General features: G+C 27.7%; 2 protein-coding genes across 2 annotated transcripts; one reads left to right on the forward strand and one right to left on the reverse strand.

Annotated features, from left to right (window-relative positions):
- Window positions 1–9,816: 9,816 nt before the first annotated feature.
- On the forward strand, window positions 9,817–31,138 carry LOC129968139 (NADH dehydrogenase [ubiquinone] 1 alpha subcomplex assembly factor 2-like). The gene is made up of 6 exons (XM_056081960.1): window positions 9,817–10,091; window positions 14,347–14,436; window positions 17,748–17,788; window positions 22,033–22,104; window positions 28,938–28,974; window positions 31,053–31,138. The coding sequence occupies exons 1-6, from the start codon at window positions 9,962–9,964 to the stop codon at window positions 31,115–31,117; spliced, it is 435 nt and encodes a 144-aa protein (XP_055937935.1). The 5' UTR covers window positions 9,817–9,961; the 3' UTR covers window positions 31,118–31,138.
- Window positions 31,139–32,553: 1,415 nt separating this feature from the next.
- LOC129968138 (uncharacterized) lies at window positions 32,554–92,220 on the reverse strand. The gene is made up of 17 exons (XM_056081958.1): window positions 92,009–92,220; window positions 89,015–89,079; window positions 83,400–83,493; window positions 80,309–80,458; window positions 76,739–76,810; window positions 73,732–73,791; window positions 71,719–71,872; window positions 69,038–69,161; window positions 65,240–65,324; window positions 62,691–62,782; window positions 58,070–58,162; window positions 57,784–57,916; window positions 47,821–47,902; window positions 45,553–45,608; window positions 45,254–45,469; window positions 41,462–42,478; window positions 32,554–32,813 (listed from the first exon to the last, which is right to left on the reverse strand). Exons 1-17 carry the CDS (start codon window positions 92,108–92,110, stop codon window positions 32,730–32,732), a joined length of 2,679 nt encoding a protein of 892 aa, XP_055937933.1. The 5' UTR covers window positions 92,111–92,220; the 3' UTR covers window positions 32,554–32,729.
- Window positions 92,221–144,179: the final 51,959 nt, after the last annotated feature.

The raw sequence follows: 144,179 nt of genomic DNA on the forward strand, positions 1-144,179 counted from the left end.
ACAGAATTATTTTCTTAAATTTAATTTCTTGAAGTATATTTCCTTTACTAGCAACGTATTTCAAAGGTTCTCGTAACAGGTTACCATAGTTAAATTTTCAATTGTATTAAAATAAAAAGAATTCAAAATAGTCAATTTAAATTTTAAATTACCAAATGTTGACACTAATTTAATTAAAAAAATTGCCATTAATTATTTTTAAACGTGCACTCTGGAACTGAATTTCTATGATCCTCAAATTTTAAATATTTCACAGTTTTAAAAATTAAATTCAGATTTATCTTTCTAGATTTATTTTTAAAATTTCAATTGTGGTTTACAACAAATATATCTTTATTTAAATCTCAGTTTTTGGGGGTAAATTAATACATTTCTGTTTTCAGACTCGTTAAAAATGTGTTATAATATTGGAATTTTTTTAAAGAATTCGATTTTCATTTGTAAATCCTTAAGTATTATTTAGCAATTATCTGTTCCACTATTTAATAAGGATCTTTAAAAAATTTCATGCAAAACAAATACAGGCAGATTACAAAACGAAACGACATAAAACGCTATTTCTATAAATGGTATAAACCGTTGATATTGTAAGCTAAAATAAATTATTATATTTGCGTAAATATTTATAAATGCGAATAATATACATAAATTTTTATAAATTAAATTTATTTACAAGTGCATCCATTTTAAACTGTACTAATTTCGTAATAAAACTATGAAATGGGTCTGATTTAAATTTCTACATTGAAAACTATAGCTTCAAATCATATCTAGAAATATTTTTTTTAATTTGTTAAAATTTTTAAACAAATTGCATAGCTATATTTATATATATTATTGAAAAGATGATTTTTTTAGTTCCAAGATGGCGTAATAATATTTTCAGAAGTTATCATTAAACAAGCGAAATTTCGATTAATTTTTGATTAATTAAAGCAAAGTTCAAAACTTGCTTTGAAAAGCAAGTTCTCATTTTCTATAGCATGTTTAAGTCAAGTTCGATAAAATTAAACCAGATATTATAGTTTTGCTTGTGATGTGTCAACGGACACACAAATAATAGACTTACAGGCTTTTAGTATTAGCAAAGATAACAAGCAGAAAATGTAAATTAAATATGGACGGATCTTTCATTTGAAAGGTGATGATCAGTGATGAAAGGTGATTTGAAAGGTAATGAAATATCATTAAAATGCATTAAAAAATCGTTTCAAAATTTTTAGTGAGTTGTTATTAAACTTGCCCAGGAAATGTTTGACATATTAATTTTTTAAACTAAAAAATGACATGAATTAGAAATTCTGATAATTATTTCTAAAAAGTTTCGATACTCGTTGGCATTCTTGGAAGCCTGAGTGAAAGTATTACTTGTAATGTACATTTCGATTTATTGGTTATTGTGCCTTAAAACATAATTTCAACTGCTTTATCATTTTAATTAATTTGACAATTTCTTTTGTAATTTCTATATTTTTAATTCTAAAAAAAGTTTAATTAATCTGTGGGATAAATTTGATGTATTGATCGGTTGCTAAGTTATATTATTCAAAAATATTTTATATATAATTATTTAGATTTAACTTCAACTCCCCATCACATATCATAACGTTCTTTTTCTGAGTGGAGAATGGGAAGGAAGAATACGAGGATAAAAGTTTTAAAAAAGAGGGAATTGCTTTGTTATTTGCCCAAGGTGCCATTTTATGTAAGTACGCCTCTGCTTCTCGCACAGGTCCATTTTGCATCAGCGTTAGGCAAAATTAACATTGTTAAAAATGAGAAGCCTGCCATTCATTTAACCTCTAATTAATATATAATACTCATTTAAGTGCCTGAGATGTCTATGGCGTATGCATTATTCTGACTATCATGAAATGTTAGAAAATTATCCTTCCAGAGTAATTTGCTTCTGTTTTAAAAGAATCAACATTTTAAAATATCATTTTTTTCTAACGCCGGAATATATTACAATACTTTTGAAATTGAGATTCATTTAAGAAAAGTGATTCCTTAAGCTTTTTTAAGCTTAAAGTATTGGTTACTAGTCACCTCTGGCGTACAGCTGGTTCTCCCGAATTAAATATTTTACGTAACCTGGTCTTAAAGGCTTCCCCGGCAAAATATTTTTAAGCTTCAAATTTTGATTGGATATATAATTCATACTATTTTAGAAGATTTCTGCCATTCTATTCATTTCAGTAAGTATTTCCCTTGTATTTTATCAACTCCATTAAAATAAGTAAAAAATGGATACACTTTGCTATTTCTAACCTTTTAACAATTTAATCTAATTTCTAGCCTAAAACAACATAACATTTGACATTTTTATCAAGTTATAGCATTTTAAATACTAATATGCATAGATATTTTCAGATTCTACTCAGAATCAACAAAATATGTTACTTGCCTTCCTGAAATCTATATTGCATTTTGCCAATAATGATTTGTGCAGTAATTTGCAATGTAAAACACACACACACACACATAATATATATGTGTGTGTGTGATGACTGTTGATGGTATGTACTGGCCTTTTCGTTTTTAATTTTAGTGCTATTTTTTGTTTTTATTGTTATTTTTGTTATTGTATTTTCACTTTGTTGTGGTTAATTTCTTCTAATTTGTTGTTTTGTATTTCCTTTCTGTTAAAATGGTATATCTCTTGAGCATAATTTCAGGGGATTTTCGGGTCACGAGGAATCATTATTAGACAATGTCTGTATTTCCTCACAGAAAAAATCCCTTTCTTTGAATCCCTGCCTGAGGGTGACCCTTGAAAAAGTCTTCAGGCCGGATTCTTTTTTTATATTTTTTAATATTTTTTATAATTTTTTTTGGTTTAATTTTTATTTGATTTTTTGTTTTTCCTATTAACCTGATTCTAATACTTATATATATATATATATATATATATATATATATATATATATATATATATATATATATATATATGTGTGTGTGTGTGTGTGTGTGTGTGTGTGTGTGTGTGTGTGTGTGTGTGTGTGTGTGTGTGTGTGTGTGTGTGTGTGTGTGTGTGTGTGTAAAAAATCATTTTTGTACTATCAGATTTTCAGAAAAATTCCAGAAATTTACTTAATTTTTAATTAATTAAAATAACAGTTAACATTTCAAAAAATTGCAATGCAATTTTCTACCTTCCATATATCATCTGGTGTATGGTACCAGCTACTTCGTCAGGAATAATGATAATAATTAATTTCAACTAAATCGCTTAGATATAATTCATATCCTTAATTCCACCAAATTGTCAGAGATTATCCTTTTCTAGGACCATGAGAAATATCCTTACCACCAAATTTATCATTCTTCATATGAAGTTTTGTAGGTTGGCATAAGTTGTGACGAATTTTTTAATAAGACAAGAAGGTAGATGTTTCAGATCCTTATCTCACTCAAAATGGTGTATCTTGATTTATTATTTAGTTATCAATTAGCCAAATAAATTAATAAATCAAATTAAATTGATCTAATATGTTAAATGAATCCCTTTTATTAAGCCAATCTTAGTCCTAAAACTGTTTTAATATACCATAATTAGAAGAAATTGGCCTTTTAAAAGTTTAAAGCTGTGTAATTTTTATTTTCTTATATAAGTTTTGTTTATTGTGTATATGAACTTTTCTAATGGAGACCTATTACATAATATCATAGAGCTATTAATAATTTAAATCTATCTATTAAAATGATGACTGTTAACAAAAGTTTAATTTTTGGCACAAAATTTTTTGTTATGAAAATGAAAATTTTAAAATTGGTATAACACAATTTCATTCATTGTTTATGAATATTATAAAGGAAAAACTATGAAGAAAATTAAATACTTAAATTGAAAAAATAAAGAAAAGCCAGTAATAAGGAACAAAAAAGTTTCCGTACAGTATTTATATAGTACATGAAAAACCTTTTTCATGCTGACCAACTTGGATTTAATGATCGGTAGGCCTTCATTTGGCCTTTATCACTTCTCTCAAATGTTGTGGCATAACCCCCATCATTTTTTTTTTCTGGAGAAATACTACTCTAAATGTCTTGAAAGGCCCTTTTGAGTTCAACCTTGTTCTTTGTGTCATATTTTTTTAGTTCACGACCGATTTCTTCCAATAAATGTCCTATACGGATTAAATCGGAAGACTGGGGAGGGTTATGAAGTTGTTTTTTTAACATTATAGTGACATTACTCTTGACAAATCTTGGAGGCGTGCTTAGGATCGTCGTCCCCTTGAAAAGTAAAGTCCATTCCAAGGGACAGTTTATCTGCATTGGTTAAAACGTTTTTTTTAGAATGTCAAGATGTATGTACCTATCTATATTTCCATTTATAAAACAAATATCCGATAGCAGCAGCACTTGTACACCCCCATACCATATTCCAATCATCACCGTGCTTCACAGTTCCACATAAATTCTTAAGTAACATATGCTCTTTTGATTCCCTCCAGATTATAACTCGACCATCTGACCCACAGATATTAAATTTTGATTCATCACTAAAAAGGACCGATTCCCAAAAAGATAGAGGCTTGCTTATATGCTTCTTTGTAAACTCGAGACGCTTTTTCTCTAGCAGAGACTTATAACAGACTTCTTACGGGCCCCACATCCATTATAACCTTTTTTTTTTTAAATAACATTTCTCACAATTTAAGATGCGAATTTAATGTTGTAATTAACCATTAAATCAGTTGCAAGTTGAGGTGCACTAATCCGAGGGATTATCTTGCACCTTACACATGATATTTCTTTTATTCAAGCGATTTAATACGGTATCTTTCAATAATATACTGCACTGTAGACTTTGGTTTGTAAGTCATTTCACTGATTTTTTTTTCATAAATAATCCATTTTTCGCAACCGAATCACTAACTCTCGAATGGATTTCTGAATTTTCATTTTAAGACGATCAGCGAAACATTGGAATTAAACAACTGTTGTTATGTCGAATTCTTCACTCTGACAAACCATCGAACTTCGAATATTTACTGTGGATTAGTTGTAGAGCACGTCAGGAGGAATTTGCATATTGCGTACGGAAACTTTTTTTGCATGATACTTCGTTATTTATCTTAAAAATTGCAAACGGACTTGCTGAGTTTTGTAAAAAAGAGAAATTTATTATGAAACTCCCTTTTAAAGACTCATATTAACAATATATAAGTAGTTTATAACGATAAAAAGCAAAGATTAGAAATTATGCTAGTGTATTTTTATTTAAGTCTTCCGTACGGAAACTTTTTTTATCCACTGTATATGAAAACAAGTACTGTTCGTCAACGGATTCTGAGACGACCACATTTCGACGATTCCATCTCATTAAAGGGTGAGACACCGAATGATGAGGGCATTTTCGGTATTCACCTTTGACCTTGAATTTCTCCCATTAAATATTTTTTAGTTCAATTTTTTTTTTCACGTGTATGTGAGTGTTGTGTGGCTTCTGACCGCATTTTATTTTAACTCAAAATTTCGTATTGATATGGCTAGTTCAAATGGTAAGAAAGCGTTCAGGAGAGGTACGAAGAAAATTTTATATAATATCATTAAATTATGTGACCAAGAAGCAGAAAATTGGGAATTATTTATTCTTATCCTATTTAAAATATATAAAATATCTATGTAGTGACGAGCGCCTGTTGGCGAGCGCCATCTGCTGGTTGTTAGACGGAGTTGACGCTGGTTAGACGAAGAGCAGATCAGACGAATCTGGACGAGAGTAAAGACGTGTCAGATCAGACGGATCTGGACGAAAGTAAAGACGAGATGAGACGCGACGAATTCGACGAAATCTACTGAATGTTCAATTCTTTTATGTTAATGTATATAAATCCTAAATGTAATTAAATGTGCGTTCTAAAATAGTAGTGATTTCTGAGTCCTACATCTATTTTAAAAATAATATTTTTAAGACGTTCTATATTTACAGAAATCCCTTAAATAAAAATAAATTTTTTTAAATAGAATAAACCTTCGATTATCTATTGTTTTTAATCTTAAAATATCGCCAAAAAATTCAAAATAAAAAAAATTAAAAAAGAAGCATTTTAATATGAAAAAAAGATTGTTATTATTTTGTAAAAAAGTAATTATCCAATTTTAAGAACAGAAATTTTTTATTTATTCTTCATAATTTAATGTTTTTGCCCCTTACATTAAATAAAAATTGCTCTGAAATATTTTACTGTGCATTAATACTTTTTTTCTTCTGTATTAGTAATGATCTGTAATATATACATCTCATAAAACCGCGAGTCTTCATTGTTAAACGTAAACATTTTCTCCTTTTATCTTTTCTTTCACCCCTATTTTGACGAATTCAACCCATTCTAACGCATGCGCAAAAGCGCGGAAGGTTTTACAATCCGTTGTCGAACAATATATATGTTGCCATCACATTAACAAAAGTTCAAACCTAAAATAAAATCAACTATTATTGCAAATTAAATATATAAAAATAATTTTCAGCGCGTGTCTGTATGAAGTGAAAAAATGTGAAATTTGACATTTTCTAAAAAGTAAATGGAGGAAAAGTTTTCTATGATCTTTTACAATATCCATATTATTAATTCAATAAAAAAGTTTAATTTAAGGCAAATATGGTTATATATATAGGATAATCATTATATTCAGAGCTCATCAGCTAATTTGGGGTCTACATCTGCTAACAAAATGGTCAAAATGAACTAAATAATTATATTTTATGTAACTTAAGTCAATAAATACTCCGATGAATTACGAATTTCAAATTTTTACATGGGTCCTCTTTCCTTTGAATCATCATATTTAACAAAATATTCTTGAGACACCAATATTTTAAATAAAAATTGTTGAATTCCAATCAACTAAATCAATCTCTAAAACTGAATAGTTTATGAAATTTGAATATCAATCTTCTATAAAAACTGGCTATTTTAGACCACTTCATCGACCCTCTCAAAGACGATATGCTAATCTTCTGCCAGGGTTTCTTGACAGTGATTGGACTATGATTATGAAAATGCTGATTATTCTAAAACCGATTTATTAAAACTTCATAAATCGATCAGATTTGATCACAGAGAGTAGAAACATTTATTTATTTATTAAAAAGTCTAAGTGTCGGTAGTATTTCGCAAAATATGATTCCTTCGAAAAAAAGGACTGTGTAAAATTTAAACTTCATAATTTTTTTCATAAGTACATTTATTAACCAAAATAAAAAAAAATATTTTAATAATATTATAAATAATAAGATATTTACATCATTTAAATATTTTGAAAGTAAAAAAAAAATTGAATTTTACGATAAATCAGAGAAAGTTTTGCTGAAAAATTCTTTAAGATATTATATAAATTGCAAAAATTATTCTGTAGCTCATAAACAACTTCAATGCCGAACCACTCCGATTTCAATTTCCATATGTAAAAAAAATACATGGTTGGTTTCAGTAAAAAACGCTTTTTTTATTAATTGTAGTTTAACATTTTCACTCTAATTTAAAGTTGAAATTTAATGGGCGCCAACAGGGAATTATAGACAGAGATAAGAAGTACAACGAACAGAACTGTTTAAGGCCTATATAATAGTATGACTGAATTATATAACTATCAAATCTGTAGCTTAAAAATATTTTGCAAATAAACCTCCTAAGAGACCAAGTCATATAAAATGTTTAATTAAAAATTTAACGATCATTAATACGTCGGTCGCTGGTCGCCAAAGGCGGTTAGTTAATAAATAAATCAAAACATTTCTTTATAGTTTCAGATACGAAATTAATACATCTAGATTTAAGTTTCATTGAAAAATTTGGCACGAATTTAGGTCAACCTTCATAATTGCAAATAAAAAAGGATAAATTTTATCAAAAATATACTTTTCACATTCCTTGATAGAGTTATGTGAGAAGATCTAGAGGAGAAGAACCTGATGCATCAGAATCTCGACGCTGAAAAAGTAGCTGATAGCAGGGATCATAAAACCGATCTTGAGATTCATTTGGAGGACAATATAGTTTATAGTTCGTAAAAAGGCTCAGAAAAACAGATTCGAACTCAAATGAAGAATCAAGTGAGAAGAAATTTTTCAACAAATGTATATATATCTTTCTATATGAAAGATAAGGAGGAAAATATAAGATAATTATCAGAAAGAATATTGTTTCTTACGTTATTAACAGAAAGTGGGCTCTGTGGATTCAAAACTTTCTTCAAGACTGAAATATTTTTACTCAGAAGTGTAACGGCATAAGCCAGTTTAGAAGTTTTCTGAAGTTGAGCTGTATCTCTTATTCAGTGTTCCATTTTCACATGACAAATGACATGAAACTATGCTTGGCCATTCTATTGTTATTAAATATGCCATCGCTTTATGGTTGAAAATCTAGAACTGCCTATGCATTTAGAATTTCGTCTGCAGTTGAAAGTTATTATGCCCATATCGAAAAGAAAATCATTTCTGTTATATGAGGATGTGAAATTTAAAAACTTTCTGTCGGAAAAGCATTTTGTAGACAAAGTTGCCTGTGTATTAGTCTGATCGCAAACCATTTATTCTAATATTTTCTATGAAAAATTTAAATGTTTGTCTTCAGGAATTCAGTTATTCAAAATAAGGATGTTCTTTTCTAATCAATTGTACATATTTCTGGAATAAAGTTGGTATCGGTAGAATGTAGAGAAACTCTAAAAAAAGTTTCCACTAAAGAGAGGACCTTGAAATTGATCAATTAATTAGAAATTCCTTTCCAGTTTAACAGCCAATTAGGGATGACGAATATTTTCAGAGCGGTTATTACGTAACCAATATCAAAAAGTCACAAATACTAATGATCAATACTTTTCAAAGAGGGGTGTGATTCAAATCCTTCATACGATCTTACTGATGATATTTCGATTACAAGTTTTGGATCACGATAGAAACTAACAATGGATACGATATCACTGAAATTTGCCGGAGCGGTGACGATACGATCTGTCCAATGAAAGCTCTCGAAAGAAATCTGTGATTGGATGAAAAGTGAACGGACCGGTTATTGGAATTATCGTATCGTATCATTGAATTGCATATCACTGAAATTTATCGCAGCGGTGATTTCACCGGAAAGTGCGAGGCTTCACTGGAAAGTGCGAAGTCACCGATATTCGTATTTGATGATGCACTATTCCATACAGATCATTTTTTATTGCTCGTGACATGATTGACTTTGATGACATGTACTCTGTTTACTGCTGGCGCCATCTGTTGGTAGAATATAGGACTAAAGTAAACATTTTAAAGAAATGACATATATTTTTAACTCATCTTTTCCAGAAAATGGTTCACTCTAATAAATAAATTAAATAAATAGTTTTGAGAAAAAAATAAAATTTAAGAAGTAAGCTGAAACAGATAAATTAATTCAATCACACGTTAATTAAATTAGTAAATTAAGTATTAATTACAATTAATAAATTTTATATTTAATATTAAGTAATAATTTTTAATTAATAATATGATTGAAATAACAGATATTTGGAACGCATATTTAAAAATAACAATAGCAATATTATTTGTTATTCAAAAAATCGTGGATTATGCATCTCTACAGCCAATGTCCTAGAGCATTTTAAGTGGGAATAAGTGTTTATATCTGAAAATTTGCTGTTTTAAAATAAATGCTGAATAATATAAAATACATAAAATATTTAAATTTCAAGGTATTAAATTAGCAGTAAACAACAGCAACAGGTATTAAGTTCTAGAGTGACCGAATTCAAATATTATTTGAAAAAAATATTATTCAGCCAGAGTTATTTTCCTGTATTCTTGTTTCTCCTTGACTTTGACCTTATCGTTTCCATGCTGCTGGAAAATGTAAACAAACATTGAAGTGAAAACTACTACTTGTGCAAGAAAGACATAATACCTAATACCTCGCATTATATAATTTTTACATACTTTTTCTTACCTGTATCCATCTCTAATATGTCACAAGGAAGAAGTGTGTGGCGAATGATTATTAATAATTTTATAAAGTCATTTAAATTGTTACCCCCAGATGGAAAACTAGTAGGCCAAGACCATTTAGGAAATAAGTATTATGAAGCTTCTGCAAGTTTGTTTCCTTTATTTATTATATTTTTATTTTCGTTTGAAACTTTTCTGAAGTAAAAAAAAAAGAACATTTCCTGGATGTCATTAACTATTTTTTATTTGAGATTTAATTTTTCTGATTTTCTAAGTAAAGTGTACATATTTATTTTTAATAACGCCATAATTATTTATAAAGCTATTAAATTTTTTACATATAATTTCTCTCCTTTTTTATTAAATTAACATAGTTCAGAAATTATTTTTTGTTTAATAGTTATGTATTTTTTCCCATTGTTCATATTTTTTAGTGTTATTTTATACACAGTTGTATCTACAATTTGTACAAAATGCAATAAAGATTTATAAGTAGTTTTTATTAATCAATTGAAGTTTTACTTTTATAATTATTATCTTATTCATCCTAATATTGATGATGCGAACAATCAAGTTATTAGAGCACATAAGTGAAAAAAAAAGTTTTCATATCAAAATTAAATAATTAATATAATTTTTTTACTGATATTTATGTTGGAATATACATTTATTCTTTTATATTTGTTAATATGCTTCCTTAATTATGTCTTAATATATTAAACATTTTTTCTCAGATTTAAGAAAATATATATTTCCAGTTATTGTGAATGACTTTTATTAATTTTAGTTATGTTTGTATATATATATATGTATACATTAAGAAATAAAATTTTTTTAACTGAAACTGGGGGAAAAACTATATTACTATAATACATATATTCGGAAACTGCTTTAAATTGCTAAGTTTTGTTTGTATAGTTAATAATAAACAAACTATAATTGTATTACTGTTTATAAGTTATTAATGGAATTTATTTTAAAATGTTTCTTCTTACAATTTTAGTTTAAACAATTATTAATTAAAATTAAGAATAATTGTTTGGTTAAGAGCCATCTTAATAGAGCAAATAATATAACATGAACCTCATAATTTTAAGCTATTTTAAACATAGATAAACAACAAAGTAAGCATTACTACAAGGGGGAAGAATTTTCATCTAGGCTTAAGATTATTGTGTAATCATGAAAGTTTGAACTTTCTTTTGGTGCCAGTTTTACTGTGAATATAATAACCCTGATTTCTTGTAACAATTTCTATTACTAATAAAGATAAACATGTATTTTTATGTGCTGACATTCTGCAGACCAAACCATTTGACTTTCAGTTATCAAATTGGGTGCATATATACTTTGAAGGATGGGAATGTACACCTCAGAGTGATACTTTCACATTTTAATTAATTAAAAATTCAGCTGAATTTTGGCATTTTTCTTTAATAAATTTTAAAAATATTATGGCACAAAAATTATTATTATTATTTTTACATTATCTCAAAATTAAATATATATATCTATATTTTTTAGTAGTTATGCTAATTATTTCTGAATTTTGGTAATTAAAAATTTTTTTTATTGGTTTTTAACAATAGTTTATATTGTTTCCCAGAAATTCAAACTGCTATGTTGTGTCATCAACTGTTTAATTACATGATATTCTTTCATTGCTGGAGGCAAAGGAAAAGATTCTGTTTAGTATCTGAGAATTTACATTATGAATAATAAAGTAAAATTAGATTACTGCAGAAAGAAATAGTAAGAACAGGAAAATTACATTTTAAAGAAGAGATAGGAATTTATGAAACTTAATTCCATTAGGATGATTCAGAACACGAGGAATGGAACAAATATGAACCTATTAAACTAATATGGTTTTAATTTCTGTCCAATTTGATGCTTGAAAAGGAAGGGTTTCTCATATATGAATATTAAGATATACATAAGAGGTTTAATGAAAGTAAACACAATTAATATTCCTAGAGCATTAGCTAATCACCAAAGGTGGCTAATCTAATATAAAGGTATTTTCATGAATTTTTAAAACTTTTCACAATATTGGGAAGCTTGGCTAGAAACTGCACCATATTTTAAGTTTCATCAAATTTTTAAGCAGAATATTGTAAAACATGCACTTCCTACTAAAAATTTAATATTAAATTCATTTTTTCTTTCTTTAATTTCAAGACTTGTTAGTACATTATCAGAATGTTTCTAAGGCAAAACTGAAATCCTCAATGAGAGAAAAAAAAAGGACTTATCATTGGGAAAGGATATAATTAGTTGCTCTTTTAATAGAGGGAAGATACGTATAGAGTAAAGTGCACAATTGAAATGGTTGAAAGTGAAGCTAGGACCCTCAAACAAATAGAAAGCATTTGCTGATCTTAACTGTTTCTGATTGCTTTAGTCTGTTTTTGATTCTTCCATTATATGTAAGGTGACCATTCGTACTGATTTTACCAGTACAGTACTGGTTTTCAGGGCATAAGTCCTGGTTAGTCATTAAACAAAACCAGTACACGAAAAGTACTGGTTTTAGATTAGAAAACATTGAAACAAAAAAAGTAATAAAATAAAAGTAATAAAATTAGAACTAGCAACCCTGATAATTCCATGTGATATTGTCGGGTGTCGCAGGAGCAGGACCGCCACGACGTCATACAAGCCAGTGGTGGTCTGATGTACTAACTACTGTGATGTACCTACCTTATTATTATCATGGCGGCAAAAGGACGAAAGTGCTTATTTAATGATGATTTAAAATTAAAGTATACATTTATTAAAGAAAGTAATAATATTGATCCTAGTGAAGTATATTGTGAAAAATGTAGAAGTACGTTTTCTTACTTAGTTTTTATAAGTTTTTTATTTACTTAGGTATGCATGTTGGCCGTTGGGTGAATTTTTGATAAAAATTTATAAAATTTGGGCGTGGCTGGTCAAAATTCATGTTGTCCTGGTTTCAGGTTAAAAAAAATGGTCACCTTAATTATATGATATTATAAAAGCAATAATATTTGTTACCTACTGTTTTTTTTTTTTAATCTTTCAATGATTTCTAATTATCATATTAATTTATTTAACAAATTGTAATTTATTTGACAAAATTATAATAATAGATTTGTTATACATTATTTGAAAACTATTTACATTGAATACGAGGATAAAATTTAAAATAAGTATGAAAATCTTAACATAACTGGTATTTTCCAAATTTATAATTAGATTTCAGTATTTTCCTTAAATTTATATTTATTTATTCAAATGAATGTCTTTCAAAAAAAGTAATTTGTAATTTTGAGGAAGTACATGTAGAAACTTTCTGTTGGTATTGCTAGAAATGTTTTTTTTTTTTAACTTACATTACATATTGGCAATCTACTTTCCATATACATTACATATTGGCAATCTACTTTCCATAAGTAAAAAAATAATTAAAAATAAATAAAAAAACACACATACACATATATAGAACATAATTTCCATTTCAAAAATACTTTTTTTTTTTAATGGAACAAACAAAAAAGTCCCATCTTATCTTACTACATATTTCCCACAAAAATCCCACTATAGATTTCTTATGTCTTGATATTGACTAAGGGTTGATTAGAAAATAAATATATCATTATAATGTGATAAAAATGATATATAATATTTTTTTAATATATTATATATCATATTTTTATAAAAAGCATCATTACATTATCTGTAAAACTGTTTACAGCTTTGTTTAATTGTCCCTTTTGTACTTATTATCCTCTCTTATAAATGCATTTTTAAGGATGTTTGTAGTATATTAAACTTGAATTATTTTACTTTTAAGAAGAGTGGAAAAAATATTATTTGACATAATCTGATATCATAATTTGTCATTAAAATTGTTTATTGTAATTAATAGAAAGATAAAATCTTAAACATTATTTTGTATAAATGTTTATATATTGTTTAAGTTTAACTGAAGTTTTCTTTCTTAATATATGTCTTAGCATGACATATTTCTTGTTAACATTTGCTATCTCCTTGTATTCAAAGGATCCTATGAATTTGGGAATTTCATTTTTTGGGAAATAATTTTTAAAGGAATATTAATGGCATATAATTTCAATCCATTGAATTATGATAAACATTTCCCTTTTTGAATATGATAGAAATTACACTTTATGTTGACAGCTTTTATTATCATTCATCAATTTTTTATTTTTATTGCAAATGCTAAATTTTGTAAAAATTATTTTGAATAGCAATGCCAGTTATTCTGTTTTATGCTAATACTGTTTACAATTAAACAAAACAAACAAAAAAAAAAAACAAAAAAAAAAATTAAAAATTGTGGTTATATTTTTATAAAATAATAAATAAACACTTTTTAAAGAATTTTAAGAGTTCATGGATAATTTTCATTTCAGATCGCCATTCAATGAGAAAAGCAGGAAATCGTTGGTTTGAGCCTAAAGTAGAAGGAGAATGGCAGCAAAATTTGCCTGCTGAATGGGAAGGTATGTTATGAACTGAAATTATTTCATTTATTGCCACTGTTTTTGATTAGACAGATTTGGGAGTTGCCTAGGGCTTCAAAGTTGACAGGGGCTTACCAGTGCCCAATTAGAAATCTTTATTTTCTAAATTGTCGGATGAATAAATTTGTAATATAAATTATAACATATAAGGATCATTAACAATTTATCAAATATAAGTAGTTAGGTTCTTATATGTTTCATTATTTCTTTCAATTATTAGTATATTTATAGGTACCAAATACCTACTTCAATAATATTGTGTGCAAATGTGGATGTCAGGCAATCCTGAGTCATAAGAAATAAATAAAAACAAATACATGTTTACAAAGATAATGAAATAAACAAAAAATAATAACCTAAAATAAATGATTAGCATATAAAAATGTGTTGAAATATGAAACTAGGTTGTCCAGATCATTAAAAGAAGAGTCTCACAATGTGCTCTGCCTATGGCTGCAAAATGCTTAAAGCTGCCACTGCTTGTTACAATTTCCATGCTTCATCTGAATAAATTAATTCAGATTGTAATATAATTTATAAAATATAAACAAACAAATGATAAAGTATATTCTTCAATGTTTCTTTATGTAGGAGTTGCTTTATTAATAATTATTCAAACTTTAATATTAGATGAATAGCTTATTTTAGAGCAGTCAGTACCATATATCTTTACAGTATAATTAAGAAGACACAAATGGCCTATCCATGCATTTTTATTTTACTGACATAAGATCTCTAGATGAATGAGATATTACCATAGATCATATTAAAGCAGATATATTACTTTTTAAAACTTAATAGAGATTCTAAGTTATAGGAGGAATCTAATTTAGATGCTGAAATCAATATTGGACGTTGATACAATATGTGGAATAAAAACAAGAGTATTATAAGTAAATCTAAAAGGTGTAATCCAGAAGGGTTCAGAACTCCCCTTTTCTCCCTAAATTCTGAGAATTACTGGCTTTTTATACATTACTCATTAGCTGTTCAAATATCATCAATGGTCATGTGAAACAAAAACATGGAAGTTAGAGCCAAATTTATTTTCAGTATTTCATATATCTTGTAATAATGAAAGTGCATGTGTGTATATTCTTATTTCATCTCAACAAAGGGCAGGTTCTTTGACTCAGAAAGGTCTAATTAAGTATATACTTTGAAGAGCAGAAATGTGCATCTTAATACAATTTTTAATAAATTAAAACTTTATTTTTGACTCTTTCAAATATACTGTTGCACAAAGATTAATTTAAACTATATCTTCAAATTCAAATTTGTCTTTTCAATGATGACCAATTTAGTTGTCATCAAATTTCCCAAATTTTAAAAAATATTTTTTGCATATTGTATTTAAATTTTGCACAGTTTGTAATAATTCTTTCTGTTATTGAAATGAAATTCTAACTATTTTAATTATTTACACAAATATTTAATCTCCATTATTGAAAGCTAAAACATGAAGATTCTATTTCATTTTTTTAGTAATATCCTGAGAAATTTTCCCTCATTTTTTTTATTTCATTAATTTTATTTGTAAACAAGGTCTTCTAAGATAATGTGTACATTAGGAAATATATCCAGTAAACTAAATGATTATGGTTCTTATTTAATTCTTTTTATTAACTTGTTTTAATAATATTATGTTAAAAGTAAATGTATCACACCATTTACTGTTAGAATCATGTACACATTGTGGAATAAGAATTGAAAATGTAATTAGATATAATGTGATCTACTCTATTAGGAGCTGGCATCCTGGCTTAGGGTAGCGCGTCATCCCTGGGACGCCCCATGATCTGGGCGCCGAGTTCTGGTTCGGACATGGTTGTTCTTTATCCTGTGTTCTATCTGTGAGGTGTGTGAAAGAGCCCCCCCCCCCCTCTAAAAAGGGGTTGTGCAAGCGTGTGAGTGGCATCTTCTTATGAACTAGAAGTCAGACTTCTGCCCTCGGTGCTCAGGTGTCTTTACTCTCAGAAGCTACTGCACCCCTCTCTCCCCGATTATGGATTTGGTTTGAATTGGTGTTCAATCCAAGAGGGATAAGCAAAAACAACACCACCACCATATATATATATATATTGTATCATTTCAGATTAAACAAAATATATGATGCATCAAAGTACTTATAATTATTGATTATGAACTTATTTGAATTCTTGTAAGATATTATTGCGACATTTGCAATATAATTGGGTTGTCATTGAAACCTAACATTAGCAATGAATTTAAAAATTTAAAGCATATCTCTATGTATAAAAGAAAGTGTTTATGTATGTTGGCAGTTTGTAGGACAAACCATTAGATTTAGAGCTACCAAATTTGATACAGATGTATTTAAAAATATAGAGTTTTTAAAAGCATCTCATCTAGTTATTAGCATTTCAAAATATGTTTTTTTTTACATTTTTTTATTTAGAATTAATTAAAATTAGTGTTTTATTTAGAATTAATTGATTAATTAAGAAGCAAAGGAACTTTTTTGCATTGTTTTTTCTGCCATAACCTAAGAATACATAATAGCACAAGATTAATTCTTACCCCATTTCAAAATTAATTTTTTTTTTCCTTTTTATGACATGGATTTCCCTGTTTTTAAGAATTAAACATTTTTGTGTGCATTATTTTCAACAATAGATTTCATGTTACAATGAAATTCAAGTGTTTTCATTGTTTTATGAAATATTTAATGTCATGATTTTTTTCCAACACTAAAAATTAAAGAAAAGATATTTTGCTGGCATCCACCTATTAAAACAGTTTACATAAGTAGTTGGAAAGTGAAATTACATTGCTACTAAATGCAATGTGCAAAGTGAAGTTCAGTATCCACATATTTAAGCATTTAATGCAATTATGATGTTATGCGGAACTTGACAACATTAGGCAAACTTCATCTTTGTTGGAATAATTTTGAATGCCAACTATGCATAGGAAATTTAATTTAAATTAAGTCACTGTCACCACAATAATACTTGATCAATTGATAAAATATCTGGTCACTAAAAGCACTAATATAAACGAAATAAATTTTAATGATAATACTCTTCAAATGTGTCTTTTCCTTAACAACAACCTTTATTTTTATATAATGTTTTGTAAAGAAATATAAATTTAAAAGTAAATTCAAGATGATGCTTCTCATGTAAGGCATTAATCTAAGAAAATATATACATATTATTTGTTATAGCTATCTATTGCTTCATTCTACTTGATTAATTATATATATATATGGATATTAATGTGCTTTGACAGATGAAAACTTAAGTGTTTTTCTTTTTTATCTATAGCATGGCTTCGAGGGCGACGTCGAGATGCACCAACTGAAGAAGTAAGAAGTTTTATTAATTATATTATCTTTATAATCTTTTCTAAGTTTAATTATCTTAAAATTAATAAATAATTTATCTTATTCAAAATATTGATAAAGTGATTTAAATTTTCATTCTCTAATCTTAAATATTTATAAAAAAAATAAGAATTGAAAATATCTTGTATAATAACAATTAACCTTAATAATCATTTTTTCTTTCTATAAATTTTCTGAGATTTGAAGAAAAGTGTTAGATATAAACCATCATGTTATTAATTAGGCTGTGCTTGGGAACACAAAGAATTTACATTACTCAAATTTTAGTGAATACAAAGGAAGATTCAAACATTTTTTTTCTAAATGTCTTTTAATTTGCCATTCAAAAATAATATTCTATGACAAATCATAGGGAAAAACAATATATTATTTTTAAATTGATATATTTCATTAATAAATTCATTCACATGCGCAAAAAAAAGTGCTTACTGAAATGAAGTGGAAACATAAAGATGTCTTACAAAAATAATTATATCATTGGGAACTAATATTTGCAAATTAATTTATTCAGTTGATTTATGGACAATATAAATTTCTTCTTGAAATATATATTGTCCAAAAAAAAATGTAATTAAAGTTATTTTTGAGGCTTTAAGATGGGTACTCTGTCTCTATGTATGGTTTTATAACCTCTACAAATTATATATAATCTTTTTTTTTTTTTTTGACAAATTTATATAGACTGGAAATGGTACCATTAGAATAAGAATATTCTTAAAATAATAATGCTTGAAAAAAAACTGTTTAAAAAGAATATTTTTAAAACAAGAAAAGGTAATATTTTTGATGTAGTGATTATTACTTGCTTTTGTGAACCTGTATGTGATAATTGTATATATTATGGAAAATACATAGAAAACAGAAAACCAATTAGATGCTGCCACTAGGTTCGATAGTCTTATCAATCAAATTTCAGCCCTTCATAATTGATGTGATTTCAGCATCAGATATTCAGCTCTTGGCACCTCCTGCTTTAGATGATGATTTTCTTTCTTGTATTTTAGAAAATGACCTCAACTTATTAACACAGGCATTCCTACTCTCCTCAAGCCACTTAACGTCCCTTATTAGATATTAGTATCACCAGTTCAGTTATTTATCCACTCATCACTTTTGCTGTCCATTCCGTTCCTTTTGGCAAAGATTATCTTCCAATTCACATTTTTTTTCAATTCGAGAAATAATTTACATACTTTCAAAGGAAAAAAAAAAATCTATTCCATAAAAATTCTAACAGTCGTTGAGATTTCCTTTTGGGTTATAAAGAAAACATCTATAATTTGCCAGAATCCATTTTTTGCATCCTCAGTGGATTCAACATAAAAAATTTGGAACACTTCGTCCTTATCGTCAACAAAAAAAGCACCAAGAAAAAATTTTGCAAAATTATAAAAAATATACTCAAATGCATTAATATTTATTATGAAAAATTTTGAACATACGAATCACATGCTACACAGTTTGACGATTGAAATCTCCAAGTTTGCGAAATTTTTTCTTTGCACTTTTTGGTTGCTGTTACAACCAACAACTATAAAAAAAATTTTGGACCAGTTACAAAATCTCATTTTAAAATTATAATTAAATCATTGAAATAAAACTTAAAACACAGGTTTTACATGAAAAATCTATAAAATTTTCAAGTACATTTACATTAAAAACCATCTTCCCAATGTATAATTATACATTCTTCAGCATCCACCATCTTCAACTCCCGTCAACTTTTCACAGATCACTATTTCTTACAAAATATCAACATGGTCATTCCATATGATCTCTACAGCGTTGAATTCAGTGAGTATAAGTTGCCTTTTACTTTTGTAGCTCTTCAAATAACTATTCATAAGATTCTCAGTATTTTCCATGGACCAATGGAATTACTTCTAAATCCATTAAAAAATCTCCCTAATAAGTGCAAGCACAATGTATTAAAAATATATAACGAAATTTGGAACTCAGAAAATATTCTTATTAAATGGCAATTGGCAGAAATCATTCCTATCCTGAAACCTGAGAAAGACAATGCCAATGTCCATTTCTACCGTTTAGTTTTACTTATTCCTGATTTATGCAAAATTTTTGAAAGATTATTTCTATAAAGCATTATCAGTTTCAATATGGTAAGAAAATTTCATCCTAACCATGTTGTATTCCTGCCTCACAGGGATTATAACTATCTTCTGTCTATTTTATATCAAAAAATTGTTAAAGAAAAAAAATGGCAATTATTTTTTTATTCTCATGAAACAAGGCATAACAACAGCATACAATTCGTTTTGGTTTGGAGTAATCTACAGATTTTTAGAATTAGATATTAATGGTACAGTGGCAAAATGGCTTCAGAATGATCTTGATAATGATCTCTAAATTTGATAAAAACCTACAAATTTGGTATAACGACCTATACCGAATGTCATCAATCAACTTTTTTGAGTTATCTTTGTCACTTACAGACATAATGTCATTTTTTAATTTTTTTTAAAACTCAGGGAGCTTTGAAACGTGGAGAGTAATCAAAATCTCGAGTTAGAATGTTTGGATTGTTACGATATTTCCTCTATACTTTGTATACAAGAAAGTAAAAATTATCAAATACAACTCCATAATCTGATATGGCACTGCATTATTTTTTCCACAGTTGAAATTGCCTTTTCATGGACACTGTTTTGAAGACATTAGATTTAAAAAACAAATTACGAATTGTGAAGAAATGCCATAAAAATGTCTTTAAAGCATATTTTAGTGATTGGAGAAAAAAATGTTGGCAGGATTGCGTTTCCGTTGAAGAAGATACAATGAATTTTTGCAAATAAATTGATACATTTTATTTTATCAACCATTCTGGATATTTTGCATCACTATTGGATACTTGTCTAAAATTTGTCAACTCTTTATTTAAAAGCCTTTGAAGTACATCATAATTTTTTTTTATATTGTTAGTTATAAATTTACTTCTTACTATGCAATCTTGATGATGCAATGACTGATAAATCTGCATAGAAGAATTGACAGTGAAATAGTACTGCAACTACTTCTCAGTCACGAGTCTTCTGTCTACTAAAATTGAAACATGCTCCCTTTATTTATCAAGTAATATAAAATTCTTAAATCACTGTTTTCAAAAAGTTGTCTTTAATTAAATGTTTTCTTTTTTTGGGGGGGGTGGGGGGTGGGGGGGGTGGATGGAACATAATTAATATTGTTCTGCTATTTTACTTCAATTTTACAAAGCCAAATTTCTCAAAACTTCTTAATTTTTTAATCTCTTTTGTGGGAATACTTTTAATTAAATTAATTTCACTGTTAGGTGATGCTATTGTATTCTAGAATGCTGATTACTACTGTATAGCTAGAAGATTTGTGTTTTTTGTATGAGATCACAAGGCAAAATATATGAAGGCTGCTAATATACAAATTTCATTTTCTATATTTATCCACATATTAATAATGGTTTCCACATGGGAAGCTGGATTATCATTGATGTAAATGTTGTAACCTTTTTCAATTTCAACTTAAAATTTAAAGTCACTAATTTATTTTATATTAAAAAAATTAACCTCTATATTTAATTACAGAAAATTGTTAAACATCATGGAAAGGATTTAGGAAAGTTCAGTTGTATTTTTGTTAAAAGAAAAAAAAAATTAATATATATGTTTGTTACAACTTTTTTTTTTTTTTTAAATACACTGTTATTATCAGTAACCATCTTTTCTGTATTTAAATAGCTTGTAAACATTGAATTGATTGTACAATCACAATTTTTTTGCTTTCAAACAGTAGGCAATTGTGTGATATATATCATTAGAATCACTGGTAAGTGTAAGGAATTCTGATTAATAAAACTTTAAATTTTGCAAAATAGGTTTTGTAAAATTTCAAGTTTTTTTCCCTTTTTCATTTTCTCTCTCTCTCTTGTGTACACAGAAATTGTATACAGAGAAATATTTTTGGATTGTGATAGATTAGTCTTTGAAACTACTGGTTTGATATTGAACTATGGAATCTAAAGGAATTATTTTTTCAAGCACATGTCAATTAACACAAAAATAATTTTTATAATGTTTAAAATTAAACAGGCGAATTTCTGTTCTAACACATTAATATATTCAAATTTAAAATAATTTATAAATAGTTTTTTAAAAATGTTTTTATGTTTAATATAAAAGACATTGGATTCATTTTATTTTTGAACTATTTTTCAGGAAGTAATGCAAAATTTAGCACTTGCTCAAACGAAGAAGATAAAAGGAGATGAAATTGCTGCTAGAGATCAGGTAATATAATATTTTGGAAATTTACATTATTGCCCTGTTAATTGGAAAAGTTAACATTTGTTCAAAACATTTCATTATAAATTACTTCCTCATGCAGATTAACCAGTCAAGTTGGAATAAAATTTAAGGAATAATTTTGGACATAAAATTTCTGATTCCCATCAATTCTGCTGTTTAATTTTCCCTAATATTTCCAGATTTTATGTTAAAAAAATTCCCTGACTTTTAAAATCTTCAAAATGAAGTAGCTTCATTTTTTCTTCATTTATTGTTCAATACATTCCTGAAATGTGAAAATCAATTATTTTTCTACTAAAATCAATGCTGAATAAACAAAGTATAATGATAAGAAAACAAAACAAACCAACGGGAGTTGTCACTTAAAAACTTTCTTACATACTTCCCAATAAAGTTATCTCAGAGAACGCCTTATATGATATTGGCGTGCAATAATAACGAAATATTAACTTTTGGCATGAATTTAGCATTTTTACCGAATCCATTGTGTGATACTTGGTGACTCCGAATATGCATTATGGGTGCCTCTTTAAAGACCGAATTAGAATTTGGTACAGGATTACAATGTTAGTAATACTGAATTTGATATATTTAAGTCATTACGTTTTTGAATTATCGCCTTTACATTCTTCTGAAAAGACAGACCGACAGATGATCAACACCTTGTTGGATTTGACTCAAACTTTGATTGTTGTCTACACTATTAATATTAAATCTGTTGACCGAATCTTATCTATCTAGATCTCTCCGTTTTATAGTAATCGTATCTATTTTCTATCTAACTCGCTACTTGAAAATGTATAAAAAAAATATTTATTATTTTTTGAAAAAACTACTGGAAAAATATGTATTTATAAACTAATTTAGTCTATTTAGTATTTTAAAATTTAAAAGCATTTTGTTTAATATAGAACATTTTTTAAAGATGTACAAAAATTTAACAAAAAAAAAAAATGTTCGAAAAAAATATTAGAAATAATAAATCTGGTGTATATTCTTATTGATTCTGATTGAAAATCTTCAATTTGATTGAAGATTTTCTTATTGAAGATTTCATAAAGATTAGCAAAAGATCCGCATTTATATTTCTCAATATTCAGAAGGGGGAAAAAAGCGCTAAACAAACGAGAAAATATAAGTAATAATCTGATATTTTCTAATTAAAAAATAATAAATAAAAAACCCTTCAGCATAATACTTAATTACAATGAATTCTTTATTTTATACTAGAGACAATGTTTTGCATCTAGTTTAAAATAACTATAAATATTAATAGAACAAAATTCAAACTTTCGTTTTGATGGCGCGTTCAAAGGCGGGGAAATAAAACGGTTGCTTTTCTTTTGTATAAAAGAAGACTTTTAAAACTGAAAACAGTAATGACAATTGGACTTGCTTTTGCGTTTTTTCGAAAAAATAGCAACATTATATTAATTATTTCAAATTAATTAGGGCGATCATCTTGACATTAAAAAACGGAACATACGGAATCTTTTAGAGAATATATACATATATGCAATTCATTAGATACAATTATTTCTGTCTTCACCACTGCAGCAATGTTAATACAATCAACTTTTCTGTTCCTAAATTACGTTGACTAAAAGCTGTTTGATCTAAAAATGATGAATTAACAAATCATAGCATCGGAATATCACTGTTAAAAAATATGCAAGAAATCGTAGGAATAAGTTTTTTAAATAATATATTGTGTAAAATTTTCTGCAATCCTATTTTTATTAATTGCCAATGATATTTCATTCTACTTATGGAAAAAATAAGGCAATGGAATGTAGAATCCGATAATAATGATAAAAAAAAAAAAAAATTCTATCTTTGGAATAAATTTCCGTGATTTTTCAGAGAACCCGTTCTTGATTGCTATTTTTGAGTAGTAATGAAATGTGGAATTTGTATGTGCATTTATGTTTATTTATCTACATTTTAATACTTCATTTCGTTTCATCAGATAAAGCTTTTTTTTTTTTTTTTTTTTTTTTTTTTTTGAATTTGTGAAATTTTGAGGTAAAAAGATATTTCTCATTTCTGTAGAATATTCTACAGAATTCTGTTTAATTTAGATTTCAGCGACAATTGTTTTCTTTCCATGAGATTCCCGGATTGCAGTTAATGAGGATGCTTGAGAGAATAGAATAAATTTCTTTGGCAGGAATAGCAACATTCAGTCTGCGGAAGCATTGCGGTGATGTTTAGTCACGCACGTATGAATTTAATGAATGGTTTGTGTATTATTTAAGAAATTGGTAGCTTATACAGAGTAGATTAGAGAATTTTTTAAAACAATGAGCTGCTCAAAACCGTGTTTACTACAATGGGCGGATAATAACATGAATCCTGATTTTTGCTGTGTATTGCTCGCTTTGTAAGAAAATAAGCTTAAGTAATATGGGAAAACAGGCACATATTAGTCACGCCAATAGAGGAAGACTTTTAAAATTGCATGTCAGTTCAAAAAAAGTCATAATTGATATTGGACTTCATGTCTGGAAGGAATATAAGGGACGAAATTTTTAGTTCAAAAGCAATTATTTAAAGCTAAACTCTTATGGGCATTAAAACTTGTTGCGTCACATTCGTCTTTTAATGTATTCTGTGACGAAAATATTTTCACTTATAATGAAATATGTTCTTTAAGTCGTGCATTATTCTTTACAGATTAGTTCTGTTTCTTTTAACAATCTCTTAAGAAATCGTTAAAAACATCTCAACTAAGCATGCCTTTCTTATATGAAAATCTTTTCATTTTTGGTAAATAGTTAATGAAAACATTGTCAAAAGAAGCATAATGGAAAATCAGAAACATTAGACTCTTATTTTTGATAGAGCTTGATGATCTAAAAATCTAAGGCTGAGGAAAAATACCAAATTTGGAATAATAATTACAAGTTATTTGATTACTAGTGAAGCTACTCAAACTGAAAAAAAAAAAAAAAAGTATTTTTAGCAGTGTTTTGTATTTGTGGAGAATACTATAAAAATATATGAACGCAAGTCCAAAAATTTTAAAAACTGCATCTTATTTAAATCCACATTTATTGAAGAACCTTGCATTTTCCACTCATTAATGGAAACAAGCGCCTCAATCTCAGGAGACACCCGAGCACAAGTCGAATCTGATTGGTTAGTTCGATCACGACTTCAGACTATACCTCATGGAAAATCTTCTGTTGGCTATTTATCTTTCCTTTTGGCAATTAGATGCGTATTTTGACAAAGTTAATTTGGGAGTAGATTACAGTACTGTAGTATTTTGTTTTGTAATTCAGTTGATTAAAATTTTACACTCACATCTGTTTTATAATAAAGCTGATATAGAAGAAATCAGGGTCTGCTACATGTTTTTATAATGTTCTCTCATTTCTATATTTGAAAAGAAAATATTATGAACTGTTATTATATAGGTTTATTAAGTTTATAAGTGTTGTTTAGGTTTATAAATGTTGTCTCTCAATAAAAATGAAATGCACAGATCTACAAAACTCTCACTGGATCCGTTTTAACATATGTGTTCGCAACTTTCTATATTCTATTTCTATATTTGAAAAGAAAATATTATGAATTGTTCTTTTATAAAATGCGTTTAAAATAACTGCCTTTTTTATAAATTTCAGCTCCGCATAACGCACATTTGAATTCCATGTTTATTCCTTATCCTTACAATACGAAACAACGCTTACCGCTTCGCAGATAAAAATTGGTTCCTGTAAAATTGGTGGAAAACGAATTTGGCGGTTTTCTATTCACTGATCGAACTAATCAATCAGAATCGACTTGTGCTCGGGTGTCTCCTGAGATTGAGGCGCCTGTGAAAATACAAGGATTTTTTTCAAGATTGTGGCAACCCTGAAAGAGTTAATGTCACTGACCAACTAAGTACTTAAAAATATAACCGATTACCGGTGAAGATTTTTTTTTTTTTAAGTGAACAACTTAAAGTTGTTCACTTTCATTAAATGTTGGTCAACAAAATGTCTTGGATTACTTAAAGAAGATTGAAAATGTCAAGTGATAATTTGTTAGTTTCATCTTTTTAAAATTTTTTTTGTCCTAATATACAGAAAATATGGTTACCGTCAAAAAAATTTTGAGATTTGAAGAATGTCCATATTTCAGACTTCCTTGAGTTCAGAAAACGCATTTTCGGAATTATGTTCCTTCGAGAAATACGATAACCCTAAAACATTTTAAGCTGGACAGATTTGATATGTAGTGTTTACCCCAAATTTTGAATGACTCAATAGATTTGTCTGTCTGACTATTCAAGTACAAGTGAACGCAATAAAAAGAAAGAGCTTGGTCATCCAAAGTGTATATCTGTATTGTGGTTGCTTATCCTCAAAAGAAGGTTGGAGGTTGTTGACCGCCAAAAAATCAATAATAATAAGGGGATCGGATGTTAAGTCTCCCTTAGAAAGTCCGATGCAACCCAGAATGTGATCCGGTGAATCTGGATGGTCACAGCATTTTTTACAAGTAGGATGGATTTTTCTACCACTTTCAACGAAAGACATTTAAGGTGACCCTTTTCTAGTCTAACCAGAGCAATCTGGGAGTCACGATCACAATTTTCAATAGAATGTCAGGGGATGTTCCCGTGTACCACTGGTGAGCAGGTGGAATACATCATTTTAAATTGAGTTAAGATCTTTCATTTGAGTATAAGTCTTGATAAGTAAGCGAAGAGCAAGTGACCGTTTCAATCTCACTACCTTCTTTGGCCAGTCTATCAGTGACCTTATTGCCACTAATGCTTACATGTGATGAGAATCATTGGAGGTGGATGTCGTGGTTCCGAGAGATCTTCCTCCGTTTGAGCAGAATAGATATGCCGGTTTCATCGTTTGCAGAGTACCGGCAACTAAAATGTTTAGTGCAGTTCTCCAAAATCACAACCATAGGATATGATAGCATCAAACCCTATATTAATCGCAATTAATTCCTGAAGACAGAGCAAGTGTCAGGGTTGCGTTGCTTTATTATAACCTCAAGGTAGTGGTGTTGGGGGTCCTAATATAAATATCGCTGCCAGTACGATCTTCTGTACGACTACCATCAGTATAGACCTGCACTGCATCTTTAGGAATGCAACTGATAATTTCTAGAGCCAGCTTTCTAAGATGGCCTTCATAGTGAGTTTGCTTGCTTGCAGTGGATTTCAGATCAATATCTGTTAAAGGTTGACTATATGCTGGCCTGTATATTTGAGCATACGGAAATGTGATAATTCACAAATACAACATTAAAACAAATGACATTTGGTAAAAATTATAATTCTACATCAAGAATAGTTTTTAATCGCTTGCATCACAATGCATGCTTAATTTCCCTCATTCTTACTCAGAAGCACAAAAAATTCGCCCTAGTCTATTACTCTTTGCAAAGACTGGGAGATACTCCATTTGGGTTATCATCGTCTTCCCAGGAACTCATCTTTAACTGAGTATTGTTGTACCAATCCCTAGGTGCCCAAATTTTCTTCTTCTCTCTTTGGATGATGATTGGAAGGACCACCCACTCGAATGTTGTCAAGACCCATAATTAGTTGAGGAAAAATATATTTACTTCCATGTATGGTAAAATGGTTACCAGCATTTTGTTGTGATGGACAGTTAAGATGTGTTATGGCCAGAAATGATTATTTATTATCTGCCGGTGCAGTGCAAGACAGTTGGAATGGAGGGAGTCTTTGGGGTTTGTCTGGTTCTAATCAGTTGGTTTCTGGATTAAAAGAAAACAAGACATCGAATAGATTTCTGAATAATGTCTAAAATATGAATAACTGCAGCAAAAGTGACCGCAGAGCTCAATTCTCATCTGGATTCTCCAGTGTCAGCGATTACAGTTAGAAGGCGCCTTCATAAACAGAATATTTATGGCAGAGCAGCAATTCCCAAGCCACTTGTCACAGATGTTAATTGTAAACGTCGTCGATAGTGGTGTCACACCCACAAAACTTGGTCGATTGATAAGTGGAAGTAATATGGTCTGACGAATCTTGTTTCACACTTTTCCCCACAACAGAACGGTTGCACATTTTGAGGACATCTGCACAAGCCCATGTTCGTCTCCCTCCAACTATCAAACATGGAGGTGGATCTGTCATGATATGGGCAGCCATGTCGTGGTTTTCACCTGGCCCAATCGTAACTGTGAAAAGATAAGACCACTAGGGAGAAGTATAGAGAAATTTTAACTGACCAGGTCCATCCTATGATGCAAACTTTGCTTCCTGCAAGAGATGGAATTTTCCAGGATGATAATGCGCCTATCCATGCAGCGAGACTTGTCCAATCATGGTTTGATGAACGCGAGGATGAAGTTAAACATTTGACTTGCACAGTCACCCGACCTCAATATCATTGAACCGTTATGGTCTATTTTAGAGCGCTCAATACGGAATCGATATCCTCCACCAGCATCTCACCCAGAACTTTCACAATATCTCCAGAAAGAATGGTACAATATTCCTGTAAACACTATTCAACACTTTCTGAATCAATTCCTAGGCGAATCCAAACTGTATTACATGCCAAAGGATTCTTTATAAATCTATTTTGATAACCACCTGTATTAGATTGAGCACCAAATGAAAGACAAAAGTTTTAATTTAGTTTAAATTACAGAATTCTTTATTAATAATATATAAATGAGATACACATATTAAACCTTAAAAGATTTATTTATTTTTAAAAGCATCTTGTTTTTTTTACATCAATATATTCCGATAAAAATTGTTCAAATTATGTGCATTTCACATATGAAAACCTTTACTGAATATTTATCCACTCTAATAGGCTGCATCACATTCCAGTACTCTTGAAGAAAAACCAAGTGAGTATCTTTACAATACTTTCCTTAGAAATATAAGCAAAATTATACATTACATTTTTTAATCTTTCCAAAAGTGATAATAAAATTAAAATGCTATACTAAGTGTGTTTACCTTACACACTAACACAAAAATGGTGACGACATTGTTGACCATCAAATGTGCCAAAAGAAAAAATTAGCAAAATTAAATACAGACATGAGATTAAAAACTTTTCATATCATGCATTTAAAAAATTGTTTAGTATTAATGAGCCATATTTTAGATATGGCTCATTTTAGATAGATTCCTTTTAAGATTAGTAATATTCTCATCATAAAACTTCCATAAAATTTCTGCTTATTTTCTTCTATAAAAGTCTCTATTTTTTATTGCCACGTTAATAATAATAAAAAAAAAAAAAAAAACGGAGGAGTCTGTTTAAGTGGACAAAGAATACGTTATAGAATGTGAAAATCGCATTCAATTCAGTAAAATTTTCATTTTCTTAGGGCAAATAATACAACTTTTGTATTTGTAAAGTCTTTTGATACCTTTCAGAAGTTACGAGTAATGCAGATAACACCACCATAATATACAGTGTCCATAAAAGAACTCTAAAAAATCGTATCGAGTTAACGGTATGAGTTTGGTCAGTTAATTTTATAGAAATCAGTAGCTCATCAAATTTTACTAACACCAATTTGTTTTTCAACGCTAAATAGTGCCTTATAGTAACGTAGCAGACGTAATTCGAAGGCGATGCTACAACATAAGGCTCAGTGTGATATCTAGCTTACCGAAAAACTGGATCTGTTACCACTGTACAGCGAAACTTTCGGTGCCAGTATTGTGGTAATGCACTTACGGACTAAACTATTCGTCAGCTCGTGGGCCAAGAGCATCTGAAGAGATAGTCGATAGAATACCAACCTTCATCATACCAACGAAATCCGAAATAAATCGTTGAGACCAGCACTTACTGTTTATAAGGCGAGTTTCTTGTAGGTACGCCTAACTGCGTACAAGGCGCAGCTACACGAAATTAAACCAACAGACAAAAACAAGAAACTAGAGTTAGCTGTTACTAAGCTAGACATAGATAAAATGTGATTTTTACTAATGATACTACTTTTTATGTAAGCGGTACTGTGAATTTGGGATTCACAGAAAAGCGAATGTTTGCTGCGTCCTTATGCATAACCAAATTACAGGTCCCTTCATTTTTGTAGAAAATTCCATAAATGGTGATGTCTGCCGTGAAATGTTAAAGGAGTATGTTTTCCCTCAGTTGGTTGAAGGGTAGACAACATATTGTCTGCTTTCAGCAAGATGGAGCACCATCTCAGTATGCTTATACTTTGGGTGTGCGGGAAGCATCGGATAACTGAATCGGAAGGACGGGAACTATTTCTTAGCTTCCAAAAACTCGGATCTGATTCCATTAGTATTTTTCTTCTGGGGAAATATCGAGAATCTTGATTACGTTCAGAAAATTCAGGATGTTAACCATCTCAAGCAAAGAATAATCACATGTGTGGCAAACATCGCTCCAGACGTGCTGTTCAGGACATGGAAAGAGATTGTATACCATTTGGATGTGCGCCTTGCAACAAATGGAACACATATTGAAATCTACTAAATGGTAAAAATCTTGATAAATTAACTTTTAAGTACATATATGTAACATTAACCTAATTTTATGATAGAATTAAAAAAATTTGCATCAAAATCCCAGAGTTCTTTTATGGATACCCTGTACAATTCTACTGCTCTTAACTGACTGAAAGTATGTTGGTCTTTTGTTAATTTCGGATTTAAGACTTTGCAGATAGTAGGCTAGCAATTAACATTGAGATAAAAGAATTTCTCTTTCCCATTCTGCTTGTCACCTGAAGATTTTTGAAAATTAAGGGTTAGTGTTAAAACTTCAGCTGAATGCATCCTTACCAACATAATAATATAAATGATAAAATAATTTTACTTCAGCATCATTACATTATGTATAGATTGGTGAATACAATTTTGCCATTATTCTACTAAATTAATAGAATGGTATTGCTATAAAATTCTGACTGCAATGATTTATTATTTTTTATAGGATTTCCCAAATTGGAAGATTATGAAAAAGAACCCGGACAATTTTCTGATAGAAAAACTTATTAAAATGAATTTAAATACAGATAATTTAGCTATATGATTTCACAACATCACACACATTGTACGAAAGTTGATAGCAACAATGCCTTGGTATAAATTAATATCTTAACTCATTTTAGAAGTTCTGAGACTTGTACTTGCTTGATAAGGTTCTATTGTCACACAATGGTGCAACAAAATGCTGTCTAATTTTATTAAAATCATTTCAGATTAAAAAAGAAAAGAAAAATACATCTACTTCGTTTAGAAAATAAATTCTTTATATCAACAAAGAAAAAAAGTTGATTTTTTTAAAAATGATTTTCTTTGTCCAACACTTCTGAGAAACTATACTATAGAACAGAATAATTTGTAAATATGACAAATCATAAATAGATCTAGAATTTTTTTTAAAAATTTAATTGATATTGTGTTTAGCTTAAAAATAACCATAATAATTTGATTAAGAAAACATTCACACCAGCAGTTTCACTTAAATAGATTATAAATTTTAATTATGCTGGCATATGCACAAAAGCCAGCCACACTCACCCTCTACAGCATTTAAAATAACCTGAAAGGACAGTACAACATTTAATTGGGGCATTGAGACACAAAATAACCCCATTTAAAGATGGAGAATGCAATTTTCAAATTTATTATTTTTATTTAAAATGCTGACCATGTTAATTATATAATTATTAAAGTAAGTAAACTATTGCAGTCAATTTTTGCAATGCAATTATTATTCAACCAGTTATTTTAGTTCAACTATTGATGCAGCAATGCATGTATGATTTCAGTTTTCAAATATCATGAATTTATAACTAAAGCTCATAATAATATAAGCCTGCTTATATTATTATTTAAGAAGAGTGTATGGTAGATAATGAATGTATATACAATAGAAAAAATAAATGAACTAATATAATTTTACATTTCTTGATGCTTGGTAAAAAATACAAACATAATTTTCACAGACATCAAAACATGGTAAAATAGATATATCAAGAGGAGTATGCAAGTCTTTTTATTATTATTACCTCGAAATATGATGGATTCAAAGTTATTGTTAGGCTATTTCATTTGATCAGTCAAAATATGAGATCATCTGGGACTAAATGGACTATTTTAGACACAGGCAAGAATACATCACCAGTTTTGTAATTAGTTCTTGGGGTAGATATCTAAATAATATATAATTGTATAAATAACTAAGAAACGTAATTATACATCCATTCATTTAAAATCTTTACAAGGCAGGAAATATATGCAGTTTTAAAGAATTAAATTAGAAAAAGCAAGAAATACAAAAATAATTTATAATATAAACACTTTGTAACTGTTAAGATTTTTTCTTTTACAAATAATGGTTATTTTTAAAATGAACATTTAATTTGTTATATACATTCAACATTAAGACAATGTCTGATTTAGATATTTAAAAATAAAATAACTTTCAAGACACAATTAAAAGGTTTATTTTTACATGAACTACATGAGATATTGGATGCTGCATCCACTTTTTATAAAAAATGTTATGTAAATCTTAGTGATAAAAAATGAATGAATTGAATAATGTTTGAAGATAATGAGTTTTATATAGATGTGGAATGATACATATACATATATAATGTTTTCATCTAATCTCATGCGCTTCTTGTGGACAATAGTCACCAAACATATCTTTAAGGGATGGAACTCCATCATCAATGCTTTCATCCTGGAATTAAATATTTTTTTTAAACAAAAACATATTTCATAAAATGGAACAAATAATTATATAGAAAAATTATTTTAATCCTTTAACATTTAAACTGAAATACAAACAGCATACAGCAATCTTATTTAAAATATGAGCTACATGACCATATTGAATGCTGTCTTCCATTTTTTACAAAAACTGTTATACAAATTTGAATATAATATTATTCGTACATAGTTAATGTAAAATTTTAATCACTTCACAAACTAAGTTTAAAAAGAAACAAGATACGAATAGAACCTTCTGGGTTTAATTTTATTCCATTAAAACAATATTTAGATGCAATAAATATATAAAAAATTGCAGTTATCTAAGCATATGACACTTTTTTTGACATTGTAAATGAATTATTTATAGTCATTTGTATATTTAAGGATTTTAAGTATAGGCTAGTTGCCTTTAGCAACCAATTGATTCATTAGAGATACTGCTTTAATTTCAGTTAAACTGTTCAGATAAAACTTCATATCCCTAATTTTATCAATTTGTCAGGCCTAAAGCCATGCAATTGTAATAGTCTTGTATATATGAACTTTTCTAATGGAGGCTAACTTTTCTAATTTCAGTTCCATGACATATCATTATTATGTATACTTCATTTATTTTCTAAATTTGGGTGTATTGTTAACTTTCTTTCTTGAGCTTTCAACAATGGAAGACAATCTCGCAATCAAATATTTGATGAAAAAATGGAAGTGATTTTGTTTTATTCATAACAATGTAATATTGTAATGAAACGTACTTAAAAATAAATTAAATCTAGCCCAAAGAATTTAACAGCAACTAAATTGGTATCATTGAAAAAAAAATTTTTTTTTCGCATTACTTCAAATCTTTATGGTTCACTGTTCAGTTATCACTAAATACATTACATCAATATTAACAAATGAATTCATTACAATTGTATTCCCCCCCCCCATTTATTTAAGTTCACTTTTGTTCTAAAAACATGGAACTAACCTACCAGCACCCTAATAAAAATGAACGGGAAAACAGGGTTTAATGGTGAAAAAATTATTATTATTGTGGAAATATTGTTGGAAGTAAGCAAACACCCTCAAAATCTAATTTATTTTAATAATTAAAATTTTTAAAAATTGGTTTTAGGACCACATTTTTATCATCCAAGTATATCTGGTAGCCCTGGGTTAGGCCTGTAGAGCAACAATACATGCACCTTTTTTTATAAATAGAGATAATGGCAGCAAAATACTCAGTCTATCGCATATTCATTTCTTTAATATATATGCTGTAAAAGATATACAATCTTTTTTCTTTGTGTACATATATAATGACAGCAGATCTTCCATGTTTTTTATTTGTTACCAAGGGAAAATTTGTGTACCCAAGTGGATTATTTCCATTATTTAAGTATTTTTTTAACATTACAAAGACGGCTCATGATGGAAATTTAAGATTTCCAAATGAACTTCCTAATTATTCCCCAATTGCTCTAACAATTTTAATGGAAAAAATTATTAACGGAAAATATAAACAAACAAATCTTTATGACTTTTGTTGAAAGATGCCTGCATATCAATCAAGTCAAAGAATGGGTTTTTAATATGTAACACTAGTAGATATTGAACAAGATAAATGGATATAATATTTTAGAAAATACGATAGTATAAATTAGGGCTGGGTGATATTTGAACTTCATCTTCATGATATACCATCCAAGATAAATAGATATTTCTTGACACTTTTTCTTATTTATTTCAATAATAAACTCTTTTAATATTGTAACTTTTCAAAATTTCTATAAATATTCACATTTTCCCTTCCAATAAAAGAATTAAAATATACTGATATTCAAATCATTTTGATAGAGTGTTGCAATATCATTTCATTTTAAGTATGCCAGAATCTTTGAATCTATAATATTTTATTACTTCAACAATGGAGTAATTTTTGAATTGTTATTTTCTTTAATACTAACTTAGCTCTGTGAAAATGATATTAAGACTATAGATTTTGAATTGGCATGAAAAATTAATTTCATATATAAAAAAAATTAGTTTTTTCCCCCCTTTTTTAAATAAAAGACGATAACTTAGAGAGAGAAAGAAAAGAATAATGATTTACTTTTTTAAAAAATGAGCTAAATCTCCTACTTCAAAAAAAAAAAAAAAAAAAAAAAATGTTAAAACCAGAGATTTAGCTTAAATATCCAACTAGGCTTGAGCATAACTGAAAATTTCTGAAATTAAATAATAATTCTGCAACGAGTGTAAATATCAAGAATTATGGAGTATATATGCATTTATGAAAGAATATTGAAGTATGTTAAAAGGTTTTCAATTCTGAGGTAATTAGAATACATATATCAATAAAAAATGCTCCCATATTCATCAATATTAATTTGTAAAAACATAACCAACATTAAAAAAAATTACGCAATTACTACTTCCATATATTAATAAAATTTCCTATTATTCTGTAACCATTTAGGTATATTGTAAAAAATCGAGCCACAAAATTGAAAATTAAAATATTAATACGTGTAATGTAAAAGATAAATATAGATTGAAAAATTATTCAAAATAATTTAAATGGGGGGGGGGGGGGGGGTGCTTTCAGACAACTCAAAAGAACAAAAATTTTGAAATAAGTTCAAGAAAAACTATATCTTTCCATTGCCATATATTCCCATTAGTACTGCACATTTTATTTATTGTACAACATACAACCATTTTCATTGCCATGTCATCGCAATGAATAGGAAAATATTACTAAGACTGATTCTCGATGCTCTTGAAAGACTGATTAGCACCGAACATTTCCAAATTCAGAAAGCATTAAAATTTAAATAGTTATCAAATGGCAGATGAAACACTTTATCACTAAAAATAATTTTTATCGTAAATGGAAAGTAAAATGAACAACTAAACAATCTATCTATATAAATAAAAATGTAAATGTTCATTTTTATCAGTACTTTGTAATAACAGATACAGTTGATTATTATATACTTATTATATAGATATCAGGTTAATTATCAGGTATGTTTTTATCTGTAACAGGTAAAAACATATATATATATATATATATATATATATATATATATATATATATATATATATATATATATATATATATATATATATATATATATATATATATATATATATATATATATATTTACTACTTTTGATAATAGTCCAACAGATTGAACCAGCTGTTGGAGGTGAAAACAACACACGCAACACTTATTATTCTATTATTCCATTTCAGTGCTTCCAATTCAATTTTGAATTAAACTTTCACAAATTTTGATTTATTTTTAATAAATTATTTCACTGGAATGGCACTGCACATTTTATCAGTGTTCATTTTGTGAACTCAGCAGAATGGCAAAAGGAAGGATTGTTAAATGCACACATACAAATCAACCTCTACCGATGAAACCCGAAACTGACTTTACTAAGGATTTGCATGCATTCGAGAAGAAAAATATGATACATGCACTGAATCCAATTTCACTATGCACGATAGATGAGAAATACTCTAAATAATTCTCACGCATAAATATCCAATACAGATATACAGGAAACCATCGATATCCTTTATACAAGTGGATCGCAGAAGATGGTGGTAAATTAACAACAGTAAAAATGCGAAAAGGTTGTATCAAAGTAGATAATCAGTGGGTTGTTCTATATTTGCTTTTACTATGCAAATGTGGAGAGAGAGTCAGCAGACAATTTAGCATATTCATAGAAATTACAATAGGCAGTTGTACACTGAGCATTCTAATCAAGATGAATATTTCTTCTGTTGCATGCTGTTAATAAATATGCTCGGTGCAACATCCTTCCAGTAATTGAGAACTGCTAATAATGTTACCGTATTTGTTTCTGCAGTGTACTCTATGAATTTACTGAAAAACAACGGACACTGGATTGCAGGCACTAATAACATGTGGTAATACCAAATCAAATTCATGCTTTGGGATCATATTGACCATCTGCTTTCCCTCACTTCCTACAAAGTTACAGGAGCATTGTAAATGACACATTCCATATTCGAAGATATTTTTCGTCGAATACAGACAGAAAATTCAAGTAAGAACATAATTTCATAGCAGAAATCTGCAAAGAAATGTTGAGTTGCACTTAGAAATCATGAATAAAGTTCTCAATCAAATGGGAATCCCATTACTGAATCAATCCACTACTGTGACCCACTAATAGTATGTGGGCCTTAAAATTTAAGAATACAAATAATAAGAGAATATCATCATTAAATGAATCAAACTTGTATTCACCTTTTAGTTTTTTCAAGAAAATTTCAAACTGGATGTTTGCACATTCTGAACATGCAATAGAAATTTGTTCTTTGAAATAAAGAAGTTAAAGCTAATTAATTATTTGCTTTTTACATAATACGGCAATGTAAATGCACATTTAAACAAGGCATAGCTTTAATAACAAAATTCTTGGACATACATTAATTTTTTTTGTAATATTTCTCTCACAAATATAAAACAATCTGCTACTAAGTCTCCCCCTCCCCCATAGTAGCTTCACTAATATTTTAAGTATCTGTAATTACTATTCCAATATAGGTACTCTTTCCTAGTCTTGGAAAATAGATTGATCTATGCAGAAGAAAAAGGAAGTGAAAAGGGATGAGTTTCTGCAATTTAACGAATAGTATTGTTTATTTTTTAAAGCTATGGCGACAATCTTTTATTTTTGCAATGTTTAAAGAGATCTGCATTTTTTTTTAGATGAAAAACTAAGAAATTTAAAAATCCCTGTACTTCCTTAGTTTTTAAGAAAATTTTCAACATTACTCGCATAACCCGTTTTGTACATGGTTTTTAAATTCCCTATGTTTTCCCAATTTCCTTGGTGCCATGGCAACCCTGATAAATCCAACAATATATGTCTTTTCTTAAAAAGTTTAAAAAGTGATATCTCCAAATCAAATTGGAAGATATTATCCATAGCATGAAGGTTCAATCAATTCATCATAATCAGAAGTGATAAAATGACAAGTGAATCAATCTGCAGTTAAAAATAACTTTTGCCCTAAATAAAATTTAAATATTATATATATATATATAATTTATGTAATATACATTTCATATATTCTTTTCATAATATACTTATGAAAAGTATGTTATGAAAAAGAAATGAAGCAAAATTTTTAGAGGTAAAGAATTCCAAAAATTACATATTTTTTTTAACTCTAAAAGCACACACTATAGAAAAGTATGGGAATTAAAAAGCAAATAAGAAAAACACCATAACCAACTTAATACATATTCCACTTATATAAGTATGAATAATTAAGGTCTATCTATATAACATTATATACATCCTTTTCTGAAGTGTTCCCAAAGAAATGTCCCTTTCTAAATAGATATTTATAAGCCCAGAAGAATGTTTCATCAGAATCAAAAATTCTATCACTATTGAAAGTTCAAAAAGAAATCAACATTCAATCAATATTGATAAGCATTAAAATTTAGATAGCGATTAAATAATGGGTGAATATATTTGCCTATAAAATTAATCTGTTTCATAAATAATAATAAAAAAAAGAATATAATTTAATGATCAATATATTATGAAACAGAAATGAAGCAATATTTTTAAAGGTAGGAAGTCCAAAACATATTTTTGAAAATGTAATATCACATACTGCAGAAAAGAAAATGAATTAAAAAGGTAAAAAATATAAAGATGTTAAAAAGGATGTATGTAAAAAGGAGATAAATATGTCATTCAGAGCTATTTTTGAAATTTCAAAGATAAAATTTATGTAACTGGGATCTACATCCTCAATTTTTAAAATTTAATAATATAATCTATACTTATAATAAAGCTCAATGTGTGTGTGTGTGTGTGTGTGTGTGTGTGTTTTGGCACTCTACAGGCCAGACCGTTCGACCAACAGCTACGAAATTTGGCACGTGTATACCTTGGAGGCCGGGAATGTGCACCCCGGGGTTATTTTTTCGTGTTTCTGCTATAACTTCCGAAAATATTACCGCACAAAAAAGATTTTTACATCAAGTTAAAGATCAAAAATTTATCTTTTAAATGATACCAATGTTTTAACCTTAAAATTAAATTTCTATTTTTAATTAATTTTTAAATAAATAATTTAATTATATTTTTCAACAATTTTTTTCGTACAAAATAAAAATAAAATTTAAGCTGCACAAGCACGTTTCGCATTCATGGGGAAAAAATTAGCTTTTTTCAAAGTGTTGCCATCATATCGATTAAAGCTCCAATTAAAAATAAATTAAATCTTTTTGGAAATGAAATCTGCAAAAATATGATTTTCGTCACGTGTTTGTAAGAAATGAAACAAATATGAAATATTTTTTAAAAAAAATAAATTCAAGAAAAATTTTATGATTTTTTACACTATGTGTATTATTAATCCAATAAATCAGTTTTATTTTAAGGCAAGTTTTGTTTAATATGAACAGGATATCCATTCAAATCAGGGCCACACTGCTAATTTGTAAACCTTTAGTAATAGACACAATTCTGCTAAAATGGTCTAAATGGAAAATGATTATATTTTATGTAACTTGATTCAATAAATGCTCTAATAAATAACGAATTTTTGATTTTACATAAAACTTCTGCTGTGGAAATCACGAATAACAAAATGTTCTTGAAACACTAATATTTTAAATAAAAAGAGTTAATTTCCAATCAACTAAATCAAGCACTTAAACTGACTGATTTATGAAAATTTATATATAATTTTAGATTTTTCATCGATCGTTTTAAAGAAAATACGCCAATCAGCGAGCAGGTTTCTCAAGATTAATTGGCCTAAGATTATGAAAATGTTGAGAAAAATTTTTAACATTCAAAACTTCATAAATCAGTCTTAGTTAATCGTGGAAAATAGAAACATTCATTCATTTATTTAAAATTTGGTGTGTCCAGAATATTTCTCAGAATATGATACCTTATTGCATAAAATTTAGACTTCATAATTTTTGAAATATATTTATAGGCCGGAAAAAAATATTATTATTGATTTCATTTCAATCCTTTTGAAAGCAAAACTAAAAACTGAATTTTATGCTGAATCTGAGAAATTTTTGTTGAATTATTCTTTGAGATATTACGCAAATTATGAAAAATATTTTGTAGTTCACGTAAGACTTAAATACCGAACGATTCTGTTTGCAGTACTCATATTCAATAATAATAATAATAATAAATAAATAACAACAAAAATGATAAATAAAATAAAACGCTTGTTTTCATTAAAAAATATCTTTATATTTATTAATTGCAATTTCATCATTTCTACTTTAAATTAAAGTTGAAGTTTTACCGGAAATGACAACAAATTAGTAAAATATATATAGTAAATTGAACGAAACGATCTAAACAACAGTGTAAGTTTGGTATGACTATCAAAATTTGAAGATTCCAAATGTTTTGTTTGAGAAGCTATTAAGAGACAAGTTACTGAAAATATTTAATTGAAAATTGTAGCGAGCGGTAATACTGGTGAACCGGCTGGTCGCCAAAGGCAGCTAGTAATATTCATAAAATTGTAAATCATATTTTTCAATGCACAATAAATATCATAACCAGAACATTTTTATTGAATCAAATAGTCTTATAAATTTAAAACTATATTGAAATCCAATAAATGCTAGCTTAAATGTTTGATATAAATTAGAATGAAGTTTTACATTAAGGAACTAACCATCAACTTAGTGAATTTTAATTTCATTACAGAGAAAAATGTAGTGGTAAACTATTTAGTTGCACAACAAATTTTATGTAAAATGTAATAGTTATATTTGAATAAAAAATAAAGTATGCAATTTTGGACAATATTTCATCATTATTTTAATTGATTCCTTACAGAATAATTAAATCCAAATTAATTTTCAAAGGGCAATGCAAGAGTAAAACATATAATTGTAAATACTCAGCAAATGCATCAATGATGAGTCTTGAGTAAATACCTGTTAAATATCAAAAATGAAAATATTCTGCGCACATTGACTCTTTGGATTGTTAGTCATCATGATACTGATAATTTTTCCCCCCCTCCCCAAAAACTGACATAAAAAAATTAGTATTTCCAAAGTATCCATATTTTTCGATATATTAAAAATCAACAGAGCCCTACTATGAATAATGAATTATTCTGCTCTACTATTTCCAAGATAGTTAATGACAACAATGTTTCCTTGTTTTATATTCATGTTAACTACCAGATTTTTTTTTTAATTTTAGAGATTTATTAATCTTTAGTTATAAATTATAAACACATGATAAGCATAAAATAAATACTAAATAATATGTATGAAATATTCCTTTATGTTGGAAATTTTGTTTTCATGTCTTGAATATCTTTATTATATTTTATTTTTCTTCTATCTTTATATGTGGAATGAAAGATTTTTATTTAAAAAAAAAAAAACTTTTAATAAACTTGTGAAACGGTTAAACGTCGGTCTAATCATTCTAAAGGAGAGAAGGGGGTGGGGATATAAACAAAACAAGGAAATCCTTACTTTTTAAATGTATAAAATTAAAACCCTTATTTCATTCAGACATTTTTAACTATAATGTAAAATTTTAAATAATATATAGTCTTACCTCATTTTCCACGGCATTTTCTGCAGTATTTTCCATAGCATTTATCACGGTATTGTCTTTGGCATTTACAATGGTATTTTCCATGGCATTTACCACCGTATTTTCCATACTATTTTCAGAATTTCCTTCTTCTTCCTCTGATACATGCACATGATTACCTTCAGTCTCTTCGTCTGATAACAATTGGTTATTCACCACAATATCCTCATCTTCCATATCTTCCTCATCTTGCTCTTCCTCTATGAATTTCTGCCGCTTATTAGGTCTTTCTTCATCAAATTCTGGTGATCGTTTTCCATCTGAAGTTTCATCACAGCCACTATTTTCTTCATTTGCTTCCTCATCACCTTCTTCATCCATATCACTTTCATCTTCATCAGATTCACTATCTTCTTTTTTCCAATGTCCATTTTCCATTTGGACTTTTTTTGCAGATTTTTCAACAAAAGAAACATGTTCAATATTATTTTCAACATTATTTGTCAAATTAGGAACAATATATTCAGCTGCTTGTCTGTCAGTCCTTGTTTCATTAGTATACTGGTTACTACAGGACTGCAAACCAAAGGAATCAACACGAGAAGAATCATTTATACCCAATCTTTGGGGATTGGAATCGGTGGAAATATAAGTAGGTTCTATATCTGAATCATCAACAGACTCTTCTGCCCCCACAGATTGACTAGACTGTATTATAATTCTATAATCATGGTTCATATGACTATCAGCTTCTTGTTCTATGGGCATCAAAACATGCTCACTTTCTATTCTTTCAGAATGTGCATTTTCATCTTGCACATGAGTAGCTTTGCCATCATCCATCTGATCATCACTAGAGGCGGCATTTCCATTAGGAAAGTTAACACCTTTAATCCAATCAGCTTTCAAATGCTCCATCACAGGCTGCTGAATGTTAAGCGTATTATGATTTGAGAACTTCACTGCCTCCGGAGGAGGCTTCCTTGGATTCAAATAATATCGACTCAGTTTGCGAAATCTATGGCATATTCGAGTAACCTGAAACAAAACATTAATGTGTTATTTTTATGCATATATTGCCAAATATTTTATAGAAGTAATTAGAGCAAATAAATTTTCCTTTTCAGAAAAATAATACATATCATAAATTGTTATTAAAGTTTTATCTTTGAACTAAAAAATTTGTATGGAATGTTTTTTAGTTTTCAAATGTAATTAAATACATCAACTATTTCATATACACTGGCTGTGGAAAATCTACTAATTAATATTAAATCAAAATGAAAACTTATATCACTTGGAAATTTTTTTAACACAAGCAGTCTTTCCCCTCCCACTTGCAATCTAAGATATGCAAGTAATAGGATCTCAAAACCATCAGTATCATTTCTTACACATATATTACATTTAGCGTAATATAAACAAATTACTGAAGAATAGACATTTCCAAAGAATTTTAATTAGTTACAACAAATATTTTCATGCAAAAAATAATAGCATGCAAAAAATAATATTGCACTCTTTATTATGAAAATGAATGTAGAATAAAATTTAATGTTTAGAATAATGCTTAACATAAGAATGTACAACATATACAATATACTAGAAGATGTGTGTTCATCCATAGACTGACTTTTCTCAAAGCTGATAATCATGAAAGATGTCATACAAAATCGCATGCATATTGGCAGCGTACTTATAATGAATGCTATTTCATTTTAGTGTAATCTTCTCTATTTCTATTGTTTACTAACGCATAAATCAAGACAGAATAATAATACCACTAACAGAAAAGTTATCATATATAAACACAAAATAATAAACAGATACAAGAAAATACTGGCAATAACAATATGCCCTTTTAAACTAAAAGGAGGGTATTGCATCAAAATAAAAGAAATTATTCAATGACAGTTTTGCATTAAGTTTTAACTTACAAAACTGTTAAGCTAACTTAGTCCAACATTGTAAAAAACACCTCCACAATTACAAATACTTTCATCGCAAGGGACGAAATATCTCGTCTTCGAGGAATATTCGCTATGTGGGAGAGAAGAGATAACTTGTGCTCTACTCGAGGTTTTATTATATTATTGCAGCGCATCTTATATACAGTACACTCCCGATTATCCGCGGAATTGGGTGGCGCTGCTGCCGCGGATAACAAAAATCACGGATAATCCAAAAAAAAGCTAAAAAAGGGTAGTATAGCAAAAGAGAAAACAGTCATTCCAACTTTGAAAAATCGTTTTATGTACAATAAAACGTAAAATAAACAGCAGGAAATGCTTAACTAACGCTTAATATTTTAGTATATCACTCAAAACTATCCTAAAATGCATTTTGTTAATGGAAAAAGAAAAGGTGCTTTGTACTTACGAGAGGTGTCAAGGATACACAGAAAAATTAATACATATGTACTGTTTTAATACTGTAATGTATTATGTAATTACAAAAGCATAACTTTAAAAATGCACCTTTTTGAAAAAATCAGTCAAAAAAAAAAAAAAAAAAAAAAAAAAAAGATGACGCATTAAATGATAACACGCTTTAAATGATAATGCATTTTGTTGAATGTATGGAGAATTTTAAACAAATACAAAATAAAAAATGTCAAAAGAAAATATTAGCATTAATGCTTATTTCCTGTTGCCCATAAAATCCATTTATATGAAGAATTTAATAACTCTGGCCACCCTAAATTTATCAAAATAATCATATTTTTTCCAACTCTTCTATTTTTTTAAGTCCTGATCGCTCCATGTTTTCCTTTCCCCTCTCAGCAAACACATTTATCTGTACCAATTCGAAGGTCATCCTCATCTTATTCTCAAAGAACCAAAATATACAAGCATGATATTTGAAGTTATAAATAAATTTATATTAATAATATGATTTATCTTCATAAGAATAAATATAAATTTTTATTTAAAAGTAATAATAATAAAATATTAGTACAGCCTTTCTTCCAGCAATTTTTCTCTGAAAATGCTATTGAATGGTTTCAAAATTTACCTTTCCTACTTCAAACCTGCATTATTTTGTAATCTTATGCTGTTGCCACATTCAATTTGCATATTTTGTAATTATAGAATTTCAATTATGCATTACTATACACCAATAATATGACAATAATTTAGATATGGGATAAGCACAAATTTTGTTACAAGTGAAAACTGCTGAAATTCCCCATCATGAGAAGATAAATCAATAAAAGCCTAATGCCTTTTTCAGGATTACTTCTTAACAATTGTGTCAAAAAACCAGTGGTTTATTGAAATAACAAAAAATAAAATATATATATATATATATATATATATATATATATATATATATATATATATATATATATATATATATATATATATATATATATATATATATATATAAAAACAAAGTTCCATAAATATGTAAATTATACAGCCAGTTTCTAGAAATTCAATAAATTATCACTAAACATACTCAGCTCTTCAATTTTAAGATTAAGTATAATCAATTCACTTTGAATATTAGAGGCAATAAATCCTGACATTTGGCATAAAATAAAATAATAGAAATTACTAGTAAAAAGCAAGTTACACAAATTTTCTCAAAAATTTGGAGATTTTGATATTATATTAAATAATATGTAAAATTTTCTGCAATGGTAAATCTTTAAATAACAAACATATATATAAAAATGCTAAAACAAAACTAATGCCAGACTGTAACATGTGTTCCGAAAAGCATATTATTTTGAAAAAATAAAAATACTTTATAAGATTTTAGATTCTCACTTTATTAAACATATAGCAGAACAAAATTCCTTTTTACCTTTGTGCTAGGATCTTTTGAAGCAGCTTTGAAGATATAGAAAGCTTCAATGAAGTATCTACTAAGTGATGGATCACAAAACATCAAAGAGGTCTGAAGAACATCAAATAACATTTTCCTACATTTATCATCAGAGTAGGGGAAAGGATAAATTTTTTTGGGTGAAACATGGCGCAATACCAATTTTGAAATTCTCAGAAGAGCAGAACTTATTTTCTGAAAAGAAATTTTAAGCATATTTTATTTTAAATTGTTAAGTCACTAAATTAATAACTAACAAGAAGAAAAAATAAACATACATTTAGAGAACTTTTTTCCATGTAGGCACTGCCAACTTCTAATAAAGATTTTAACACTGAAATGAAAAATGAGAATTAAGTAAAGAACTCAGAAATAGACAATTACTACATAATATATTTCTAAGGTGATTTCATTAAAGAGACATAAATCTTTTTTCCTTCCTTTTCACTAAATTTTGGTATAATATCTTATTACAATCATATAATGAACAAAGAAATTAATTATTTCAATACAAAAGGAATTTTCCAATAATTAAAAAAAATTATCACTAAACAGAAATGTTGATGAAATTTACCCAAATACTAGAAGAAAATGTTTTTTTAAAGGGAATACACAAATAGAAAACTGAATAAATTAAATTTATTAAGAGTGTGTAAAATTTAAGATTGCATTCATTTAACTCAAAAATTTTCTCCTTATAATAGCTTTATTTATCAAAATGAATATAATCAAAAGAAGCTTTACAGTATGTGACCAAAAGCACTGGACACTTTTGCATCCCCCCCCCAATAGATCCAAAAATGCCAAACAACTACCTTTGAATTTCAATCATATTAAAAATACATTTGAACCTGAATCTCCCCATGAAGATTTGGTCATGGGGGCATTTATGAGATTGAACAGAAATGGAAAGGAGGGGGGGGGGGGCATTTACATTTTCCAGGAAGCAGAAAACGATTTAAAATTTAGAACAATGGTTTCATTTGCTGTGTACAGCAGTTAAAATGAGTTTTGTAAAAATAGCACAAGAGTTTTCAAACAAATACAACAAATGTCCTACAGAATACCAGACAAGGTATAATTAAAGCAATATATTAAAATGTGAAGTGAATTTTAATTGCACATTTACAAAAACATAGCATTTTTTTTTTTTTTTTTTTTTTTTTTTTTTTTCTAGTTTCAAGGCTAGATATATGGAGTAACCTAAATAAAAACTCCAGATGAATACTATTAAGATTCAGAAAGTTATCAGTAGTGTGATGAACCAAATTTCATATGTGCTCTAAGCGAAACCAAACAACTAGTAATTTCAACTAATTGATATTCTTTAAGCCTATATTGTTGAATAATAATAATGAATTCTACAAAAGATTAGAAACATAATGTGTGTTATTAATTTCAGTTGGCATACCCTTTGCCATAATGACAACTGCTACTCCAAAGGAAGGCTATCCACTAATTTTTGGAATATTTCTAAAGAAATTGCCATCTATATTGAAACCAAGATAATCCACAAATATTGAAAAAACTGGCTGGTATGCTTAATCTGAAGGCAGTTTCTTAAAAATACCTGAGAGGTTAAATGGAATATTAAATTTGAAACCACAATACCTCACATCATCAAGAGGATTTTCCATTTTCTATTAGAAACATGAATTGCAATTTCAACAGAAGTATTAGAATAACTAGTGAATAATCTTCTTCAGTGTAGCAATTGTCACTGCAGCAAAAAGAATGTCAATTCACTAATAATTGAGTATATTTGCAAATAAGCAAAACAAAGGTGCCTAAATAGTTGAAATTATATTCTATATTAAGTTTGTTATAGTAAATGTGTGAGCAAATAATAGCATAATAAAATATTGTTCTTCCTGATGTTTAATATAAATGGGAATTTATTATGTTTATTACCCTTTATTTAATTCAGTATAACTGTTCGAAAATTCAAAGAATATCAATTTGTGAAAAATCCATGTAATTTGGCTTCTCTTAGAGAACTAAAATTCAGCTTATTGCAATGCTGGTATTTTTTCAAGTTTTAATAGTACTTAATTGGATTTCTTCAATAAATTGCTCTATGTAATTGGCTTACAAATATGTGGGGTGGGGATTCTATCTTTTCTATATATGTATTTTTAGTTAAAGTTTTCTAAAAACATTCAGACTTATTCAAATATTTAAAAAATTCACTTAGTATTGTAATATGTTGCATTAATTATATCCTAAAACATATTCTACAATTGTCTAGTTTAATTCAATTTATATATATATATATAAAGAAATTGCCTGCTATACGAGTTGTAACTAAATTATTTCAGGCACCAAGACCTCCCGAAGCACAAATAACGAGCAAACATTTACTTCTTTTAAGACAAAACAAAGTGTTTCCATAGAAAAATTTTCCCTACAGAATCAAGTATGTTAATGCAAAGACAACAAGAATAAGTGTAATTCCTATACAAGCTAAGGAAAGATCACAATATGGGGAAAGAAGGCATATAATAAAATTGATTTAAAATAAAATAACATGAATATGTTTCAAATACCTTTCAAAGCATGAGTACAAGCAAATATTTTGTTTGCATTTGGTTTTTGATTCTTCTCTTCAATGTTACTCGATTTGAGAGGCTATAATAGAAAGAAAATATTAAAAGCATGCAATATATAGTAAAAACAGAAGCTCATTTCAGAAAAAACATATTAAATACATTTTAGGCTTAGAGGCACTTCTTTAAATTACTACAAAAATCAAATCCAACTTAAAACTTATGAAATTAAAAATAGTTGTATAGTTCACAAAATCTTTTTAAAAACTCCTAAGCAACTTCTAGAAAGCATTTATAGCTTAAAGTAAAATCGAAACTTTTGGCAAATGATTTAATCCTTCCATTTTGCAAAATGTTTGCTGCAGTTTATCTTTCCCGAAATGCAGCCTTCAATTGTATTCTGGGAAATATTAAGGTTTGCAGTGGCTATGAATTTTATAGCATGAGAAAAAATTTACTTTGAGAATAGAATAGAAAGGAGGTAACAAAGCTATGAAAAATTGCATTTGCATTTTGTAGGAGTGTGAAAAGCAAGTTTCTGAACAATTTTGATATACTGATCTGCATTTTCTAGATCAGTGGTATTTGTTTCAAGTTCCATTCTCATTTTCTTTAAACTACGTAGGCAAGACACACATTCTTATAGCGAGATTTATCTTTCACACGACCTCCAACATCAGTTACCCCATCTTCAGTAGCAATCTATCTTATCTATTATATAAAAAAAAAAATTTAATGTAAACATTGTGTTTTATTTGCTTTGTAGCTGGTAGTAGTAAGTCACCCGATTCAAGATGTTTTAGGTTTGTTTTACCAGTATTGTTTGAAATATTTAATAAATATTTTTCATTATGTCGTAATATGCATTTATATTGCACTTGACGGTAAAATGGTGACAAAAAAAAAAAAAAAAAGGAAAAGCAAAATTTTAATTTCAAATTATAAGCAAATTAATTTAAAACAATATTATTTGTTTATTTTATTTTCAGACTCATCTTTTGTGGCAACACTCAAGATGAGTCTGAACACTTTCTGGTTTGTTTATCTTTTCTGAATAACTAAAATTTTTCGTCTCCTGGCTAGCAATCGTCTGAATACCTTAGTATTCAACCTAGTTATACATGTTAAACCTGCATTGTTTTTCTTAAATAGTAATGGGATGTCCAGTGATATCAGAAAATAAAAATAAAAATGCAATTGCAGAAGTAATTCCAGGTAAAGACAACAACGTACGTGAAGCTATAATTCGTAAAGCTACAAGCACATATAAAAGGCCAATATCTAAATTATGTTTGCTGCCTATTGAATAATTTGATTATATATATTAGTAAAACTTGTAATTACTTGTATAAATAATGTTAATTATATTGTGAACTCGCATCAAATAATATGTAAAATATGTTGTTTACTTAAGTTTTTCAAATTGATTAAACTTTAATTTGTTATATCTTTTACTTGATGATTAATTGAATAGTATAATTATTCAATTTGGGGGGAAATGTTAAATATCAAACGAAAATATTGTTATTATCGCCACGTCAGATGATAATTCGCCAACTGTGGCAATCGTTTTTCTGTATAAATTCTAATTTTTTTTTCATGTCTTGTTTCATGCTTGGAGTTCTATGATGAGTGTTCTGTAATGAAAAATGTGGAATTGTTAATTAAATATTGTTTACTAAAAATTAGTTTGATCATTCAGAAAACAAACCAGTACTCATCACAAGTTTATAGAAAAAGTGATGCATGCAATCCATTTAGTATCCTACAAAAATAAATTAAGCTATTGATAAAATAATAATGACTATGAGGGTAATCATGGTATTTACTATCTTATCAGGTCATTCACTGCAATATTTATATTACTGGCAAGATTTAGAACCGAGTTTTCACACTACTTATTGTGAGTTGACCAAGTTGAAAACATTGGTGATTATATTTTGATGCATAATTTCAACGAGTTATTAACTGCATTTCAAATTTGTTTATAAACATTAAAATTGGTCTGGAATTATAGCTGATATAAACTGCAATTGGGACTTTTGGAAAGGAAGGGATATTACAGTTTAATAAATGATTCCATACTTTTTGATGAAGAATTTAACTATATCACATACAATGTTTCATCACTTACATTTGTTTCTATCATTCAAAATTCTTTTGCTTGAAATTGACCTGCAACCCATAAATTCTGAACAATTTCATTATTCAAAGAGAGCGGGATTGTTTTTAGTATTTCAATGGACAGCAATGACTAAACATTTTACTCATCTTCCCAATCATCAAAACAGGAATCCTGTTTCTTTCACAATTCAATGTTGATGTATACCCAAACTATTTCCAAAATAGATTTTCATCCATGTAGCATTATGTAAAAATGAAATTAAATAGTGATTTTTTAAGGATGCATATGCGAGATTCCAATTATACAATTTATTATCTAGTACGAAAAGAGGGAGGGGGTGAAATGGCGCAGCTTAAACAATTAGTTTTTTAAAAAAACCACTTGAAGTGGAGAGATAAAAAAAGTGCTTGTTTTAATTAAACAGCTGATAATCCAATGATAGAAAATGTTCATATCAAACTTCCAAAGTTAAAAATAAATATATATAAAAAATAAATATATAAATAAATATAATTTGAGTAACACTGTAGAAGAGCATTTAAAAAACAAAATTTCAAATCTAATAGTTTTTTTTGGCGAGACTGTATAAGGCAATTTTAAATTGCCAAGAGTTTGTTGCTGCATGGCTAAATGCCTTAATCTTTATAGTCCTGAGGTACACATATGTGTACCTACAATTTTTTTCATTTTTCTTATCTGGTAAAGTTAAAATTTTAATGAAAAAATGCATGCATTTCAACATTTATGAATGTACCTTGCATTTTGCATCACTAAATTGCACCACAGTTCGATATTTTTTTCATATCCATCGCTCTTAATTACAGACATCAAGAAAATAACGTTAGACAGAAAATACAGCAAATATAAGTGCATTTTTTAAATATTTATTACTAAAATAAACTCTTGTATATTTTTTTTTTATAAAATACTAAGTGTCTGGTTAAAGTCATTACCAAAGTACAACTTGTTATCTATAACAGAATACAAATTTAACTAAGGTACACATATGTGTACATCAGACGCTTTCGTGCCCATTTCCAGACTGCTTGCATTTTATCACAATGTTTATATTTTGAGCGTTTCTTTTCAAATTGTCATTTCTTATTCTTGAATATATTGTATATCTTTTTTATGTAATAATAAATGTAATAAGATATAAATTTTAAAATATTTATTTTAACTTTAGTAAAAAAATTCATTTTATAGGATTATCAGATAAAATCCAATTCGATATCATGCATAGAATATACAGTTTATTAGCTAATAATAATTTTTTTTCACTTCAAGCGGATTTAATTCAAAAGTAGATTACTGAACTTTCAGAACAAAGTGATTTTAGGGGAAGCAATAGAATTCCTCATGTGTCGAAAGTAATGAAACCTGACAAATGCATTAAAAGAGGAGAATGGGATGAATTGGTCACAGACGATAGTAAAGTGTGCATTGTCAAGTAGGAAGATAATAAATCCATTACTCTGTTAATCACATGTATAGGTAATGAGCCAATTGGAACAGGGAGAAAACGGTAAACATAAACAAAAAGCCGATGTAAAATAATCTGCTACTGTAAAAGCATATAATATGCATATTGGAAGCATCAACCATTATTTATCATATTAACCGTGGTGTAGTAAGGACAAAAAATGGCCAACACGAGTACTCACACATTTTGTAGATTTAATAGTTGTCAATTGTTGGATATACTGTAAAATGGTGGCAAAGGGACAAGAAGACCTGTAGGAATGAAGCTGAAAATGTTATGACCTTAATGCAATTTCAAATACATATAATTTGGTCCCTGTTGAAATATGAAGGAATTCTCTTCATCAGCAAGAAAGGAAACCAAGAACAAGAAAAAAAAATATTCTTTAGATGAAAACAAATTAATGGAAGAATGGTCTTCAAATAATGGAAATGCAACTAAAAGACCATTGGGGATTTCATCAACACCCTCCAGTGAAAATACCCCTAAAAGAGCATGACAAATTGTCCCTATCCCATTAAAAGAAACAGACTTAATATGACAAGCATATCTGCAACACTACATGGACAATAAATATGCATCAAAATGCTAATATCCAGAATGTAAATCTAGGAGTTAAGTCAAGTGTACAAAATACAGTGTTAATATTACACACTACTTATATAATATCAAAAAAAAAATGAATTTTCATTCATAATAAGATTTTATAGATTATTAATATAATAAATTTTCTATTTTTTTTCATTTATAAGGCCTTAAAATGGGAAAAATATAGCTATTAAATAACCAGGAAAATAAAATAATATTGTTTTGTCGAGGATACTTTAACTTGCTTAAGACATGTACCTCAAAATTATGGGACTTAAAATTGTTTGATCAACAAATATTTTTTTCCATGAGCTACTGAGATGTAACAAAAGGTAAAAGATCCTGAAATCAAATTTTTTAATCAGTTTTTAAGAAGTCAGGTTTTAAGAGGTTAAAGAAACAATTTTTATTACCACAGTTCATATCTAGCTTGTTCTTATTTCTTCTCTAAAAGTATTATTAAATACTTTTGCTTAAGACATCATATATTTGTTAGGACAAAATTTTGTTAATTCATTTTTTACTTACTTCTTCGTGCACTAATTTAGAAATTCTGTACAGTTACTGGTTCTCAGTGACAACAGATAATTTTAATGTATTAAAAATTGAAGTTACAGAAAAGGATATCATTTAGAATGTAATTTAAAATATAATTTAAATTAAATCCAACTAAATTAATTTTGGCAATATTCAATACCTAATAATAATAGTGATAATAAAGAAACCATAAATTATGAAATATTGTTAAAGACTAAAAAGTAGAAAATAACAAAAATTTTTAAATACCATTTTAGTAGTGCAGCAATGTTTATTTTTTTGAATTGAAAACTGAGCAACATTTAAAAAAAGCAAGATCTAATGAATTCATACGAAAGAAATTTTTCTATAGTAATTGGGAGTTAAAATATATTATAAATGTTATAATTCCAGCTGACTCAGAAATGTGAAATTTCTATGAGAAATATCACATTTTTAGCTTGATTTAAATATCTTTTTATATAAAAAAAATTAATTAATTAGAACTAGAAATTATGATTATTATAAAATCATAAAAATTAAATTTTTTTCTATAAAAATTAGAATACAGATGCAGGTTTTAAAAAGAAGTCCAATTTAGCACAGATTGTGTGTGGCTTTGCACACACTATTTGCACTTGCAACAGTATTTGAAATAGGGATGAGACGTTTTACATCACCATCCCCCCTGAATAAAATGGAAAAGATAATAATAAAGATTGAAACTAGAAAATGATACATGTAAAAAATTTAAGTGACCTAACAAAGGAGACAATTATAACAAATTTTTAGATAAACATGTATTATATAAAAATTTATATATAGTATAAAAACATTTATAATTCCAATTAAAGCTTTTCTACACACACTTTATATGATTTTTATTTTTGATTCTCCAGAATTTTAAGATTTTCTTTATTGCATTGATAATTTTTTTTAAAGACCTTTATGATTATGACATTAAAAGAATGTAACAATGCTAATGAATGTTTTTGTTTTATGTCAATGAATGTTTGAATTACACTGCAAATATCACGAATAATATTCTCGATATTTACAAAATTTTATAACTTAAGAAAATACTAATATAATGTAGCCCTCTATATATTTTATCCAATAACAGATATTTAACTTTATAACTCTTATAGGCAAGTATAAACAGCAAATCTAAAATTTATTATAAATGGTTTAATTTTTTTTAATAATCCATTGCATAAATTATATAACTGAAAAGCAAAGAACAAAATTTAAGAACTGCACATAATGCTTGGTAAAATATTGTTAGCAATATAATTTGCAGCTATTTCAATAAAAAGGGTTGTTTACAAACTTTAAGGATCTGGACATAGGATGCAAAATGCAAAAGAATCTACTTATCCGTGAATTAAGTAAAATGAAGGTTAATCAAGCATAGCATACAATTTAAAGACAACAATTCATTTGAATAACAATATTGCAACTGATATAATAATAGCAAACAGAACACAGTATCAATAATAAATTTGTGAAGTATTTAAACATTTCCAAACAACTTTCTGCCTGAAGCTATACATGTATCTTATGTTGCTATTTATACAACAAAGCTTAGAATGAATAGTAAGAAAGGGCTTTAAAAAAAATGAAACACTTTTGCGATCTTAGTGAAAAACATTCAGACACATTTGTACAAGCTACATAAACGTGAATATTTTCTCTACATGTAGGAATTTTGTTTTATAATAACATGTTTTTGACAAAAAAAAAAAAAAAAAAAAAAAAAAAATTGACTGACAAAAAAACAACTATTCATATTTTAATTGAAATTTAATTATTTTAATCTAAAATTGAAATTTTATTATTTTAATCTAAAAATTGCTATAATTTTGTCCACATTTAAGAATCAAGTCTCATCACCTATTTAAAACAGCAGTATTATTTTTAACAGGGTTGCCACTCAAATCGGCCGGGGGGGGGGGGGGGGGGGGGTTGCAATACCCTCTACATATATTCAAAATACAAGGATATGTTCAAAGATCAATCATATACTAGTTATAATGCAATATGATTTAAAAAGTAATAAAAACTTAAAGAAACGTAAGGAAAGTAAATAAAAACTCAACATTATACAAAGTAATAGCATATTGAAAGAGTATTGATATTTACATAAAAAAAAAGAAAAAATTCTTATTAACTAGAATTTAGCAAAAAAAAAAAAAAAAAAAAAAAAATTATATATATATATATATATACACACACACACTAAGGGGGAGGGGAATATATTATTTCTCATGATCTTTAATTGCAATTCATACAAAATTAAGGATAAGGATTCGGATGAAGTAACACACAAAACATTTTTGTTATGATACAAATCGCTTAATGACTACTTTAAAAAAAAAATTTATTCATTTTTGCCGATTTAGGTATTTAGACATTAATTTCTGCAACTTTTGCAGATTTTTTCAGCCATCAGTTTCATGGAGCTAATCCTTAACAAGCAACATACAACATTTTTGCATGGCCCGACATACATTTTTTAGCTAATTCACTTTTTATGTAGACATGTGAAAATATTTCCAATATATGATTAAATGTATTAAAAGATGAATGAAACGCAACAAGTTTTAGTGCCAATAAAAATTCAGCTTTAATTGGTTGTTCTTAAACAAAAAAGTTTGAAATTTGTTTAATTTTGAATAGAAAATTTGACGTTTTCAGATTTTTCTGTATTCCCTTAAGATACTAAGTCAAATATCAATGATTATTCTTTTGAACTGGCAGGCAGTCTTGTATATTTTCCCCCTTGGGTTTGACTAATAAGTGCCTGTTTTTCCATATTAGTTAGATTAATTATCTTCTTACAACAAAGCAAACATTATGCAAAAAATAAATTTTGTGGAACATCCGGAACCCATTGAGCAAAATGAGAATTGTATTTTTAACCTGTCCAATTCCTATTAAATATGCATTTTTAGCAGCAGGTTGTTTTAAAAAAAATCTCTAACTTACTTTGAATAAACTGACAGTCTCCCAAATAATAAAAAAAATAACCTGTTCCATAAACTCAAGTATGATAGACTGAACAACATTAGCATTGCTCTCCCCCCCCCACCAGAGAAATGTATTCTTTCGCACATACTCATTAAGCTGCAATGCAGGAATCTCATGGAAAAAGAACAACTGTCTTTCAAATCAAAACTGGACTTATCTATACAGAAAAAAATGGAGAGAAAGAAGAATAAGTTTCAACATTACACAATTGCAAATGGTATTGTTTCATTTTTGGAAGCTATGACTACGATCTTTTAATCATGAAATCTTTAAATTATGCTCAGAAAATTTTGGTTGAACAAGTAAATGCATTTTTTTTTTTTTTTTACAGTATAGGATTTATATGCATACAAGCATAAAGCTTAATATATAGTTAATTCGTTGGTATATTTGGTAAAATTTTGACACAAATGTAAACTTTAGATCTTAAAACTGTATGCCAAATTTTACCAATGTAGCGCTTTTTGTTTTAAAGTTATCATATTTACTTGTATTTGGATGAACAAATAAAACTTCATGGAAAAGGATTTTGTTCAAAACTTGATAGAAACCTGCAGATTTGGTGTTAAGAAATTAAAAAATATTTTATTCAGAGACTTGAATCAAGAAGATTGGGCAAAATCTTGAGTTCAAATTTTCTGCTGATTATAACTCTTTCTCAATGCAAAATTCCAAAAAAGTAAAAAATGAATTTCATTGGCATTAATTAATTTTTGGCATATTTCAGCAAGAGAAATAATTGACTTACAAGTACCTTCAGAGCATCATAAACATTTTGCTTTACATTTGTTTTTTGAAATTTGAGTCATCCAATACATTCACTTATAGATTTCACAATAAATCAAATGCACATTTTTGGGTATATTGTTAAAAAGTTAACTTTTGTACGAGAATTAATTGAAATAAAAATACTTAAATAATTCTCTAATTGAAAAGTCACTAAATGACACTGAAATATAACTAACAAATGCTCTACGAACAAGGCTAGAACTATGTGTATATATATAGAGATCTCACTGGGAAATAAATTCTGTAAGAATTGGAAAAAAAAAAAAAAAAAAAGCAATATATTAACTTTAAAGAAGGTCTTATAAAATTTTCTGAAATAATTTCTTTTAAATATTAGATTTGACAGAATTTTTTCTAAAATATAAACTAACATATGGCAAGATTGGTATAACTAATAATTTTGAAAAGAATGAGGGCATTTAAAGAGATACACGGCAAAAGAAATGGCTATGAATTAAAATTTCATCCCATTAGATTTTATGCAATAATCTAACATAACTACACATCACATTAAATTTAAATTCAATATCATAGAGAGAAAAACCTTTAAGTGATCGTTCAAGGAATTGATAAAAAAAAAAAAAAATCAATGAAAATGTTGCTTGAATTTATGTTCTTGAAGGTTCTACGAATAAAAGTAGCTAAATGTCTGGTATACCTGTCATGCGAGTTTTTAGAGCAGTTCTCCCATATTCAACATATATTTCTTTTATGAACCAAATATTTCATTCTTATTTTTTCTCAATTGGAACATTCTGTGTTTTTCTCTATTTACAACATTAAGGAAGAAAGTATTAACCTTTTTCCAAATGCAAAAATTTTGCACAGTTCAGACTTTATACTGCCATTCTGGAATAACCATTCTAATATAAGGTAGCAGTAGTATTTGCTGAAGAAAGAGGCAGCAACAAAAAAAATTCACTAAGCATTAGCTTAACATGTGTTGGTTTTCTATCTTTGTACATCTAGTAATCAAAGATTTATAACCATGTTTTATATTTATCATATCTGCAGGAACAGAAAATAATAATAACTTCGTTGCACTTCTTGAGAAAATTAGGCACTTTTAGGAACTTTTCTTTCAGAACTAAACACTTTTACTGCACTTAAAAATGGCCTCCAAATGTCATAACTTTTCATGATGCCTTTTCACCTTGGAGTAATCATGATACTGTAAATTTTTATGGAATTAAATTGATCTTGTACATTTTATCTCGTATATTCTTTTTTATGGCAGGAAGCCACTTTTAGTAACCCACCTTTGCAAATCCAGCCCCATATTGTAATGAAATATTAATTGTCTCCATATGTCTGATTTACCCAATAAGTTTGTAAACAACTTTTCAGAGTATCCTTTATAAACACACAAAATTATAAAAACTATTTAGCAAAAAATTAGCTCTTAATTATAAAACTTTAATTTTACACTTACTTTTCCTTCAATATCTATATCCAGTAGAATCTTTTGCAAAATAGACTTTTCTTTGACTAATTCATAAGATCCTTTCATTCCATACTGCTTCAGCCAAACATTGACAAGTTTCCACGTTGAAACTCTCATCTGACTAAATGTAAAAGGAAATATAATATTAAAATTGAGATAAACTAAAATAAAATTTTATAAGATAAAATATTTCAACAATTTTGTAATTTTTAGAATTATAATCTAAATAGGTTACAGGATGAAAAAAAATATAATCAATATAAATAATACTCACTCCACAGATGATTGTGAAAATGTTTGCTCCATTGCATCAAGAGACATGCGAATAAAAGCCATGAAATTATGACTTTGCTCCATCATTTGGAAACTGAAATAAAGAGTATTCAAAAATTGTTGAAAATACTATCCAACCTTTAAAGGGGACTTGAATTTCTATTTTTAAGAGAAAAATCTTGTTAAATGATAAAAAATTTTTACTAAAGAACTATCAAGTACACAAAAACTACAATAAATTAAATTGTTTAATCATATTTTTTTACAGAAAATGTATCCATACTTTATCTAAAACAGAAACATGACAACTTTAATATTTTTGCAGAAAGCATAACTTGATAATTTGTATTTTCTAATACAGAAAGTATACAAAGTACAATAAATGTCAAAATTATTTTTTCAATGAATTTATCTCAGACGCTCCGGTGTTTGAAAAACATACTTCTCGATTTATAATTGTCTACACAAGAGTTCAAAAATATACTGAACAAGACCACAGAATTATATGTAATTTATCAAAATATTTAAAGACTTCTACCAAATATTGAACAAAGTACAACAGGAAGTCTATCTATACACATATTAAAATGGTAGCTAAAAATAAAAAAGTGTGAAATGAATAAAATTGCATAAATAAGAAATTTTGGATTAAATCCACCAACAGGTATACATAACTCAAATATACAGTTATTTAACTGGAATTTAGTAGCTGAACTATCATAATGTAAGCTATAAATCTGAATCCAATTCCTTTCCATTTGGGGGGTGGGAGAGGCAAAGGAATCCAAAATACATCAGTTTTCTTCATTATAATAAAGAAAAAAACAAGTCTGTCAGAAATTGATAATGTCTGAAAGGAAAGAGGAGACCATTCTGTCTTGCCAATTTAAATTTTTATCCAATTCTGCAAAAACTTTTAATTTTCCCCCTTCTATTGCGTAATAACTTTAGTAACTGCTATGCATTCAACTGCTTTAAAATCACCATATAAATAGAAAAACTCAATTTAGCAAACAAATATATGAGAGAAAAATAATTGAAATGATAACTTTCTATTATGCATGCAATATCATAATTCAGTAAGAGTGGTATTCTCAAAATTTTCTCATATTTTCCAATAAAGATGCCTCTTTCTCCACCACCACATACATACATATAAATTTTTAGAGTCCCACACATGAGTATTATTGCTTTGCAATATGGTGTAGAAAAATGAGTATATAATTTGGATGTATTTCTCTTTCTCACCTTTTAACTGATTGGAAATAAATTTTAAAAATTACAATTTTAGTTTTGTTGTTGTTTTGCTTGTTTCTTATGGCACTTGCCACTGACAAGCCCGCTGTTACGAAGCCAGCGATTTAAGCCTGAGGGGGAACGTCTCTTATTTTTTATAGCAGCGCCAACTAGGGCCAAGAGTACGACTTTGCCACTCACGCATCATTCATTCGCTTGCACAACCCCTTTTTACAGGAGGGCACATTCACACATCTCACAGATAGAACAACCATGCCCAAACCGGGACTCGAACCCGGGACGCCCAGATCACGGGGAAGACGCGCTACCCCTATGCTAAAACGATTAAATAAAATTAACTAAGATGTTATATTTTTTCTTTGAATATTATATTTAAATGCCTACAAATGTACTGAATGACAGATAGGCAACTTGTGGACAAATTTAGTTCAAAATTTGACAAAGTTCTACACTTTAAATGATAAAGACATCTGAGGCATTGAACAGTTTTTCAACAATCTCACCCATGCTATTTGAAGAGCAGGATAACTAGAAAAATCCAGATTCAATTTGAAGCAGCAAGAAAAATGAAGGCGAGATAAAAGTTTTAATCTAGTATGCAGAAATGATAGTGGGTGAAAATTTTCATTTCACCCACTATCATTCGCCCATTATATACACTTACTCTTATACAAGTAAGGATCGACAGAGAATTCAAATATTAAGTATTTATTGCCTCATCATAACAAATAACCACTGCACTAAAAAAAAAAAAAAAAAAAAAAAAATTTAATAGCTGCAACTATTTAAGAGAGATTGAAATCCATTTTGCTTCAAATGTTTTCTATTGATGTCTCATTATAAAGCTTTAAGGAGCAAATTATCCTCCACACTTTGTGATTCTCATAGCTCAAATCCTTATAAAACATTCAAATATTATCCAGAGGAAGAATGAAGAACATCTTCATTTCTTATAATTCTAAAAGAAATTCCCTTTTGCCAAATTGAAGGGGTTTTTTTTTTTTTTTTTTTTTTTTAAATTATACCATAGAGTATGTTTTATTAGCAAAATTCATGAAACAAAAATAGCTACAACATATCAACTGAACTGTTTCATTTCTTTACAAACTCAGGGAAGATTTTTACTTTCCTTATAACATGTTCTTTGCTGATTGAAATCGAATAAAAATTATTCGATTTGTGGTGTTCATAAAACTCACAGACATTCTGCATGACAAATTGTCCTTTTCTAATTAGGCAACTTTAGTAACTTACTATGCATTCAACTGCTTTAAAATCACTATATAAATAGAAAAATTCTGTATGACAAATTGTCTTTTTCTAATTATTTTCCATCATGTCTTTATGTAATTGGTAAAAGGTTTGAAACATTCGGCATAGGTTTTATGAAAAGAGAGGGGATGTGGAGCTTAAAAGCACGGTTGTAAAGGAAAATAGAGGGAATAGAGAGAGAATTTCACTAAAAAATTCTTTCTTACACAAAACAAGTAATCTAATAAGATTTATAAAACATCTAAAAATTTCAAAATTGCTGTAAAGCTAATAGACATTTATGTTAGAGGAAGAATAATGCAATATTGTTTATAAATATAATGCAACATAATATAATTAAATGAATTAAGACAACTTATAAATCTTCAAATTTAATTTATAAATATTTTTCATATAAAAATACTTAAGAAACTTATTATAATAAAAATACAGGGTGGTTATAATTAAAGTGCAAGTATTTGAAGGACTGTAAAAGAAAATCTACTTGGAGTATGTTGAAGAAATTTGGTATATGTTATATTTACAACATGGGGAAATGAATAATGCAATAAAAAAAATTAACTCAACTTTTTATGATAGGTAGTGTTTTTTAATGACAATATTTTATACATTGGAATTATAACATTTTTCTTTGTTAAAATATGAAATACAAAATGTATTACAATATTTGTTCCACGTGGGATCCTTAAAGTCCTATCAAATGCTATAGACACAGTAGCACCTAATGTTTCCAGCTGAATTTCTAGGACATGTCTAGTAATGATGCTTTTTAAAGCAACAACAATTAGGTTTGTCCTTGTAGACACGATCTTTTAAATATCCTCACAGCCAGAAATCACAATTCAATCACGATTCAAATCAGGTGAACTAGGATTTTTCATATTCTAGGATAGGAAACACATTTTGGAAACATTTCACTAAAAGTTCGGTGAAGCAATTGTACGACACATAAAGCAATGCGAGAAGGCGCTCCATTTTGCATGAATATTGTTGAATCAAGGCAGTTTGTCTTGCAAAGCAGGGATCACATTACTTTCTAAAATTTGAGTGTAACTAATACCTGTAATGGTGCAGTGAACTAACCCTGTTGATGTATCAACAGTCATACCACACCAAACTAGCAAACATTGAATGCAAGAGTTTCCCCAAAACAGTATGTAGGTTGGTTGAGCCCCATATCGTACAGTTATGGATGTCGATTTATTCGAATAAAGTAAAATGCGCTTCATCAGTCCGCATAATCTTTCAAATCTATGATTTATCTTCATCAATTTGGCAAGAACGAAGTTGGTAAAATCAATTCTTTGTTGTGGATTGCAAGTACTGCAGAATTTTAATTTTATATGGATAGCGCACTAAAATGTAGCACAAGACTTAGCGTATGGTCGTCCATGGTTTTGATAAAGTCCTTGCTACACTTCTAGCACTTACAGGTCGCTGATCCACTAACCCAGAATCAATTGCTTCCCTAATCTCTTCCACAACTTCCTGATTATCGATCTTCTTCCTCTAGTTCCTGGGAGCACTCTTAGTTCTTCTGAAGCTTCAAATATATTAATCATTTTCTTGAAGCCATTCACAGACATCGTCCCTTTTCTCAAATCTTTTAAGACAGTAATATTCTTTCAAAGCAGCATTATAATTGCTATTCTTTTCATAATAACATTTTATTAACAGAGCACAAGTCTACCTTTGAAAAAATCATGGTTATAACTTAAAGATACATGACTTTTATCATCATAATGATTTTAAAATTGAAGTGGTAATTCGTTGTGACATAGTACAGGCCAAAAACAACACTATTTTCATAATCTACAGTGCCATCTATTGCAAAAAAAAAAGTAATTTTTTTGTTTATTTCATTTATTTCCCCATGTTGTATATATAACATATACCAAATTTCTTCAACATACTCCAAATAGCTTTTCTTTTACAGTCCTTCAAACATTTGCACTTTAATTATAACCACCCTGTACTTAGTAACTATTTATTCTATACAAAAATGTCATAAGTAGACAATAGTATATTATTGTGAATTGGTAATCTTTAAATAGCATACTGAAATTTTTCCACAGAAAGGACATAGCACTTACTTTAAAATAAGAGCTTCGATAACTACATATGCACCATACAGCAAGTGTGGAAAACCCAATATAAAATATCCACGTACAGCTGTATTTGAATCCTAAATAAATAAAGAGCATTATTTAAAAACAATATTTAATATTAGTTTAGGGATTTAATTTTATTCTATATAAAGTAAAAAATATAAAAATAAACAATCTAAAAAATGTAGCAATTCAAAATGAAAGTCATTGAAGTTTTTATTTAAATGTGGGCTATAGTTGGTGTTACCAACACATGAAAAATTATTTTAAAACTTTTAATTTTCCAGCAAAATATAAAAAGAGGCAAAAAACAACAACAACCGATATTAAGAATTGAAATGTATAAAAATAACAATAGTAATTTCAAAATATTTACTACTGACTGCAGCTTACTAATGTGCAACAAATTCTTATTTAGCTTCACAACTTATTGATATGCAAACACAATTTCATTATAAAATGCTCAAAATGCTAATTTTTAAGAACTGCAATTTAAATTATTTAGTTATAGATACATGCTGTATCAGGAAAATTCTTTATACATAAGTTTTCAAAAATTGAGATTGAATGGTGAAAAGAAAATATTACATCCAAAAACAGACTTTTCAATGATTACAATTTTGTGTGTGTGTGTGGGGGGGGGGTAGATAGAATGGTGTTAAAAATATATATAATTATTTTTCATCTTACAGCAAAGTACTAAAGAATGTAAAAGTTCCATTTTAAATATATGCTTTTTTAATACATTAAGAAATGGTTGAGGAATATTAGAAATATAAGAGAGGTTAACTTGAATCAGAATCAATTTATCCTGATTAGCATTTATATCACTTGAGGCAGCTCAATGAAAAGTCCCCCCCCCCTTTTTTTTCTTTTCTTTATTGAACTTTATTCATTTCTTTATGTTACCAAAAACTGACATTTCTTAAACAGTGTAAACAATAAAACTTCAATGAAAATTCAGAAAAACCAGTAACTTCCTGGAAATTGGAAAATCTAGCTGGACTATCTCTATATATTCTACACATTACTCTTAGAGTAACAACTACTTTCTCTTCAGATTTTGTTAATATTGAAACGCTGAATGGATTATGCATAATCAAAAAAACTACCAAGATCTAAATATTTTACAGTAATTTATGCATGAAAGGTCTTTGACATATTATAAAATTCTTAATTTACATTTGTTCTATTCATACTAAATTGTAATAAGTGTAATTGCAAGTCCAAATTTGATATAACTTCTTTATAATTCTCAAACAATTTCTGAGCAGTGGTATACCTTAAAAATATTGAATTCCAAAATCGTGCGGAGATTAATGGTCGATTCACGCCAATATCTTACAAGATCCATTTGTTATTTTTGTGAAATGCACTTCAAAGCTTCATCAATGCATTTTTAGAAATTTTTTATTGTTTAAAGATTTTTGAAGATATTGTCAAAAAAGAAAAAACGCACAGAGCTAATACATAACAAATAATATATGACTTTTTTTTTTTTTTGCTATTTTACTATTAGTAAATAGATGTGAAAATATTTCAGATATATCAATGAATGCCTTAAAGGGCAAATGTGACACAAGTATTAATGCATATAAATGTTCAGCTTCAAATGATTGTTCTTGAACTAAAAAATTTGAAATCTGCTTATTTTGGACTTGACATACCATCTTCTCCTGTATTCCTTTTGTATACAAAGTCCAAATGACTATGACTTTTTTTTAACTGCCACACAATTTTATATGTTTTCTTCTTTCTCCATGGCTAATAAGTGCTAGTTTTCCTGTATTATTACAAAGTTACTGCTTGCTTAAGAATATAATATTCTTATAAAGTGAACAGCAAGCAGCAAATGGATTTTACAGAACTTAACTAACCTTTGCTGAATGGATTATAGATCTGTTTAGTTTGTATTAAATACAGATTTTGGGCAGCTCATTGTTTAAAAAAAATCTTTATGCTGAATAAGCTCACAGTTTCTCAAAAAATAAACAAACCATTCAATAAATTCATGTGGAAGTGATTTTAAAAAACAAATGCCCAATGAAAGAAAGTTAGATACTAGATTTCCCTCCCCATATTTTTAATCAATTTACAAAAAATAAATGTCCACAAAAGAAAGAAAAAAAAAGCTCACAAAATGGCTCAAATTTTAGTTTAAAATCATAAAAGGATGCTCCAACAAGCTTTGGTTGATTCATGTTACCATTTTCATATCGAAGTTGGAAACTTTTTAGACAGCTCTTATACATAATTTAATTGATATTTATATTATCATTGATAAACTGTCCAAGCACATTAACAATCATTTCATATTAAGAAAAATCTAGCTAATATAAATAGTTCCTGAAACTAAATCTAAAATATTCTTTATTCAAATATATTTATGTCAATCTCTTATAAGCTAATAATTTTTACGGAGATTTATCTAAATAAATTGAAATGACAAATAAAATAAAAGTAATTTATTAAGGATTCTTTCTCTTGTAAATATATATATTGCGTATATCTTTTAAAAATGGAAAGATACAAACCTTTATCTTCTTTTCAACTTGGAATATTCTTAACAAAGCCTCAAGAACATCAGTAATTGGCAGACGGACAGAATCACTTTCAGAACTGGAAGGAAAATGATATCAATGAAATTAAAACATAAATCAAGTTTTGAATTCATTCCCTTTAGTCATTTTTTTTTAAGAATAATTTATTAAAATTATATTAAGTTATTTGTTATTCTGTAAAGGAAATTGACTTTTTACAATTCACATATGGAGGTTGAGAACCAAGATGAAAAAAACTAATCTTTTACAAACCAGGAGAATTTACAAATGGAAAAAATCTTTTTATTTCAAAATTAGTGGAACTCCATACTACATCAATGAAATATTTGTTTATCATACTTGAAATCAGTGGCTTTAAAATAATTTCATATCCCATATATATTGTAGGACTGATATATACTCATATACTGTAATTAAATATAAGTTCATTTGACAATATGCAAAAGGTTAGACTGATTGCTAAACAAATAATTTACATATCAATTCACTTACAACCAACACATGATCTTATAAAACTTTTTTAGGCAGCACAATAAATCTGTTGAATGATATCTTGTTTTCACAATAATAATAAATAAATAAAAACTGTCTGCTAGAAAAAATTTTCTATCCTCTTTTCATAACGATTTCAAAGCTAAAGAAATGTCAGAAATAAGACTTTATTTCATTTTCTCCCTTTTAATTGTTATTCTAACCAGCCATTTTTTATCTCCACATTCTGAACTATTTTGATTTTAAAGTATTTACATACATTCAGAGATCATTTTGAGAATTCTCAATAAAATAATTATCGTAATTATTTACGAATCATTATAATTATCGAATTCATTTCATGATCATCATTGCTTTATTTCAACTTAAAAAATTAAAACTTTTTATTTCAGATTTTTTTTAAATTTTAAAGTAAACTTTAACAAAAACTTGATTTAGGGTAATGACTAGGGTGATTAAAGAATATTTGTGTAAAGGGCGTATTACAATAAAATAAAAACTCTGGAAAAAAATTTATAATAAATTTCTGAAATGAAAAATATAGACTTTTTTTAATATTTAAAATGATGACAACATAATAATGGATGATGAAATTCGAAGTTTTGATGCAATTAGGATAACTATAGCTCATCCTCTATACAAAATGATATGTAAAACCTACATATCAAGATTTAAAGTTATATAAAAAGAGCTAGAATTATATCACAAGTAAAAGAATCTTATAAATATGAGAAAAACGCATTTAAAGCACAAATGAAGTAAATACACAAAACTTCCAATGAATTTACAAAAATTTCCAATTTTATTTTCAGCTTTCCATATTTAAATGAAAAATATTAGTTAATGTAGAAATGTACTGTAGAAATACTGTTTTCCAAAAATTTGAAATACAAGATTTGAAATAAAACAAAAGTTTATAAATTCTCATCCAAAATATATTTATGAATTTTGCCTTATATTTCGATTATGTTAACTTATTTAAATTTTTTTTATCAAATTAATATCCTACTTTTCAACTTATTTTTGAGTTTTATTTTGCAGTGCATAAGCACAAAGGAACAAAAACATTGATGCAAATCATATCAATACATAATTTCCAAATTAAATTCAGGTTAATGATATAAGAAAATTAAATACAATAAAAACAAACCTTATATGTTGTAAATAAATTGCAATTATGATTAGCACTAAAAAGCCAAATGATTAAATCTAAACTTCACAGATGACAAAACAAAATACACATTTTTCAGAATGAAATTTTTTTTGATTTTCGGTTTACCATATTATATAAGAAAAATGCTACATGCTAGATTTCATTTGTCTAGCTCAGAGCACATTTTGTTTGCAAATAAAATTCCAAAAATGTATTTTTCGGATTCTCAGAGATCTAAATGTGATATTGAATTCTAATTAAAAAATACTTATGGATTTATAGATAAAAATAATTCTTTTTTTTTAAAATTTATTACTACAAATAATGCTAAACATAAAATACTAATTTACAGATAATAACTCCAGTAATAAATAACAATTACCTACTACACTTAAAATGCAAAAAATTACAAATAATAATTAATTTCAAAATTGAAATATTATTAAAACAATAAAACAGTTTAAAACTACCTACTCTACATTGAGTAAATTAAAAAGCTTTAAAAGTTTCCTTCGTAAATTTTGCAGCTTATAATCTCTTTCTCAACTCTTAAAACTCTTTTTGAATTTACCTCTTTTTTATTTAAAAAAAACTCTTAATTCTTAAAACACATATTCTGCTTTCATTTTTCTTTTCTAATTTTCACTTAGTTTCTCCTTTTTAAATTTTTTTTATTTTGGTTCATCAATTCCTCAGAGTTAAAATCAATTGTTTTAACATTTCTAAATTTTTTATTCATTCCACCATTAGCTTAGTCATAAGTAATTCGCCTTGCAATGATTGTTTGTTCTTTCATATTCGTCATGAAAGACAATCTTTATCAATAAAAAATTCTCTTTCAACATTATGTTTACCATAAAAAAAGCATCATTTTTAATAATGATACAGTATCATTGTAAGAGCAGATCAGATCAAAATTATTAACTCACTCTTTTTTTTTTTTTTTTTTTGAAAAATAAAAGATGGAATCATTAGGGCTGTTGATTGTCACATTCATCAGCCTATCACTCTTATCGTTCAGAAATTCCAAAAAATTCCATACTTTTGAAAGAAAGTTGTCCCAGATTCCTATGTTAATTTTGCCAATATTATGCTTAGAATGCAGAAAACTGCATGAATTTGCCAATCACATTAACCCTTGATGCAAAATGCTCTTATTGCACTTTTCCCTGACTTTCAAATATTTTTAAGAATTTCTCTGACTTTTCCAGACCAATAAAATTCCCTTTTCCTCTGATATCCAATTTTTCAGATCTGTTGCCATTGAATAAGGATGAATTGAAATATAAACTAAATAAAAAATTAATAAAAAAAAAGAAAATTAATTGAGAGATCAGATGAGATTTTGAATATGCCAAAATCTATAAAAATATAACTTGTCTGAACTGGGGATTAAAAAATTAAAATTAATTCATTAAAAAAATTCACTTCCTCTGGCATGGGAATAGATGTGGGAGAAATTAAATTCATTGGCTGTTTTGCTGTTCAGTAGAGTATTTTCAGCACCCAGTGAATTTAGATTGCACAAGAATAGTACTCATTGGAATTGAGTCAAAGTCAATTTTGCAAACTTCAATACAATGACCTTTCTTATTGAAGTGTTTACTTTTTAAGCAATTGTTCATGTGTGAAGTCCTCGATTATTTTTCTTAATTCCTTTTATTGTTTGTCTATTTTTAAAATTTTTGCATCACACACTAATAGGTTCAGTTCATAAACACCCTGCAATAATGAATTTTAGAGGGTGAATAAATAAATGAGTTCTACTCTTCTTACATGCTCAATTGTGTCTTGAACAAATAACACTTCCAACTTCCTAATTTTAAATGTATCAAGTGATACAATTATCATTAATATTGCACATGAATATATAACAGCCAACTGTTTCTTTATTAATGAGCTGCTCTTTATTATTAAATACATCTTCTGAGGAAGTGTAATAACATTAAGACTTATCAATATACCTATAAGTATGTTGCAAGGAAAAAAGTAAATATTTGAGTGTTGGGAAATGTATTTCCTTTAAAATGCTTTATGAAAATGTATTTTTTAAATCTTTATTTGCATTTTGAATTTTAAAATAAATTACATAATGTTAATGAATAAAAAAGATTTTTAAAAAATACCTCATCACTTTAGCCATACACTGACAAAGTGATTTAAATGAATCAATCTGTGCAACAGGAATATCATCAGAAGAAGGTATGACAAACAATGGTAAGTCTGAAACATCCACATACTCTTTCATATCTGGAAAAATACACATTATATATTAAAAACATAGAAGTCTCCATAAATTCCTTGCAGTCATTTTTTCATCCAGCAAAAATAACATGTATAATACAAACACACAGTTAATATCTGCTTGATGTTAAACATACAAAATTGCTTTTTTAACATCCTTGTTTCAATAAACCTGATTTAGATTAATGAAATTTTTTTAATAACAATAGTTTTAAACTATACAAAGAAAACTTATACAACCAGTCAAGTTAGCAATACACAAATAACAATTAGTTAATTTACAGCATTAGCTGCATCAATTTGATATATATATATTTCTAATTCTTTTTCTTTAGAGATACGAGATATCATACTACTAAGAATGTCCACTTAGTCAATCTTTTGATGGTTTACATAAAATATTCATTCTGGGTAAACAAAAAAGGTGAAATTTCAAACTAATAAAATATGATTTAGATATAATTATAATGATTTGAAATGGAATTCATTAATGATTGAAAAGTAAAATGATAATTTTATTTATTGAGATCAATTTTTTTTCTATCTTCAATATGATGAGAAATCATTTTTTTTTAATACCAGAATTATTATTCAATCATGTTTTTTACAAAAGTTAATACATTGTTATTCAAAAATACCCTTCCAAGTTGTACAACTTTTACTTGTTTTACACCAATAAGGTTTTCAAGAAAATCAATGTAGGAAAAAAGTTTTTAATGAGAGCTTACACTACTGTGTGTCAATTTCTTCAAAATTAGATTGAAAATAAAAATAATTGTTTATCTTAAAACAGTATCATCAGCAATATTTCTTTGAAAAATGTTTAGCTACTCATGGACATTTCCAATGATCAGTAAATTACTACATGACAGAATCTCTTATTTTATTATGATTCTTCTCATTCTGACATAGAATTTATGCACAGATTCATTACGCATAGAAAAATTATAACTTTCAGTAATATAATATTCCTGCAAGTTATATAATTTCTCTTTAACAATAAAATTTCCCCCTTCTGAACTGCAATAATACATTATGATTAAAAAAATCAATAAAATAAGCCAGATAGATAACATTTAAGAGAAAATAATTTCAAAAAATTAAAAATAATACACTATACTAAGATTCATCACAAGAAGATATAAGCTTATTATAAGAATATTGCAATTTAAGGAATGAATTCAAGTAATACAGAGAAGGATCTAAATGCTTTTAACTCCTCAAAATACTTTTTCTTTAATAACAAGTAGCAAATATATGTTGAATAAATTTTTGAAATTATACATTAAGATATAACAATAAGATATTAAGATTGATACATTACGATATTAAGATTATCAAAAAGATATATAAGTTCAATATACATTAAGATATAATTATCAAAAAGATATATAAGTTCAATATTTCAAAATTCTTTCCAAAATCATCAGATTATGTTTTGACACATTGGTATAAAATAAGACTGACTTAAGAAAAAAACACATTGACTAAATTTATAATATTAATAAATGAGTAGTTTATCTACTTCCCCTGTGTTAAGCAAAATAGTTTATTTAATAGTTTAAATTTTTTGTTCCTACTTGAGTTATATGAATAAAATAATTTATATATTACAACTTATAATATTTGCTGAAATTATTATTTAGAAACAGTAAATGCACGATTTATACATAAGTTTGAATAAAATATAAAAAATTTTTTTACAAATATAACATTAAAACTAATGACTAGATTCAAAACAAAGATTTATAAATTAGAGATATTGACAACTGTTCATACTTTTAAACATAATTAAATTTAACCCCTGAAAACCAACAATACTTGGAAGTACTATCTGCATGTGAACATTTTATTTTATCTCAGCTTTTAACCTTATATAATAATGATTTGGCAATCAGATGATTATGACTTAATGGCAAGAAAAGATGTTTATTTGTAGAAGATTGAATCACTATTTGCAAAATTCTTTTTAACAACGCTAAATTAAAAGAAACAGAAGTATTTAATTAAGGACACTTTTTGGGAATGCTTATATTGAATTACAAAAACTTTGGACCTCTTTTCTGGTAATCAATTCATTAAGCATTTTACTACTGACCCAACCCAAATGGCAGTGTAAATTCTTCACTGGTTTCTACTTCAAAAGAAGAGAGCAGAATGTAAAATGAGTTAACTAAAATGTCCTTACTCTACATTCTGCAATCCTCATTTGAAGCAGACATTAGTCTAGTACTATCACAGCCAGTTGTGCCAGGTCAGTAGTGAAAGGATTAAAATAAAATCTTTAACTTTGAAGGAAAAACATGAATTATTAATCAGCCATCGAAACAATAAAAAAACAATGCACCCAAATCCATATAGCAAATAAGTTTTTTTTTTTTTTTTAATATTTAATTTGCCTACTTTAAAAAAAAAAAAAAAAAACTGACTGGTCCAATATTTTATTTCAAATGCTTAATTTAAAGACTTAGGTAAACAACTTCAAAGAATAAAGGCTTAAAAAATGTTCATTTTCAAATATTTATTACTTTTGTAACAATTGAAAATATATAAATTATTTTACCTTCAGACAAATTCATCAGGTTATTTAATGATAAATGCATTGTATTCAAGAACTTTTTAATTAAATTGCACCATGTGTCCTTATATTGGATTGAATTTGTTTTATGGTAACGCAAAAGACATGTAGGTAAAGCAGCAAAACAATCTCCTATAGCCTGTAAATATAAGAACCATGAATGTATTAATATATATAAAAAATAGAAATTAAAAGCGATTAAACATAAGATTCAAAGCATTTCTTTCCATCTAAAATTTTGAAAATTATTTATCAGTTTTGTTTGTTCACAATATTGCCTTTTTGGCTGTAAATTACAAATAGGAATGCATAACTGCTTTAAATTGAACTTGTGCTATTTAATACCAATTGCCTCTAAATACCAGCTCATATATCAGGAATATTGGTTATATTATTTTCAGATAAATTGTTTAAATATAACATCAAGTCAACGATTCTGTCAAATTGTTTGATATTAAAATTACATTGTTTTAATTGTCTTACTTTATTCGTAGGGTACATGCAATTTTCTAACAGACAATTCCATAATGTCATATAGCTATTAAAAATATAAATATCTTGCTCATTTATCTTCTAAATATTGCAATATTGTAAGTTCACTTCTTTATTATTATTATTTATTTATTTTGTAAATTACACAAATAGTAAACAGAATTCTTCTTTCTTAGCTTTCAACAATGGAAGAAAATCAGATGACTCAATATTTGATGAAATAATGAAAACGATTTGAATTTCAGGGTGTCAATATAATTTATTATTAGAAATGAAGTAAAAAATATATATATTTTTAAAGAATTGCTGAAATTAAACAAAACTTCCTACAATTAAATTACCACTAAAAGACATTTTTTTTTTTTTAATGTTTTCAAATGGTATAAAATTATATTAAGTAGTAATATTTTTGACAGTTATCATGAAAAAAAAACAATCTATTTAACTTTTAGATAATTAAAAAAAAATCGCTTTGAAGTGCACATTTCCACTTTTCAAGAGATATACATCCCAAATAGTTGTAGGTCATATTGGCCTGTGGAGTTTCAACACATGCATACATTCATTACTAGTACAGAAGACTGAAAAATTGAATGTAATGGAAACAAAAATTATATGAAAATGAATTATCTGCATATCTGTTTGCTTTAGAAATAAAGATTGAAGTATCAAAATAACTGTTAAATACAAATGCCAAATTTTTATAGTTAATATTTTAACCAAACCAAAATAAAATATTTAAAAACCATGAAAAATTTCTAAACAAATTTCATCAAGAGTAAAAGAAATGTGAATTAGAATAATTGCAAAGTTAATACAAAAATTATCAATTTGTATTTGGTACCAAAAAATATCACTAAATTGTTTATTAAATGATATAAAAATTTATTTAGTTAAATTGAGAAACCTATTTTTTAAAATATATATATCATAATAACACAAGTAAATGAATTAATGTAATTAATATAACAAAGAAAGCAAACTTTGTTTATCTTTATTAAAATTACCTTCTTTATAACCTGTAGGACAAAAATGTTGCCAAAATATAATTAAAAAATAAAATATCAAAAGCAAAATAACAATTAATGAATCAAAAAAATGATAGGCTAAAAAATGGAAATTTATTATTCTCTCTGTTACAACAATAATCATGAAAAAAAAAAAAAAAAGAGTTTAATCTTCCATGACAAATAATACATATCAGATGAGCCACTACATGAAAAAATGAATTGGTTGATTACAAAGATAATTTTTAAATTTCATTTAAAACTTTAAATTAGTGTAAAAATTATTTTACAGTAGAAAAAGCAAAAATATATGACCTAAGTTTTAGTTAACTTTTCGACAAAGAATCAAAAGTGATTCAAATTTCATTCAGACTGGACAAAAAAATTTATTTTGCATAACATATTCACATATATTATTTTGTTCACAATGTTTATAATATCAAGAATTTTAGGCTTAATTCAAGAAAAAGCACAAAATATAATTTTTAGAAATAAATACCTCAATAACTTCTCCATAAGGATTGTTCAATTCCTTCACGAGGATTTCTTCAATGTCATTCTAGGAATTATAATCAACTTTTAATTTACTTGAAAAAAATACAAGAATATATATGCATTTCACATTAATAAAAACAATAAGATATACTAAAAGTATTTTTAAATAAGCAAGATGTCATGAAAAATTGAAGAAAGAACATATAATGGGAAGAAATGGACAGTTTTATATAAGACCCATAAAAGAAAGGGAAAAAGAAGAAAGAACATATAATGGGAAGAAATGGACAGTTTTATATAAGACCCATAAAAGAAAGGGAAAAAGTTATTAAAATTCTACCTTTTTCTATCCAGAGTTTGCAAATCAAAAACTATCCCATGATATTCTTATAAGAAATTCTAAGAAAAATTTCTTAAAAGAAAAGAAAAATAGTAAAATTAATTAAAATTTACCCTTGTTTTTGCTCTAATCTTTCAGTAATTATTTTTTTTTTTTTTTTCAGATTAAGCAAGTTTCAAAAGCAAACAACAATATAATTTGGATGCATCACACAAATTATATATATTTATATAAAAATTTCAAATTAACTGTTTAAAAAATTTTTCTAATTGTTAAATTTTTAGCTACAATGCAATTTTAACTTTTAAATCATCCAGCCCCTTCTTGTAATCAATTGCCAAGTCAACAAATTCCTTAAAAAAACCATATAAGTCAAAAATATTTTCTCACTCTCAATTTTGTCTACTTTCTCTCTTCCTATTCAGTTTGCTATGCCACTTTTACCACGGCTTAGACAAAAAAATTTTTTTGACAAACTAAAAATTGTATTATTTCTTTGAAGTAATAAAGAATAAAAGGCATTAAAAAATTCAAAGTCTGTTTCTTCAAAATCATATTTTATATGTATAACTCCATAGCATCTATATATCAAAGCAGGATACTTCTCCAAAAAATGGCAGGGATGATTTTGATAAAACTTGGCACATACTTCTCTTTGACTAGCTAATGTGTTGTGAATGTAAATCAAAATTAACAAAAAGCCCTCAAGTTGAATAGCTATCACTCATTTCTGGAAATAAAAATTTCCCTATGGTTTTTCTTGTGTGCATATGTAGTATAGGAGAGAACACACTAACAGCACTCATATGCGAGTCAGAATAAATAAATAAAAAAAAATTAGTTCTAATCAGTGTTAGCAAGGAGAGGTAAATAAAAAAACATTACCTAAAGTAATGAATGGTATAATTAAATGAAAGTTTATATACACAAATAGAAAGATAAAAATTATATTTACTAATTACCCAGAATTTAGTAAGACAAAATTTACATGCTAGGGGGGGGGGGGGGAATTGATTACTAACCTCATTTTCTCAAGTACAGAGTCTTGGAAAAATAAGGACTTGGTAGAAATAAAACTCAAAATAACATTCTTGCTATCAAGATACAAGCCATCCAAATTGGATCTTTGAACGTGCAGTGAAAATTTTGGCTACAGAGTTAAAAAGCTGAAGCAAATCAAATATTCCCTTTCCACATTATACTGCATTATTTTTTTAAAAAATGAAGATTTAAACAAGATAACTTTTAAAACAAAATTTTTTGGACATGCATTCAGACTTTTTGTTTTAATAGAATTCTTCTCAAATATAAAACAATAAAAGGTATCCTTTTTCACTTATAATAGCTTCACTAGTATTTAAATAGTCTGTAGTCATTATTCCAATGTCAGTATATTTTTTTCCCCCTCAGTCTTGGATACAGAACTGATCCATGAAGAAAAATAGGAGAGAAAGTAAAAAATGGATGAGTTTCCATCTATGGTTTAACAATTGCAAATAGTGCCCCCCTCCCCTTCTCCTCAGAGTAATAGCAACGATTTCTTTATTCTTAAAATGCTTCAAAATCAGCATTTTTTAGGTGTAAAAAAAAAAAACCAAGAAATTTAAATTTTTTAGTTTTTAAAGAAGGTTCTAAAATTTTCAGCATTTTTTCTGCTCTATAAAGATTTTTAAATTCCCAAAATTTTCCTGGTTCCATGACAACCTGGTTGGCGAGATAACAAAAGCACATAAATGCATCAACTGACATGAAATTTGATTCCCATTTCAATCTATTAATTCAAATATATGGTTAATTTTTTTTTTAAATCAGTCCCCTTAGAATGATAACTTTTTTAAGGTATAAAGAATTATTTAATCAGACATTCTAAAGCTTTTTTTGTGAAATATGCTTTTCATCGAAATTTCTCATTTAAACATATTTAAGTTTCTTTTCATTATTCAACCAAAAATATTTAAAAGTGAGAACTAACTCCTCACAAATAGATCAATTACCATGAAATTTTTTGTCTGAGGTCCATAAATAAATACTAAAAATAAGATATTTAAACAGGTTAAATAATATAAGAACGATAGGAAACGTAAGTTACTATTAAATAAAATGCAAGAAAACTAATATATTAATCATTTATAAATACAGAATAAAGAAAAATAAAAAAAATTTAATTAGAATTTGAGCAATACTCCAACAAAATAATAAATTTTTATATAATTTTGTACTGTTTCTAGTCTGTCACAAACTTTATATAAATAGAAGAGCAATAGAGTATTGTGTTTGTTATAAATAATGTTACAAATTTATAATGTTGTTCCCCAGTGCAGTAAGAACCGAGAGAAATAAGCAGAAGTCAGTTGAATATGGAATTAAATAGTAGTCAATGGAGAGTAGCTGATGTTTGAGAAGTGTAAATAGTAATGAAAAGCCTTTCTCCTGCAGAGTTCTGAGCTGTTTACAACTGATTTGATGCTGTTTACTGAAGTTATAATCTTGTGCATACTTCAGCTGCATTTTAATGCCTGTGTGTTTGTGTTAAATAAAACAGTGTTATTGAGTTGTTGGTCTGTTCAACCATATATCTACTGCATTGGACCTTGTTTTTTTTTTTTTTTTTTTAATTTTCTGCTGCAATAGATTAGCCTGAATTAAAAATGTTTTGAAAATATTTACTTACTATACGACTTCCAGCGATTTCAGGCAAATATTTCATGTAGAGAGCCAGACTCTGACAGGAGAGTTTGTAAATCTGAAAGAAAAATAATTCAAAGCTGTAAGAAATATAATATATCCTTTCAAGAAAAAAAGATGTATTGCTCCAGTGCAAAGGATCAATGAACTAATTAATTCAAACAATTTCTGGGTAAATTCCTTTTGAAATTACTGGTCTGATTGTGAAATGAAATCAATGAAATAAATTTTGACTATAATATGAACAGTATAACTTGATTCAAGAAAGATACACAAAACACAAGCATAAAAAAATTGAGTAGCAGTTAAAGTATTGAGTAGTATTTTGAAAATAAAGCGAACGAATAAAACCAAAAGATTGACATGAATCCAACTTTGGATAGAATCGGTCTTCAAAATCAAATATTTGGCGCTCTTTTCTTGTACATCACCGCCAACTTTGCTTCATTTATAGTTTGTAACCGTTTTTATCACCATTCGTACTTTTTCATTCTCTCTTCTTTACCAACTGATATTTTTGATACTGTTCATCACATTAGTAGTTATTAATTTTGATTATTGAATATTTATTCAAGTCGTCCTTTCCATTCCCTTCTAAAATGTCTGAAGAAGTGTTATCACCCATCACGCTGTATACAGCTCACAGACGATGGAAACCAATAAAAAGTGCAGCATGCAGAAACATATTAAATGTATATTTTAGACTCCGAGAAGAAAACCTTCAAGATTCTATCGATCAAATCATTGATAAAATTTCGCATCTTACAGGTATTTCGCAAAGAACAGTTTTCAGCTTGAAAAAATAAGTAAAAGCACACAGTCCTTTAAGTACCCTTGGAAAGAAGAGACCAGGCTCAGTAGGTAAACATTCAAGGCTTCTAAAATATGATGACTTTACATTATCCTGTTATCGACAAAAAAATCCATGCATTTTTTCGTAGAAATGAGATCCCAACATTAGATAAAGTTTTAAAAGACGTGAACGGTGATAGAGATATCTTTTGGAAAAACATTAGCTGAACAATGTTTTACAGAATATTGAAAAATTTGTGATTTTTTTTCCTTAGATAAACGATGAAACAAATTGAAATTTTATAGATTTAATAAAATAATGTATCAATAATATTGAAAAAAATAATGAAAATAAGGAAAGAATAAATTCTATGATTTAAAATGATAATATAATAAAGTACATAAATATTTACTATTTGGCGAAAAATTTGCAAGAAAGTTTTGCCAGTGATCTGCATTTCTAGTACCTTTGTACTTTAAAGTAACCCACTTCCCCTGACAACGACTGCGATTCAGCATGCGTAGAATATACATGAAGTTAGGGCGGAACAGAGTATAAATATATAACAGCTAAAACTATTCATATATAGCTAAATTATATCCCCTAAACAGAAACAAAGTGAAATGCATAATTACCTAATAAGTAGGAAAATACAATAGGATATTTACCTAATACCTGCATACATACCCTAAATCTAATTATTTTTCACAATTAATAAAAAAATAAAAATAGCATGAAAGATGAATAAATGATCACATTTTAACAGAAACAAAAAAAATTATGCACGTTTGACCTTACCAAGCAAAAAAAAAAAAAAAAAAAAAAAAAGATGATGAAAGAACTAAAGTGGATCACATAACACTATAGTAATCACCGACTTATTCGTAACTGTTTAAGTTATGGCAGATAAACTGAATATATGACAAGTTGCGGGGGTGGCATTTCGAAATGGTTTCTGGCAAACCTATCAACAAAATCGGTAAATATCACGAAAGAGAAGAGCAGAGAAACCATTAAAAAGATTACATCACTTGCATTAGGACATCTGGGTTTAAAGCATCATAACAAATGCTGACACAATGACAACATGTGAAAATAGGGTGAGCAGAATTCAGCTGTTTGATTTTTCCCTTGACTTTTTCTTATTATTTCCAGATTTTATAAAAATTTCCCTGATCTTTTTTGGAAGTACCTAAAATACTTAGAATGATTTTGTTTTATTTTCTTTCTTCATGTACTGCATAGTACATTTGTAATATGTGAAAAATAGTATTCTACTCTATCTTGCAAAAATCAAAGTAGAATAAAAATTTAATATTTAGAATATAAAACAAACTATTCTCAATCATTAGGTTTCACAAAGCATAATTTTTATAAACATTTCTCCAATAGTTACAAACATACTAATCAATATATAAAATATATTAGAAGATAAGTGCCCATCTAGATTAGCTTTCCTTAGAACTGATTATACAAATTTATTCATGTAAGATATAATACAAAGTCACATGCAAATGGGCAGAGTACTTAAGAATGAAATAATGTATTTCCTTTTAGTGTAATTGTCCCTATTTATATTGTTTACTATTACTGAATAATAAATACCACTAAAAGAAAAGTTATCATTTAAGAACACAAAATCAAACAAAATACAAGAAAATATTGGCAATAATAGTATACATTTCCAAACTAGAAGTGGTACTGCATCGAAATAAAAGAAATTATTCAGTGACAGCAAAACTAGATTAACTTTTAGTTCGCCAAACATAGTAAAAATTCATTTGTACATGGGCAGAAAAATTAATTTATATTATAAAAAGAAATGAGAAAACATGGTTGTTATCAATGAATTTCTCTTTATTATATAAAAAGTATTATTTTCATTAAAATGCTAAAAAAGATGAAATGAAAAAATTCTATAAATTTTTATCAATTTCATAACTTCTCAATTCAAAAATAGGGAAAAACTCAGCAATAATGCCTATGTGGCAGGATGCGTTGATTTTGCATAATATTTTACTTCTTCATTAAAGAAAAGTTTGCATTATGTTTATTGGTGCACATGACGCAGAACCCAACAAAAAATATTAAAACCGTCGTTCTGTAATAAACGAAGAGTTAATAAAATACGAACAGCAATCAGATACATCCAATAATAATTAGAAAGTGTTTTCAAGGCGCTCATGCTATCGGAATAAATAATAAAATTACGCGAAGTAAAAGGCGAGATTTTTTGCAGAGCATAAAGAATTGCCACTAACTCAGCCTTAAAAACAGAACAATAGTTGTGAAGATGATATTTACTTTTTTTTTTCTTTTCCAGAATTACTTCAGAATGTTGATATTTCTTGCACAACATTTTCTATTGTGGCAAGACGTAGTAAAAATATACGAAAGATTTTTTAAAGCTTTAAACATTTGAAATTCTTTACAATGTAGATACCTTTAGAGAATTAAAAACATCCTTGCTGCATTTTGAACTCATTTTTGACTGATGTTATTAGCCTCTCTAAAAAATATTCGACCGAACTAAAATATTTATGTTCAGAGCGCTAAAAAGAAAGGGATAATACAAATTATATGCAATATTAATCTCTAAATATTTAATAAAGATATGGATTTTATTATAATTTTTCCACAATGGATTTCAAATGCAACCTACTTAAACTAACTTTACAAAATATTAAAAGAAATTAACTGAAACACCATTTTTAATGCAAACATTATTTTTAAACACAGACTTCAAATCAATAAGAACATTACCTTATCACCATCAGACTCTGAAAGGAATGATAAAATATCATTCATAAGTTTAGAAAAGACTTCACTATAATCTGTAACACTGCCAAAATTTATAATCATTCTGTTCAGAATATTCAAAGGAATCTCTCTTGCAATAACAGAGTTAGGACACTAAAATAATAATAATAATAATATTAAAAAATGTGATGAAATGACACAAAAATAATTTATTAGAGTAACTTCAATTTCTCTTACTCAAAAATTCTAAGAAATTAGTATCCTCAGATAGTCAAAACCAATTATTAGGACTTTATATATTTGGTTCAAATCTCAAGAAACTAAAATATTTCATAAAAATGCTTTGCTAAAAATAAAATTGATTAAAATTTCTAGTCTGAAACATCATAGCATGTTATGCTTTACAAGGATAGTCTATTTTTATAATTATTTTTAAAACCATATTCTTAATTTTAACAATGGTAGTATGCATACAAAAAAATTGTATTAACATCATTATAATAAAAGTTATTATTAGTAAAAAATTATTACCAAAACAATGTATGGCTTTTAAAATATGCTTAAAAATACTTTAAAAATTTCATTAAAATCAAACAAAAAATGTATAAATCCTGATGAACTTTTCAATTAACGAAAACTTTTATTAGTAAGCACTTACAATTCAAGAAGTTATATCCCAAATCTGGTAACTCTGTATTAAAATACTGTCTTCAAAAGCATTTTCCAATATTTTTAATCATGTATATCATAACTTATAAATATTTTGTTACACCTGGTTCTGAACTAGTTTTATATTGATAACAGCACTAGATGAGCAGAGGTTGCATTTCTTTGTTTGGGCGTTCTTTTATTGGGCTTGGAGTTTATGCATGTTGATAATCAAGTTTTTGATTTTTCTTGGTCATGAAAAGATTAATCTATTGTTATTCTTATATCACTTCATAGACACACACACACATATATATATATATGTGTGTGTGTGTGTATTATATAATTCTTTAAGCAGAGGCCAAAGAGAGAAAGAGCAAAGATACTTTTGAATTTTAAACTTCGCTTTTACTCCATCCTGGGAGGCATAATTTATGCACAAGAAACATGGATGAAACATCCATTTACAGCGCGGCACAACAGCAAAAGAGTGCAAAAGAAATATTTGTCCAAGTTATTTATATACTATGAGATTCTGATAGGGATTTCTTCACAACTGTCAATTTCAGCACCTTTTAAAAGAATTTGCTAAGCTTGCCAATTTTTTATCCCTTCACTCGGAGTGTGGGAACTTCAGCAATTTTAGAACTCATGTAGAATTAAATAAAAAAAGTGGAATTAGATAAAGAATATGAATTTAATATGGGCTAAATTAAGATAAAACTTTAGAAATTAATTAGAAATGAAATTATATTTTAAATTATTATATATATAAGAAACATGTTTTTCATTAGATTTGTAAATCTTGCCATGATATTATGAGAGTATTCAAAGCAAATAAAAATACTTTGCTTGATAAGATTAAAAGGTACCCATTAAATAAAACCATAATAAATTCTTTCAATAAAATGGAATTACAAAAAGGAGCAAACAGAAGCAATTAACAGAAAATGTGATGGCAAGAATCTTAAAACCGAATTAGTTCAATGATTTTGTAGTATGGCAAGCAAATAAAGTATTGAAACAAACAGATCAATGCTGAAGTCAGAAGATCACTGAAAAGCTAAGCCATAACAATATAAAAGAAACTAATGATTTCTTGTACTGATGGAAAACAAAATACAATATAAATTTAACTAGTAGGTGCAACCCAATCCTTAATTTTCTCACATTTATATAACATGGTATGTTTTATATTTAGCTTTGTAGAAATAAATTGAAGAAAATCAAGTGTGTACTTTTGATCTCTTCTCCTCAAATCTAAAAATTTGATACAGATATAAAAACTTGATATTAAGACCAAATAATCATTCAATTTTTTTTAAGTTATTGTTTTTATATATAGATGAATAAGGACAAACATAGTCCTCAAAAGTACTTTTTTGAATCAGGGAAGATATTTTTTTAAAAAAAAGGGGGGAGGGGGGAATTCCACAACATCAAGAAAGTAAACTCTTCAGAGAATTGTAATGCTCTTTCTATATACATATTTCATGAAAATGTCATCTTTTATGAAATGTAGTACTCACGAAAAATATGAGCCATAAATAGAGGATAAATATAGCTTTTACAATTCATTTCAAATCATTTTTAAGCTCTCACTTCAAAAACCACACCCTAGCCTATAGTCTGTATTTCCTGTAGGCGGTTGAAGGTCACATTTTCTATCTCATTATTGGTTGCCTGGTACCAGTAATGCAGTAGAAAATGTGACCTTGAAACGCTTACAGAAAATACACAGACTAATAGTATAAAATTAATCCACTAAATTTTAAAATCCAAAAATTTACTCAGTAAAATAAATATGATGCATTTTGTAATATAATAATAAAAATTGTAATTTTGTAATTTGCATTTTGTAATATAATAATAAAATATAATAATAAATTTTTTAGATACATTTTTTTTCCAAATTTATTCAGATGAAAAATTGATATAGAATTACATATTTTGAGCCACAAAAATTTATGTATTGTCATAGGAAGATTTAGATTAAAAACCAATGCATTTTAAACTGAATATTAATATTCATTATTTATTTATATTACAACACTTACAGCCCTTGCACTCAAAGGTTAAAACATTCGATTTAGATGTTCTACCAATATTTGTGTTTAATAAAATAAATAACAATGTATAGCAGAATTATAACAATATTTTAACCATGAAACGAGAATCACATTCAAGTTGAATTTTTGCAACAATATTGTACAAATTTGCAAAAAAAAGTTCTACCGTTTTTTTTTTTTTTTTTTTTACAGAATTTTTATTTTATTTGATTTATTATTCTTTAAAAGTTTACCATTGTAACTCATTTTTATTTAATTATTTAAAAGATGATAAATGAAAGATAGCTTAATAGGATCAAATCGATTAAGCAGATCAACTGCATAATTAGATCAAAATAGCTTTCACTAATTAACCACTAATTTTAAGTTATACATACCTTTAATGAGCCCTCCACAATCCGATGCCAGTTCTCAATATACAAAGGTGAATGACTATGAACAACAGCATACAACAAAAGTAGACCTTCTGCCCTGTAAAAAAAAAGAGTAAAAAATGCAATGAACAAATTACTTTTTATCTACAGTATATACAGTGATACCTTCATATACTGTTTTTTTCAGAGATTTCCGAATTTCCAACAAAAAAAGTTTCTGTAATTTTGAATAAAATTTCTATATACTGAACAAATAGTTTTGCACAAAAATTATGTAAGTACAGTAATCAAAAAATGACCATTGTCTTCAGTCAATAGAAGGAATAAACTACAGAAAATGTTTCAATGATTCATACTGCAACAGATTCATGGGGAATGCCCTTTTGGGGAGAGATTTTGATTTCAAATTGAATTCAGCATTAAATTTCTTATTATGAAATGTCTCCAAATAAAAATTTTTTATATGCCATGTGCTGATTCTACTTTTACTAGTCCAGGATAGTGTCTACACGAAGCACTGTAATTAACACGTTGGCCCATGACTATATTGAATCATGTTGGTTCATGTGGTCTGATCCCACTAAACGTGTTTTTGTTTTTTCCCCCTCTCTTTCTTTCTTTAACAGAGCTATCAAGACGATGATTGTTACAAATACAGACTTTGTTGGCTATCTTCAAGTGGGTCATTATTTTGAGTTAATGAGCGACTCTATACTTTAGAAAAAGCTATACCTACATACATCACATACCCATAAATTGACAAAAGAATCATCTCTTTGAATTTTTAAATGCTAATAGATACTGCAAAATTGTAACGGTTTGTCCCAAAATTTTGACCTACCTTCATGTACAGGCACCAGCTTCTATTCTATGCTCCTAGATTTGATAGATTTATTGTTATAAACAAAAGTGATTTAACAGTGTATGAGATTTAAGTATGTAAGTATTTAAAGAGACTGACATTCTTGTTGATGACTTTTGTTATTATTTCTGTTGTTAGGAGAATTTAAGAGAGTGCATTCAGTTTACTATTGAGAAGGTGAGGATGAAATATTTCTAAGTGAATTTTATAATATGGTGGGATTATATTGAGTTTAATTTTGTTAGCCATGGATAAGAGATGGGCTATCTTCTACAATTAGAGAAGAATAAACAAAACAGAAAGTCCCCTTACCTCTGACACAGAAAAATATAATTAGAAAGAGAATATAACATTAGATGCTTGTTTTGAACCTGAAATTAATTATACTTCTGAAATGAAACCCCAAACAAATATGAACTTTTTTTTAGTGAGAACAGGAATTTTCAAATTGGAATTTCATTTTTCTGCAAATTATTATTATCTTTTTTTTTTTTTTTTTTTTTTTTTTTTTCGTAAGGATAATATTTGTTAACCATTTTTTGTGTGCACAGCATTTGTTTTCAAGTGTTTAGTCAAATTTTAATATTTTGCTTGTTTTATTAATTTCTATTGTCATTTTTGCTACAAACTATATTTATATACAAAAGTTGTAAAATTGGAGTTATTATATTAAAATACTAATTTCATCTTAATTATTTAAATGTTATTATTACTATTTAAATGTTAATTATTTAAACATTGTTATTATTATTTAAACATATAAATAAGGCTTAACTGCGGAAAATGAGTGGACCAATGGTCACACTCCACGAATCAGTCCGTGACAGTGTTTTATTTCCCACAAAACAGTAATAAAGACGTAGAATATAGAGAAAAGGGTGAAAAATAAAACAATGCAAATGAAATTTTGGAAAAAAAATAATATAATGTAACTGACAAGTTGACAGCTGTCATTCAATTTCATGCAGAGATGCTAGTTTCCTTAGAGGGAGGAAAGCATGAAGCAGAGTGAAATTTAAAAATGATAAGATTGTACTATATATGATTTCATTAATTTCACCACAATTTTTCTTTTAATTTTTATTTACAGATAAACTTTTAAATATCTTAAAAAAGAAGTGAACACAGTTTTTTTTTTAATTAATCAATAAACTTCAATTCATACCAGCTTTCTAATAGCATGCAATTCTTATATGATACTTGCCAACTCATTAGAATTAGCCATATGAACAATTTCAAATAGTACTTCGTTATTTGTATTTTTTGAAGTAAAATTATTAACAGCTCAATTTTTTTTTTTAATTTCCTTTCACCCTAAAAAATTAACTATGCATTCTTATAACTATTTTTTTATATTTATAAAATTTACTAATATGTATTTCTGCATATTGAGAATTTCATAAAAGAAACTTTTTTAAAGATTTATATTTTAAGGTTCAATTGCATTTGAAAGAAAACTATTTACTTCTAACAAGAAAGAGAACTTAAAATCTGTTTCCATGTACAGTATCAAAAGACAGTTGACATATGTTATTCCGTGATCTAAATAAACTATGTATTTAATATATTATCTTTCATAAAATGATTACAAGTCTCAATACTTAGGGCTACTCTATTTTAAACCTTTCTGGTGCAAATCATTATTATTATTTTGAAATACAACAACAAAAAAAAAAAAAAAAAAAAACAATCAATGTGATTAATAGATTGTATACACATGGAATCTGCAAGCAAAAATTTTTTTAACTTATCTTTTTTCACAGGGGTTGGTGTCCTCAAATGAGGACATCACCCGTCTAGTGCAACCTCCGTGTAAGAAAATCTCACGAAATAATTACCTAAATTTCTAAATATTCTAGGTTTATAGACACTTAATCATGATCTAGGTAATTTGAAACATTTAAAATATTAAATACACAAAATATAATATATTTGCAGCAAAAATTCTAAACTAAATCTTATAGATATAATTAAAAATAAGAACTATTATAATTTAATACAAATCATAATTTATTTTAACTAAGAATAAAAATTAGTTAAATAAAACACTAAAAAATAAATATTTATTGTTAAATGTTAACTTAATTTTATAAATTAATAAAGAAAAAAATGTCAAATAAAAAACAAAAGTAAAAATAACTTATTTGGTATGAAATATCTCAAAGCATGTAGGAAGGTCTTTTTGTCTAACACATAATAAGAAGTTGTTTTGCACATTTATTTGATACAGCATAGACAATATTTTTGAGGAGGACACTTGATGGGCATATACTGAACATGTTTAAAACTTTCACTGTACAATTTTTACATGCTGAATGCAATAATGATAACAAAAATGAACTTAAATAAAAAAAAAAAATCATGGCTATATGAAATTAAATATTTACAGAAAAAGACAGCAAAAAGTAAAGCAGAACATGAGGATGAAACATAAGTAACAGTCTACAAAAAAAAAAAAAAAAAGCAAATCTTAAATGTGACATGTTTTCTGGCTTTTAAACATGGGTTTCTTTTTCCTGAATCTGAAGATAAATAAACCAAACTCCCCCCTGAATACAGAATCAACATCACATCCTTCTTTGCAAAATATTAAATTACACTTTTCACACAAAGAGTGAGGCAGCACAAATGGGTGGTGTCCTCATTGAGGACACCACTCGTTAGTAGTGAATTAGCCAATTTGGTTTGTTCCGACATTTATTTGAAGATTAAACAAAATTATTATTTAAAACCTTTGTAGGTATTGTAGTAAAATGAGAGATTGATTTTGATAAAATATCATTTCTTAAAATGTCAATATATTCCCTGTTCGCCAACGGATTGTAAAACCCTCCGCGCTTTTGCGCATACGTTAGGATGGGTTTAATTTGTTAAAATAGGGGTGAAAGGAAAGACGAAAGGAGGAGATTTTTACATTTAACAATGAAGACTCGCGGCTTTATCAGACGTAAAAATTACAGATAATTAGTAATACAGAAGGAAAAAGGTACTAATGCACAGTAAAACACTTCAGAGCAATTTCAGTTTAATGTAAGAGGCATAAACATTAAATTATGAAGAATAAACAAAAATTTTCTGTTCTTAAAATTTGGTAATTACATTTTTACAAAATAATAATGGTCTTTTTTATATTAAAATGCTTTTTTTTATGTGTTATAGAATTTTTTGCAAATATTCTAAGATTAAAAACAATGGATAATCCAATTTTTATTCTATTTAAAACATTTTTTCATTTAATGAATTGCTGTAAATAGGGAGCTTGTTAAAAATATTATCTTTAAAATACAAAATATTTTATATATTTTAATATTAAAAGAACATTATTAATGATTTTTCTACCTAAGAATATTATTTTTAAATATATAACATGAAATAATTACTAAAATTTTCTTCATACTACTCCTTAAAACTTTTTTGCCATTTCAACTAGCCATATCAATATGAAATTTTGAGTTAAAATAAAATGCGGCCAGAAACGACAACACTCACATGCACGGGGAAAAATATTGAACTAAAAAGTATCTAATGGGGGAAATCCAAGGTAAAAAGTGAATACTGGAAATGAGCTCATTGTTCCGCACCTCACCTCTTAACGAGACGGAATCGTCACAATCTATTGACAAACAGTCTCAAATTTAAGGCAAAATCAGGGTATTTTTAACATAAAATTAATGCCATAAAAGAAACGAAAATTGCTCATGCAGCCATCTATCTTTCTAAAAGGAGACTAAATGCTATTTTCCAGCAATTTTTGGTATTCAAAATCCAATAGTATTTTTATAGAAAATTTTTAAATTGGTGTCCTTTTTCATGGTCACCGCCCCATAAAGGATTGAGCAGCGGAGAAATCAATTTACAAAATGCCATTCTATAATACATTATTAGTATTTGACCCCATTCTTTGTTAAAGTTTTCTACTCTAAATTTTGACAGTAAGAAGCCTTTTAATTCTTAAGCATGTGAAAATTTTCACTAACTCATTCTTTGCAGGCGAGAAACTTCTCCATTTTCTACATAAATAAAGAATAGATTATAAATAAAAAAATATATGGACAAAGTACCTATGCAGTTATTTGGGATATTTATAGTTTTAATGAAAGTAAATCTTTCTGCTAATTAGATATATTAGCATATTTTTATTAATGAAATTCTATCTTAATTTAATGTATTAAAAAAACTAAACTCTTGATGTTAGTTCTACCACTTATCATTGAAGAAAAAGATAAATATTTTATTTGCAATCAGCATCTTCCAGGAAAAGTTTTTAATAAATCAGCAATTAAGATATCTAAGACCTGATTAGAAAAAAACAGTGTTGCTTCAGGATAAAAAGTACAAAAATAAAAGTCAACTCACACCACCTTTTATCTAATAGCTCAAAAGGGAAAAATTATTATATGAATAAGCACAGCAGAATACTGGTGATAAGAACAAAAAGGAAAGAGTAAGATAATTAAAAATAATTTAATACAAAATTTAAAATAAGGGTAATTTTAATCTCAAGTCAGATTCATGAGAACATATTTTACCCAAAAAGCACAAAACTAAAAATGTTGAATAGCGAATTATTTTAATAAAGCAAATGTAGAAAATGATAATTCTACTAAGACATTTTTGACAAATGATATAAACATGTGATCCAGCATTTTAAATATTCAGTAAATAACATGAGCAATGTTAAAATGCTATAGAATGCCCCTATAACACATTATAAAATAAAGTATCTAATAAATGAAAAGATCAAGCAAAAGCATACCTTTTAAGTCTCTCACCACAGAATTCATTTATCTTCTTTTTCACATAACTTATTTCTGCTTCAGTCTAAATGAGTGAAAATATTGAATACAATAAAAATCTTATCAATTTTAATACTTTATTTAATGATTCACACACTTGAAAGATAATTGAATATTCTCAAATAATTTTGTAAAATGAAACAAAAAATAGTTACATTGTAAATAAAAGATGGATATAGTCATATTAAACATTCATATAACTTTAAATAAAAGTAATTAAGTAACTTTAAATAAGGTTGCTTTAATTTGATAAAATTAAAGCAATCCTACTTTACAAATTTTAAAACTAAATAAGTAAAACTAACAGTTTTAAATAATTCAGAAAATTAATATGATAAGGTAACAGCTTAGTTGCATAGGCTAACATGTTGAAATAGATAGTTTACATATTTCCATTATACAAATTAAAATTAATTGATGTTCCACTTAGAATCATCATAAATAGGGAACAAAAAATATACCAGCAAAAGCAAAGAGCATGTATATTTACTTTATAGTTACATCATTTGACGATTAAGCTTTCTAAAGAAATTTAAACTCAAGTTAAGTAGTATAAAATAATCAAAATAACTAGAAAATTGAAATGAAATATATAGTAAACAGTTCTGTGAGAGGAAAACATGAATTATACAATTCATATTTCAAAGGATACATCAGAAATGTGAAAAGGATATTTTGCTTATTATTTATTAAAAATAAATTTTTCAATTGATTAATTTAGTAAATTACACTTTCAACCTCTACAAATGTTAAAAACTAATTGTATGAAATGAAGAAAATTGACTAATTCTTGCCATGCTCAAAGAAAGAAAAGAATCTCCAGGACTAATGGATCTAGCAAAAGATCAGTAGAAGGAAAAACAAAGATTTCAGTAGATATATGGTTCAATATTTATTATTTCATAAGATATCCACATTAAGAAAATTAGAGTATTCAGCATAACGACTAGCTGCTTATAAATAAAATGGATTATCTTTGTATAATTTATTTTTATGTACCAATATTAATTTTTAATTAATTGTGGAAAAGTGGCAGTGCTGATTTCAAAGTTTTGGTCAAAAATTCAAATTAGAATTGCTTAAATCATTTCATATTTCAGTTTAATTCATGAATGAAAATCCTTTTAAAACATATATATGTAGTAAAATTGACTTGTTGAAATAATTAGTTGAAAATCAATTATTATTTATGGATTCAGGGTCTATTAGAAAAATTCAAACACCACTTTTGTATATTAGCACTAGTATTTTTATTTGATTTTACTAGTATTCACATGTCTGTTCGCATAGAAAAAGAATAATTTAATTATTCGAAATACCTTTTACAGTATCATTGGACTTTTTTTTTTCCCCATTACATAATCCCAGGTGATTTTAAAAAGAATTTAAATATCTAATTGGTTTTTTTTTGGGGGGGGGGGAGAGATAAAAAATGGCTAATTTTTTTTCAGCAATTCCCTTTTAAATTTTCATAAGGCGATCAATCTTACTCTAAAGTTCGATGACAAAACAATTTTTTAAAAAAGAAAATTACTATAGTTAGAAAAGAAAATGGCAATGCCACATTTTTCATATCAATATCTTTTTGAGATCAAATTTCCAACATTCCAAAACATGAAAATAATCTTTAGCAAGTGAAAGAGAGAGAAAAATGCATCTTATATGTATAAAAAAAAGGAGAATACATGAGAAATGCATGTTACAAATAAGCAAGCATCGGTATCGCTAAGGTAACAAAGGCTCATAATTAAATAATTATGAGTCTTTATTACAAAAGGGATATAAATTAAAATTTCACAAAAAAAAAGTTTATTTTTACACAAAAGAAAGATTTCAATTTGATTCCTTTTTTAAAATAAAATAAATCAGGTTTTAAATTGATTAAGAATGTTAATTATCATTATATTACATAGCTGAATACCATTTAATAAATTTAGAAAACATAAGAATTGCAACTTATATGCCTTTTTCTTAGAAAGGCATACAAATATTAATAGGTTACTTTTATCTTCAATTAAGTAATAACAAAAAAAGATGCATCAGCAATATGTAATTAAGTAACAACACTGTCTTAATTCATATTAATTTTTTAAAAAATTAACTAAATACAGTTAATAGTATTAAAATAAAGTTAATTAAAATTTTATCAAATATAAGTAAGGTCATTAAAATTTCATAGACTTGCAGCCACTTTTACACACATTGAACTTATTTTAGCTAAACTTTGTACTCAAATATTCAACACTTATAAGGCAGAATTAATTGAAACAAATAATAAATTTAACCCAATTTCAAAGTCAGAGAATTGCTACACACACTATAGCATCTAATATGAAAAATAAAATATAATTAGTAAAAATTTGAAATATATATATATATATATACAAAGACAATAAACTTACAATTATTCAAAAGTAAATACAATAAATTAAGAAAACAAGTAAACAACAAATAAATCAATATTATATTTATAATCTATATTTAAATTGGAAAATAATTCAAATCAAAATAGCTGCCCTTTTAATTTACAGAAAACTGTTCCATAATACATTCATTATGGGCCAAACTTGAAAAAAGAACAATGCAGGTACATAGCAGAAGTAAAAAAATAACCATTTTGTATCAAAATTTCTTAAATACTCATGATTTAAAAAATGCAAAACAAAAACTTGATTATTATAATACCAATTTTCAATTAGATTCGGTTCGGAAGATACATTATTCAGAAGAATTTGTAACTAAGAATATATATCAAAGTACAGTTATGAAAAAACAATAAATTCAGCAATTTTCGCTCAACTAACGTTTAGTTATGAAAATTACGAATGTAGACAACCAATCGTTCAATAACTATAAAACGTTAAAACGAAATTGCAGCTTCAAAACCAGTTTCTGAAATTTATTAAACACAGCATGGAGTAATTTTTAAGTGCATGAGGGGAATGCATACTTACCTCTATGTTTAAACCATGTATGTTGATTACTGAATGGATGTATGATAATTTGCCTTTGATGTTCAAATCAGATTCGATGATTTCTATTAAATTCGGCCACATATTTATTTATCTTTATTACAAAAAAAGAAATATTGAATGCCAAATTCTAAAACTGACGAGCCTCTTAACACAACGACGCTCAGAAACTTTTCTAGCCCTAACAGTTACAATTGCCGCTAAAAACTGAATGGAGCCGGAATCATTTTAAATCGACGGTTATTGTGGCTCTTCGTCTTTCCTTTATTTTTTGTGTTATTATTTAGGATAATAATTTGGGCTATAGCAGGACAACAGTTAAATATATCCACTGTTAAGAAGAAAAAAAAATCATATAACTGACAAAACTTTAGTTAAAGGGAAAGATTATTAGTATTATTATTCTATTCGTCAAGCAAACTATAAATTTTTCTCATTGTAAATTATTTACGGCTAAAAAAAGCGATGCAATTATTGCACGTTTCGACTTTGAATAAATTGATTAAAATTCATCAACTCCAGCTACACTTTTCTTTTTTTGCGTATTTCATTTTCAATATTTGATGGAAATCTAGTTAATTGGTCATTTTGGCGATTTGTCAAGCTATAGTCCAGATAAGGATATTCTGATCCTTTCAAACAGTTATCCAGTCCTTACAGCATTAAAAAATATCACTTTTCACTCGCCCAAAAGTATTAAACGTCTCACCTCAAAAATTCACAAAAGAAAAAAAAAACTGAACCAAAAAAAATTCGTTTCTATGAGTACTTGGCCAATCGGCAATTTTTTTGGAACAAAGAAACAGACATTTTTGCAAAAGCAGTAACAGAATCCTCACCTTTCATATACTGAATTTCAGCCTAGGATATCTGGATATGATATCCAATCTGAGAAAGAAATCTACGCAATTAGCTTCAGACAATAAAAGCAAATATCGGGCTCTAATTGGGAACTTTCCAGACATCACTACCATCACTGAACGTATTAGAAGTAGAGTTCGGGATAGACTCATTACACGTGTCATTTGTGAAACTATCATAAATCCAGATCTCTTACATAGATTCAATTTTTCTGACAGTCTCTTGTGCATCAAATGCTAGGAAGACAGTGAAATTTTATTCTATTAAAATGCTCAAAGTATACAGCTTACAGAGCGCTTTGGAAAAGATTTAAAATTGAAGAATCGAACATTTCATTTGCCTTTCTTTTATCTGAAGCTATCGCAAGCAAGCATCATTTAAGCATTTTTATTCTAGCTATCAAACATTTTGATATCCACTAATTGTAACAACTCGGCATCCAGAGAATAACAGCCTTCGTCGCCACAGATCATACTGTTTACATTCTGTTATTGCTATTTGAGAATCCAATCTTTGAAATCGAAATGTACTAATTGACAATTTGGCTTAGAAATTAAAAAATATATACGCAAGTACAAAAGAAACTTTCGCATTTACTCTGTTAGCGCAAGATATTGTAAGATATCTCTATGATGTTGTCCAGCATTCTGAATGCCGGCCAACATCGTATAGGTATTGTAACAATGCTGATGGACATTTTGTGTTAATTGGATATCTGTACAAAGAGCGAAATTATCTTAGTACAATAAATAAATTGTGACGCAATCAAAAATTTTAATGAAATGTTCGAAAAAACAGTCAAACTTCTTTTATAAAAATTTTCGAACATATTTAATCAGGGTGAAAATGCCTATTTACTGATTAGAAGGACAGAAGCACAAAAAAAAATCTGGTCAAACTTAACGATGTTTAAATGCAATCGAATGCAAGTATCTACAAAAATATCTGAAATTTGTTCCTTCAAAAAGTTTACCTTTTTCCTTTTTCTTTTTAAATGTTGGTTTTTCTTTCTTTAAAAAAGCAAATCACTTTTTCCCTTCTTTCTCAGTCTTTCCTTTATTTAAGGTTTTTTTCCCCCTCTCTTTGGGTTTTTTTTCTTTTGTGTGTGTTCTCGCACAACAATTTTCTATATGACATTTAATTTATATGCATATAATTCTATATGACAAAATTTTAGAAGCATTAAAAATAAAAAAAGAAATATTCCCTCTTTTTCCTCAGTAAATTCTGGATCTTTTAGGTTATTTCCCTTTATCCAGATAGTTGTCGAATTATATGCATTCTCAAGACACCATCTAGTAAAATTATTTCGTCAAGGAATCCTCACAACACTAACAAAGAAATATTAGCAACTGAAGTTGTTTATAATGATATAAAATGTATTATCATATATTTTAAATGATCCTCAAGGCCTTAATATAGAAAATAAGAAAGCTTTTTCTGGATTAATTTCCCTATACTATGTTCATTTTTAGTGATTTTAAACTGTATTAGTCTTTATGAGATCCAAATAGAACTGCTTCAATAAGCAATTATTGCATTGTTTGTTTGCAAAATTCTCATTTCATTCCCTCAGTTCATTAAATTCCACTCATGCCGTTTATTCCAGGTTTCTTCACTTGATCTCACATTATGCTCAGTATTAGCTCTATTTCCCATTAAGTCCAATACTATATTTCAAATAGAATTTTGAAAGTAATCATATCAATATGGTCAAATATGGGGAAAATATTAGAAAAATCAAAACGATCATTTCGAATAGCGCTATGAAATGATCTTCAGAAGATACTAAACAGAACATAAAATCTGTTAATTACGAAATAACAACTACTGCTCATGGTGGAGAACCTCATGTCATAATTTCAAAAAGCTGAAGTAGCTATTTCGGCAAAAAGCCAGCCGTTACATTTCACTTCTGGACTGGAATGAGGACAAAAAATACACTTCGAAACTTTGAACATTACAAAAATTTATCATTTTCTCAGTGCATATAATTTTAAAGCTCATGCCTTACCTCGAATTGAAATCGACCTAGTTTCCCAAGTCAGCTCTCCCGATTACAAAAAAATAACATTAACTCAGTTAATGGATGATGCAGTAACTAAAATCAAAATCTTTAACAACAACATTTTTCTTTAGAAGATATCATCCTTACATGCGATGTCTCCACAATTATCATCTCCAAGGATTACCGCAGACAGGTTTTCAAACATAAACAATCTCTTTTTCATCCTGGTACTTCTGGTTTAATAAAGATGGTTATGTTTCGTGTGGCCAAGTATTATCAAGAGGGATATTAAAATGTGGATAAAATTTTGTCAACCATGCTAAAGATCAAAGATTCATTGACACTCAAGAGCACCAATTGGCACGTTGATTTATCAATGTCTGATTTCATTTATCCTTTTACTCCATCTAATGGTAAAATTTACTATCTCATAATGATTGGCAACTATACAAGATAAATGGAAATAATTACTATAGCCAACATGGGTGCCAAAACGATATACCGGGCTCTCCTAGATTTTGGACATCTCGGTTTGATTGTGCAGCCATCATAATAGCATACCAGGATAGAAACTTTGAATCTACTTTTTCTCAAAGAACTTAATTATGCCATGGAACTAACAGAATCCACTGCTTATCTATCACATAAATGAGTGGAATTATCGAAAGAATGCATCGTCACCTCAAGAGGGTAATTAAAGTTCATGAGAACTCTAAGTGGAGTGATATTATACCAACTATTCTTTTTTGTCTGAGTTCAGCTCTTAAAAATGACATAAAGGTTATATGCATAGAATTGGAGAATGGGACAATTCTACAATTGTCATCCGATCTTTTCTCTTTTGATAATATTCTTGTATCTCGTTCTCTCTTCCACTTCAACATATGTATCAATTATAGTGCTAAAATGAGTTCCTTGCGGCCAGTGATAATATCTACTTATGGAAAAAAACTATATTTTTACCAACTGCATTGAAAAACTGTTCACAGGTGTTTATAATAGTTGATAATACTATTATAAACATGTCAACCATTAATTAACCATTATGAAAGTAATGTCAACCATTACTTTCATAACCTTACGCATGCCCTCATGGAGAAGTCCACTGAAGTGATAAAATATTCTCAATTCTCATTAATGGAAAAAAGAAATTTTTTTTCAATAGATCACGCCAAACCATCTTTTTTTTGAGGTAACGACAACGATATTCCTCAAGTGCCTAAACAACAATCTGATAAAACGGATATAATTGTGTCACATCTAGATGGAAAAAAAATGACAAAATTATTCCTAAAATAAGATCTAGACGAGTGCCAGATTTCCTAAAATTTTATAACAGTTTATAACATTTTTTTTTTTTCTTTTTCATTTTGCCTCCTTATTTTAGCAAAAATTTGCATATCAAATTCTAGAACGAGTAATGTCATATTATCAATGTATCTTTTATTCTCGGTTAATTATGCAAACTTTTTCAAATTAACTGTATCATTTGTTTTTGTATGTATTTGCTACAGTAATTTTTTAAGTGCTATAGATCAGCGAGTAATGTTTCTGATAATGCTGTGTGATTCGCATGCTCATTGTTGGGATACTCTGTGATGAAGCAGACATGTTTACCTGTAAGCATGTGCCAAAGATTCAGCTGCGAGGTGTGAGCTGAAAAATAAGCAGCTTCATTTTTATTCCGATATATTGAGCTGTGGAAATGAGAGCTGCTAATAAAATTGATAAATAAAATCTGTATGAAGAATTTTGTTTTCAAATTTGAAGATGAATACTTAGCAGTATTATCAGTAGCGATACTACAGACACCTTTTGATAACCACCTTTATTTCTCCTTAATGGCATAACGCAAAAGTCAATTCCAATCGATTCGATTTTTTAAAAAATTCAAATAGCAGTTTTAACTAGCATATTCAACTTCAGGAAGTTATACAGAACTTCGCTCGGCAGTTCTTTTTTTTTGTGTGTGTGTGTGCGAAATCGTGTATTTCGTTGAAAATTTTTAGATACGAATCACATATTATTGATTGCATATGAAAATTTTTCCATCTTACTTACATATGAACTGGTCATTTAAATAAAAAAAAAATCATGAATGCACTTAGTTTAATATGTTATTAGAAGCAATCTGTTTGTTACAATATTCATTTTACAGGTTATCTATCATTAATTATACTTTTCAACTTACATAGTACATCTACATAATATTGGTTTTTGAATTAATTCCAAATTGTTATAAAGATTTTATACTTTCCCAGACATTTTATCTGAAGAATATATTCAAAAGGAAAATGTTCCCCTAGGAACTGCTTCAAGTGTGGTTTTATTTTGTGTCAAAAGAAATGACATTATTCATCAGCTACTTCCATATGTACATGGTTACCCTTTTGTTGACGACTTTAAAATTTACTAAGTAAGTACAGATGTGGTATTTATACAAATGCAGCTTCAAGTAACCATTAAACAAATAATTGAATGGAACGGCAGGAATGGGTTTGTTTTTCTCTATTCAAAAGCGTTGTTTGTTCAGTTGTGTCCATTTCTGTAAAAAATTGGCTTTAAAATCAGACCCTACAATTTTTTTAAATGAAAATGTCATCCCAATAATAAAGAAAATTAATTCTTAAGGTGTGAATTTTGTCTCGAAACTTAATTTTAAACCACATATTTTGCACTGCAGAGAAAGTGTAATAAAGCACTGAACTTTTTAAGGATTCTTTCAAATAGGACACGTGAAGGTGATTATTCGTCTCTTTTAGAGATACACAAGTACAAAAATTGAATTGCTGGTTTAAAAAAATATATAAATTAAATTATTGCAGAGCCGTATATGGCTCGGTTATGCTGAGGTTTTGCAAGCTTTAGATACGATTCATCAAGGTCTCCTTTTAATTTCGATAACACAAACATATATTCGTTTTTATTATAAGTAAAGATAGGGCTATTTCAGGCGTCACTTTTAAGAATAAAATTTAAGCTTTCAGCAATTCAATTTTTTCCCCTCTTTTCTTCAGTTTTTAAATTTACATTATTATGCGGGCATGCTTAATTATAAGTAAAATTTTTGGACTGTAATTTCTTGAAAATAGATTTATTGCGAAGAAGCGTTATGCGTTATAGCGTTGAAGTCTACTCTACTCCCGTTGCCGAGAGCGTCACAAAAAAGGCACGCCAACTGGCGGAGAGTTCTATCGCTAATCGAATTAGATACACACTACGGAATATTATTGCTTCGACAGATTGGCTGCTTCTGGCTCTTATATCATAAAAAATTATTCATTCCTTCATTAAATTAGTTTTTTGAAATGTTAGATGCTGGATAAATTTCTCTTCTTCTTATTCAAATGTTCTATCTTCTCATTCAAATGTTTTTCCATTTTTTTTGAATATTTCGGATTTTAATAAAACTCGGAACAAGATCAATTATATTTATGTCAAAAACAGAAGGAAGCATTTACCAATAAAATTCAAAGTGACATAAACAGCATATACAACAGCCTTTTCAAAAGTTCGAAGAAAATGTAGCGTCGTTGACTGAAACTCCAAGCTATATCATTGTCAACAATGTAAGTCATTCATTTCCCAACATTTATATTGCTTCATGTATTTTATTAACAAACCCATTCTCTGCAGTTAGAACTAATATATCATTTTCAAAAATGAAAATAATTAAAAATTATCCGAGATCTATTATAGTTCAAGAGAGAAAGGTAGGAAGACTGCTATTCTATACAGAGACTGATAATTCAATCGAAAGCAGTATTTTCAAAATTTAGATATAAATTTACTTATTAAAAACAAAGTCCGAAAAATTTAATTTATATAATTCAACTCCAATTAAATTTAAAATTATTTTGTATAAAATTATTTCAATTTATTTGTTTATCGAATGCAGTTTATATGAAATTAGATACAATGTACTAAGATAATATAATGTTATTAAATATTTAAAATAAAATATTACTTACTTATCTAAATTTCTATGCAATAATCTCATGTTGGTTATATATTTTTAAAATATTTAACAAATTATACATGGAAATTAATTTGTTTCTAGTTGTAAGTTGATAGAATGAAACAATATATTTGGTATTAGATATGTTTAGTACATTATTTCATTTCGCTATCAAAGTTGTATTTAACTTTCTTGTATACAAAGTACAGCTGAAACTATAGTAATCGTCAAAAAATTCGAACTCGAGATTTTGACGAATCTCCAAGTTTTAGATCTCCCTGGGTTCGAAAAACACATTTTTGGAATATTTCATCTGTCAATGACAAAGATAACTAAAAAATGCTTTAAGCTAGAAGGTTGAAATTCGATATATGGTCTTTACATCAAATTTGCAGATTTCTATCAAATTTCGAGTAAAATCAGTACAGAAGAAGTCCGTCTGTCCTGATATTTGAATATAAGTTAACACGATAATTACAAAATGAAGAGAGTTAGATACACAAATTTCGATACATAGATTTAACATCTATGGTGGAAGATGTCTGCCAAAGTTTGAATCAAATCCAACTACGGGTTGACTGTCTGTCCATCTGCACTTTCAGAAACATGTAAAAACGAGAATTCAAAAATGTAAATGACTCAAATATATCAAATTTGGTATGGGATTTTGGGACTACAAATGAAGTTTTGTGTGAAATTTTTGTTCCAATCGGTTGAGAAAAACGCGTGTAAAACACAAATCTGAGTTTTGGATATTCTTAACGCATGCCAGGAATGACGCGATAGACACAGTAAAAATGATAAATTTAAGCCAATTTTCGTAACTATTTTACTCCAATGTCATGTAAGGCGTTCTCTGGTATGACAAGTTTATTACAAAGTATGCGAGAAGGTTTTTGGGAGACCACCCGATGACTTTATAATATAAATATAGGTATAATTCTTTTATTAATGTGTTTGAGTGTATGTTTTAATATCTTTAAAATGTATGCACGTTTAAAATAATTAAAGGTAATATTATGATAGTATTAGACAATGTTTTTTAATTTTCATATTTTTTGGCCCTGAGGCCCTTAAATCAAACCAACACACACCAGATCAAATCATATTATTTTTATGATTCACCGGCAGCCATTTTTCTGCTCTAGCATCGCAACTGTATAAAAGCATTTGAAATTTACGAGATAACGCAGATTCAGTTTGGCGCGTCCCTCAAGATCCTCAATTTTATGGGGGAAAGGAATAACATCTTTATTACAGAGCATGTGAAAAAGTGTCTGGAAGATATTATTTCCCAAAGATTATAGGGAGCGATAGGAATTCAGATACCCCAAGTTTACATATGTGTTGTTTATGAAAAACTTTTTTTTTTAATAATATTTTCTGCAATATTTTCTCTGGCATTTTTACAAAATGCCTCGAAAAAGATGTTTGACTAAAAACATAATAGAAGAATTCACTAATAGCTGATCAAATGGTCAAGAGACGAATGACGAACTACACGCAGAAAAAAATGAAGTGCAAATTTCAAAATTCCAAAGGATACATCTGACAACTTGGTGTTGAAGAATGTTTTAATAAAAATAATAATTAATAGCATTTCTACATAATTTCTTAATCAATACATCATCATATTTATCGTTATTATGAAATAAATACAATTTTTGTGTTCCAGATTGATTTTTGTAATCTCTGGGCAACATGTTTGCATTTTCATAACAAATTATTTTCATAAATAATTTGTAGAAATTTCTTACCATAGTTTTTTAAATTTATCTGTGTTTAATATAGTAGAGTTTTACCGATGCAATTTTTTTTCTTAATTAAAGATTAATGTTGCCAATTGGCAAGAAACCTTTTTTTTTTTATCCATAAACCATATTTAATTAACAAAATATGATTCTTTAATGTATTTAACTCATAATTTATTCAAAAAATAAAAGTAAAAAAAAAATATGTTTTAATTTTTTTTTTTAATCAGGCATTTACGATTTAAATCTACCGACGATCTTACTGGTTCTTTGGGTATTTTAGAATTGATTTACCAAAATTTTGATATAGAATTATGTTTTAAATGATAAATTTGTGTATCAAATATTTTTTTTATCTAACTCTTTATATTTTGTAGTTATAGAACTCAGCTACTCCGACGGCCAGATAGTCAGACATAATGTGAATGGATTTCATTCCAAATTCGATAGAAATCTACAAATTTGGAAATAAAGATCACATATCAAATTTCATCTATCTAGTTCAAAAGAGTTTTTAGATATCGTTTTCACAGACAAACAACGCAGCAGACGTTCAGTCATAAATCCAAAAATGTATTTGTTTGGCTTCCGTGAAGTCTGAAATGTCGGGATTCATAAAAGCCTCGAGGTCGAATTTTTGAGATGGTTGCAGTACTTTTTCTTTACATATTTCGTATATAGAAAATACAAATATACGAAAGGTATTTGATTATTTCTTTAAGAGCACTCAATAAAAATAAATAAATAAAATTTTAAAAAATAATAATAATCCATTGTCTAAATGCAGCATTTTTGCTAAAAAACCTTCTTACATTTTGGGACCGCATTGCGTTTCAGCAAATTTTTTCCATTTCTAGAAAGTCTTAAAATTTTTTAGATTATCAAATTAAAATATAACAGCTAATATATGCTTTGAATTATATAAGTGACCAATGAGCAACTGCTTAGTTAATAATAAACAACAGTAGGACACATCGGGAAATGAAAGGTAGTTCAATATCATATAGTAAACAGAATTTTCTCCAAGAGAATAAACAGGTAAATATATAAATACTAGCAGAACCGCATGACATTGTCCGTACCATACAGATGTTAGTAAAATCAAAATTTCATTGATTGGATCAGAAATTTTCTTCATTGATTGAATCCGTGCAAAAAAAATCTTTGAGCTCGTCAGAAAAACAATAAATTAAAAAATCAATGATTAAATATATTATAATAATTTAGTTTTAAATTAGAGAGAAATATTCAAAAACAATCCCAAAAAATATGCAAAAGATAACTGAATTAGAATGTCGGATGCAAGAGTTTTCGATTCAATTTTTAAAATTTTTCAAAAAAAGCGATTAATATTTTAAAATTTCACATAAATAAGTAAATTAGGCCAAAGATGTAAAGATTTTATTTCGAATGGCAATTGTTTGCTGTTTTCGACGACGCAAAATTTCTTTCTACAAATATTAAAAACCATATTACGGCAACATGTGCCCATAATATGGTTCCGAAGCTAAATAAAAAAAAATATACATTAAATTCTAAAATCCAGGCTTCAAAGCACATTGAGTTACTATTATAACTATCTGTGTGTTTAATTTCAAAGCAATAATTGCGATGGATTCGTCTAAACACACACACACACACACACACACACACACACACACACACACACACACACACACACACACACACACACACACACACACACAAACTTACATCTAATAGTATGGATAAAAGATATCTGGAAAGTCAAATGAACTACCTAAATTCAGCTCTTTGAAATCTGAATTTAGATTTATATTTTATTGAATTAAAATTAAAATTGACAAAACAAAAACTGGAAAGCAAACATGAGTTACATTCATCATAACATTTTAGTTTTAAAACCGGTCTGAAAGAACAATGAGACCCGAATTACCAGTATCAATAATTTTAAGGAAGAACGAATTTTCTTTATTCAAACACAGAAACTGCCACGACGCTCAAGCGGAACCCAGAAATAGACATTAAAAAGACATTAACATACCACAAAAGTTTTAATTCAAAATTGTAAAAATATAATGGAGGAAAGGAAGAAAAATCTGTGTACCTGAAAATGCATTGAAAATGTGTCTGTAAATTAAAAAAAAGCAAAGAAAACATTAAACTAAATTGAAAGAGAAGAGGATTAAAAAAATAATCGTATTTCTGCCCAGCTCTTGATGTCTATTGAAATGTTAAAAAGCAATTAAAAATCTTTTTCTGATTGAAACCACAAAACTGATAAAAATTTCCATACATGAGTCCTAAATCTGAAATATATAATTGAAAAATAGACAAAACAATGGATATTACTTTATATTGTCCTGCAGCTAGATAAAGTATTATTACAAATTATTTTTTAAAAATAAACTTATTTTTAAGAAGATACAAAACAACCAAAGTAATAATATTGGAAAAATTATTACAGGAATTTCAAAATGTTTTCATGTAATGGTCTTTTCAGATATTAGGCAAAAATCTGAGGAAACAGACGCGTTTACACTTCCTTTGTTCATTGTTTAAATGCTTTACTATAATTACAGCTCTCGAAGTTTTAATAAATTTTGAGTTTTAGAAAGCAAATCGATTTAGTATTTTATGTTCATTGTAATTTAAGATATCGTAATTCAAAGTTCAGACAGCTACTGAAAGAAAACAATAATTTAAAAATCACGACTTTCAAAGTTTTATATTCTGCAAAATAAATTTTTGTACATTTTAAAACTTATAGAGCTTATAATATATTCTTTCTAAAGTAATATCCCATAGCTAATTTCAACGGATCAATAAAAAGGGAAAGTGAAATATCATAATAATTCCAGAATTTCAGAAAAAAAAATTGAAAACTGACACATTAAATATTATTTTTCGTTTTAAATCTGTTTAACTAGTTATTAACGCTGCATAGAAATCGCAAAATATTGTAGAAAGGAATTGTACGTTTATTCCTTAACTGTCTTATTCTGTATAGGGAAAATGATAAAGATTGATTTCATCAGTTTTATTTCGCATCTTCCAACATTTTTTCATTATTTAAGTAAATGACATTAAAAAGCTTTCGAGAAGCTAGAAAACAAAAACCAAATATGAAGAACAGTTTTGTCATTTTTATTTGGGAAAAGTAGCAGCTGCAAATGCATTGCTGAGTGGCCAATTGCTTAAAAAGATATTTCTAAAATTTCATTTTTTAATTTTGGGTGAAAAGAAAAAAAAAACGAAATAAGTAAAGTTGGACGGAAGAAATTTAAGTTTTTTTAGCAAACAAAATAAACAAGTGAGTTAACAATTTAAAGAAACAATGAAATAGTTTTCACTTCCATTGCAGCTACGAAAAGTTGCGTGGCAGTCACTGGATCAAAATATTTTCCTGTTAAAATTTGAAAAAAAGAAAAAAAAATATTTTCTTGGCATTGATATTCTTATATATATATATATATATATATATATATATATATATATATATATATATATATATATAATAATTTTAATTTAATCCAAATTAATTTCCAAAGCTTTATGTTAGTAGCACATAGTAATTTCATTCTCTTATTTCCTGATCTAATTTCACTGTTTCTACTTAGTTCATTCAAGAGATTTATAAAATTGCTGATTCGGCTAAACGCCGACACATTCACACGCTCCGCTTGAAGGGCTAGAAAATTCAATAAGCACATTCTTTTTAAAAGATCCTTGTGTCTCCCTTACTTATGATTGAATGCGTCAGAAATCCCTATCAGAATCTTAATAATATATTAGCACTATGAAAAAAAAATATTTTCCCTATCAATATTTCATGTTATATAAGACGAGGGATAATTTATTTCTCACTCTTTCTCACTTCTGCTTTTGTAGCGCGCTGTGGAGGACGTGTCTTGTCCGCGCTTTCATGTAAATAAATTATTGCCTTCTCGGTATGGATTAAAGAGAACTTAAAAATACAAAGTCTCTTCACTGCTTGTCACACCTGCATAGATAGATAGATTTGCATTTTAAAATCGTGTACAATTATTTTTGTGTTATGGTATGTATGTTACCACGGTGAATCTACAATAATTTAATTTTTAATAATACAATTTTTTTTAAACTTTTAATTAAAAATTTGCTCCTTGATCGCATTTCTACCTTCTAAAGTATTCTAAAACCCGAATAGGAAAACGGAGAAAAACGATTTAGATTTTATTTTTATTAGGATTGTAACTTTCAAGATTGGATTTCCCCGTTTCTGATTGTATCATTTTGATGTATTGTTTGCCAACGGATTCTAAAACCCTTCGCGCTTTTGTGCTTGCGTTAATTAAGCAAAATAAGGCGAGAGGAAAGGAGGAGATTTTTACATTTAACAATAAAGTAAATTCCAGGATTTTTTTAAGCAATCAATGATTTCAACTTATCAAAAATTAAATAAACTTCAAATTTTAAAGTTAGATGCCATAACAAAATCATTACTAAACTGAATTAATACATAAATACGACAAACGAACTGTTTACTTACTAAAATTAGAAAAATGTTTTAACCTATTTGAAGCTGTCTTATTTTTGACGTTGAGCGAAGCAAATTTTATCTGAAATGAATTTAATTCTTTGATTTTTTTTTTTTTTTAGATATTTTCAAGAATTCTTTTTTGATTTTGGAAAAAATGTAGATTATTGAAAAATCAAAGTAAAAGCATTGTATATTTTTTTAACCTTTGAATTTTATTACTATTGAAATTGAGGCAAACTTGCCTAATAAAAATTATGAGTTATTTTAATGACTATTCTCTCTTTGAGAAAATAAATTTTTCTCTTTTGAAGAATAAAATGAAATTAAAGTTTCACTTCTTTTATTGTTTATTAATTAAAGGTAGAATCAAACATAGATAGCGAGTATTTAAGAACCATTTAAGATAAATAAATAGAATACTACCAAAATTAAACGATTTTAGAGTTAATTAGAACGATATTTATGAATAGTGCAATTTTCATGATACCTCGTTTAAACGGTCCAAAATATGTTTAAATTTCCTTTTAATCTATGCATTCAAATAGGCTTAAACTTGTTTAAAATGCCTTAATTAATTCTCCATTCCACATTCTGAAACTATTTCGTCATTTTCACTTAATTAGTACAATATTTATGAATACTTCAATATCCGTAATATCTCAGCGATTAGATCCCTAAAACAAGGATTACAATTTCTCTAAATCAACCTTCTAATAAGCTGAAAATAGTTTAATAAGTATAAATTCATTTACCAACTCACAACCTAAAGCAATTTCCTCGTTTCATTTAACTAATCTGATTCGTTATGTTTACTACATTTATCATAACATTTACTATAAATAATGACAACATGCTATGTTACATAATACGTACTGTATTGTAATCTTTATACTATGTGATAGGACAAAACGCAAACAAAGCAAGAAAGTTTGAAAAAATTTTCTTGTGATGTATATAAATTTTCGTTACTACAAGCATAAAAAACCAAGTCATGTGAAATATTTCCTTAAAAGTAGCTAATATTAAAACCTTAGAAACGGCATCTAGTTGATAATTAAGGCATTTTTATATTGGACAACTGACTAAATATAAGCCGCTGTGCTTTCGAAAATGTCCTCAATGTCTTTCTTCCCTCTCCCCCCCCCCTCAAACGACACCTATTAGTTTTTTTTGTGTGTCATAAGTCGTTGGACATTACATTTACGAATTCTAAGAAGTAGTTGATACAAAAAAAAAAAAAAAAAAAAAAGGTCGAAATTTCCCAATTTTGACCCTGATTTCAGACTGAGAACTCGGGATTGACAGCAGATAAATTGTCTCAAATCATGTATGCTTGGGGATTCTTCCCTGATTTCGGTTACTAACTTCAGTGGATGGTGGAAAATTTTCTGCCACATATAAGCAATGTTACTAAATCTGTAAAAATATTCTTGGAAATATTTTTAACGTATGTATTTAATATTTTTTTAAGCACTTACATATTTTTGATGATATAATTCATTAGTTGCGTTTTTTATTTCTTATTAGTTAAAAAAATAAATTTTCTCGGTAGGTAATACCGAAATGACTAGAAGAAAAACTTGAGGTTCAAAGAAAGTTTTCTGTAGTGGAATGATTAGTAAATTTTTCCTGTAAATCAGAGGTTTACAACCTATAATATGCGTACCTTAAAGATTCTTGGCAAATAAAGTGGAGATACTATAAAATAACGTTATTAATGACAGAAAATACAGAAGAGATTTAAATGGGAGAAAAAGTTTGAAAAACAATCTTGTTTCCTTACATTTGTGTGCAATTACTGCATATGTAACAAAAATCATAATCTTAATCGAGTTTACTTCTTTTATGGGTATCTAATTTAAGGTGTTTATTCTCTTGTTGTTTATCGAAAAGTTATTCATTTCTGAAAAAACCAATTTTAAAGCCAATTTTTTTAAAAAAAACTGTGAATTTGTGTAAATTACTAATTCTTATAATAAAAACTTGATATTCTATCAAAAATAATTATTTTATTTTTTTATGCGATTAAAAATCGTTTTCTATTTTATGCTTGTTTTCAAAATCAAGTAAAAGGTATAATACTATGTTGTATATTCGATTACCGTGTAAGTTGTTTTTTTTTAACTATGAAAAATGTTAAAATTGAGAATTTTTGTCTTTTAAAATATATAATAAATGTGAAACTAAGTAGTGTTAAGGCCAGTATTTGCAACAGAATCGCGAACTGATAAAAGAAGCAAATAAATAATCAAGACTGAAAATTGGTCAAAGAAGCAACACTCTCCCTTATATGTTGCTTAATTCCATTGTTAATATTGGACTTTTTCAGAGTGCACAATTTCATGAACTTGATATAACTCTGCTACTCTTGTGGATGTGCAAAAACAACATATATTGATTAATACATAAAAATAAAATAAAAAATTATAAAATAAACCAGAAATAAAAGTTTAAGAATAATTTCAGTGCAAAACACATTTACTTTATTACCAAATCTCGATGGTTCAGGAAAATCCATTTGTATAAAAGCTTCTTTCAATAGGACCTATAAAAACAACCTTGTTTATGTCTACTAATCGATACATTATATCGATTTAGTATCGGATAAGAAATGACCTACAAAGGTACTCATCAGAAAGATTTAATCAACATTCTTTTATAAAAGAATTCACAGAAAATATAATATTTGCGCACATTTTCTTATACAGTTAAATTTTATCAGCAGCGAATAGCATGTTCTAAATATTTAAATAATGGCGATTTGTATAAAAATATTACTTGCAAAACGCTTTTTTGATAGTAAAATAAAATGTGCATCCTCTGTTTAATTCGCAAAGTGAATTCTAAGTGTTTTATTTTTTACAGTAGCACTCTATACCCATACTAGTTCAAAAATACAGTAACATCGTCGCAATGAAACCTTTCATTATCGAATTCCGGACTTGAGGCAAAATTAACCCAAAAGGGCCCCTTTCCATTTCAGATAGCCGTGATGAAGACCGGCTCCACGTGCGCGAATATTGATGTAATTTTATCAGCAATGACCCGAGTGCGATGGAAAAAAAAAAAAAAAAATTCTTAGGGGGTCATCTCCAAGAACGCGTTAATAGAATAAAGGTTCCGATTAACTGATTTCCATCAATAATTTCATTTTATATGGTTTTTTTTATGTCTATTTTGTTACTTTAATCCTTCATGAAATTGGCTTTTAGTTAATTATACTTAAATCTCAACACACACATAATTTCAAGACAAAAGGCAAAATGGAAGTTACTAATAGCTTTTTGAAGAGAGCTAGTTAAAATATACTTTAATAAAAAAATTAGTAAGCTTTTGTATTTTTCTGCCATATCTTCCAAAAATATTAATTAAAAACGCTTTTTATTCTATTTTAAAACTCAAAAAATTACCTTTTTAAAAATGCCAATTTCTTTTCTATATATTTTTTTCCTCTAATTATTATTATTATTTATTTATTTTTAATTTTCACATATACGAAGTATAGAAAAAGTATTTTAATCTCCAAAAAATTCGAACTTGAGATTTTGACGAATCTCTACGTTTTAGACCTTAACGAGAGTCAAAAAACACATTTTTTGGCATTATTTCTGCCTCGGTCAAAAATAATTAAAAAGTATGAGGTAGATTAATGAAATTTGATTTATAATTTTTACATCAAATTTGTTGATTTTTTATCAAATTTGGTGTTGAATTCATCCAGAGGAAGTCTGGTTATCCGAATATAAATTAACATGATAATCATAAAACGAAGAAAGCTAGATGGATAAAATTTAATGAATAGATTTAATTTCTAAAGTATATATATCTATCAAATTCGGAACCAAATCCGTCAAGAAGGGAACTTTCTGTATGTACTTTCACAAGTACATGAACGTAATATAATTTACTATGTAATATTGTGGCTACAATTGCAGTTTTTTGACAGATTTTGGTTTCGATCAGTTGGAAACAATCTGGCTAAAACACAAATTCGAATTTCGTGTATCTTTTGTAAATGCCGCCAAGAATCACACGATATCTTTTGTAATCGTCAAGAATCACACGATAAATTCAGTAAAAATGTTAAATTCACGCCAAAAATCAATGTCATTACTATTGTTGGCCAATAACCATATATGGCATTCGCAGACTTAGCCAAAATCCAAAATGAGGAAAATGGAATAACACGTTTATAAGAGAGTATGTGAGAAAGTTTTGGGAAGATAACTTCCGCATGTTTTAAAATTTAATTTGATGCACACATCTATGTATCCATTGTTGTTTGAAAGTTAAAACTAATTTCATTGTTCATTAAACCATTCAATCGCGCTTTTGCCAAAATTTAAATTGAAATCAAATTTTATCTTCTTTATACATTAACTTCGGAATAGAATTTTTACTCCCGCTTTTATTTCGTAGCATGTACGGTTTTTACTTAGCACGCATTGTTCTTTGTAGTAGACTGATTTCATCAAATTTCATATCTTTCAGCCTTCTCAAATCACAAACTGAAATTTTAAATTTGTATACCATATTAATTATTCAATAGGCAAGAAATTCAATATTCTGAGAGAGCAAATTGTTCGCCAAATGCGACTAAGTACTGTGAATAGTTGACTCTCTATTATCCGAGCCTTTATCAATCAGGTTTTTGTTAACTGATCCGGTATCAGAAAATTGAACCGTGTATTTCATTTCTTAATAAAATTCTAAAATTTTTCAAAATAATATATTAGAACTGGTATTGAATTTAATTTTCAGAGTGTTAAGGGATCACACAAAAGATCATTATAGGGAGTTGATTTTTTCTGTTTAAGAAATAATTTAGAGAAAAAATAAATAAATAAACAAACATAAAAGAACGGTTCTATTCTTAAAGAATGATTTAACAAATTCTATACATTTTCATGAAAAAAAAATGGTAGTGTAAATGGAAAATTTAATATCGTTGCACTAAGAAATTAATTTGAGAATATTCTTAAAGAAATGAGTGGAAAGGAAATAGTAAGTATCAGATATATTCGTGAATCAACTGGTAAAAAATATGATATTAATAAAATTGTTTATTTAAATGTATATTGGTAGTAGCACTTGCGAACTTATTTTTGCTATTTCAAAAAAGCAATTTTCGAAAATCTTATTGCAAAAAAAAAGAAGAAAGAAATCATGATTTAGAATCGAAAGCTCAATTATTCAGAGTAACTACAGTCTCATTCAACTCAGATAATCGAGGTTATATTGTATTAGTTCGTCTATAATAGCAAAAAAATTTGTTCTTGATTTTAAAATATCATTAACTTCTTGGGAGTTCGGATACAATAATACTTTACTCCTAATTTTTTTGCAATAAACTTCAGAAGAACATAATAACTAATCAATGTGAATATGAAGGAATAGACTTTCATTCTCATGTATACTAAGAGACACTCTTTGAAGTTCATTGATATATCATTGTTTAAACATTATGAGTATGTCTTCCCTCCATCTACATATTTGAAAAATAAATATTTCCACGAGCTTTCCCTTTCATAAATGGGGCCATCAGATATCAATGAAAGATAAATCTAGAAAGCTATTTTGTATTTTATTTTGGGAAATAGTGCTAGAGTTGGTTCCCATGCTGTTAAAAAGGAATGTTATCTATATATTCTTCCACATTTGAATAGAGGCATTACAAATTTTAAGAATCTCGAAAATAGAAGTTTAAAAAATTTATTTTTCGCTCAAATATCAATCCTATTGATTTCTGAATTTTACTCCCCCTATAATAACCTCGAGGGCACTTTTCCTACTGGTTCTGTTATTTCGTTATGCCACTTCCAGATGTCGACTACAAAGCAATAGAAAATGACAACCGCATTCAATTTGGTTCTTTTCAAAATTTTAAAATAGCGCGAAGATCGATCAGGAAATAAGCCAATGAAGAATTTTCAGTTTTTTTTTAACCCTGAAGTACGGAAGCTCGATAAACAAATAGTAGTTCTTTACGAAGGACGCACTTTACCAATGTGGTATCCTTGGGCAGTCGTCAAGGGACACTTAACAATAATGGCAAGTCATAACAAGTTGCCCTGTCATTTAATAAATTGCCCCTAAAATCTATACCAAAAAGATGCCGAAAGAAATTTTTTGCCGTATTTATTAACGTGAAAATATATACTATTTTATGGTTTGTATAACATGTTTGCTATTATTTTCATGGCTTTTCTATGTTCTGTTATAATCAAACCTGTAGCTAGATTACTGGAATTTTCACAATTTCTTCATTCTGGATTTGAAAATCAAAAATTCGGAATTCCAGCTGTATCCGGACCATAGCCATCTCTGGAGTACCAATAGCTTTAATTTAAAGAATCTGGAAAGAATGAGTTATGTTATTAGCAAATAATTATAACAAATACGATTCCATTAAACGATTGCTTTTATATTAAACAAATTAATATACAGTATATGTAATAGGATTAAAATTCTTCCATGTATAATATTTCTAACGTACGTAAAAACTATTATTGTATAATAAATATTCTTATGCACGAAATCTTTTTATCGTTTTAAAACATTTTTTAAAATTAAAAATAGAATATAAATTGAAGCAGACGATTTTTAAAAACCGCCAAATGGTAATTTTTTTCATATTAATATTTATAATTTCTGATAGCCTATTAATTATTAAAAAATAGAGGCAGAATAATTCAAAATGTAAAAAAAACACAAAATCATGGTTAAACTTCTAATATAATTGAATATTTAATTAATTTTTTGAAAAGTTCAGACAGAGTATTCTTTTTCATGTTTCATGAAATAAATGTGCAATGATGCTTTTTTGTATTACGGCTTAATTAAATTATTTTAAAAAGTAGCAACCTTAGGTTTAAATTTTCTTTCACTAAGTACGAAACGTTTACGACACAAAATGGCGCCCAGGACAAATATCAAAATTAGGATTCTCTCCTCTTTTTCTTTTAAAAGCTGAATCTGCATTTTTTAAAAAACAATTTTATTTCGCATTTTTTATGTTTGCAAAGATGGAAATTTGTTATCGAATTTTCTTTCATTTTCTCATGTACTTGTGTCTTGAAATTTTATGTAATTATTGGTTAATCCTATTAAAAATAGAATATTTTTTAGAGTTGTCAACTATTATTTAATATATTGATTTAATTAAACTAATTTAACAGAGGGGGTAACATTTGTTTTTCAATTTAAGAAATGATTTTTCGATTCCATAATATTGATAACCATGAATTTTGAAATATATTGAAGACTAAAAGATGGAAATTAATGAAAATAAAAAAGTTTTAAATAATGATTTATTAGTATGTTAAAAAGTAGAAAATGTACATTTTCATAGTAAAAATTTTCCAAAATAAAATCTATTTAGCAATTCTAGATGTTAACATTTCTTGCAGCTAATTTTTTGAAATATTAGAACAAACAGTTGCCAATTTAAACTTATTAGCAAATAGATAATTCTTGAATTTCTTTAAGTGTTTAATTATTAACCAGACTTGACAATCTCCTAGTCTGAATATTTCTCATCTTAAGGAATCGTTTTCTTACTCATGTAAAATGTGGGGAGAGAGTTATCATCAGATCGTTGAAACAGAATAAAACCATAATCAAATTTGACGACATCAGTCTGTGTTCAAATTTTGCACTTTGTTTGTAAAAGTGAAATACAGAATATTCGAAAACCTTTTTTATTAAGCTCAAATGTTGATTTTTGTGCGAACACGAACTCTATATTGTCAATAAGAAGTCATTCAATAGTTCAGCTATCAATACATAATTTTAAATATATTTCCTGAATTAATCATAAAGACCAAGAAAATTTTGCAACCGTTGAAAGCTTTTTGTTTCTGGAAAATTCTGAACCACAGCCGTTTCATCCAAAAAAAAAAAAAAAAAAAAAAAAAAAAAAAAAAAAACCCGAACTAATTGAATAATTCTGAGGTTAAAATATTAATTTTTTTTTTCAAAAATTTGCATTTTTAAAAGCTAAGTTTAAAGAAATGCAAATTTCAGATGTAGTTTCAGATGCAGTGTGTAATTATCTTCTACTTTTTGGGAGACTGTCTTCTTTTACTTTCATTTATACGAAGTATGCAAGATATTGCAGTCGTTAAAAACAATTCGAGAGAACTCGTGATTTTGTCGTATCTCCACGTATCAGACTTCTCTGAGATCGAAAATCACATTTTGAACATGATATCTGTCTGTCTGCGGAGATGGTAACTCAAAAAAATATTTGAATTAGTTGGATGAAATTTAGTATATTGATTTTACTTCAAATTTATAGACTTTTTAAATAAAATTTTGAGCAAAATCCATTCAGAGCAAATTTGTCTGTCTAAATATGTCTAAAAGATAGTTACAAAACCAATAGAACTTGATAAATAAAATTTGATACTCAAATTTAACATCGAATTGTGCAGATACTTCTCGAATTCGGAACTTAATTCGTCAAAAAGTTGACCACCTGTCGTTTGTACTTCCACGAGCATGTTAAAGCGATAATTCCATTAGAGTTATACAATTATTATTAAATATTCGATGATTTACAAAAAAAAAAAAGAAAGAAAGAAAGAAAGAATTAGTATGTGACCAAATTGTAGCGCTGAGTCAAATTTTGGTTTCAGTTGATCAGAAGAAAAAGTGTCCAAAATATGTAAATATGTATCTAGTATTTTTATATTAACCGCATCTTTTCACTTAATCGCGAGAAATCACACTCTAATAGGTTCTTTCATAACTATTGCTTGCCAAGGCATGCAGTTAATAATAATTCACAAGGACATATATTAGAGAACATGATGGAAAATTCCGTGAACCCACTCCCATTAGTTTCCCATCAAGCTTATTAACATAGGATATAATTATATCATCCATACAAACTATCACAACATTCTTTTTAAGAAAATCGCCTGATAAACGAATCTTCGAAAAATATTGCAAAAGTCAAACAGAACTTTATTAAATTTATGCTGTCTATCAGGAGTTACAAAAGCTGTTAATGCTTTTCTAGATCTCTTTAGTTCTCTTGTGAAAAAAACAACAACCAATGAACAATTTAAAATAATTTCCCAAATTATAACCGATAGAGAACTTCTTCCTTAAGGTGTAATGGATACCTTCCTTGCACAATTTTAGTATTTAATTTACGATAATCTTTTCTGAGTCGTAAATTTACATTTTATTTATTGCATAGCATTAATAGGGAACAATATTCAGAACAACAATATTTAATTATATGTTAGTTTAATCAATCTTTTATTGTTCATTTATTTTTTGTTTTTTAGAAAAAGATCATCATCTTGTGCTTCGACGGAAAATGTCATTTTAGCGAGCATTTTCATTTCTAACTCAGTATCCTAAATTTTATTAGGCTTATAAATTTCTAATATTTTAATCGTTAGTATGCAACATATTAAGATCACATTCATTAAGTACTTTTGCAATCAGAGGTCTACCTACATAAAACAGCGTCCTGGACAATTATTACGTTCTAAAGCAATCGCCCCCCCCCCCGATCCCTTTTTTTTAACAGCAAGAAGTTATCTGGGATGTAATGATACTTATTAACAGAAGAAAGACTGTCAATTTAAAGATTTGAAAAATTAATCAAATATGTCTGGCTTAAATTTTTACATTCAAAACTATCGTTTAAAATAATAACATTAAAATTAGTTAAAATCATGTAACAGCTAAATCCGACAACTAAACTTATATCTTTGCAAACATAATTATTGTAATGTTACGATGATGCAAATGATATTGTTAAGGTGTATGTACGCACTTGAAACTTAGAAAATCGTTCAAAATATCGAATAATTTTTTTATTGCCTAATAATGTTCTCCGATCCTTTAGCTTTCAAACGATACCAAGATGTTGTCAATATTCGAAATATTTCTCGAGTTATAATTATTTTTCTTGAGGCGCTTTCATTAAAAACTCTAGTTGCGGTTTTTTTAAAACTCATTTTATGAAGAATGATATTTTTCCACTATGTTGCTTCATTCAAACAATCATAACTCAACTAGAAATTATTCAAATGCAGTTATTTATATATCAAAATAATCTGTATGAAATAGCGGATGTTTTGTGCCTGAATCAAAGTTATATTTATAGAAATAAATTTTTAATAGCGATTTAAAAGTTAAAATTACAGAAAAAATCTCGCTTTTTCTATTCATCGTTGATGAAAAAATTGTTAATAAAAAATTACATATTTTTATAACTTGACTGAGGCAGACAACATGAAGACTAATATTAGGCGTCATTTCCAACTACAATTGTGTGTCTGTACGAATTAGAATTTAAGATATCATGTTTCAAAAAATATGCTAATTAGCTCATTAAATATTATTTAATTAATTAATAATTAGTGTAATATGGCTTTTTATTACTGAAATGAGTTTAAATATATATTAATGACCTTCTGTGAAAAAAAATGGATTTTTAAAGTTGAAATTTAAAAAAAAATCTTATAGTGTGTACGTACACCTTAAAGGTAATGTTTTCAAAAGTTATCACCAAAACATCGAATCACTAAAACATCGTAATTAATTAAAGATTCAGAAGAATTATTTTGGTACATTTCTACCTTCCAAAGTAGTATGTTTATGCTAAATTAAGAAGCATTTAAGTAAAATTTCTGCCTGTAGAGTGCCTAGGCAGAGGCGACAGACATATATCTCCACTTTCAGTTCTTTCCACTGAGTTCTTCATAGTTGCCTGAATGCAGTCAGGATGTAGCTCTTCGCTTATTTTATGTCTTACATATTTTCGGCATCACTACCGAATAACAATATCTTTGTTTCATCACTCCATATAACTTGTGACCACTGATCATTTGCCCAATTAATGTGTTCCTTTGCCTTCAGTAACCTTTTTACAAAATGCTGTAATTTGAGGTAAGGATTTTTTCGTTCAATTCTACCTCTTAGTCCAAAATCTAATAATCTTCTCCTGATTGTTCTTGAACTGACATAAATTAAAGCATCATTCAATTGACTTTTGGTGGCCGCTGATGACGTTCTTCTATCTTGGAGACATGGTCTTTTTATTCTTTTGTCATAAACAGATGTGGCGCGCTTTTTTCAGCCATTTCCAGCATCGTTTTTATTGAATTTGTTGCCTGATATTGTAAGCAAAACTTTCGGACTCCAGATGTAATTACTGAACCACCCACCTGTCTTGGTATTTCAGCATAGGAAAAACCACATTTTTATGACACAATAATCTTATTTCTTTTTGTAGGTGTCCAATGTATTCTTTTATTTGATGCCATTGCTAAATAATATAACTAATAAAATTAATATTAGGAATAGGACTAAATATTAGGAATGTTTTCAAAAATTACTACTATATATTAAAAAGTTTAACAAAATTTCTAACTTGCAATTTGATTACATAAAAAACAGTCTTCCTTCAACAGAAAAAAAGCTCAATAATGACTTGCTCCAACTTTAAACATAATGTCATCTTCTACTAGCAGTTATTAACATTTGCTTGCTTCCCAGAACAAAAACAGTGATTCGTCAGGAAAGTTAGAAATTACAATCCACTTCATCACTGCGTTTGTTATTCAGATTAAAGTGAGAATAATTTTTTATATTGTAAATATTTGAATTTTGCTTTTTGTATTGAAATCATTATTAAATTCTCTTTAAAATGATATGTAACAGTTTGCATTTTGTGAAATGTAACATTTTCTGTAAGCATACAAATTTAGAAAACATAACGGTTTTCAAAAGTGTCCACACTTTTGGCCACCACTGTATATATTTTTTCTTTCAGAATATTGTAATCTTCTTTGTAGCTGGAATATTAATATTTGATATCTTGCATGCATGGAAAATGTGCGTGAAGTTTATTTCCAGGTCTCACTAGATGAGATGAGCGTGGCAGGAGCGCATTGATATTTCTGTAACGAATGCGCTTCTCCTGGTGAGAGGAGTAAGGATCGGCCATTTTTCTCTCGCTCCACGATCCAAATTTTGCACCCCGGGTTCCAAGGTCGCCCCCAGAGAGCATTGACCGGAGGGAAAAGAGAGGGACGGGGTGTAAAAGAAGCGAGGAGAGACAGGAGAGGACGCCATGTCCAGTTGGCTTGTGTTTGTTGATGGCTAAGAAACTATTTCTTAAATTACGAAAGCTGTACATTTCAGAACAATTAACCCATGTACATAATGTAAATTTATGTAATTAAAACTATAGCCTAGAATCTGGTGCTTGGCTTTTATTTATGCCGACAGGCAGTTGGCCAAATCTACATGAAATGACAAATTAACAGAACTGTCAACCTGGGCAGTCGGAAAACGCGGGAACTTGTCATAGCTGGACGGGAAAAACTTTACTTACTATAAGCTAATAGACACTAAATATTTATGAAAACACTGGTTTCATGAATTGCATATACATTTAATAATACTGAACTCAATGCATTTGAATTATCTAAACAGATTAATTAAAAATAAGTAGTGTAACAATAATAAAATGCTATAATTATTCATGAAAACATAATAGAAATGTGAAAAAGTATTAGAAATCATATTTTAAAACGTAATACTTGACAAATCGATATGTGTATGTATATAATGTATAAGCATTTTATAATATTTTCTCCCTCCCTGTAAAGATTAGCATTATCGGTTCCAAATAAATTTAACACAACTCTGGATTCTTTATTTATTTATTGCTTTCAATGTTGTTTTAAGCACACGTCAATTTATATTTCAGAATTATATATTGCGTGCAGTTTTTTATGTAGATGAATGATTTATATATTTACGATTATTTCTTTGTTGTTTAGATGTAATTAGTTTGCATTTTATAAGATCAAATAATAAGTCAAAATAATAAATTTAATTAAATCTCATATTTTTTAGAAATTCATTCAGTCTAATGATTTTTGATAATTAAATATATCGAATTAAATCTGTAATATTATTAGCTACAAAAGTTAATTTCATTTATGCATCATAATTTAAATCAAACAGTGACATATATAATTTGAACGCTGTTTTTTTATATTATTATTATTATTATTTATTTTTCAATTTATTTTTTAGATGTTTGTAGAAATTAATATTTCTAATGTATCAAAAATTAAATAAAATCAAAAACTAAATCAAATTTAATTAATGACACGAAATTATTATAAATTATTTTATCTACGAATCAGTCTTTCGTCGAAAATGTTATGATTATATAAGCTGAAAAGTATTTTATAGTATTAATTTAGTATTTAGTTAGTAATACTAAAATACTAGTATACTTAGTATTTTACTAACTTAAATATTAGTTAGTAATAAAAAATTAAAAAAGTATTTCAGTTAGCTTTAAGCGCAGTTTCTTTTTCAACGCTCATTCGCATAAAGTTTCATAACAAATCGGGAAAATAAGCAGATTGCAGTTAACAATAGAATGAAAAGGGTTATTTTAATATTTACCCTGGTCGCCATTTTATCTAAATATGCTTTGTGGGTTGTGAAAGGAAAAAGTGCAATATTTTTTGTCTTAATGCGAAGTCTAGTTCATTGCTTTTTTGAGAAATAGAAAGTATTGCGAAATTAACAAAAGTTACTTTTTAAAATATAAATCGTATTTTAAGATTAAAATTAAAACATTTATAAATAAAAGCACCATCTCTTTCAAAATCGTTAATTTCTTTTGATAAAGATGGAGGAAAATATTCTAAGCTTGAAAAACCACAAAGGATAAGAGAACGGATTCAGTTAAGACCATCAAAAATATCGTTGATAACCTAATTATCGCAATCTAATGCAATGCATCTCAAAAATACTAGGAGAGACGATTTTTTGAAATAACAAATAAAAGAAAAACAAAGCAATAATCACGAAAAAAATAACTAACATATGGAATCATAATGTAAATTTATTACAATACAGAACATTATGCTTGTATCATAGATTGTTTGTAAAGAAATAAAATTCAAAATAAGCAGTCTCAAAAAGATATGGACAATGAAAAGAATCGCTTTTATTTTCCTGCATTAAATAATTTACATATTCTGCGTTCTTTACAAGTAATGTAACGACTTCAAAATATAAAATCACTGTTCGTTCTTCAATTGTCGAGTAACTGAAAATTGCCTCGCAAAGTTCAATTCTCATCTGTTGATATTGCTAAAATTACACCTTTAAAAGCTCAAAATGTTAATGTTTCTGATATAGCTAAACAAATGAAGCGTACCAGATCAGGGATTTGTGATATTTTATAGACAGGCGTCAATTTGACTGCAAAAAAGCTTTCAGGTCGACCAAGAAAAAAAACTCAGTGACAAGACAATGAGATTTTGTGATCATTTTAAACGCAACAGAAGTCTGTTCATGAAATTACGAGGGTTCTAGCGCGTCTTTTTTCAAGATCTATTGTTCACCATCGCATACAAGCAAGCAAATTTCAAAAATATCGCAGAATACATCGGACAGCTATGCTGAAATTGCACCATAGAAAGGCACGCGTTCTTTGGACTAAAAAAATACATGCATTGGTCAGATGAATGGATAAACGTTTTCTTCAATGACGGAAAAAAACCAAAATTTAGATGGCCTCGATGATTGGGTACACTATTTGCATGATTTAAGACGAGAATCTCTCGAGTTCTTTAGTCGACAACGAGTAGGAGATTCTCTCATAGTGTTGGGCGAATTCTGTTTCAATGGAACAACGTATATTGCATTTTTTAACTGTCGACAGTGCTCTGAAGATTAGCAAAATGTCCTCAAAAGCAATCTACTTGCGATCGAAAACGTCTTTTTTATTTTTATTTTAAAAAAATAAAAATAGACTGTCCTAAAAATATAAGTCTATAAAAATATAATAAATTATATTTGTCCATAAGAATATAATTTGTCCTAAGGAGAAAACTGGAAATTCCAGCAAGACAATGCGTCGATTCAAACCTCCAACTCAACAATAGATTGGTTTGTGTAGAATCAAATGACTGTTAGAGACTGGCCAAACATCAGCCCAGATCTGAATCCCATGGAAAACGTTTGGGGAGTACTTGCACGAGATATGCATGCCTGTGGTCGTCAGTTTTCTATTATTTAGGAATTAAAGCAACACGTAGAGCAGAATGAGCTCTTTTTACAGCCGCACCTTCTTCAAACTCTAGTTCAAAGCTTATCTGATAGAATTTTAAGATTATTCAAAGCAATGTATCCAAAATTTGAATTTAAATACAAAATATTCGAAAAGTCCTTATATTTTTAGGACAGTCTATTTTTTTTAAATAAAAATAAAAAATAATAAATTCTGTATTTTTTTTAATAAACTTATTATTTTTTCATGATTATTGCTTCATTTTTTAAAACTTTATTTGATAAAGTTACCTGCCCATATATTTTTCAGACGCACTGCAAAACTAGCTGTAATAAATAAAAATATTGAAATGATAAAAAAATAAATAATTTTGCAAATATGAAATATTTTTCAAAGCTAAATTATTCATTTAATTTAATTCTTTCTGGCTTTATAGCCTACCATGTTCGTTATAACAGGTAATTTGAAGTGATTTTTTTTAAAAGTTATTTCATGTCTTTGAATGAATAGAAAGCAGCAAAGAATATCTAAACCAAATATGGATTATTTAATTATTTATCTATATTATTATTTATTAATTTATATTATTATTTTATTTACGATTCATACCATAATTAAATCTAGAATTTTTTATTATCTATTTTTCCTATACTTTAATTTAGAATATTTTTCCTATAATTAATTCTTGTTTATTTATTCGGAATAATTTTAATAATTCGGTATAAACTTATTTTTAATGTTTTTTTTCCATCATTACGGCATTTTTGTTCCTGTCTTTATATTTTCAATTTTCACAATCTTTTAAAATCGTCAAGAATTCGTTTAAGAAATCATTTACACCGCACAGAAATAGTTTTATATCAAGCCAGATAGTATATATATATATATACTCAAGTTATACCTAGTAGTTATACTCAGGTCAAGCAGATCAGACCAGGGAAAGAAATAAAATAGCATAACTATCTAAACTATCTACCTAATTGTTTCAAGTAAGATGGCGTCATCTATGGAGATGGATGAAAATAAATTTTATATTCTTAAAAAACTTGAAAAATAAATATGGTATATAAAGAATACAAAATGAAAATAACGAATTTTCTCAGGATTACGTATTTTGAGAAGAAAAAAAAAGCCGTAAATGTGTTTTTATTCGGAATAAATGTTTATTAATAAAGTAAATACGATAATAGTTAATACCATTTTAATATTTCACTTGAAGAAAATGTTTTTATTGTTCATTCATTTCAGACTCATTCTATGAAAGATAACTAAAACAAAAGAATATATCGCAGATACTCTTCTCCTAGACTAATGATTAAGTAGATCAATCTACAAAGAGAGAGTAGTACGTATGCACAGTTAATTTCCATTGGTTATTTATTTTAGAGAAGTACAAGGGAAAAAAGTATTCATAATATTACTAATTAGCTAACATTGGCGACCAGCTGGTTTGCTGGGTATATTGGGTGTATTTACTTTCAACCAAATCTTTTATGAATAATTTATGATACTCTTAAAAAAATTTTTTAAATATCAAATAATGATAGGCATCAATACTTTGTTATTTTAATAACCTCACACTTGCTCTATTCATTGTGTATGTCTTCTAACTGTTAATTAATTAATCTGTTTTCTAACTTTCGAAGTACTATAACTTTGCTCCTTCCTCGTGTCAACTATTCAGATATAAAACAGAATCCTTCTTCCTTTTTCAACTGTAGAAGAAAATCATGCGATTAAATGTTTGATTAAAACAGTGAAAGTGGCTTGAATTTCAATTCTTCTATGAAATCTATTGTTAAAAATTATGCAAAAAAAAAAAAAAAAAAACTTAAAAAAATTTCAAAATTTAAGAAAAGATTTCATAACAACTAAATTGGCTAAGTTTAAAAAACATTTTTTCCCCCAACTTTAAAATAGCATAAAAATTATTTTTATGCAAAAGTATTTACGAGAATTATTGCGAAAAAAATTCTAAAATATCGTTTAATTTTTAATTAGTTAAAATGAAAAAAAAAATCACTCAGAGGTGAACATTTTCACCTTGCAAAGTACATTTGTGACCAAATTTAATAACTCTGGATTAAACGATCTGTTCTGTGTAGCACCAAAGTAGACAAACATACATATTCTCCTTCTTTATCAGAAGAGACTTGTATTTGTGAAACGCTTATCTCTTTCTTTTCTTTTTAATTAAAAAAGCAGTTATTATGGATGGCTCAAGCACATTTCTTCTGAATGGCAATGCAAACTCCAAGAAATGCGTTCACTATGTTGACAAAAGCTCTCACGATGTGAGATTTTCTCTCATCGGGAAAAACTTGCCAGCGCTTATGCACGTAGATAAAGTGACTGTGTAGTGCGGCATCGTAATCACATTCCTTCAAGGTCCGTACTTCTTCGAAGGAGTCACTTCCAAAAATATGAAAATATACTCCACCACAAGTATTCAGTAATGATATTATATGGATACAAGATCGCATCCTCTACACATCGCCAATTATATTCCAGAAATGCTTCGATATCATTTTGGTGCTAGTCAACTCCAGTAATTTTGCAGTTTCGTCATCGGAGTGCAATCCCCGGATTGCACTTCGATGGATTTCTGGTTCTAGTATCTAATGGGGTCTAATCTAAATCTTCTGAGGCGCAAAGAATTGAAAAATGTCAAAAATATGTATAGAGATTCTTCTTCCGATGTTACGTTGTTCTTCATTGTTATCAACAATCACCATGCAATGCTTTATCATCAGCGAATGAGGACACATTAAAAACTTGTAATTCCAATAAAAGTTTTTATCCTCTTCTCTCGTGCGTCCTTTTGTGTTATCAACGGTCGCTCCTTTACAAAGCACTTATAGGCAAAATATTTTAAGCCACCAATTTTCATCCTACATCTCTGCATCATCCTACATTTCATCCTCTAATGCCCTTTATGGTTTTTAATATTCTGATCATTTTGCACTGAAAAAACTGGGTGTTGCCATTCAAAAATTTCGAATTTTTTTACATTATATTCGTAATTGTAAGAAAACTCTGTTGTTTTGAATTATCAAAATCTGGAGTGCATACCTTCAAATAACCATATATGAAATTTCCATTTGATTGGTTGAACGGATAAGTTTCTAGGGATTCATATATATATATATATATATATGAGAAGTTTTTTTATGACCACCTGCCTATCGGTAAGATTCTTGATTCTTGAAAGGACTGAAGAAATTACGTCATTTGTATGGATTTCAAAAAAGTATAAAACACGCGTAACGGAGCTAACAAGTTTTTCAGATAGAACAAAAAGCTTTAATATTAATACCATTTTAAAAATGTCGTAAATAGATTACAAAGACTGTATAACTGTCATGTTCAATTCCCGCAATTTCTGATGGTCTGAAAACACTCGCTTAAATAATATTAAGAAAGTGCGTCTTGGCAATGCGTATTAATGTCCTGAAGTTATTTTATCGTTTATTATGCTTCAGCTTTTCTTTTAATTTGAATTTTAATTGTCATAGTGCGAAATTAAAAAGAGAACAGAAGTCAGTAATTGAAAAATACAATGTTATAAGAAAATGTCCATTGATATGTTTTAAAAAGTAAGATTTTGAAGTCGATGCAATGAATATATAAAAATTTAATAAAGATTGACAAAGGAAATAAAATAAAATCTTATTCACTGAGCACAAATTAAAAAACCAATCAGTAAATCAGTGGGAGAGGACGCCCCGAAACTTTCTAACATACTTTCTAATAAAGGTGTTATACCAGAGAACGCCTTGCACGGCATTAACATATAAAATATCAACCTTTGGCGTAAATTTAGTATTTTTACTGAATCTGTCATGTCATCCTTGGCGAGCTATTTGGCAATTAAACCCTGGCATGTGGTTAATAGCATTTGAACATCGAATCTATGTTTTAGGTGCGCTTTTTCCAATTAATTGAAGCAAAAATTTGTTAAAACGCTACACTCGTAGTCTCAAAATCACATACCAAATTAAATATATTTAACTCATTACATTTTTGAGTTATCGTCTTTATATGTTTCTGAAAGTACAGACTGACAGAGGTCAACTCCAGATTAGATTTGGCTTAAAATTTAATAAGTATCGGGGTATAAGTTGGGCTTCACATTTAACATTAATAGATGTTAAATGTGTAACCCAATTTTACTCATCTAACTTTCTTCGTTTTGTAGTTTTTGTGTTAAATTATATTCGAAAAGCAGGACAAACAGACTACCTGAATACGGATTTTGATCAAAATTTGATGGATATCTTAATGCATCAAATTTATCACATTTGATGGATTAAGATATCCATCATCATATCTTAATAAAGATATATGCAGATAGATGATATGATAGATTAAGATATATCATACATATGATAGATCAATTCATACAATTATCATTTGTATGATATGATCATATTAAGATATATCCAGGGCCGGCCATCTGGGAGTTGCGGTGGATGTTATGCACCGGGGCACCTCGATTGACGGGCTCTTAACTTGATCAAAAGCTAAAATAATGTTCTGAAGAATAATAGCGAGTTGGAAAGAAGAGAGGAAGAAATTTAACTGAAGCAATCGACAAGTTTGGAAATATAAGAAGTTTACAGTATATATTATAATCTAGTACAAGTATGCAGCGCGTCTTCCCTGTGATCTGGGCGTCCCTGGTTCGAGTCAAGGTTCGGGCATGGTTGTTCTGTGTTCTATCTGCGAGGTGTGTGAATGTGCCCCTCTCTAAAAAGGGGTCGTGTAAGCGAATGTAACGCATAAAGTAGCTAAGACGTACTTATGGCCCTAGTTGCCTCTACTGAAAAAGCAAGAGAAGCTCACTTGGCTTAAATCGCTGGCAGATAACTGTCAGCGGGCTTGTAAAGTGCCATGAGTCACAACAACACAAGTATGCAACATATAAATATAAAGTAAATAAATTTACAGTCATTTACCTCAACTACCATGTTAGATTTCTTATAGTATTCAGATAATTCATACTATAAAATGTTTAATATTGTTAGATCTAAGCTTGTCCATGCCAAGGAAATAGCCCTCTGGGTCTCAAGAAAGAAAATTTGTAGAAAAGAGAAAAGAAGAAAAGAAAAATTTCAAGAAATCATAAGTAGATTTTTTTTTTTTTTTTTTTTTTTTTTTTTTGGCTATGAAGTAATTCTGAAAATGAAACTGTTTCGATTTTAAAAGTTACAATTCAAGCCACAACTGGAGATAAAAGTTCTGCACAAATTATATAATTTTGCAATAAAAATGCTGAAACTTTGTAACTCTTTGAATAACTGTAGGACTATATAAATATGATCGAATTCGAAATTAACGACCAAAATAGCGCAAAAACAAATATTTTCGAATGAATATAAATGATACAAGTTTGTGACTAAGTGTTATAATTGATAAGTTTCGAATGCTTTTTGTCAAAAATAGCACAGCACAAAGGAATTTTTGATAACAATGCGGAAGATAGATCATTTTCCACAACGTAGTACTTTACGAAAAATGTTAAATGGTGAAATTCAGCTTAATAACTAGTTAATTTATTTCAAAACGCAAGACTCGGTATTTTGTTGTTGTTGCTTACTATTTTCCAAAAGAAAAAGAAATGAACTATCTATACGATTTATAGGTGACTATAATAACTGTAAAAAACTGTGAAATACAATTAAAGATCATTAGCGTTTTATTTGTTTCTTTAATTCAATTATTGCTTGGAAATAATTGCTAAAACGACTATATTTATGTTCGATTATTGATTAAATAAATCAAGTTATTATAAATAAGGAAATGAAACGAATTAGATTGCTATTTCAAAGAACACAAAATCTGACTATATTTTTAGCATGTAATAATTTTTCACTGCAAGGAACCCATGAAATAATAGAGACGCCAAATAATGAATTTTTTTTTAAAGTTTCAACGAATTATTAAATAAATGGGAATAAATAGATCAAATAGAATTGTGCCTCGTTCAGCACATAGATCACAAGAACAAATTATTCCTGTGTTAGGAAACGAAGTTCTTAATAAAATTAAAGAAAATATAAAAGCAGACACGTGCTGCAGTATCCAAACGGATTGTTCTCCTGATATTTTCCACAAGGAACAAACTTCAGTCATTATTAGATATGTAAATTTCGAAGAGAAAAGATTAATTATAAATGAATCATTTATAGCATTTATTGAAGTAAAAAATGTTATGTGACTGGAGAAGGACTAGCAAAAACTCTATTGAGAATATTAAGTGAGCTTGATTTGGATATTATGAATTGTAGAGAATAGTCATACAACAAATTGAAATACAACATGAAATTGAAATATAAAGGTATACAATCTAGAATAATTCCTCTAAACCCTCAAGCAATTTAAGTACCTTGCTTCTCATACTCTTTTAATTTATTAATTTCTGATACCGCTTTCAGCAATGTATATTATAGGAATTTTTTCTGGATATTGCAACTTTTATGTTGCTTATTTTCTGCATCTACAAAAAGATGGGAAATTTTACAAAAGCATTTAAATATTACTCTTAAATTATTATGCGATATCTTTGAGAAGCCAAAATATATTCGATTAAAGCAGTGTATATACAGTTTGAACATTATTGATGCAAATAACGATAGTATAGCGGTTACCGAAGCTATTGGATTCAATACAAGAAATACTAATCCTCTTATGTTTAATAGTATAGTCTGCAATATTGTTCAGAATTGACACTATCAATGAACCATTTCGAGTAAAAATAATTGTTCTTGATTCGACTTTTAATTTAATCAAAAAAATTAAAACTGAAATCCAAAATTTAAGAACAAAGTTTAACAAACTTTCAAACGAAGCAAAAGTGATAGTACGAATACAGTAGTGATATTTTAAAATATTTCTCTAAAAAACGATTGCAAAAGAGACAGATTATATTCCCAAATAGCAGAAGATGAAGCCATAGAAAATCCTGTAAAGGAATTTAGATGTTATTTTTTAACACTGTAATTGATATTGTTTTTGTACATATAGAAAATTGATTGAAAAGTACTTCAACTTAATCAATGATATAAAAAAAACTTTACAAAAACATAAATTAGAGAAATGCTCCAAAAACTTTATAAAATTTTATAACAAGGATGTAAATGAAAACCTTATCGAAGAAATTGGTTTGTTACGGAGTTTGATTTCGAATAAAAGGGATGTAAATAACGCATAAAACATGCTGAAATACATACTAAATAATAATTATAATGAATTATTTTAAATGTATTAACTGTGTTGAAACTTTACATTGTCAGTTACTATAGCAAGTGGTGAGCATTCTTTCAGTAAACTAAAATTAATACAAAATTGTCTTCGTGCAAGCGTGTGCGCAGATATTTTAAATGCATTTGCTATAATAAGGATCGAAAAAGAAACTTTAATTTTCCCAAAGTAATTAATAGCAAAAATAAAATCGCGCGTTAAAAAACATGCAATAGTATTATATGTTCGTGTTTGTATTTTTTTTTAACTTTACAAAATATTTAGGGCCCCAAATAATTTCTTGCGCCCTTTTCTTTAAAGAAAAGGTCAGCTCTGGATAAGATTAAGATTTATTCATATATTATCATGCTTATCAAATTTAAAGTAAAGACAGTGTATCAATTTCTTTGATCTAGCTCAAAGAATTTTCAAGTTAATTTTGTCACAGACAGACATTTTTCAAACTCATGGAGGTCTAAAACATGAAAATTCATCAAAATATCAAATTCGAATTTTTTGACGATTACTCTATACTACGTATACGAAAAAGTAAAAATGTCGTGTGATATGCCAAAAAAAGGTATTAAAAGTTTAAAATTGTTAAAATATGAGAAAAGTTATAAAAAGCAATAAAAGAAGTGACAATTTTAAAAAACAGTGTATAATGAAAAATTATTTTGCTAGCATGTTAAAAAGTATTTATACTAACGAATAAATGCTTTTTAATTAATAATAACTTGAAAATATAACTTCACTTGAAAATATAAGGAAAAAATAGTTTAACTTTGTCAAAAAACTTGCCAGTAATAGATATAACTCAACAATAAAATACTAATATTTTATGGAGGAAAAAAAAACTGTGTGTGTCATAAATACTTTTTAAATGAATTCTAAAAAATAGTCGTTATTAATTAAAATTTTTGACCCTTCAAACTTGTTTTAATTTTAAGATGGTGTAAAAACAGTATATATGCAATGTTTCGAAGTTGCGGAGTGTAAACGTAAAATATTTTCATCCCTCCATTCTATCACCTGTTGAGGGAGCAGAACAGTCTTTTAATAGCACAAAGAATCCTAGCAACTGCCCGAGAGCGCATGCGTCAAGTTTTCTCCGAATCAGTTCAGGCACGTGGATACGTTTCAGTTTTACCAAAACAAGATTTATCGATTTTCTCTCCCGAGATCTCTAGCTTTAACGGCCATTATGAAAGCCCGATGAGATAGATAAATTGAGGTTTTATTTTCAGACCAAATGAATTTGATATAGAATGGTTTTTTCGTTCTCTTCGGAAAATTAATCGTCTTTTTAATGTTCATGATGAAGAATTTACAGTATTTTATCAAGCAGATGTATGCATTAAATGAAAAGATTATTATATTATTTTGGAAGTGATTTTTAACGAATAATTCGCATGATATTCTCCTTTTTTTTTTTCTTCTTTTTTTTTTGTTGCCAAGATTTAATTCTTAAGGTATAATTATGAAAATGATGCGTATTTAGGAATTATTTTTATTAATAAAGAGCTAGAAAAATCTTTAATCAAATCAATCTTTAATCAAATCTTTAATAAATCAAATCAAATCAAGCGATTAAATACCGTCTTTTTTATAAATAAAAGTTAAGGATATTCAATTAATTTTTATTTTTTATATTACAAAGTAATTTTTCGTGTTTAGTTTTATATATCTACTTTTTGTTTTTACACTATTATTAATATTTTTTTTTCAAATTATTTATCTCTCAGTTTAGCGCGATTTCAGTATATTTTTCTCAGTAGTTTTCTCTTTCTTTTTAGTTTCTAGGAGTGTAAGAATATCGATTTTTTAAAGAATGTTCTCCACTATCGTAACTGAATTTGTTACCAAATTCGGGGATTTAAATACGACTATTATTTTATTATTATATATGGAATAATAAATCAGCAGAACTTTCAGAGAAATACTTGACTGTGAAAATGAGAATACAGCATTTGTTCTTAAAAAAATCTCGTACAAATGTTATAAAAATAATATTTCTAAAAGGCAGACGTTATAAAGTTAGCATAAGAATGTAAAAAAAAAGAAAAACTGCTTATACATTCTTAATTTATATTTAACACATTCCTGCTAATTGTATGCTTCAGATTCGAATGGAATATTCGAGTATGCCGAAGCGGATGTGCGAATGAATGACAATTTATCATTATGCTGTCTCTATTTATTTTCTTCATAATTTTTTGTTTAACTATCTACAAATCCCTTGATAAAATTACATAAACTGTTTACAAGTCTAATGCCGGCGTCCTGGCATAGGGGTAGCGCGTCTTCCCCGTGATCTGGGCGTCCTGGGTTCGAGTCCCGGTTTGGGCATGGTTGTTCTTCTGTTGTTCTATCTGTGAGATGTGTGAATGTGCCCTCCTGTAAAAAGGGGCTGTGCAAGCGAATGAGTGATGCGTGAGTAGCAAAGTCGTACTCTTGGCCCTAGTTGGCGCTGCTATAAAAAATAAGAGACGTCCCCGTCAGTCTTAAATCGCTGTCTTCGTAACAGCGGGCTTGTCAGTGGCAAGTGCCATAAGAAACAAACAAACAAGTCTAATGATAAAATTATAAAAAAAAATTCATAAACCAGCTTTTTTAAATTATCGTGTTTGCATGGACGTAGATGAATTGACATAATACTTCTCTTAGATAGATCCAATTTCATAATTTTGATTCAAGATCACATACCAGATTTCTTCAATCTACTTTGTTCCATTTTTGATTCATTCTGGTCGCTGACAGAAAAATGTAATTTCATAAATTGCGTTTTTTTTTTTTTTTTGAGATGCAGGTTGATCTAAAACATGAAGAATCATTCAAATTTCGCTATTAGATTGATTGATTGATTGAAATCGGATTTTTATCAACAAAAACTATTTTTCTCCAGTCCCAAACAAATGCTCTCTATTAAATATCAAAAAACTTCAGAGATTGTTGAAAGACACGAAGATACTACTTGTTGGAAAAAGCCTTTTGAATAAAGACTTTAAATGATAAAAAAGATTGAAAATCGAAATTTTGCATAAAGATTTGACGTGTGAATTGCATGTTTGGAACAGCACAAGATAATGAGCTCAATGCTGCTTTCAAGATTGCAAAATTGACAAGGAGAATTATTGGGTAGAAAAATATAATCAACAGAGCAGGAGTAATAATCATCTGGGTTAACAGACGTGCATTTATGATATACTTTCTTTTTATCCCTGAGCAAAGGTGAAGAGATAAATAACATAGTTGGAATATCGTAAATAGATTCTTCACAAAAAAAGAAAAAAAATCAGTGAAAGAAATTATTTTGATTTTGCTATTAATTACTTCAGGAAATTTACAATTTTTTACAATTTCTTTTTCGATGCTCAGTATAGCAAGTGCGTTTAAGCGTTATGCACATATACTTGATCGAAGACAATCCTTTATTAATTTTAATTTATTGCATTTCACCATTTGGCATTTTTTTTTAAAGTAGTAAACAGTGGAAAAGGATCTGTTTTCAGCATTCTTAGTCAAAACTCCTTTGTCTTATACAGGTCTGGTTTTAACACAAAACATTTTAAACTTATCAATTATAATGCTAGGTCATGAATCTAAATCATTTATATGCACTTGATTATATTTGTTTCAGTCAGTTTTGTCGTTATTTTCTGATTGAATCAATATTTGTATAAACCTACGAATCTTCAAAGATTTTCACAGCTTCTACACTTTCATTGCAAGTTTGTGCGGACTTTCTTCGCCAGTTGAAGCATTCCAGAATTACTTTGTAGACAAGAAAATAGATCTACTTCTGAATTTTTCAAATTTAGCTTTTCTTCTTTTTTCTTTTCTGCTAATTCTCTTTTTTGAAACCGAGTCTTGACACCCATAGGGATACTTCCTTGGCATGGACATGATTAGATCTAACAATATTAAACATTTTATAGTACAAATTATCAAAGTAATATTTACAATTTATCCTAGAGGAGAGGTAAATGATAGTACTTTATGTTTACAATATATTGCGCACTTGCACTAGATTGTAATATATCTGCAAACTTCATATATTTCACAACCCATCGAATGTTCCAGTTAAATTTCTTCTTCTTTTCCATCCATTTCGCTATTACCGTTCAGAACAATATTTTAGTTCTTGAACATGTTGGGGCCCCTATTCATCATTTCTCAGCATTGCCATATCTGGCTTTTGCGCAATTAAAATCTAATCATCAATCAATCACGTTGGGGCCCCAGTGCATAGCATCCGCTGCACCCACCGGATGGCCAGCCCTGTACACACGCACACGCACACACAGACGATTAAATTAACACTCATATAGATGCAAATAATACAATAATACTCATTCATAAAAAGCCATGTTATTTATTTTAGCATCTAATACCTCCAGCATCGAGATGAAAACATTTTCATGTACTTAACTAATATAAATTTAACTCTCTCAAAACTTTCATTGAATTTCCTCCTATGCTTCAATATTTGTGAGTAAAATTTTCAGTACTTATAATTTAATAAAAACTTAACAACAAGAATTAGTGAAAGCTATCATAACAAGGAGATCTTAATGGGACTGAAATGAAATTTATGATATGTAAGTAAATTAGTGTAAAATTATTTTTTATGGTACTTGATGCAATAAAAGTAGAGGAAAAATAATTAAGATTCATAAGCTCAGGTATTAATAATTAGCCATCTTTATTTTGCTGGGAATACTGGGTGGTAGAAACTTCAATTAAAAGTTTTATGTAAAATGGTTTTAACAGCTTTTCCAGAAAAATATTTTAAACTTTAAATTTTAAATGACATAAAAATAGCTTTACACTACTATGCTTATTGCACTCTGCTTTTACTTAATTTTCTATCTATATCTTATACTATTATAGCACAGAAATGCTTAAAAATTATGTTACCATTGATTAGTTAAGTCTGAAGTTAAACCATAATATTAAATATTATGGTTATTCAACAATGAAATTTCAAAATTTTTACTATAAGTATATCTTATACTGAAGCTTACTCAACATCGAAAAATAAGCCGAATCTTCATGCCTTAATCATCAACAATGGAAAAAAGACAGTCTGAAATATTATAGCAACAATGCAATCGATTTGAATTTCTTAGCAATAACGAAATATTTTGATGTAAAATATGATTAAAATATTTTTTTAAACTAATTAAAATAGAAAAAAAAATCATATTTCAAAAAATTGGTGTCGTTGGAAACATAATAAATTAGATTAGAGTTGTAAAAAATTTATATTTCTTTCAGGTTAAAAAATAATTTAAAATCATTTTCGTACTATAATATTTTTGCAAGTCATCGCGGAATAATGTCAAAACTTCTCTTAACATTTATTAATTCAAATTTCAAAAGAAAAAAATTGCTCCAATGTGCACATTCCTACCTTTTAAAATGTATATGTGCCAAATGTGACAGTTCTAAGTCAAAAAGTCTAGTCTGTAGAGTATCAACACACACATAATAACACACATTCATTCTTTATATCATGATGGTGCAAATGTAAATCGGCTATCAATGTGAATTGTATAACTGAGAAGCCTAACATATAAAATATAATATTCCACATGCATAAAATTACCCTATAAATTTCGTTTTCAAAATATACAATTCTTGACTTTTAATGTTTGCATTTATAAAATTGATAACAATTCAGAATTTCTAAAATATGATACTTCCTAAGGTTTGTCCACTTTATTTTAAATCTAAATCGGATTTAATGTATTTCTGAAAAAATTAAAACTTTTGTATTTCCCTGATGCAAAAGACATTGGGAAATTATTATACCATTATTTCATTCATAAGCGCAGCTTTATAAATGAGATGCCATACACACAAAGCCGTTGCGATAGCTGCATTGATTTTCTATTATTCAGCTGGGAAACTATTTTTAAACCTGTTACGTAAAATTTAATTATTTCCTCAATACGGCATGCACTTTCAAAATTTTACTTTTCATATAATGAATTATTACAAAACAAATTCAAGCGCAATATGTAAATTTCTCAATAGAAGTGACAATGCAATTATTTCAAAATTAAAGGAAATGAAAAATTAATGAATCCATTTATATGTTATTTTTGTTGTCAACATCCTCTTTCCTCTACTAATGCAAAGCGTATAACGGTAATTAGAGTATTACTAAATAAAATTTTTTTAGAGACTTTTGCGATAGGATACCCAGTTTTCTTTATAACGCAATGCTTGTAAAAAATTTTAATTAAAAAAAGTTTAATACATCATAAATATTTCAAAGAACAGATAATTCAACTTTAAGTAAATTTAAGTATTATTCAGTTATATTAACGTCGCGTTTGAAAGCAACACTAGGACTATTTTAGCACGGACCTCATAATTTTGAAGCACGATAAGATGATGAGGACGACACCTGATATGGCATCCACCTTCCAAACTTCCACACCACACCAGCGGCGGATGTTTGGCCCCAGATGGATTTAAGGTGAACCAGATCCGCTTTCCCGACAGTTCTTCAGTAGAATCGGGCCTCGAACCTGAAACCTTCTGATTCCGAAGCCGAGACCTTGCCACCGTAGCCCCGTAAAGTAAATTTAAGTATAAGATGCGCATCACCAAGGCACTGACTGAAACTGATAGTTTTCAGACCTGAAAGTGAGAGCTTTCATCTGCGTGGGTATGGTGTGGCAATTATACAGAGTCGTACTTACTTAAAATGACGCTGACAGCAAATTACCAAAATAATGACTCCCTTATTTATTTTAAATTAGATATTAGAATTTGCATTATGCACCCACCTACAGAAATTTAAAGACAAGGAGTGCTAAGATATAAAATATAAACATTTAATATGTAAAACACTTATCCTCTTTTATCATTTGCTATTGAATTGCCTAATTTTAATTTAGCTATTGAATTTATTTAATCTTTGATATTGTAAAAACATTAATTGCTTCAAAAAATCAAAATATAAATAAAAAATACAGAAAAAAAAAGTAGGGTAGGAGATGTGTTATGAACTAAATTTTGGCAATTATTTTACTATTTGAGTTAAGTTTTGATTTATTGTGTATACAAAATGGAAAAAGTATATATTTTAAAGCTAATTTTTTAAACTAAATGAAATTCCTTCGCTTAACTCCACACCACACTAGTACTTTGGTTTTGTACTTATATATATATATTTGAATTTTTAAAATGTCGATATATTTCATCCGGGAGACATATTATGTACAAGAATCGATGATGAAACTGATATCCGTTCACATCGCGATACAAGAGCAAAAAAAAAGCAAAAGGGACGGAAATTTTTCTTTCAGTGATTTTATAATGAGTTTTTTTATAAGGATTTCTTTGCCACTTGTCGATTTAGGTAAGGGAATTTTAGGTATCTTTAAAAGAATGTTGCAAGCATTAAGGATTTTTATTCCTTCACTCGGAACTAAGAACTTGAAGTAAGCATTTTTATAAAGCGGGAGGGGGAGAGTATCGCGCAGTGAGCCGTGCGCAGCTTATTTTCAGTAGTTTGGAAAGTGATAGTTGAGATGGTTTTGGACCACTTGCTAACAGCGTTGGGTTGTCTCAGGGAATCTGAGACGAGCAATAAACGTTTCGTTGAAACTCATAAAAAAATTAAAATTTGCTCCTGATCTAATTAAATCATCATAACGTTCGATAACTCAATATTTACAATTTTTTTAGAGTAATCTTTTTCTTTAATATGAATTGTTTTCCATTTACGCACGAGAAGCCGATATCTAAATTACCCCTCCGTTAACACATCCAAGGGAAACTTAGAAGCGTGTTTTGTATAGCCAACTCAAATCAATAAAATTGCTGTTTTGTTATTATTTTTTTACGTCAAAATACGATTCGAGTAGACTATATTACTAAGAAATAAAAACGAAAGTGAAATATCTGAAGAAAACTATTTTAACATTGATAAAAAAAAAAAATCTAGAGCGATAAAATGTAATTAAACAGGTGAACTAGTTTTATCATATCAAACGAAAAATGAAAGGCGTTGTTACAAATTCTGTTTAAATCAATTCTGAAACACTGATTAAAATGAAACGGAATAAAATTTGTGCTTAATATTTCAAATTTTAAAATGGTATAAAACATAGCTTTCGTTCACCGACACCTTCCGAAAGTATTGCGAAAAAACACCAAATCTTTTTACCCCCATTTCAAAGGGGGGGAGGCATATCAACAGTTCCCAGAATCCTTCCAACTGCCGAGGAATGGGCGTTCTCGCTTTCCGGGAAACATCGAGAAATGCGGAATCAAGCAAACAGGTAATATCGATCGGGTTCTCCCTGAAATTCGAACTTGAACCGCCATGACAGAAGCGTGGTTTAGGGAGAAAGAGCGAATTCGTCGCTTCCGCTGGACTTATGTACCAATTATTTTAACAATGATTTTTCACGGGACTATCTTCACTATTCATTAATTGCAATCATTATATGAGAAATGAGACAATTCTCTTTTGTCCAACCAATTTACTTTTTCTAAACTAATTAATTTTCTGAAACATTCGAATGCGCAGTATTATTTCTTACGTATTGCGCATTGAGTGGGAAAATACTGCGTTATGGATTTGGTCTGAAATTTTGTAAACAAGAAGTAAAAATAGAGCTGTTCCGAAAATACTCTGTAATTATAAATATAAATATTAATACAATTTGATCTTGCTTTAATAAAATGAAAATTTTTAATCGAATTTAATTAATCTTTGAATTTAACGGTGGAATCAGTTAAGCACTTTTGGGAATTATTCATTTAGAGTTATGAAATTTTTTATGCAAAGGTATTAAGATATAAAGACGTCAAATTTCTTTTAAAAAAACTTTTTAAAACGAAATATATTACTTTAAAAAAATTTTTATATATATATATATATAAGCATTATTTTATGTGAAGCAGGATGCAGTTTTGAAGACAGTGAAAAGATTCTTTTTACATTTTAAAATTCTTTTTAATCCATCGGCAAATCATAATTATTTACAAGCAGAGACGTGTTGTCCGCCACAGTGCAGTACAAAAACAAAAGTGGAAAAAGGGGCGAAATAAATTATCTCTCGTCTTATATAACCTTAGATTTTGATAGGGAAAATATTTCTCCACAGTGCTAATATATTAATAAGATTCTGATAGGGATTTCTGACGCATGTCAATCACATGTAAGGGAAACACAGGGATATTTTAAAAAAGAATGTGCTTACTGTACATTTTTTACCCCTTCACGCCGAGCGTGTGAAAGTTTCAAAATATTCCAGGCGACTTAATTTTTAATTTTTACTATTGTTTTTTCCCTTATTGCTCAATATTAATTAATTTGCCGGCGTCCTGGCATAGGGGTAGCGCGTCTTCCCCGTGATCTGGGCGTCCCGGGTTCGAGTCCCGGTTTGGGCATGGTTGTTCTTCTGTTGTTCTATCTGTGAGATGTGTGAATGTGCCCTCCTGTAAAAAGGGGTTGTGCAAGCGAATGAGTGATGCGTGAGTGGCAAAGTCGTACTCTTGGCCCTAGTTGGCGCTGCTATAAAAAAATAAGAGACGTTCCCCCTCAGGCTTAAATTGCTGTCTTCGTAACAGCGGGCTTGTCAGTGGCAAGTGCCATAAGAAACAAACAAATAAATTAATTTTGAACAAAACTGTGTACGATTTTGTAATTCCAATTAAATGCTAGTTTTTTAGAAATATTTTTTTGCAGACTTATTGAATTTTCGTAAGAAATTTATTTTTTTTCTTAACTAAAGTTGATTTTTAACTAACTTAAAATACTTAAAATACAAAATGCATATCATATTTTCTTTTAATTTTTAACCGAAATCTTTATTATTTGTTTTATTAAATTTCCTCAAAAATTAAGTCACCTGGAGTATTTCAAAGGTATTTAAATCCAACTAAAATATCATTTTGAGAAAAATTATTAAAGTGTACTTTTTCCCCAGGCCTTTTAAATATTCATTTTATTGAACAATATATTTTATGACGCTATTTTAGTTGAAATTAAACATATATTTTGGTGATGAAACGATAAACGTATAAAGTCATTTTTCATAAAGTTTTGATTATTTCAAAATTCACTGTCCAATTAAGATAAAGAAAAGAATTTACTTAAATTTCAGCTGCACAGCAATTTATATGAGTCCCAATATCTAAACTGCTAAACTCATCATTAAGCTCTTTATTAACAATCATTATCACTATAATTCTTTCTTTCTTTCTTTCTTTTTTTCTTTTTTTTTTTTTGAGAATCACTAATGTTTTAGTTGTTTACACCGGGAAAGTATCACAAATAATTTGTTAATTCCGGCAAATGTTCGAGATCAAATCGTGTTTTATTTTGTGCTTATTGAATTTGTTTCACTATTTTTATTTTTATTTAAACTAGCCGTCTTTGGCGACCAGATGGTTTTCAGAGCTAAATCTTCGTTAAAATTTTTAATTAAATATTTTGTGTAACTTGGTATTTATAGTTTTATCGGCAAAATATTTTTAAACTCCAAATTTTGCTAGTCTTATTACTCATGCATTTTGGAAGCCTTACGTCGTTTTGCTCATCTTTATTACTTGAAAAAAATTTTCAAAAATGAAATTAAGAGGGAACTGAGTCGGTTAGTACCTTCAAAAAATCGATTTTTCAATTTTCACCTTAAAAATAAAGGATAATTTGCATATTCCAGCAATATATGATATGAATAAGTGGAATTATGATATGTATATTGGAATAACGAAAGCGTAGAAATTAAAATTTTAAAATGTAAACATAGGTTATTTTGCAGTTTACTCAAACTACGTTTTTTTTTTTAAACTTTAGGTACGCATATGCAAAATTCTATTCATTGTAAAGATATGAAATTCTATACTATAATATATATAATTTTTATGTATCTGTTAAACGCTTTGTTATGTATTTCTGGGCAGTAATATAATTTTAAGATGATATTTCTGATGAAAAATATCACGCATTTTTGAAGTTTTCCAGTTACTTGAAAATTAATATTTTTTTAAATACTACTTTTGGTTTTTTAATACAAAAATAAGTCCACTGTTATTATTATACTTTTACTCGCATATTATAGTAAGTTTGTGTTGATTTTAAGCCGATTTTTTTTCTTCTGAGCATATCTAGGTGTACCTACATATGCTTGGATAATAGCATCATAACACATATTCGATTTCTTATTGAAAAATAAATGCTTTAAAATATAACTATTTTTTTTTTTATTATTTTTAATTGAAAACAATACATTCTTTCTATATGTGCACTATTTGTACTAAGGCATAATTTTTAATGGGATAAAATCCCCTTTGTTTACAAACAAAATTTTGTCATTTTTCGTCGTCCAGACAGTCTCAGTTCCCAAAATCAGTTCAGTTCTCAGTCTAGTTCATAAAAGAAAATAATTAATGGAAAAAGGGATATCATTTTTTATTTACTACTTAATATTAAATATTGCGATACTTTAATATTAAATATTCCCATTTAATTGTCTATGTTTGATCAAATTCAACAGAAAAAATAATAAAATGTGGCGCATTGTTTTTACACTGAATGTAAGAATGATATAATACACTGAAAAACTAAACAGAATATTCTGAAAAATAAACCAAATTTCTCAAAACAGTTTCAATAATATCTTAAAATATAATTCAAAATAGAGATAGTTGTCAGAATTTTCCCAAATGATTATTTTCGTGAAGAATGAAAATTTCTTTTCATTTTTTTTTAGTCAGAACATCGGAAAGAAAAGAAATTCGAATTACAACAATTATTACAAAATCTAAATAAAATTTAAAATCTGTTATTGGGAAACAAAACAAAAAATAAATGGCCATTATTACAGTTTTTAAATTTTAAAGCGGCTTAAAATACTTTTGTAAAAAATATTTTCGGGAAATACAGGTTCAACCGCAGGAACGTACGTAGCAAGGGGTGGTGGTGGCAGGTGTCTTCCTTCCCTAAACTTTTTTCTTACTGTTTGGTGAAATTAGACGGCGAATATTGGGTGGAAAAAAAGTCAATCATAATATTTTACTCTAAGAACTATTATTATGAACATTGTGCTATGTTCTAAAAGAAGAATTTTGAATTTCATGCTTCTTTTCTATTATATATATTTTATTTCTTACAAAATATTTTAGGAACAATTTAGAGCAACATTTTATTTAATGACAGAAAAAAAAAATTATGATTCTGCGAAACTGGCAAAATGATATTTGATTCTCCGAAAAAATGCTTATTCTTATTCACATGAATGCAATAATCGCATTTGTCAAAATCAAATTGTTGCGAACAGATAAAAATACGTTATCCTTAATGATAAACAAATAAGGAATAAGAACCGGGATTTAAATAATAATGACATACAAATAAAGAAGTGTTAACATATACTGGAAATAAGTAATCATTGCATTTATTCGCCACACGATAATGATATTAATGGAGAACAAAGAATTTTATGAAAATTCGTAGCTATGTATCTAATTTTATTTTTAATCGGTCGGAATTCTTAATCGCATCTCAGCGATTAATCGCCACAGATCGTTTCTTCTGCGTAGATTCTTTCGTAACTACTGTACATTTCGTAAACTACTTTCTCATATTTATCAACAAATATGCGAGAAAGCAATGAGCTAAATGAGCAATTATTTTCTGTTACCGAGCGAACTTCTATTTACACATGATGGATCATTTCCACATCATGAACAATGTTATGGACATTTATCAAGCATCGAATTTCTTATGAGAGCGGATGAAAAAGATCCATGACAAAGCAATTGACTTTCTGGTAAGGTCGCAGCGAATGTGTCATTAGTATTTCCGTAAAAGATATCTTTAATTAAGAGTTAATTTAAAGAAGAGTTTGAAAAAAATTTATAACGACAAAAAATTAACAGAATTATTGATCATAAAGCACTGTTTTTCGACAAAAATAGTTATATTTTTTAACTATCTCTAAAATATATATTTTTAAATATAGCTCTAATATAGATTTAAATGTAGCTCTAAAATAATTATATTTTTTAAAAATTTTTGGATTAATTTTTTAAAAAAAATTTATGAAACTGAAATATACCAGTTAAATGAGAAAAGTTTTTTAACAATTAGAAAAAAAAGATTTATTTTTGGTAAAACTAAAGAGGTACAAAGAAAAAATCCTTTAGTTTAGAGATTTATCAAATGATTTGCTTAAAATATTGCAGATATCTTAAGATTATATTACCCGGTTCTTGAACTAAAAAAGTAAGCTTTATATCTACCCACTCTTCAAATATTGGGGTTCGACTAATAAATAACATGAAATTTTTTTTTTTTTCCTCTCTTTGTGAAACTTTAAAATAACTATAAAATACTTCTAAATGAATAGATTCTTTAACTCAATATGTTCTGCAATTCTTTTCAGGAAATGATGAGAAATTTTTATATCAAATTTGAACAAAAAAAATATGCATTAGATTTTAATTTATGAGGTTCTTCGACAGAAAATTCGATTAAAGATTAGAATTTGAGAAAATAGCATTTAATGTTGTAAAATAATATTAAAACTTATATAAATGTAAATATAAAATTCAGTATAACTTCCCCAAAAATGGATTTAGAAACAAAATTCAAATGGTTTTATTAAAAAACCCGACTAAATATTAAATTAGAAAATTCATATTTTCGCAAATAATCGACTTTTCAAAGCAGTCGCCTTATTCAAGATAGTTTTCCCGATATTACAACATGCATCTTATAATCAATAATTCTTGAGACTACAGTTAAAGCTGAACGATGATTTTCAAAATAAAATTAAATAATAATAAAAAAAATATTTCTGAAGTAGTTTGAGAAGGAAAGCATGCCAGTTCAGCTTTGTTTTCAATCTAGAATATAACCAAGATCAAAATGAAAAATTTTGCTTCCTAAATAGTTAGGAAAAACAGATATTTTTATAACCCAATTATAAAAATTAAATACATTGAAGTATTTGTTGATAAATCTTTTATCTGAATTATATTATATATATTTTATATAACATTTGATATAATGACCAAAAGTGTTGGATATCAAATTTCTTTAGGTTTCTCAGGATTAAATAAGAATGAAAAATAGCATATAACAACAAACATCAAATAGATATTTATCGTAAAAGTTTTCTATTAGACTAATGCATGAAAAAACTTCTTTAATTAATAAGAAATTGGCCCATTATAAATAGAAATATGTGATTAACATTGTACAAACTAAAAAGTAAGATGCCCATTGTCATCTATTGCCGAGGATCTCAAAATTTCTACTTTTGGTCAGAATTGCTTTATTTATTTACTAGCCGCCTTTGGCGATCAGCCGGTTCGCCAATCTTAATGTTCGTTAAAATTTTAATAATTAAATATTTTATGCAATTCCAACTTTAATAGATTCTTCAGCAAAATATTTTAAAACTTCAAATTTTGATAGTCATATAATTCACTCATAATATTATAAAGGCCTTCAGTCATAACGTGATATGTATCTCTCTAATTTTCTGTTACCCCTCGTAGAATTTATGCTTTAAATTAAAGTGTAAATGATTAATCTGCAATTAATATAATAATATTTTTTACTGAAACAAAGGATTTTTTTTAATAATATGATTACTGATAATAGAGTCACTGAGCGTTTAAACTTTATGGGCACTAAAGAATATCTTTCTTAATTTATGTAATATCTCAAGAATTTGTCAACAAAATTTTCTCAGATTCATCATGAACAGATCGATTAATTAACAATGTTTCATTTTAAATGCATCAAACACTAAGAAAATAAAATGAATCGTTTGAAATAATCGGTCTAAAACAGGTTTGAAAAAACTACTTAAAAAACGATGTACCTAAAACTATAAGTATAAACAAAAAAATATATAACTAACATAAATACAATTTACTTACAAAAGCATGCAACTAACCTAAAAATAATTTAAATCATCTGTTGATAGTGGTTGTCATGACAACAATCAGAACAATGAGCATGCGTGAATTTTCTTCGCCAGTTAGGTAACGCAAATGCGTGAATTTTTCTACGCCAGTTGGGGTAATGCTATGCAGATTATATATTTTTAATTTCCTTTATTTTGTGTTATTTTAATTCAAAAGTACTTCAGAATGAATCTGAAACATGGATTAATTAACAATGTTTAATTTTAAATGCATAAAACATTAAGAAAATAAACAGAATCGTTTGAAATAATCCGCCGAAAAACGTTAACCCTAGCCTCATTACTGTTGGGAGAAAAAAAAATTGAAGCCGTACTCATTTGGCGGTGGAGAAAATGGAAGATTTTTTTGGCGGGAAAGTTAGTTTTTAATTAATAATTAAAATTCTAATTAAAATTTCAAAAAAAGGGACCCCAGGTGCACATTCCCGACCTCTAAGGTATACATGTACCAAATTTGATAGCTGTATGTCAAATGACCTGGCCTGTAGAGCGCCAAGACACACACACATTGAGCTTTCTTATAAGTATAGATTTATTTCTTAAAAATTTAAAATGTTTTTAGAGCGTAAAGCACTTGCGTTGAAAAATGCAATTTTTACAAAGGCTAGGATTATCAAAAGAAATGAAAAAAAAACTGGATAGTCTGGTTTTAATTAGACTTGCCATTTCTTTATAGACAGAAAAAAAATATCAGCGACTAGGTGAATAGTCAGAAATTCAAGTGAGAAATATTGCTTTATAGATTTTTGCGAGTTCAAGAGGGCAAATATGCTGTAGCAAAGCACATTTCTGTAAGTTTTTAACACAAAATCGCGCCTCAAATACACTCATGATATAGATAAAGTAAAAGGAATTGCACTGAAATTTTTTAATTATTTTCTTTAATACTATTCAGTAATATATTAAGATTTAAATAAAGGCTTAAAATTATTATTTTAAAATGAATTTACATCAATAGCATTTAAATTTGTGAAAATTTATTAAATGTCTTTTAAATGTTATATGTATTTACATTTATACTGTATATTGTTATTTATAAAAAAAAATTTTTATCTGAAGCAAATTTTTTGTATTATTTTTTATAAACATTAAATTTGCCTTACTTTTACATTGTTTTTTTTTTCCGGAATATTTTCAAACTTCTTGTTTGTGTGTCCTTTTTTTTATTTCTAAGCTCTTTGATCGTATATGAAACAATAATAAATCTTGTATGTAATACAAATTTCATCGAAGATGAAACAAACATGCAACAAAGTATAAGCGTTATTTCCCATTAAAAATAATTTGTTCCTGAAATCGATAGAGTTCATCATTAAAGTCGATATTTTTACTATCTTATTCAATTACCGACTAAAGTAAGATGCTTCCTTTATTTTTTTGTTTCCAACAGAAATTATAATCAAATGAAACTCTAAACTTAAATTTCAAAATAACCGTATAATTATTGAAGCACCATCAAACCATTATTTTTATCTGAAAAGTTTCTTAATCCAATTTTAAAAAATTTGAAATCATATTTTTTATATTTACTAGAATAAATAACTGGAAAATAATTTAGAAGTTTGCTGTAATGTCAAATTATCAAATAAAAATTTTTTCATCAGATATCTTTTTTAATGAAAAGTAAAAAATTAAATTGTTAAATTATTTGATAATAACACAATCAAGCTATTTAAAATCAATTTAAATATAAATAAAATAGAAGGAAATACACATTTCTGTTCAATGCAGAATTAATTAATGTCGAACATCCTCTTCAGCAAAAAAATGTCAATAAGAAATAACGC

Source organism: Argiope bruennichi, chromosome 5 (genome assembly GCF_947563725.1).
Source record: "Argiope bruennichi chromosome 5, qqArgBrue1.1, whole genome shotgun sequence".
Classification (NCBI taxonomy): domain Eukaryota; kingdom Metazoa; phylum Arthropoda; class Arachnida; order Araneae; family Araneidae; genus Argiope; species Argiope bruennichi.

Excerpts from the sequence above, each read along its gene's own strand:
- LOC129968139 (XM_056081960.1), top strand. The coding sequence starts at position 9,962 with ATGTCACAAGGAAGAAGTGTGTGGCGAATGATTATTAATAATTTTATA. Across the intron at positions 17,789-22,032 it reads GAGATGCACCAACTGAAGAA|GAAGTAATGCAAAATTTAGC; the intron begins GTAAGAAGTTTT and ends ACTATTTTTCAG. Across the intron at positions 22,105-28,937 it reads AAATTGCTGCTAGAGATCAG|GCTGCATCACATTCCAGTAC; the intron begins GTAATATAATAT and ends CCACTCTAATAG.
- LOC129968138 (XM_056081958.1), bottom strand. The coding sequence starts at position 92,110 with ATGTGGCCGAATTTAATAGAAATCATCGAATCTGATTTGAACATCAAA. Across the intron at positions 65,325-69,037 it reads TGTATGGCTAAAGTGATGAG|TTCTGAAAGTGATTCTGTCC; the intron begins GTATTTTTTAAA and ends TTTTCCTTCCAG. Across the intron at positions 57,917-58,069 it reads TTTTCACAATCATCTGTGGA|TCAGATGAGAGTTTCAACGT; the intron begins GTGAGTATTATT and ends TTTTACATTTAG.